This window comes from Ptiloglossa arizonensis, chromosome 10, assembly GCF_051014685.1.
Source record: "Ptiloglossa arizonensis isolate GNS036 chromosome 10, iyPtiAriz1_principal, whole genome shotgun sequence".
Taxonomy (NCBI): domain Eukaryota; kingdom Metazoa; phylum Arthropoda; class Insecta; order Hymenoptera; family Colletidae; genus Ptiloglossa; species Ptiloglossa arizonensis.
In genome coordinates, this window is record NC_135057.1 from 12,826,056 (window position 1) to 12,955,738 (window position 129,683).

The window sequence follows — 129,683 nt, forward strand, 5'->3', positions numbered from 1 at the left end:
CAAAAGAAATGCAAAAGTTCGTGGAAATAATTACTCGGCAACTACCGCTCTTGTACGTACCATTAGCAACGCAGCAGAGGCAATGTAGACATCGTAATCCTATTTAAAATTGACAAATTTATCGCGGCCCGCTTCCTCTTCCCGCCAGCTCATCAAATTTTCTCTTCCGTATAATTTATCCCCGGCACCGGGTTTGTTAACGACGAGCAATTTGTTCGTCGAGTGTTTATCGGAGCAATCGTTTGAGGGACAGGGTAACGAGCCAGAACAAAAGTATCAGACTCTTTAGCAGTGACATCGAGACAGAGACTCGTCTCGTATTTTATTATTAATATGCATCCTAGCGTTTGACTTATTCTCCTCGTTGCCGATCAAACGTTAACGATTGCTGTTTAACGAGCTAAAGAGGGAACTGAAATGCAGAATCTCACGACGAGAAAGAAGTAATTTGGACGTAACGACGAAAGCGTAAGAGACATCGAACTCGTGGTATCGAAAATTGGCAACGAACGCGACTAAAAATAAAATTGGAAAATTGACACCGGACGATCGGTAACGGTACGGTGTTCCGCTACGAGGGAGAAAAAAAAAAGTCACTCGCGTCTAAAACGATAAAAGCGCAACGAGTATTATTTGATGATAAATACCGGCGAATAAAAATATTATACGCGATAAAATTTACGCGAACATTGGTAATAATAACCACGGTCGATCGTGACCGCGATAAATTTCAACGCGGTTCCTTCTTTCCCGAATGCAAAACGAGCCGCGAACCGTTTTTAATCTTTTTTAATGCAACTGTTCAACGTCATGTGCGCGAAACGTTGCCAGTAAATCTTAGCCGACGTAACGTATGCGACCGGCGAGAATAATCGTACCTCGAAGAAAAATACGACAGACGGGCGAATCCCCGCTCCATTTCGTTTCGTTTCGTTTCTGCGTAGAGAAGTTAGCCCGTGCTGCTCGATTTAAGCGGAAGCGAACGCGCGAGAGTTCGAGTAGCAACACAGATGCGTTCGCGAGGCTCAACGAGTTAAACCACAAACTCAATTGGACGTCAGAAAGAAACTCTGCAACAAATGGGCGAAGTCTGCTCCGGACACGGCCCGGCCTTAGTCATTTGACGCCTCATTTCTGTTGCCGCAAAAACCGGGGTAACGACCAACGACTGTGTACAGCTCGCGTATCGAGCCTGAACTTTACCTCGGTGTACGCTTCCGTCGCTACGTAACGGATGTTTCACCTGTATCGACTCGGATCCCTCGAAGAGTAGAAAACTACGGAGACAAAAAGGACAGATCGAAGATAAACCCACCTGGGCAATTTTTATCGAGCCACGAACAGGTTGGCAACGAATCGTCTCGTAGAAACGAGCCAACGACCGGTTTCGAGTAAATGGAATTTTCCACCAGAGTCGATTTAAAACACATTTGAATACGATTTTTTAAACCGTTTACAAAACGGTCGACTCTTACGCACAGTCCGCGCCACTTGGGAGCAAAAACCGACTATTAGCGAGGATCTATCCCCGTTAGAGCGTTCAGCTCCTCCCATCGTTCCGTCAGCTTTCTCCTGGTGCAGAACCACGGACATTTTACTCCCTCGAACAAAGACGATCGGCGTAGCGGCGGGGATTGGCCTTGAGCGGCCGATTGATGTCGTCGCGACCGGTATTTCTGCCACGTTCTCCCGAGTGTTCGTCGCTGGCAAAACCTTTGACTCTTTGCCGGAGACTCTACCGAGCCAGTATAAATATTTCACGATAACCTCACCGAATCCCCCTGCCCGTGTATTTTGTCAGTCTATGGAGCAAGAACTTTGTAGAACAAACAGCTCGAAAGGAGGAAGATCATCTCGATGTGGAATATGCGCCGTGGGTGCATACATACCCGCGAAGAGAAACAATCTCCCGTACGCGGGAAAATATTTTCAGAGACAACGATTTTCACGTGGAAATCGTTAAATCTCGCCGGACGTATGAATTGAAAATCTCTAATCCGTTGACTATTCGGAGACGATGTCCGATTTTTCGCCGGTATAACCGACGACCGACATGAAAAATACATGCAGACCCGCGACACTTTAACGCTCTCTCGACGCGGTTCTTTACGGTTATCGAAGAATCGATATTCCCACCCGTTACCGCCCGAGATTCCTCATCGACGACACGCGCGCGCGTCAGAGGAGACCGGAATAAAATTGCCATCCTCTTTAAGAACCCTGTCGTTCGCATCGACCGAGAATATTAGATGCGCGTCACGGGGAAGGGGAGAGGGAACAGGGGGGCAGGAGGTGGCTAAAGAAAGGCACAAATTGTGCCACTCGAAAATGTTAATACGCGACGGTATCTCGCCGCGACCTTAATCTTAAACGATGTCAGCGAAGAAGCCTTTGCGCGTGCATTCGCTTAGCAGTCCTCAAGACGTTCAAAAATGCAGATCGTGGCGTATATGCCTCGCGACCCAAGAACGCCGGTAGTCAGCTGAATTTCAAGGAGTTCACTTATCTCGTTCGCGACGACCGGCTCATTAGCAATGCTTCTAATGTCGAGCTAACATTCATAGCGACCGGAATGCCATTAGCTAATAAAACCGACCAGACCGGCTACACGCCTACCGACACGTCCAACGTTTCTGCATTCACGCGGCTGCTTCGGTGGCCGCAAAATAAGCACGGTTGGCCTGCGCCCAAAACCATCCGTAGACCATTAGAGGCTTCGGGGATAACGTACCCCGTCTCTGACTCCCACCCTACTCATTTTCAGCCGTTTCCCGTAAGTGCTGCATAAAGGATTCAAAGACAAAGCGAAGAGACTTCGGTATTGCACGGACTCGAGGCGAAATGTTTGGCCCCACCCCGTTTAAAGTAACGCACGGTTACCACGGAGAGGTGTGGCGAACGGGGAACGAGAAAAGGGGGATCCCCGACGACCGTTTTACCTTGGCAACGCTAATTAGTCGCGGTTTTCATCGGGCCGAGATAAGATTTGATCGTTGCTGGACGAGTCTACTTTGTCTACCGAGACGTGACCCCAATCGGGCCGACCCATTGTTTCGTCTTAATTGTACGCCAATCGGTAATTAGAGGAACGATTTACCACGATTTTTTAAATTTGCCACCGGTGGTACGTTAATTCACCATTGTTCGATCGACGATCCTCCCCCCACGTTGAATTAGAAACTAAAAGATACTTAGAAACGTAACCGGGTGTGCGTACACGACGCGATTATGCGCGAAATGATTTACCCAAGCGAAAGAGAACGTTCCGCGATCCCTCGACGCGATTCAGATAATATCGTAATTTTCCTAAGCATCTCCTCTCGCCGATGAACCGCTATTGTTATATCTTGCACCTGCACCGACCGACCCGACGCATGCAACGTCCCTCGCATGCACCGAACGATATTGGCCGAGCACTTTTATGGGCTATCCGTTGCCGGCTTTACGATCGGATTCGACGATCAAAGGCAACCAGAGTGGAAGGGTGCTGACAATGACACTGGCCGACCTCCTTTGGTTAATTTATTTACTTCCGATTGCGGGCGAATACGACAGACCCGAAGGGTTCACGGACCCTCGATGCGTATCTTTCTGAGTAATCATCGGGTCATTTCACGAGACCTTTCGTGTCTCGCTGCGCGAACTTTTCATACAATGTGACCGCGCTTAACCATAATCCCGCACGATCGTCGATTCTTTACACTCGAACTTCCATCGACGATCCTCGAATCGAATTCGCGCGGTTTTCGACTCTGCTCACCGTTGTGCTCGGCACAGTGGAATTCGAACTCTCGAATGGAATTCGAACCTTTGGAAACCTCGATTCTACGTCCGGTGATGAATAATTCGTTTTTTCGCAATAACATTCTCGCTAAATACTCGTGCGCATTTTATTAACATCGTTTACGCGACGAAAGAAACGGTTTCGGTAAAACGAACGATTTATTCGACGATTTAAGTCGATTTTGAAATCTCGTTTCAGCGACGATGAAAACGTTCGGAATACCGAACGAAAATTAATCGCGGGTTGTGAATTTTTTAACGACCCGTACGAAATGTTCCTCGTAGCTTGTACAATTTGCAATCTTGAAAAATATTTCCCTTCGGAAAATACTCCCATCCGTTGAAATAGAAAAATTCATGCAGCGTGGACCTCGCGCGCATAATTTATAACCGAAACCGTGTCACCGGACGGGACTTTGTCCCGCAGTATTCAGGGCCGCTTAATTTTCGAGTCGCGCGACGTAAAAACAAAATTACTTACATTACTGCTACAACATAGCTGCAGCACGGTAGACGTCATTTCACGGTTCCTGAAGTTAGATCGTAAAATTCGTTACTATTTGTGCATACCCTTTGCAGGAATTTAAAACTCCCAGTTTATAACGGTTAATAAAGAAGAACACGGTGCACACGTTACCTGCGAATGTCGATTAAATTTTGCGGCACCGTTTGTACCGAAGCGAATAATTTTTTAAAAAAAGGAACCTCAACGCGACCTTATCCACGGATGCAACGAAATCGTCCCCGAGAAAATAACGAAAAATACGGATCCCTACGATGAGATTCCTCGCCGAAACCGAGGGGACTCGAAACGATCGGGAAAAAAATCACCCGAGTGGACGAGAAAAGGGAAAAAGAATAGGCAAATTCCTCGAAAAATATTCACCGAGACAAAGAGAACTCGAGAGCACTCTCGGAGATCGGCGCGCCGTTTCGAATGCTCGGCCCATCGACCGAGATACAGAAATCGAACTCCCTATAACCGTACACGTATAAATCGTCACGCGTTCGTGATCTGTCCCCTCGGTGAAGGGACCGCGACCGCGTAGTACCCGGGCTGACTACTAATTAATCAAGCGAAAAAGTGATTTAATTAGCGCAAAGATACCATATCTAATTATCCCGGGGCACTCGCGACGCGAAGAGAGATTCGTTTCGAATTCTTATTGCGAAAGTGGCGCCTTAATGATGGCGTTCGGGGTTGGGGGGACGCGTTTCCCAGAAATCCACCGCGTCACGTGGTCGGACGATGGTGCGTGCATACGCGCACACGTGGACGACGGCTCGCGTTACGTACGTGTCAGAAAATTATGCCGATCGATGAATACGACCGGGCAGAGCTACCGTGCGAGCAGGAGAAACGCGAGAGGCCCGCGGGAGTGTGACAGACAGTTTTGCATGTAATTTATTATGTGCATAATTAGAATAACGAATAACTTAACAACTTTCCGCTCACAACTAACGAGGGTGTATCGGGCAGCGCTATCAGCAACCGCGGCCGGTAGATAAGTACAAACGGTAAACACGACAATGAGCCTCGGTGAGAATGGTATTTCGCTCGCGAACTTACGCTCGCTACGGAGAAAGCTTTAAAGGTCGCTGGTAATGAGGGACGTCGTACCAACCTAGACTGTATTTTCTCTTTCCGTTGGAGCACACGGCCCATGATGCGCGAAGACATCGTTCGATGTCACACAGGAGATCCTGTAACGCGGCTATCCGGTTAATCGTTCGAGCATCTCCATCGCGACCCGAAATACGCTCCGTGTCCTACAAATCTCGAATCGGACAAAGACACGGAATCATCGGAACTATGTATTCTCGTAAAGGGCGTTCAATTTTCGATACAGAAATTTCTCGACGAAAATTGGATCAATTGGTACGTATTTCTAACCGTCTCGAGACGATCTTCGTCTCGTAAGTTTATATAGTACAGTGAGAGGGCTAGAGAAATATGGTTGCGAGAGCTTTAATTATAGATACGCACTAAGGTCGATCAAGCAAGGAATTGATTATTTACAGTCGGTATAATCGTACCGTCGTTAAAATCTCGTTGTTTTTCAACTAAATCTCGACAAGGAGACGCTTCGAAAGCAACGTCACGCTGCACAAGGACTGTTTTAAACCCCGTCGCGGTATCAGGGACGAATCTACGGCGGTTGAACGGCCCGGAGCAACTCGGAACTAAAATAAACGCGCGTATATAAGTTCTCTGTTCGGCGTCTTCGATTAATACCTTGGACGGGGCGACCCCGCCCGTGCCGCTCGGTCCGGCAATTTAAATCTAATTCCATCCTCTTAAAAATAAAATCCCACCTACGGTGAAGATATCATTCGCATAAACGCGCGGCAATCGGGGTAACGTAATTGTTGTACCGGGGTAGAAGAGCGAGGGCACCTCGAGGGTTTAACGCGCGTCTTATTGCGCGTTTCGAAGGCGTCGCGGTTATTTTCGTAGCCCGTACGAGCGTACGAAATGATACAGGAAGCTCGATGGAAGTCGGTGCACGCGGAAGGAAAGGCACCGAGGAGGGGTTGCGGAGGAGGGACCGGAGAACCATAAATTGAACTTCACCCTTCGACCGTGGGGGGATGACTGATCGATAATATAACCCCCGCGAAATATCTGCTACGAGCTGTAAACGGTGAACGGCATAACACATTTTAATGGCGAATTTAAGCCGTAAGCGAAGAGTAGGGGGTGGCGATAGTTTCACGGCGACAGCGAGCTTGTTGGACCATATGCCGCGTAGGATTAGGAACACATATTATGCGCGAAGTGTTATTACGAACTGCTGGAAACGGCTTAATTGCTATTAATATTTTTGGATACGAAAGTCTAATAGGATTCTCCAGCGGTCTAATAGGAACAGCGATCAGAAAATGTATTCCAAGTATAGAAATGCATAGATCGACCACTTAGAAAAGATACGAGTTAAAAACCATGTTGCGGAATGCCCGTGGGTTGAGTCAGATCAGCATCGAGTAGAATTTTCTTTAATTCTTTGTAATTCGATGTACGCGGCTTGAAATTTGTACGTTGTTGTAACAATTTTAACAATTTTATACTACAGTTTCATCGATCCGCAACAAAGATCTTTTTACGAATTGAAAATTTTGTACGATACAGAAAATTGAGTTGTCGATGCGCGGTTAAAGCTGTCCATCCTATACATTATTCGTAAATGTTATCGGGATAATAATGCGAGTGTAGGAATGTCGACACCTGGAATCTGACGTTATTCCCCTCTCCCCTCTCTCGCTCCTCCTCTTTTCCCCCCAGACCTGGTAATTGAGCGGTTCGAGTAACGGCGAACGATAATCTTCCGCGAGCGTTCGAATGCTGTTTTAATTACCACCGCGACCACGCGCGCGTATGGTATAGTACTTCAACCGGTCCGTTATGAAGTCAAGCGCGGACGATGACTTGTCCCTGTCTCGTTGCCAGAGGAAATTTAGCGTAGGTGGGGATCGCATCTCCGGGTAATCATTAGTCGAGGTCCCTAGACGACGATCGAGTTCTCGATCGGTGAAACGGTTACACGGTGATTCGATCGGTCGAGTCTGGTTCTCGAAGAGTAACTGTACATTTAGGAAAATAGTAACGTGTGCACGAGCAACGAGTCGAATGGTCCGTGTGCTCGCAGGTAGTATCTTAACATTTTCTAGATTATCCAATCCTGTTCCTCTTTGCGGCTGTCTGAACATTTCCTAGACGATTCTTGTCGATCGGGACGCGTTTACGTATTTAAAGATGCAGTAGTAACCGATCCATCGAATTTGTTCCCCGTTTTAAGATCTCCTAGATTCGCGAGGTATTTAGAAAAATGGTAATCGATCGAGAAATAGATCAGTTTCTCCGTGCAGGAACTATCTTGAAACATCCCGGACGATGCCCGCGTGAAACGCGACCGTTTAAGAAGCTTTATCAACCATGGTTCTCCAGCACGGTACAAGTTTACCCGCGTGAAATAAATCAACCGAGAGACGCGCGTACGTTATATTTACGTCCGATCTGTAAACGCCAGGCGCATACACACGCGTTTCATCGACAGACAAAATCAATAAATGGGACTTCACGAATGGATACACGGAGACCGTCTTCCGCGTCCCCCTTCAGCCTCGATATAATGTACGAAGTCCACCCCTTTCCCTGCAGCTTCGCCCCTTTCTCCCGTGTGATGTAATGGGTGCATAAATTATACAGTCTGAAATATGCTAATGCGAGGCTCAGCCGGCATTGCTAGATCGAGGGATGTAATCTAATAAAAAAGTCGGGCATCCCGTAAGGAAAGTTCAAGAATCGTTGGCCCCTGAGCGCATTGGTCGCTTGTTAGCTCGGTGCAACGATAAAATTAAACGCGCGTACGTTCTCCCCGCGTCCCGATAATTACGATTGTCGGTAATTAATTAATGTAAATAGCTTCGTGATTCGACACGCGTTAATATTAACACGCGATCGGGAGGTAGGGGGGGGGGGATGGAGGGGGCCTGTATTTATGAAGAACGTAATACTGGTTCTTTTATAGTGGCCAAGAATGTGGAACAATTATTTAATCTTCCCCGGGGTGCGCGACTATCCAGCAACCGGTTCGGCGTAAAATATCGATACGGAGGCGCTCAAGGAATAAGACATTCATGAATATTTAAGGGACGCTTTAATATTCGACAAACAGTTCCTCAAGGTGTCGGGCGGGGCGTCGCAACGTTTTCTCCGGCGCGGCGGCATAAATAATTCTTTCGCGGCGCTAATACCAGTGCCAAAGACGCCACGTAATTTTACAGGTTGGTCTACTAAATAACGAAATAATTCCAACCCGAGCGAGCCGAACGTACCACCCCTCTTTAACCCTACGCTATTCGCATTCCAGTCAGGCGGTCTCGTCTTCTCGACGGAGCGCCTCTAATCGCAATAGAAGCGAAATGTAAGACGCGAATTCATCCGAACGTAAACGCAGATGGAAACATTAATAATATAGATACCGTCGAACGTAATCTCGAGGCCTTGGGATAGGGTACCGCGCCATTCTGCGAACTTGCTGCCTACCGCGAACCAAGGAGAATCTAACAACTTTAACCTCCTCGGTGGTTCCACGGAAATCGAATGCACCGAGACGAATAAAATTATATCGAAATTTTCACCGACCGTTTCCTATCCGCGACGCCGAACATTCGAGAAGACCAAAGTTTCGATATTTATTCGAAAGGGACCCCGTGTCGTCTTTACGCGCCATTGTTTCGCGGCTTCGTTCTCGTAAACTCTTCGAAACTCCGAGAAGAAATTCTCCTTCAACGGACGATGAATCCGCGAAACATCGAAGAACGCGATACACGCTTCCGGAAAAGCTTCGAGAGCCCTCCTCCGTAAACTCCAAGGGCACTTATCTATCGCAACGGTTCGTTCTTCTTCTTCTTCTTCCTCTTCCTCCTCTTCTTCCTCTTCTTCTTCCTCGTAGGACAAAGTTCGTCCTCGCGTACCTTCAACCCCCCCGTCGCCTTTTTCCGTCTCCCTTTCATGAATCCAGAGGTCGTTAGTCAAGATAACGAATTAAGGAAACGATGATGAAACGAACGAGGCGACCAGTGGATCCCATAGGGCTGCATTACATTCGTTTCACTCCCAAACGACCGATATATCTAATCATTAGAAATCTGCATAATGGTCAGTTGGCGTGCCTCGTACACGCTGCGCGTCGTTCTCGAAACAACCGACCGTTACCTCTCCGTGCGTTCAGAAATACTCGACGAGGGATAAAACAAACAAAAAATTCCCGACCCTAACATCGACCGACGTCGCATTAAACCACGCCGGTTCACAGCCATTCGCAGAAACTCGACGTCGAGATGTTTGCGTTCCATGGACGATAAAAGACCGCGACAGATGCTTCTCGGTGTGGCGTAACGCTACACTGAATCGAGTTCCTGGACATATACTCTCTTACGGTTTCGAACCTGAAGTACCTTGGAGTTCTCGCGGGAACAAGGACCGGTACCGACACCTCTTAGTCGTGGCTCGAACCATCTCTTCGATTCCCAAGGGTATTTATGCTCCGCGATACTGGTCGTTCAATTCTCATCGATCCGCGCGAACCAAATTGAAATGATCAATATCGAACAAAGAAAAGGGAAGAGAACTAGAATCGATCTCTGCTCGATGAATTGCCTTCGATTATTCGTACAAGGAGAGTTAGTTCTTTTCAAGTGGATGCGATTAGAACCATCCAAGAATCGTCTCTTCGAGTACGATTTTAGAGTACATTTCATCAATCGATGCAATTTACGTACAGGGAGTGAGACACTTTTAAATTCGATCCTCGAGAAAATATTCTTCAGAATATACTTCTCAATCTGTAAATGATAAAATATCGACTACCGTCAACACCCGTAATAATAAGACAAAGATTGCTATTACACTAGATACCAATGTGTCGCTCCGACATTTTTCAAGTCAAGATATCCAAACACGGTTAAGACGGTTGAAACTAGAACCTGCGGAGAGATTTCCGTTGAAACCGGTCGCACGAATTGCGAATTGCACGCTTTCGAGATATCGCGTCACTTTGATTTCGATTGGCTCGACAGTTCGAGAGACACGGTGTCCCCCGATGAGGTCAAACAAATAGGTGGACCTATACGGTTGACCCGAAACATCCTACTTTACATATAATGGGACCCCGTAAGTAACAATGTACCGCGGCGGTGATACACCACCGATGGTGTGTACGAAACCACCGTCTTGGCAGTCGGTTGTTGGCGCAATTGTACGGAACGGTCGAACCGGGAGGGCCGGGCCGACTGAAAAGTAAAGAAAAAACAATGGAGGAGAAACAGGGAGGCCGGTGTCGAAACATTTGGATCCCACTTACCGAGTCGGCCACAATGCATTGATTAATGAAGGACATCAAGGCCGACACGCGGTACCCGCTAAGAATTTAATATGGACCAACACTGTGTGTTGCCGTCCGAATGTTTTACTAGCGTATTAAGCCTGTCTAACAATGCTACGGGTGAGAGACGGGCATATTTTCGTCTTTGATATACGTTTCCTTGTCAAGGATGTCGGGTGGCGGATCTGGCAAGAATGATTGCTAATAAAGAACGAGTAATGATCCTATTTCTTAACCGAGGTTACTTTTCGGTACAAAAGAAAGAAATGTACACCGGTAACCGAGCACTGCTTCGGATAACTCGATGTTTCATTCCGTACCGCGAACGCACCGCGATGAATAAATAATCGAAGGTTACCGTTGTCCTTCGGGAAACGCGTTGACAGGATCTCCTCTCGAGTCCAAAGGGTTTGAATACGAATAATCCGGTGGTTCGAATTTGGTAACTGTTCGGATGACGATAATTCCTGCTCGCGCATCGATACAAAAACGGAGCTATTCGCTCGGATCGAAGTTCCATTTCCCGTGGAAGACGACCATCGACCGTCCCGACTTTGTAACACCGTGAAAAATAGTCCCGGTTGCGGGTAAACGTAGACCATCCAACGTAATAAAGGGACTCGGCCGCCTCTTTCGTCCAATAAAAGGCTACGTAGGAATATACAACGGCAATGAACGCGATATAATTTCTTGCGTAAGTACCGCCGCGAAATCACCGCCGCCGCAGTAAATTTTATACATCGCGAACAATGCTCCCCGCCCATTGTCAGCGGGTATATATTTTTTGATCCGGTCCTTCGTGAAACGTATCACCGTCCAGCGTCTAAGTTATTGCCACGTGGACGAGCAAGGTATTGTTCGATCGGGATGTGCACACGTATGGACGTATACGCTTTGTGCCCGTAAGAATAAAGTCACATTGTCTAACTGAAACGGGAGTAAGACACGCAGCCATTCGTCGCGAGGAGCAACAGTGAACGATGATGGACCATTGCTCACCGAGTCGGTAAACTGATAAAAACACCTTGAGAATTTCACCCCCTCCCTGTCTCTTTCTTTCTGTTCCTCTTTTTCGATTAATTCGCCTACCTGCTGGAAAATCGCGTCGAACAATTACGGAGACTCCGTTTACGGATTTACGCCCCATCCGAGGGAATCTCTGGACTGTTCTGAATCTTAGTAAAATTTACGCAAGCCTGGAAAACTTGCTCGATAAATATTGCTTCCTGACGTAGACTAGACCGACGAGTGGAGAGCACAGTTTGCGAAAATATTGCTCCTTTTATGAACTTTTACTTTCTTCCTTGTAGGTAGATACGTGTTACGATATCTTGATCTTTTCTGGCCAGGGAGAGGATTGTTCCGTGTCTTTTAAAGAAGAGTTCGTTAATTCATACTCGGTTTCCCATCGAAGCGTTAATTCGTTTCCCGAGTAGTTAATTGGATCGGTCTATAGAGCGGGTGATTCCGGCAGCCTGTCGGGGTGCGGAACTATTGCGTACCATAGAAGAAAAAAAATGATTTTCAATACGGTGGGTGCTGCCAAGAGATAAGTCACCCTCTTCGGATCTCCGCGGCACCCTGCACCCGTAGAACGACTCGATAACTTTCGAAACCGGTGCCCTCCAAGGGAGAAAAGAAACCTATTCGTATCGTCACGAGTCCACGTGTATTTTCCTCGTACCGTTTCAAAGTGTGTGTATTTTAATTTAAAAAATTTCTGAACCGATGTTTTTCGAAGAACTCGCGGTTCGAGAAGGAATCCACGCAACACCCGCACAGGTATATTTTTCAACACCCGACGATACGTTAGCTACGTGACACTTTTTTCCACACCTTCGAAACAAAGAAACGTTCGAAAAGCATCGTCCTCGAGGAAAAGCAACGAACGAGAAGCGTTCAATTTCGAATCGATACGCAACGCGGTTAGCTCGGCACTTGGAACGACAGGTCTGTGAAACGCTAGTCATTTCGATCACGTCCCGACGCATATGCGTGCACGCGCGAAATTTCGTTTGCTAAGTGTTCGTCCGACGCGGGATCACGTACGGTAAATCGGTCACACCCACCGATCGTCATTATCCATGCAAATGTCTGAAATATATGATAATTAATTTTATTGATCCCCGGGACGAAAATGCGGCGCCGGGATTGCACGGCGTGTCGGGCAAATACGCGTTCGTGTGTTTTTCGTTAAATTCGCCCCCCTCCCCGAGGCGGGGGTGGAGCCGGGTGGTAAACGGGCGTACGCGCGAACAAAATATTTAAAAATTACGAGGAAAGCGCCCGGGCGCTACGATATTATTTACTTTCGGACCTTTTTTCTGTCCGCGCTCACGGCCCGGATACCGTTGCAACGTTGTAAACGTCCGTTTGCAAGAATTTGCGCCGCGCGATGCTTTACGATTCGTAAAATGGCGGCCGCCTAATTTACTCTTACGAGCGTGCGGTTACCACTCGCGTCCACGGTCTAACGATTCGTCGCGAGGAGAACCTCGCGCTTTGTTGCGCAACCGAAACCGCAGACGCGCGATGTACGACAATGAACATCGAACACGGAATAAAGAAGCAACGACCGCAAAACGAGAAAGGAAACCTCCGGTTGCGTAACGTTGCGAGATTCCCGCGACTGGATGCCTCGGGATCTTCCGCGACTTCTTCAACAACGCTTCGCGACAATTCGCGGAACATTTCGATTCGCGGTGAAAAAGAAGAAAGAATTCTCTTCGAATCGCGAGCGAGCTAACTCGTGCAGCGCGGTGGTACGCGATAAACGCGCGGAGTGTGGACGAGCGAATCCCGACTCGATCGATTAAATTTTGTTCGTGACCGTTCGTTCGGTATTCGAACCTTCCGCTACTTTTGGAACGGATCGGAGGATTCCGGAGGCGCTTCGTTCATTTTGGATGAAATGGAATAAAATATTTCGATCGAAGTGTCGTCACGTCGAAGCTCCTCGAAACGGTACCGTCTCGATAAAGACGAAGCTTCGAGTCTCGTTAAAAAAGTAATTCGCTCGTTATAATTACGTTGATTTTACTCGAGAATCTATTCCATTCAATGACAAACTTCCATCGACGGAAATCTACCAGAAATTTGTCAAATAGTCCGAAAACCACCGCGAAATACACTTTCGAAACTTTTTTTCCCCATAATTACTACCGATATACAACCCTCGATCAGGAGTACCTTGTTCTCTACCTTGTGAGATTTCTCCGTCAACGAAACACAAGCAAGGATGTGTAACAGGTCGAGACGATCGTCGAAAAGTATTAATTTCACGGTGCCTGGATTAAGTAACGTTACGTATCCCTGCTACTGTTCGAGCGCAGGATTATATACGATCCACAATTCATCCGTTGAAAGGATAACATTTTATTAAAACCGATCCCGTTAACAAGGCCGCGGGCCGCGATAAATTACAGCTTAATATCGGAATGTACGCCGAAACAATGAGAAAGGATCACGTTGCAATAACGCCGTTTGAATAAGTTCCCGGGGTTACGGTACGTTCGCCGCGCGCCGGGCGACGCGAATTCACGCAAGACTTACGCGCCCGGGAGAAATATGAAAGCATCCGCGCGCGCGCGTTCTGTTGGCCCGTGCTTTTGTCGGCGTTCTGCGCGGCTACGAAACGAAAGAATGAAATTCGCACTGTCCTGAATGCCATTGTCCGCAAGAGCACTGTAATCGATCGTCGCTCGATGAATGCCATTCGAGGCGGGCCGGGCGCGAGGAGGGAACGAAGGGCGCCGGCGGAGAGATAGGGTGCGTGCACCGACGGATACGCAGAGCCGATTTTTATTACCAGGCAGCGCGCAACGACGAGCTTTGTAATTCAGACGAATCTATATGAAATCTCCCGGCCAGCAGCTTTATCCTTCGCATAAAGGAGAGCTTCGTGTCCACGGTCGATGATCGTTTAACGCTACTCTTCAACGGGAAAGTCGCTCGTAAACGGGCTCGAACGGCTCGAGATACGTGCAACCGATCGACGAAACCGAGAACGCTGAAACCGAGGTGATCGTTCCTCGGGTCTCGTTCGACCCGTCCGCGAAACACTCTCGACCCTCCTGGAAGATCGTTTCAACGCAAGGGGGAAACAGCGAGCGTAACAGATGGACTTTTCGTTGTGTTTTAAAGTTAGATACGTTGTTTTCATAGTCGAACGATAAAAGGGTTTTCGACGAATTATAAATAGAGAGAGGTGAGGAAGAAAGCAGGATGGAAGAATTTGAGAGCGTACGCGCTAAAGTGTACCAAAAGTGTACAAAGAATCGCGAGTCGACCCTTTGGGAGATAATAACGCGGTGGAGAGGGTGGAAGAATTTAGGGTCCACTATTGTCAACGTGTACCAAAAGTGTCGGATTAATAAAGATCCGCGAATCGACCCTTGCGGAGACAGCAGCGTAGAGGAAAGGGTGGAAGAATTTTAGGGTGTGGTATTGCCAATATGTACTCCTGGGGAGATAATAATATAGAGGTAAGGGTAGAAGAACTTTCGAGGTGTACCATTGTCAACACGTGTTACGAGTATCAAATTAACAGATACACGGATCAACCCCTGCAATAATGTACCGTAGAAGAATTCTGTTGGACACTATCACCGTTATACACGTGTCGCGAAGACTTAGGAGCTCTAAATATTTAAATAAATTCTCCACCTTTCTGTTCGAACGAAGAACGTCGAACGAGCTCTCGTCGAACACATTGCGCGTCCATTAAAAAATACACTCCAACGTATATTTTTTACGTTCAAACGCGCATCGAAACGTATCATCGACTCGAATCGTTCCCCAGTCTCTCATCCCTCGAAGTAAAACTCGCTGTCTCCGCGAAAACAAGGATCGGGAGTCCTTCCCTCTCCGATTCTTCGGCCACGTCGAAACGAACGACACGCGCGAAGACGCGGGTAAATACTCGTCTCGACGAGCGTCAGGGGCCGAGGAAGCAATTTTTAGGTTGAAAAAGTGGGGCGCGAAGTGGCAGCGAAAAAGTTAGATTATTAAAGTCACCCGAACGACCGGGGGGAGGGGGCTGAGTCGTATTATCCGCGCTTTGGTTTACTTCGGATTAAGAAAGTTCAGCCGGCGGAGAGACGACCGGGCGACGTTCGCGTCAAATGCCCGAGAATCGTAATAACGATCCACGAATAACCGCGTGTACTCGGGGACGCGCGTCGAATTACCGTTGGAAAAGGTTTCGCGCGACGGGACGAATTAATAGTCTACAAACACACTCCGGGCGGAAACGACGGAGCCCGGTGGGCCAGAATTCGTTCCTAGTTTTAAAAGGGCTTTCCGCGCGCGGCTGAAAAAACTCGCACGATTTTCACGGCGAAAACCCAAATTTCTTCTCGAGAATCCCGAAATTTTTCCAATTTTCGAGTTCGCTCTTTTTAGTAATTTTTTTTTCTTTTCGTTATTCACAGGGTAGTATGTAGGTACGCTCCATTTACGCGGATCGAGAGTCTCTTGGATTATTCACTGTCCCCGATTACCGAAACGAGACGCGGAACGAATGTTTCGGAAGGGTTTTGGAGAAATTGAGAAAAATATTTTTGCAAAGATCGTTTGGTAAGAAGGGAGAGACCGCGTTGTAGAAATATTCGTTTCGTCGATGAAAGAACGGGAAAGATTTCGAGATCGGGTTAATTCGTTACTCGTATTTCTCCGTAAGCGACGCGAGAGCGCGTATGCGTAGAATCTGATTGTACGCTTCGTTCGTTGGTAGTTGAATCAATGAAAGAGAATAGATCGATGGGTAGGTGTTATTTTTATTTTCGTCGGCCCTGGAACGAATTTCGGTGCGGCGAAGCAGGGCAACGCGTTCGAGGCGGTACCGCGAGCGTGTAGTCTGGTCCCGACGAGTCTCCGTGGTTATATTTATGCGGCTCGGAACGTTGCTTTCCCACGCGAGGAGAATTACTCGCGTATCTCACGCACGCGCTTTCACGACGACGAACGGCGATCGACGAAAATATCAGATCGTTCGCGATAAAAATGTCCTGGCTTCGCGGTACGTATGTAGGTACGTTTGTTCTCTCGCGTAATGGAATTATCGTTCCGCGGGTACCAAGGCACGCGATACCTCGATTACGCGAAATGCTCCCTTTCGCGGCTGCTCGACCGAACGTTTTCCAACCCCCTACCGACCTACACCCCCGCCTCGTTCCCCAACGCCGACAACGCCGTGCCGCGCGTTCTTCGACGCGTACAATACGAACTCATAATCGTACGCAGAACATCGAGGCGGGCGAGAATAATTGCGATCGACGCCGTTAACGATGATCAGGGAATCGAGGAAACTACAGAGAGGAACGGTTCAAACGAAACGCGCGCGCCAATTTTGATCGCGAATCTCGGGTAGCGATCTTCGTTTCTAAACGGTAGATCGACCGTTTCGAGAGGCGAATCGTCGTCACGGTGGTCGATTTACTCCTCGATAGAGACGAATCCGGAGAGAGGGAACCCGACCCGTTCTCGTGAATAGAACGTCGCCAGGAACTTGAATGACTCGACTATTCCGGGCTCAGGAAGGAATTCCGTGTGAAAATCTTTCGACGAGAGGCAAGGTGTATGTACGAGCGCGTGCAAATAGCACACCGAGCCCGGACGCGCGCAAGACACGAGTATCGTCTGGAATGACGCTTTTTCCATTTACACGCCACGAGACATTTATAGATCCTGACGTTAAGAAGCCTCGCGATCCACCGCTCCGCTCCGCGCGCCCAACCACGAGCATTACACGAGTCGGTTAGGGGTATCGTCCCCGATAATACAGAGAGCGGACGAGACGTTCGACGGGAGATTTCATCTTGCCCCGCGAAGTACCAATTTCGTGAATATCGATTGATTTTACAGGTGAAACCGCGTACAGGAACACGGGACTTTCGGGAACCGTGTTCGAGCGTAAACGTAACACCACCGTTCTTTCCCGTGGTTCTATTAATCGTATCGAAGCTCAAATCTTTCAAGTTTCATCTATTTCCGAAACCTCCTCTACCGTATATTATACTTCAAGGGAGAAACCAGTGATTAACACTCGAAACTTGAGTATCTCTATCTTTACATCACGGTTCAGATACAGAGGGATGGAAGGAAAGGAAACAATTCATCTTATTAAGATTGAACTTATCGAAAAACGTCAAGTTACAAGCATATGCTCACATTTCGTTACAATATTCAAGAGTCTACATAACTCTAATATCTTACAACTACGTTCGGAGTGCAATTATTTCTTATGTCCTATAAAACTATTCTAAATTCGCAGCCAATTAGCTCGGTACTACCCACGACGAAGAATTATTGTTCGTCGAGAATAGTGCCGATTACCAGGTCTCACCACGTGGAGGTTGCTGCGAGCAGAGACCCGGAGAGAGATAGATGGAATCAAAGTTCCACCGGTCTCCCTCGATACGCAGTACAAACGAAATTACTAAACCAAGGAGAAGGAAAGAATCAAAGTTCCTTCGATCTCTTGGTTTAATTCTGCCGAGCAATTACATTATGGAAAAATGAGGCAAAATTGGGGAAGACGCGACGCGAACCGTGTAGTTGGTCCTACTAGGCCTATCCTACCTTATCCTACTTTAATAAAATTATTTCAATCATGGCAAAATATTCATTTTTCCTCGCCAATCGTGTGCACCTATCTTATAACACCAAAATCCCGAAATCGACGAAAAATTTACGTAAAAATTTCAGAAATTCATTCGAAAATCCCGCAAAATCTCAATTCGCTGAGATTCTTCTATCTAAGAGAAACCTAAAGTCAAGGCGTGATAGAAAATAGAAATGAATTTGGTTAATGATTAAATACAGTCGTCATGCAGCAACAAAGACAATAAACGAAGCAGTGATAAAAAAACAAACATCGAAAAACAAGTACAAATTAGAATCAGAGAACAAATAAAATAAAATAAACGGATCAACGGATCAAGAGATTAACGGATTACTACCGAATATTTTAAGAAATTGATGGCTTCTAAGCCATTATTTATACTAGGACATAGTTAATAATTGGTCAAACTATGGTCCTACGACCGTTGTTAATAATTATGATAAATAAACCTCAAGATAATGCGAAATCTGCGAAGACGTACGGTTTCGGTGAATGTCTTTTTCTTTCTGCGATTGTTGTTAATGTTTACGCACGTTCCCAAAATTAACATTACTGACTTTTGCTTAAATTTTCACCGATTTCGAGACTTTAGTATCAATCGAACATGATATGCGAAGAGGAAAACGTTCGCCTTTGCAGATTTCTCAATATCTTAATGTTTATTTATCATAATTATTAACAACCATCGTAGGAGAATAGTTTAAACAATTATTAACAATGTCCTAGTATAAATAATAGCTTAAACGCCATCAATTTCTTGAAATATCCGCTTAAATCGTACAATAATAAAATCGAAGTAACGGAAAGTCACCTTCTCGAGGGTATAAATAGAACCGCTGGCTACCGAAAATTTCATTCGCCCGGGAGCCTCCGCGGCGGACGGAGCTCCTCCCTTGGGGGACCTCGACCCTCAGGGCCAGGGTGGCCCGCCGCGGAGAAGGGTGGACTCGCGGCGTACTCCCGGCGGGCGGAGTTCCTCCTGTGGAGGACCCGGACCCTCCGAGCCAGGGTGGCCCGAGTCGTACCCGCGGCGGACGGAGCTCCTCCTCTGGGGGACCCGGACCCTCCGGCCAGGGTGGCCCGACGCGAAGAGGGGCCGTACCGCCGCTCTTTCTTTTCCCACTTTATTTCCACTTCCCCTACTCCAAGAATTTCTAACTTTGCTAAAATTTTTCAAAAAATTCTCAGAAATGACATCATTTTCGCAAAATTCCGAAAATTCTCAGAAATGACGTCATTTCCGCGAAATTCCGATAATTCTCAGAAATGACGTCATTTCCAAGAAGTGGCACGATTGGAATACCTCCTCGCACTTCATGTTCTCCTGATACCAAAGTCTCGAAACACGTTTAAAATTCGCGCCTCGGGGAAATTCTTGGAAATGACGTCATTTCCAAGAAGTGGCACGATAGGAATACCTCCTCGCACATCATGTTCTCCTGATACCAAAGTCTCGAAACAGTACAGAAACTCGTTTAAAATTCGCGCCTCGGGGAAATTCTTGGAAATGACGTCATTTCCAAGAAGTGGCACGATTGGAATACCTCCTCGCACATCATGTTCTCCTGATACCAAAGTCCCGAAATCGGCGAAAAATTTTAGACAAAGTTCAGAAATTTTCTAAAATTGTTGTCCGAAATTCAGACTTTGGTATCAGGAGAACATGATGTGCGAGGAGGTATTCCAATCGTGCCACTTCTTGGAAATGACGTCATTTCTGAGAATTTCCCCGAGGCGCGAATTTTAAACGAATTTCTGTACTTTAACTGGAACTTTTCACGGTTTTCGAGACTTTGTTATCAGGAGAACATGATGTGCGAGGAGGTATTCCTATCGTGCCACTTCTTGGAAATGACGTCATTTCCAAGAATTTCCCCGAGGCGCGAATTTTAAACGAATTTCTGTACTGTTTTCGAGATTTTGGTATCAGGAGAACATGATGTGCGAGGAGGTATTCCTATCGTGCCACTTCTTGGAAATGACGTCATTTCTGAGAATTATCGGAATTTCGCGGAAATGACGTCATTTCTGAGAATTTTCGGAATTTTGCGAAAATGACGTCATTTCTGAGAATTTTTTGAAAAATTTTAGCAAAGTTAGAAATTCTTGGAGTAGGGGAAGTGGAAATAAAGTGGGAAAAGAAAGAGCGGCGGTACGGCCCCTCTTCGTGTCGGGCCACCCTGGCCGGAGGGTCCGGGTCCCCCAGAGGAGGAGCTCCGTCCGCCGCGGGTACGACTCGGGCCACCCTGGCCCGGAGGGTCCGGGTCCTCCACAGGAGGAACTCCGCCCGCCGGGAGTACGCCGCGAGTCCACCCTTCTCCGCGGCGGGCCACCCTGGCCCTGAGGGTCGAGGTCCCCCAAGGGAGGAGCTCCGTCCGCCGCGGAGGCTCCCGGGCGAATGAAATTTTCGGTAGCCAGCGGTTCTATTTATACCCTCGAGAAGGTGACTTTCCGTTACTTCGATTTTATTATTGTACGATTTAAGCGGATATTTCAAGAAATTGATGGCGTTTAAGCTATTATTTATACTAGGACATTGTTAATAATTGTTTAAACTATTCTCCTACGATGGTTGTTAATAATTATGATAAATAAACATCAAGATATTGAGAAATCTGCGAGGGAGAACGGTTTTGGTGAATGTTTGTTCATTTCCACGATTGTTACTAACATTTACGCATGTTCCCAATATTGAACGAAGAATGTGCATCTTATTTATGCATTACAAATGATTAAGTAACTTATAGAAATTGATTTTTATCGAGATTCGAAGTAAAAAGTGTTTCGTAAAGTTTTACAGCATGAAAGGTAATAATTGTTTACTAGACATACTATATTAATTTAACATTTATTTTATTCTGATAAAGGGCACAATACGTGTAAAATCACTACATGCGATTCTCTAAAACTTCTACATTACATTTTTTTCGTTAAAATTGTATTGCCTTTGTACAAGGATAGACAAATTTGAAATTCCACGATAGATTCTTCTACAGGTGCTCACGAAAATAAATTTTATGTTTAGCAAAGTAAGTAATTATATTTTGACTCCATTATCCAAAACGTGCCACGACTACTTGTACTGTCCAAATCACAAGAATTAAAAAATTATTCAATCGTATCCAATAAACAATGAAGTCCAATAAATAATGTATACTTATTCTTTAAGAAAACAAAACCTTTTAACACGAGTTGTACTTAAAACATGTATTGCAATGTAACTACCAAAATGTAATTTTTCCTTAATAATGAGGAATACATTTTACTTTAATAGTTAAACTTAGAAAGCTTGTTACAATTTTAGGGTGAAAACTTATAAATTTCTATCAAATAATGAGAAAAATGATTTAAGCATAATAAATTAATTTTTAACTCATAATTGCATGCAAAAGTGCATAGCACAAAAATAATTTAATTTGTTCAAAATTTATATAATCCGGAATGCACTGGTGGCGCCATCTACGGCAAAACGCCCAAGTTTGTCGAGAAATAGGTCGTTCGCGAAGCGCTAGATGACGGCATAGATAGTATTAGACCGCATATTCAAATGTAGCTGACAGAATATAAACCTCTCGCAAAAAGTACGCTTAAATATCGCGTTTAAAGGTATACACCTCTAAAATGATAAATATACATCAAGATATTACGAAATCTGGAAAGGCAAACGGTTCAGTATGCCATTGTTCCTCTACGCGATTTTCATTAATGTTGGCCTATGCAAATGTTAAGGAACAACAGTTTCCGAGCCGGGTGAAATCGATGAAAACCCATCCGGTGTAACAATTATCTATCTTTAACACTGTGTGACAAATTGCTACGTTACTCGAGAGGTTAATATCCGTAAAAATTCACCGTTCCCGAAGAGGGTGCACTAGGGACAGGTGGGTTACGAAGCTATGAATACCATACGAGGGGATTGGTCTTTTACCCGAAAGCAATTTGTCGCGGAAACCTAGACGCGCAATCCGAAAGCAAAACACAACGATGCACGCACGGTCTTTTTTCGGGCTGGAACGCGGGCTACCGGCTCATCCACGCCATGGAAATATTTCACATATTTTTATTAGGAATTAATCCAGCCCGTAATACTCGGTGGCACGGCTTGTTCGCCGTTGAAAATTCTCTTGACAAACAACCCTCTCGGCCGCGTTCGCACCCCTGGCTGGCTAAAGGGCGCGTCGCGCGCGATTCACGTGTGTTCGCTCTCCACGGCTTTCGTACCGTTCTCGTACGTAACGCTCGCTTGTGCGCGCGCGAACAGTCCGCGAGCAGAAAAAACGCTCATGGTAGATCCGACGAGACGGTCAGCAGCCATCCCCCTTGACGCGGGATTCCCCGTGTGAACCACCCCTACCACCGAATAGCCTGGAATTCCTCGAGTTTGCCCAGGGACAGAAATTAGTCGGAGCGACGTAATTGCTCGAACGTATGCGTTCGCCCGTTAACGTTATGGCACCTCTCATTACGGTCCTAACAGCGGACACAAACAAGGAACGTCCCCGTGGTTGCACGGTGCAACGTACGACGTAGGGAAAAATGTTTAAACGTTACCTTGGGAAATCCACGGAAAAATTCAACGATAAATTCCATCTCGCCGCGTACGCGTTTCTTTTTCTGTTTCAAGAAACGGTGTACCCTACTCGCTCGGTTTATGGTACGGTGGAACTTCGATTAGGAGGGATTACGAGCATATTTATTCGCGAAATTGATTCGCACGGGGTGATTGTTAGTGGGTCAGAACTCGAAGGGTTGAACCCGGATGCGAAGCGGGAAGAAAATGTTCCGCGAACTTGGTTCCTCGTGTTGGCTTTATTTTCAAAGTTACGACGGAACGGAATAATAATATCCGATGTTGGTAATATCGCGAACGCGGGTCGTAATAACAACCCGATGTTGGTATTATTACGCGCGTGGGTTGTTTTAGCTTTATTTTCAAAGTCGCGGGGGTATAGAATAATAGCTGGTGTTGGTTGATTGATTTTAACTGGCATCGAGACGGGTGTCTCTGTCTAGTATTGAGGATGCAACGACGGGATAGATTGGCGAAAGAGTTTCGTTGCATCGAGAAAATGGGGGACCTCGATCGGACAAGATCAGGAACGATTCACTCCTCGCCCCGTCGAAATGTACATTTTTGATCGCCACGTTTCGACAGGAGACGACCGACGACGAGAAAGTTCGACAATTAATATTTCCGTTGATTACGCGAACTTGTTACCGTTCAACGTCATTTTGCCACAGTGGTCCCAATTTCGTTGCGATCGTTACTCGAGATTGACGCGGCTAGTGAACACCGGCAAATTATTGTCATTCCATTGGGTCATCCCGTTAGTCATGATTAAGCAAATTTCATACCCGAGCTATTAATATTATAGCAGTTGACCGCGCAACGTCCACAAAATTCCCCTGGCTAGTATAGAATGCATACACTGACCCGACAACTGCCGCCCGCTACCAAACTTCCTGAAGTTGATTAAACCGGAAAGACCTTCGACTGCTTGCATCGCGTCGCGACAGCTTTGTTACGTGCAATATCGACGATAATTATTACTTAACGATTCGCCGCGGTGCACGCGTCTGAATTCGCGATCGACGAACAGGTCTTCGAGAAACTACGAAAAGAAATCGTGCAACTTTCGAACACGGAATCGTATCGAATTTTGTTCCTGGAGGAAACCCCGTAAGACCACCGAAGAAATTCTTACGTAACTGTTGCACCGAGAGACACGATGGGATAATTGATCGAAGATGTGCTCGCTTTGAACGTACATATATATAAAAAAAAAGAATTGCAAAAGATGCGAGAATAAAGCGCAACGAAACAAGAACCACGTTCCCTGAGAGAGAAATCAATGAAATCTGCGATTTCGAAATGCGAACATGGCTACCGTAGCCTCGTTTTCCGTATCGAGTTTCTTCGTTTCGCAATACCAAGTTTTCCTTAACTTGCAATCAAACAGCCACGCAACTTGGAACATTTTTTAAAACATTTTTTAGTCGCGTGAAAGATATTTCTTTCTATTTTTTGTCGAATTCGTGATATTTATCGGTAACGAATACAGTCTCGGCATTCGTGTGAAATTATCATCGACTAGCTAATGGATGATACCACCGAGGTAACATGTCTATGGTTTTATACTATTAACGTGCATTCGTAGTCCTCGATAACTTTGGCAACTACATTGTACAGCTCGATGAACCTTCTTAATTCTTCAACAATGCCCGAAGCAGCATCGATTGAAAGCACATTAGTATTTCCGGTGTAAAGTATAAACAGACATAAAATTGAATTAGTTACCGAAACTTTATAATAGATCAGATTATTGTTCATTAAACACTCGTTGTTGAAGAATTCGGATTTGAAAATGATACGATAGTTTACACGGAAAATGAGGAATGAAATATTACTAGCTCTCTAGCATGAATCGACCCAATTACTTTTACTATCACCCTCTACAACGAAACGTCCAAGTTTGTAGAGAAATTGTTCACATTTTCGAATCTAGATGACGCAATCAAATTCTATACCGACACTGCAGAACACATATTACGAGACGGGTACTGCATTACCGAGTAAATGTTGAAAAATTGCATCCCTGAATTATCGACCGAGTAGATCGTAGCGTGATAGAAAATACAAGTCCGAGCTTTTTGGTATACGCGTGTCTATGTATACTACCAGAAAGCTCATGACCTGTTTAAAATAATGGCATTTGCGACGAGGAGTTTGCGGCATTTGTATAAAATATACAATGGAAGTACAGGCACGATATATTGTACAACTTGCCTACCAATTGCTCGAAAATCCCTTCTTCAAACGGTGCATTTATATTATTACAACACCGAGGGTAAGTAAATTTAGGAAACATAACCTTGTATAGTCGAAACGTGTGCGACTCAGATACTTGGTATTTATAAAAAATGTCTATAATTAAAATATATAATTAAAAAAAACATCGTTCGTAATAATATGGTAAAATATATTATATACTGGTCTTAATAAGATATATTTGATCATTCAGTATTGATACAAATATTTGAATTGAAATAATGATTATATTAACTATACCTTTGTGCAGTACAACGACCAAAAATAACAGGTAGTTTAACGAATATACAATCAACCAATGGAACTGTACAGTCTTTGACACCGGATATATTGGACGATAGAAAGATAGGGGAAGAAGAAAGAGAAGAAGCGGAAGGAAGGGAGAGACGTGAAAAATCTAAAAGACTGCTTAAATATAGTCTCACATTTTTTGGTGTGTTTATTTCCCTTGGGCTATCCTTTATAGTATACGATCTCACGAGAATAAAATACGACGACGAAGGAAATATCATTGAAGATGAATACACGAATTTACCGTTATACGAGAGAATATATAGAAGGTTCAAAAGAGAATTCAATTATTATTCTAAGGTATAAAATTCTTACTACGTACTTTTTATATTATTGTAAACAATAATACAAAATTGAAGTGTCCAAATGGAATAATTAAAAGTAGCCAATTAAATACCTAATCTTAATTCTTTAATATCTGTGTAATCTAATTGTACGTTCCTTTATACTTTATATTACAGATGGTTCAAGAACCCAGCAGAGATAAATTGCTTCCAGACCCACTTAAGTATCCTTACATTCAACCCCCTTACACTTTGGTACTAGAGTTGACCGATTTACTTGTTCATCCTGATTGGACGGTAAGCTTTATGCGTGCCCAAATGTATTTCATTAGTTTAATGTACATATTTATTTTTATCGATCCTTTGTTTAGTACGAAACTGGCTGGAGGTTTAAAAAGCGACCTGGAGTGGATCAGTTTTTAGAAGCCGTGGCTCCACCACAGTTTGAAATTGTCGTTTATACGGCGGAACAAGGAATGGTAAACATTGTTAATTGTACATATATTTATATCGATATCGAATTATTAATGAAAAATTTTAATCTATCGTAATGTCATTTACTTAATACGACGTTTAGACTGTTTTTCCTATCTTGGATATATTGGACCCTAAAGGATATATCATGTACAGACTAGTGAGAGATACGACACGTTTTGTAGACGGCTCCCATGTTAAAGATTTGGATGCACTGAACCGTGATCTTAGTAAGGTAAGTATTTGATTTGTATATTTTTACATAAGCCGAAAATCTACTAATACGTTTCATTTCACGCTTCCTCAGGTTATAGTAGTCGACTGGAACGAAAAGAGTATAAAATTACATCCAGAAAACACTTTAAAATTACCACAATGGACAGGTAATGACGATGACACGACTCTGTACGACTTAGCTGCATTCCTTAAAAGTAAGTACGAATGAATTTTTATGTTTATAAGTGTCTTTTATATGTACTTTAATTATTTATATTATTTTAACATTAATCGCATTTTTCAGTTATATTAGCGACAAATGTGGATGATGTACGAGAAGTTCTCAATTATTACAGACAGTTTGATAATCCATTGCAAGTATTCAGAGAAAACCAACGAAAATTACTGGTAACCGACTTACGTAACATATATATATATATATATATATATATATACATATATATTAAAATAATTTAATATTTACTAAATATAAAATGCTTTTAGATGCAAATGGAAGAGGAAGAGAGTAAGGCACAGAATAATAAAGTACTGACATCAAAGTGGAAACCATCTTTCCTTCGAAATCGTTAAATTTTAGTAGAAAAGGCAATACTGTAAAATATAAAAACTTGTAAACCATTGTTAACATGTTCATTCATTTTGTTAACATTACATGTAATTATTGTATAATTTTTACTATAAATAAACAAGTAATTCGTACGTCCAATGACGTTGCATGTCATTTGTAGAAAAATAATAAAAATATAATTCTATTTTAACAAGTTTCCTTCATATTTTTCTTTTCTTTCGCATATTTTCTTTTCTTTCTGGACCCGCAGTTTTAACTTTCGGTAAAAGTAATTCTTGTAGTACATTACTGTCATCTAAACAAGTTATATCTATCTCTTGAGACACACTTATTAACTCTTGAGTATTAATCGGTGTTACTTCATTGTCCAATTCTTCTTGCGAAGAAACTAGCGCTTTCACATCCGAAGATTCCAACCAATTTAAAACTTTTTGATGAGGTACTGCTGTTAAAGATAATGGAACTTCTTCGCATATTTCCCATACTGCTAAAAGTTCCGGTGCTAATATATCCATGTAAGTGTTTAATTTTTCGAGCGATTGCTTCCATATCGGTTCCAAGTAAACATCTGATTCATGTTCGTTACACTTTAATCGTAATTTTTTATTTGTAAAGTCTACAAAATTAATGTAATAATATTTCTATGTATTATATACCATCTTTAAAGTGAGTAAATACTTACTATTGTAAATATGTTGCATATTTGATTTGTCAGACATCGTAAGAGGTGTTATGGTATTTGTTTGTGAACATATCGCATTTTCCCAAGCATTCAATATAAAATATGACTTACAATTAATAGGTGAATATTTGTTTAATTCAGTATCATGTGTTATACACTGATAATATATATCACCTAAACAAAATACGGTATTAAACATTTTATGAATGAAATAAAGTATGTAATAAATAAATAATATTTGTACCAATTGAATTTTGTAAAAACAAAAATATATTTTTAACTTCATTTGTAATAACTGCAGAACCAATATTACACAAGTCAAATCTATTTCTCAAATATGGATTTAAACACATTCCTTGCATTTGAGATTCATTTAATGTTTTTGTAACATGAGGAGGAGTAAAAGGAAAATTAAATGAATGTGCAGTCTCACTACTTGTCCAAGTATTTAAAATTATTGTACTTTCACCAGATATTTGACTAGATAAAACAACAAATTCCTTGTTTTCTCTGCAAACAACCATTGATTATTCCATTTCTGATAAAATTATATTCAATAAATATATATTACCTATTTATGACCTGCCCCATGAGTGGTGGACTTTTGAATTGATGTGTCCATTTTTGTTGTACACATTGATTTGGAGAGCGATTATCACACATTAGAATGCTATGATAAGTACCTACGTATCTACAAGAATTGTGTCTACTTGCAATATCTAATGAAAGCCTTTCACACTTCTCCAAGTAAGATCTTGGAGACAATGTTAAAGCTGGTCGATCATATGGAATCTGTAAAATTGAGTGCAGTTATATTAAAAATTATTGTAAATATTCAATAAAATATTATTACTAAGTGTTTTCACTCTTACTCTAACATCGAGATAATGAAGATTGCATCTATCTACAAACAAAATAACATTTGGATCCATTGTCTGGAACTTTACACTTCCCCATGAATCATTGACTACAGTGGTTTCCATTACAGTATTACTACTTACATGCTTCCTATAAAAATAATTGTAAACTTACTTATTGTTTATATACTTGACAATATATATTTAATATTGTGTTCACAGATAATATTTACATTTTTGTTATATCCCATAATGTTATGGATCTTGTCACATTTAGAGTACAATACTGATTAGTATTGATTAAATTAAGATCTGCACTAACAAAAGGAACTTTTGATGGTTGCTCATGGATTTCGATAAGACTGTACTTATTATCTCTTTCTGACAGCGTATAAAAGTTACATTGATTTTTGTATCTACCCAAAACTTTACCTAAAATATTGATTAAAACTGAATACAATGTATCCTCTAAATACTAGCCACAAATAAATAATCCAAAGATACATAAGCATACATGTATTGCCATTAATGTTGTATTTTAATTCATACAAGGGACCAGTAATGTTACATTTGGATGCTCTTCGAAATAATGGTTTCCATAAAAAATCTTCTACATTAGTAATAGGTGCAGCAACTATAAGTATACTAAAATGAGATTGTAATTTCTTTAAAAATATAAAAATACTACTTTAATAACAATACCTAATTCATCCATGAATGGAAAAAGTAGTACACTTGTATTATTTAATTGTACATGGTTCACTGATCCACCAGTATAATACCAATTATAAACCTAAACAAAATTCCTGTAAAGTTATTTAAATGCTACCATCTTAAATTATTTCTTTTATCAAATATTACTATTAATTTGTCATACCCCATCGAAATACGGATCTGGATCCATATCAATAATTGTTGCAATTTCTGTTACATATTTTGGTATCTTAGTAGTAACCACATTCTTTCTACGATTCCACTTAATATCTTTCTTATGTATTGTTCCTAATTCTATAAAAATTATGTATTATCATAAACATATAATCTTTCAAATTTGCACGTTTATTATGATAAAAATACCTTTCTTATGTTTATGATAATAATGTTTTAGCCTCTGTACATCATCCTTTATATGATTTTTGATAGTGAGTAATTCTAATGCAGGATCCTCTTCATTTAGCACTATATGATTTGTAAACAGAGTTAAGTTTATTTAACAAAATATTACCTCATTCGATTAAATCACTTACCACTTCGAGGTAATTTAGCTGGAGGTAACAAAGGCTTTGGTAGATCACAATAATAAGGATAATCTTGATACTGTTCGACAACATTTTCTAAATCTAAATCATCTGCAGAAAAGTCATTATGTAAATTATATCCTGGTATTAAATAATGTGGATAGCTTCTCAAAAATGTTGATTTCAATTTGGCTTTCAAATTTGACTCTGCACGTTTATATGCTTTTGACATCAAAATACTTTGGTCTTCCATTATATTTCTTTCCTCTTTATTCATGTACCTTTTTATTATAAAAAAACTGTGTACATAAATGCATATATTTATTTCATTAGTCTTTCATTTATATGTGTCTTTACTAACCTGTATCAAACTAAAATTATTCTTTCGTTGTAAAATATAAATAATACAGAACAGATTTTTTCATAAGCATTTTAGTATAAATAATTAATATTAATCATTATAATAATGATTTAACATCAGTAATACTTTTAAAATAGTATCTATAAAATATATCAGCATCGATAGCTTTTGCACGTGCTCAACATTCGAAATTATCATAATATACGTGTGAGTCACAATTGGCTACAATTTGTAACCATTGCGACTATCATAATATACAACCAACATATTGGTTGTGAGTCGCAATTGGTTACAATTTGTAACCATTACGGCTGTAGAATATTTCTCACTAAACAACTGTAGAAAGATGTGGTAATGTCTCCCGGATTTACCAACAGAGGGCATTAAATAGCAGTCGGTTTCCATAAATTCTCCAATAGTATTTAATTTTTCAAATTCATATATCAAGATCGAATTACAGACTACAAAACGAATAAAATAGCAAAGTATTTAGCTGACTTCAAAAGGGCATTAATCATTCTCCTTTATTATTACATTTATATAAAGAATATGGAATATATCAACACAGGAATAATTTAGTATACTGTACAGACAATTGCATTCACACATAATGGATTGGCAACAACACTAATTTCCATTCTTTTACAAAGTAAAACTTAAAGTAAACAAAAATAGTAATAATGTATTAGTATTCATTAATTTGTAACTGTGTCACTTTAATAAAATTGTCAAATGTAAAATAATGAATACTGTTGATGACCTTAAAATAACTATCACAGTATTGACTTTGACTTCACAAAATTCTCCTATATATAGTACATACAAATCATCGCATATACTTTGTCGAATAAAATTAATATTATTACAAATGAATGTATTACAGTTGTAATATGTATTTTATGTTCGCTGTAAGTTTCGACAATATTTAAGCACTACACACTGTATAATTTTAAAAGCTGTACTTCAATAGTAAAAACATGAGATTTTTAATATATCAACCAAATAATGTTGAATAGAAAAATTGCAAATTTTAAAAGGTTTACTCATTACGTACTTTTTAACTCCACATTATATTATTTATATTATTCATCTACAAATATCTATTATACAAATATTTAGGTTACGTTAATAAATTATCGCTAAATAATTTAGTCAGTTTGATTTTTATGTATATTTTCTACAAATGACCTGAAAAATATCGTTAAAGGCATGAATAATATATATTATCGGAATTGTAATAAAATTGTGGCTGAGACTTACGTAATTATAGTAGGTAATTCTTTATAATGACATATATATTTATGACCAAAACCATATGACGAATCTATACGTGTAAACTGAATACGATTTGTATTATTTCCATAATAACTTACTGCTGCTTCATATAACTAATAAAATAAATATAAAATTTATTATTGTTTTCTTATAAAACTCTAATCTAAATTGATTACATACCTTTTCACCCAAAGAAATTGGTATAACATTATCATCTTCCGCATGTAATATCATAACAGGACACTGAATATTTTTTATATGTTTATCTGATTCAAAACGGAGATGATTATCATAAAATGGTTCAACAATCATCCAATGAAACCATGGTAAATGCTTAAAAATCTTAAAAAAACAAACATTATATAAATGTGTTTTAGTATACTTAACATCATAGCGTGTTAATATTTGGAAAACATTTTGCATATATTCAAAAATACCTGTGATAAAGGGTGTTCACTTAATTCTTCTGCCATATTATTAAATGGCGATTCCAAGAATAAGCCTGCAGGTTGAATATTTTCTGATGCTAATAACGCTAATACATGTGTAGAAACACTACAAATAATAATATTTTATCAAAATTACATATCATTCTTTTTACCATCACACTAATATTGTCTGTCACAAATTTGCTATTCATACCCAGTCCCTAGAGAGTGGCCCCATACAAAAATTGGAGCAGAACCATTTACTTTTTTTAGCAACCATTCAAGTATATATTTACTATCTGTGACTACATTAATTTCAGAAAGTTCTGCTTCTTCACTATCACCGTATCCTGCATTTATTAAAAAATTATTGTTATAGATTCTTGAATAGTTTATACTTATAACTATTAGAATATATTAGACTCACCTCTATAGTCAAAGCATATAACATGGTAATCTAAAGTTTGAAAAAGTTGATAAAGTTGTACCCGATGACCACTTGCTCTATTACCACTGTTACCATGCATATAAAGAAAAATAGGTTGCTTAGCATTACTTAAAACAGATTCGTAGTCATCATCAGTTATAATAGTGGTATCATTTAACAAAGATTGAGGTAGAATTTGCCTAAAAATAGACTGTTTATTTTGAATAAATAACAAAACTACCTTATCTATGCATTTCCACTTACCATATTCCTATTTTTACTTGTTGATGAGTTTTCAAGTAAAAGTTCCTTGTCCCTTTCATTCCAACCAAATCTGGTTTTGTAAAATCTACATTAAGTGGCCATTGTACTGAAAATATACAAAATAAAAAAACAAATATTTATATAAAAAAATTTTGGAAAACACAATATATTAAATATTGTATACAATTTATAAACATACTTACTAAAGTTTAAAAAGAGTATTTTCTTTTGTATGGTATAAGAGTAATGAAATATAATGGGCAAAAGCCCAAATATAACAAGATATGTGATTAATGATACCTTCATTGCCCAAAATAAGTATCTGAAATTCATATTCTCATGTTTAAAATATTATCACATTAATTCCACAAAAAAATAACTAAGCAAAAATATTTATTTACAAAAATCATGCTTCAATTTGTTTATATTAACAAAATAATAATATGTCTTGAATTATGTAAACAATAATAGTATATAACTTACTATTATATTATTAATACATTTTTCTTATTGTTACTATTCATAAAACACATAAGTAAAACCATATATCTTAGTACATGCACATAAAACCATTAACAAATTATCATAGAGTATGATAATATTTATAACATTATACCTTGTTAATTTCATAGCAGATGATGTACATATTTACCATTTAATTACTAATTATTTCACATTACTATATGTATATATAATGCATTTAATTTGAAAATTATTCACTTAAAATATGAATCAGAATTACACAAGTTAAACTTTGCGAATGAAATTGTTTTCATTTTACACCTCATACCTTTAATAAAATATTTCAAAAATTTATCTTTATCTTTTGATTCCTGATTTATACATTTTTCAATAATTTAGATCTTTTACAACTTATGTTGAATACTATAATAACAAAAATTAAGAGAGAAAAAAGAATCACATTTTATTGGACAAAGTAAACAATGGAATAAAGTATATATAACTATGAACAATTGGAAAATAAAATACGTAAATCATTAAACCCACATAATTAAAAAAGTATTTGCATTTATTTGGCCTAATAAATATCTGTAATAAAGTACCTGTTATATGTTTCTTTTTGTATGTTATATTTATTAAATAATTAGTTAAATCTATTTCTAAGACGTATTCTGTTTAATAGACTTAGAAATATGGTTTAAGAATTAGAGACATGAATATGTGCTGAGTTATATAATGGAAAACTTTCAGTTTCTGTTACAAAATATTTTCTTATTATCTGCTAATGAGAATATTGAACAAAGAGTTATCTTTAAGGCAATATTAAAATTATTATAATATTATTGTACAAAATAGCAGAACTTAAAGACGTGTAAACAAGAATTTTTTATCTTTTAAGAATTAACATTTTCAATAAAAAAAAATGAATAAATCATGATTATAACAGAGTCACTTACATTCCTGTATACCTGTATACCTGTATATCAAGAACGATGAATGATGTCACTGCTGCTAATAGTAGATAAGTACACTGCATGTTTATTAGTAGTTACCAAATCTTATTAATTCCACCTTTTAGGGTAATTTACTTAAGTGAAATTTCTTACGTGGAATTACTAGAGAATAATGGTACATGGAAAATGAGATATAATGTTGTTTGTCATATTTATGAAAGTGTAATTATGTCCACATAGACTAGGTTTTATAGTAGATCATTTTCTAGTATCAATGGAACTTTCTAAACTATTATGTATAATTAACCAATTTATATATAGTATTATATTACATAATGTCATAAAAACCTTTGTAATAACTTTTGTTATTTTCAAAAGATTTAGACTTGTAAAATTATATTTTATATGTAATTTTAATTTACAAAAAAAATTGTTAACTGATAATTGCTATTTGTTAAATATATTATTATATAATACATATTAGCAATAGCTATTTAAATTCATAATTTAGTACAACTTTTAGGACAATTTATTACAAATTCTATTTAGAATTTCACAATTTGTAAAATATATATATTTATATTTACTAATATATATAAATTATTACATTTTAAACTGTACAGTGAATTGTTTTCAATAATTGTTTAGTTTAGAACATTTGTAAATTTCAAATACAATACCTCTACTTATAGTAACTATTAAAATGATAGTCTTAAAATTGAATGGCTACTAAACATATATATTATCTATAAATTTATAAAACAGGTGGTAATAATTACACTTAAATGTTATATCAGTATTAATTTTTACTGTTGAGTTTTAGTAGATTGTTTTGTTAAAATGTTGGTATTTAGAAACAGATGACAGATAATACTGTACCTCTTTTTAAAACGTTTCTTTGGTAACCAATATACCATAATAATTGTGATAGTGTTTACGAAGAAAATATCTCTATCCACGTAGAATTGAGACACTGATTTATATAATTACACTTCAACTATAATTGCAAGCCAAATATATGAAATGTTATTAATATATAATGACAAATTTTTGAAAATTATATTTCTATTTTTAAGCATGTGTAAATAAAAAACGTTTATTTCAATTCCTTATGTCAGTTTGCTGTCACATATTACACTGAAGAACCAAACTCAGAAGAGCATACATATGTTCAACGATTTCACTTGGTGCTGACCTGAACCAGACGAGGTTCCGGTTATAACCTGAGATAAATACAGAGATGATAAAGAAGGACTCGAAGAAGTTATCGATGAAAGGTCATCGGAAAAAAAGCATTAAGTATTTTATATTAAATATTGTTAAAACACAGTGACGTATAGGATATATCTAACGTTACAAGTGCAATAAATGATAGACCTGATATTCAAAGAGAGTTTGAATTGTATCAACTGACTTATCGACCTCGTAGAAAAATATATATTGCTTTTGTTGTGCACTCTCCACTTAAGAATAGTGTTTGTGAAAACTACAATTAACACAACTATGAAAGTCAATAAATCTGACACCATAAAAAACAAGACCCTATACCATATATAGAATAAACATTTTATTTTACGGGAGTAATGTCACAATCTGAAATACCGACATCGTAATATATAAATCGTGTTGGATCACTTTTTCGATTAGAATGTTAATTCAAAAACTATATTCAACCGAACCATCGAAATCGGTAAAGATAACAAGTGTAGAAAACATAATTCTGTATATTATTTGTGGTTCTATTAAATTTCTGAAGCTCAAAAAATATTGTAACAATAAGTTCCATTCATTCTCACAGATGGAACTTGAGAAATTGTAACATAAAACCAAGAACACTTTCAAAGTTATAGTTATCCTACGAATTTAACAAAATTTTACAAGTCCTATTTATTCTCAGATTCGTACTGTATAATTTATATCTTATACTCTAAAGAGTATTTGAATTTTATCCCATCTGTATATTAGATTCCATACATATTCTATAAGATAGAATTAATATAATGTGCCATCGATATAGTAACTGCATCTAGTGATCAGCCATAACAAGTAAAAGTTTATCGAGAAAGAAAAAGAACTTATTTGGTTAGTCTTTTGTATAGTACTAGGGACTTTGCGTTTGTTATACATAGTATTAGGGATTTTGAGTTTGATGTACTACGTATTCTTTTACTTTAAACGGCAGATAGGATTTTTGATCCCTTTACCTACGAAGTGTAAAAGACTTTTTATATTCGTCACTCTATTAAGCTCTAATTCATGGATAATATTTAGCAATTTAATTGGTTAAATTATTTGGTAAACAGACAAGAACAAAGTATTTTGTAAGTATAAATATATTGACAATGTGTTTTATTAATCTTTTATGATATTTTCTACTTTTTGTTAGTGTAAATGTATATATTTACGATTTAGTTATAATATTATTTTTTTTAAACTTACCAGATTCGTAAAAATCTACCAATCTAGGACAACTTTTAGAGTTATCAATTGCTTACTGTTTGTAAGTCGCAGTTAATGTGAATTTAATAAACAAACTAAGTATAAAACGCTGTATACAAAGCTAACAATTACGAGGTACATTTCTTGAAAAAAAAAACTATTTTAACCTTAAAGAAATTCATTTAATAAACATATAATAATCAAAAATTTATTTTTGTAATACAATATTAACTTGCAGATGAGTCGGAAGGAAGCTTTATCACAGTTTATTCAACAGATCCATGGACGTCCTGTTGTTGTAAAGTTAAATAGTGGTGTAGATTATAGAGGTGACACATTTGTATTTAATTTTTCAACAAATTATAACAATGTGAGAAATGTCTTTTATTAATGATTGTCTTTAATATCTTATAGGAGTTTTAGCATGTCTCGATGGTTATATGAATATAGCTCTTGAACAAACTGAAGAATATGTGAATGGTCAATTAAAAGATAAATATGGTGATGCTTTTATTCGTGGTAATAATGTATTATATATAAGCACACAAAAACGTAGAACTTAAGTAAAAATAAATGTATAATTTCTATAGTGTTTAAAATGTTTTAACCTATATGAGTATTTAGAAAATAATACTCTAAAATTTTGAATACTAAACTTTTTATTTGTTATACTTACAGTTTTCTAAATGCTACATTAATACTTTTATGTTATAAAATTTGTTTATAGTTTCTTATAACTTATACAATAGTATTTTCGTTTTAAGATTTATGCTCCTTATATGCTTCTTGTGAATTATTCTCGAAATCTTTATGTTCCAAATTTGGAGTTTGACTGGGTATTTGTACATTGTAAGAACTATCTTCAGATTGTGTACCTTTAACTTCTTCCAATTTCTTTTTTTTAGTTTCGTCTTCTAGAGTTTTAAGTCTTGCAAGTCTTCTCTGAATAGCTTGTTGTCTATTTTTTTCTATACGTTCTTTTATCTCATCACTTAATTGCGATTGACCAGAATTTTCTTTAACAAGTTGAGAATTTTTAGTATTGGTTTCTAAAAATAGTTTATCAAATAGAGCATCAGCTGCAGGTGCATCAGATATTGCTGATTGCTGATTAACGACTTGTTTTTGCTTCTCTATTTGTTCAGCAATTAGTAAATCAAATTCATCAACAGGATCATTTTGTTCTTCGTTGCTTTCTTCGTCTACATCATCCTGAACCACCATGGTATCATCCGTGCTAATCATATCTAGCCTATATTTTTTTATGAATACCTGAAGATCTTTCTTAGTACTTAATGTCTCCAATTTTTCAAGAAAATCATCAAACGTTAATTTGGGAAACAGTCTGTGTGCCCAATGATCCATCCTTTTCATGATTTTATCTAAATCTGTCTTTTCATATCCTTTTCCTTGGAACTTAAACCCCTCAAAGTACTTTTCAATAGTTTGTATTCCTTTAGGGCCTTTTAAACGTTCTGTGTTTATTTTAGGTATAGGCTTTCTTATTATGTGCTTTGTAGATGTTGATGGATCGATTCTTTTTACATTGTTTATTTCTTCAGTTTCCTCATTACCCGAGTCTGTGGGTTTATCTCTATAATCATTAAGTTCCTCTCCATCAGAATTGCGTTTTTCATATTCAGCTACTATATCATCTTCATTTTCGTAATCAGAAACGTTTGATAACGTCAGCATATTCAACAAGTTGCACCCCCACTTTTTAAATGTATATGAAACAATAATTCTTTACTTAACAGTAAAACTTTTTAGGAAGCCCTTGAATACAAGTATTTATGCACGAGAAATTCTTAAACCACGTTTTTCCCTCAATTAGTATTCGTGCCTCAGTTAATTGCACGTTTGTAACGGTAGTCGTACCTCCCAACGGAATGTAGGTTATGTTTTGCTTACTTAAAACTCATTGTTATCTTGAGAATCACAGTCGGAACTTCCTTTTTCCATAAATTTATCAAATTCACCATTGGATTTGTTCATCCGTTCTAAAAGAGATACTAATAACTTCTTGTTTAATAGATGGGTTTGTGTTATTTCCTGTACAATGGGTTCACAATTTGCATTTGGAGGGCGTTCCGTGGTTTGCAGTTTCTCTAATGTGTTGTTTTCTTCCTTTATCGGTGTGCCTGACATTTTGATCAATAAATTAAAATATTATTATAGAATGGTTTTAAACTTGATTTTATTTTATTCGATCCTATACGGTTAGTAATAACAAACTTATACACAAAGAAAATATCGTTTAACGCAGCTCTGCTTTCATTGCTCGCGCATGTATTCATACGCGCCATTATACATTTATTTTAAAAAGCTGTCCAATAATGAACTATTTGAAATATTTGTATTACCTTTTTAATACTTTTAAAATACACAACTGTTTCAGAGCTGAGTATATTTAAAATAAAAAGTAATTATTTAAATAGTAATACATATTTGAGTAAAATAATATTTGAAGATTTATTTCACATTTTAGTCATAAATGCGTATATGGAAAATATTTAGTTAGAATATAGTAAATAAAATTATTAATTGAAATAATAATTTTCTAAGGTATATTAGAAATAATTATTTGAAATAGTATATTATATATTTGAATTTGAAATATATTGAATTCGAAATAGTATTTTTTATTATTATTATTATTTCAGGAGAAAAATAAAGTGATACAATAATAGAGTCACTTTAGAAAATACGAGATAATATAAATTGCTAGCTGCGTAAAGCTCTGTACTTACATGTTAACTCAAAATCGTAGTCGCTTAGACGGAATTTCGTAAAAATAATATTCAAATATTTCATTGCACGTATGACGAAAAAAATATTTGCTTCAATTAATCACATCCAACACAGTTGAAGAAAATAGTTGATGCAAATAGTTTTATTCCCTATTTAATATATTTTTACTCAGTCCGGAATTGTTTTACTTTGTTAAAACAGATAAATTGTAAAAATTGCAGACATTGTAATTTTTCAATATAATTTTATTTCGAAAAACATACATTTTATATACATGTACTATATCGATAAAGATTTATTAAGATCAGGTGGAAAAGATGCAACACATTTGACGTTGCGATGTTCGGACGTAAGCGTATTTGAATTTGCATAGGTCGGTAATGTGTTATGATAAAAACTGTCCATTAATTTATAATTTCACTGTATCATTGATGTATCTCTTATTAAGATTTATCGCTTATGTATGTTTACAAAAACGAAAATCTGTATAAAATCGTTTTGAAAATGAAACGACCGATGACCGGGAATCTATTTCCATACAATCCCCGCCACATGGTTACGGAATTGCGCATCACCGTGTTTCGTGTGGCATGGTCCCGTTGAACGAATCGCGAGTTCAGCGTGGATTATCGTGGCAAACTCACCGTACCATCAGTATCGTAAGAACTTTCGTGCGGTGCAGAAGTTATCGGCTAAAAAGACTTAAAGGTACAACTCCACGAACCGTTCGCTTGTGAAGTCAACGTGAAATTATAATTCAAGGAACGATCAGGTACGTTTCGAGTCAGTCGTCCGCGTGAAAATTCAATTGTGTACACACTCTGAGATTCCACTAGAACGGATACTTAAATGCTTGGTAACCTTGACGTTATTTGCTTCCAATGAAATATCGCTACGTAAATATTTTTATGTTCAACGAGTAATGCATTTCGACGATTTCTTTGAGAAATAAATTTGAAAACTGCATTTCATTCAGTACAAAATGCTCCCATGCTTCTTTTTTTTATTCTTTATACCGCAAAGAATTTGTAAATAATTGACATAAGAAGAGGTAGAGATTTCAAAATATTGTGCGAATTCCGATGTGGCGTGATCGTCGGCAACAAATTATTTCCTACTTTCCAAAGGTTCGCCGGTTTCTGATAATTCTGTGCTTATGTGATTTGTTTGCTCGAGCATTTAAAGAATGATACTCGATCGAAGTATATTTCTTAGTTTTTCTCACATATTTCAATAAACAGAGATACAAAACTGTTGATTGGTGTATTTAGTTATCCTCAATCGTATGTTCGTGCCAACTATGATTATCGACCAATCACGAGTCTCGACGTCAATGGAAAAACTCAATGATTCCACCTGTCAGATTTCACTGACGTTTACTATGATTATATATATATATATATATATATATATATATATATGTATACAATGGCGGTCGAAAGTATTGGCATAGCATACTTTTTAGAATACAAATGCTTAGAAAATATAATTTTATCATAACTACGGAGAAAGTTGAATTACATTTTGTAATTCAGAGTTCCTCTACCCTTGTCACAAAATGACAATCAAGCATTCTTCGAAGAAACAAAATAAAATACATTTTCTAGTTATACTATGTATCGATATCTTCGTCGAAGTTATTTAGAAAACGATTTTTATTATTTTTATATCGTTTCATGTATGTTACTATGTCTTGTTGTATAATAAATTAGGATATGTAAAATAAACGTTCGTCGAAAAATGAATTTTAGTAATTTAATTGTTTTCGTAGTTTTAAACACTTGTATCTTAAATAAAATGCTGACATTTTTCATTCACCGCTCTACGTTCTAGTAAACGGAGACGATATCAACGAAGATTGTGAAACATATTCACGGTCAACACGTGATCACTTTTTACCTTTTTCTACAATAACAAACAGTAGCTTTCTTCTTTCGATCGAACTTCATTTTGACGAATATAAAAATTTCGACCTTTTTATATTAGTCTGTAGTATTTAAAAATAAACACGAGTTTTAATTGATGGAAATTATTCGTTTTAGAATTCTTGATGCTACATTACAACTGTATTTCTATTTGTTTATCGTGCCAGACTTGAGCTGGGGTCGTCAGATTTATTGTTTTAGAAAAGTAAAACTTTTACCGAAAATTATTTTGTACAAATATAATGTTCGGTTAATATCTTCTGATTAGTATTAGATTTTATAAATTAGAATTGGGTTAAAGTTGGGCTACCTTTTTTTTGTACTACCGTGTAGATGAAATAAAAGATAAGCAATGAAAAAAGAAGACTACAGTTGACGCACACGCGTTGCCGCAGACGTGCCGCAGTCGAAAAACAATTCTATCGAGTTATTTCTCAAACCGGAAGATTTCGTCAATTAAAATTTATATTTTTGCATTGCACTCGCCAAATACTACAGAACGACATAAAATAAGTCGAAAATGTTATGCCCGTTAAAACGAAGTTTAACCATTCTTTTTTTGTTATCTAAACTTTGATAAACTATGTACTTTCGACACAAAAACAAAGAAATTTATTTTGTAAACGTTTTGGACTTTAAAAGGTCATCTTTTGATAATTTTGTAATAATTAAGCAAATAGAAATAGGTAGAATAATATCATGATAAACACTTGAGAGTTGTAGTAAAGAAAATAAGTAATTTAAATAATATAACTTTATTCGCTTAGAATTTATTTTAAATTCTAATAAGTGAATTATAATAAAAATTCACCTCCTCAAGTGAAAGAACAGTGTTCATTTATTTAATTCGTATATTCTTTGTGCAATCGATACCATAAAGATGTGCATATTTACGAAAAGAATAATTACCAAGCGTAATGAATATGTTGATTAAAGTGTAATAGTTTTAATATGATTTGACATGTACGCATGTACATTTTGAATATTCTAATGTGTACACATTTCAATTTCTTGAAAAATTTCTTTCTTTTTTTGAAAAATTGATGTAAAGTAATGTGATTTTTATGCAGATAAATTCATAAATCAAATTGTTCATATGTCACGATGTTTTAAAAAATGTTTAACATTTGATAAGAACTGTATTAACGATGCTAATATAATTCGTGAAAAAATCAAACAGTTACTTTTTTTAATATTTTTGTATGCGATAAAAAATCATGAAAAATGTAAATCCTGCTTAATAATTCTTTTGTTCAACACTTGAATCTATTTAATATTCATGTGTCGCTCCTCATTACTAATTTGTAATTTTTATACCTTCGGTTAAAGTCATAAATAATACTAAATAATAATCTTATCCATAACAAAAGTATTAATGGATATTATTCGACGAAAACGTTTGTCATTTATCAATTATCGAAAGATACTTTAAAGATGATATTTGAAATTGAAAAAAAAATTCAAAGAAAATTCCACTAATAAACTAAGTTTTCACTGAATTCTGCAGATAATTTTCTATAGAGATAAAAGATAAAATATTCTTTCAATGCTCTTCTATCGTACTGGTTATATCAGAATAACGTGATGTATTTTTTTTTACTTTTATTATCGGGAACATGTCGACGCTCGTAAATCGTCTTCGTTCAGTAATTTCATAAAGCAAATTATTCGAGCGCATGAATCCACTTTCCGTGTTCAATTGAAACGCTGGCACCTAACGGCATCATTTTAAACGGAACACGAAGTAAGAAAATTTAACAATAGATAAAACGTTTACGACTGCGACATAATCTTGTTAATAATCTTGTTTTTATACTTCCGATATATTTAATTGTGTATTTTGGATGGATAATATATATATATATAATGAAACAATTTTTTGTGGAGATAGATCATACATTACTTAGAGACAATCGTTTTTATTCGATAGAATAGACAAGATTCAATTAATATATTTAATGTTATTCATTTACGCACAATAATCATATCATATAATTATACTTTCGTTACATTGTATATTTATTAATTTCTATTTTGTAAGTACATTCATGTAAAAAATAATGATATTACTGCTAATTTAATATCAACTATAGTATTAAAGATTGTCGGCAATCCTGCGCATTCGTGCAACCTTAGAAATGAAACTGAAAACAGTATAATTTTCAAATCAACAAAAGATTTGAATTTCACGTTTCATTTTAATCTTTGTGGAATTTTGTCATCATTGATTATCGAAAATTTGTATCAATTTTCATTTCGATTGAAATTCGATTGTATTATTTATACTTTGTAATTGTGTAATATTAATAGATTTTCATATTATCGACAAAAATCGTCAAACATATGTAAAAATGATGCACATTACAAGCATATATGGAATAATTCTATACAGTTTTATCTCATCTTTGTGTCCGTAGACATTTGAATTAATGGATTTTTTCCGTTCATTTTTATTGAAGTAAACAATGAAGTATCAATTCATGTAAAATCATATATTCAAGTACAACATTATTTATTATGTAACGCAATATTACGTAGCTACGTATTTTTTGAATGTCATCTAATAACAGGTACATATATAGGTGTATAATTTTTTTTCTCACATTTTTAAATAGATTACAGAACAACACGATTTTACATTGGTAATGTTCGAGGTAGATATGAAAATTTGCTGTTTGATTTTACAAACTATAATTTTTTCGCACAATACGAAGAATATTGCATCTTTTTCTCTGTAAGTTCGCTACTTTATACCATTTGAACTGTTTGCATTACATGTATATGTAACATTTTTCAGCATAATTCTACAATAAAAAATAAAACTAAAAATGCTTCCTTCACCTTTTTGACGGTAATGTATGAAAACTTAATGAGTGTCGCAGGCGGAAATCCTGTAGTGTTGTTTATCAACAATGAGTATAACTATCAAACGCTCATAAATGTACATACATATGTCGCACGAACTGCACAGATCAACTGAACATTGAATAGAAAGTTATAATAGAAGCTGTATAACAGATAACTTTTCGGCGACGATCAAAATGCAATTTTCGAATTCGTATGTTCGGGGATATATTATTTCATTTTTTTACCCGAGTGATTAGCTGCGGTATAATTTCTAATGATATATTCTTAGAAGAAGTAGCTCTATTTATCCGTCAAAATATCCGGATACAATTAAATGCCTCTTAAGAGTTGGAGACTTGTTTGTTTACATAACGATATCGTTTATAGTACTCGAGAGACCACCACGAATAAATTCGATTATATTTATTTTAGAATAATAAGCATAGTATCTATTATCATTTGAGATGATCTTCCGAGTAGTTTGAGCGCTTACCATTTTGCGCAACATTTATTGCGATGATCGTGTTATGGTCTTTAATTGAAGATCACACTCCACCCGTTTGATCCAGCAAGACCAGCCTTCATCCCGTGCCACAGTGTGCATGCATAAACAAAACGAATAAATCGAGACAAATAATAACTCGTTTAAAAATTCAAGCCACGACAAATTCAATATTATGTTACTATGATTTTTAACATTAATGACATTAATAATATTAATACAACTCAGTGTTATCACTGCAGAGATAGGGAAAATGTAATATTAGCTATTTTATCTCCTTTGTTTATTACAACATAATATAATTACGCGAGACTTTTATTAAAAAATATAAACAAACGATAGATTCATTCTGTTTGAATGTACCGCTGAAAGGTGGTGTGATGTTCTATTATTGATTTTGGCGAGTCTAACAGTTTCGCTCGTGGTATTCTAACGCGCCAGCATACTTCGAAATACGTGAAGATGGTTATTCTACTTTACAAAGGTATTTCTTAAAATTTGATAAGAACAAACGATCTATCATCGCTTTGCAAACTGATTTCAATTAAATCTTAATGGCATTTCCTGGAAAAAGACTCCCCCCACTTAACAACACACCTTTGAGAGGGTGAGAGTGTCAGAAACGCATTCGATCGCGTAACTTCGTATTAATAATTTATGAAATACGTTTATATTTTTCTTGCAAGTATATTCTGAACAATTGAACGTCACTTCATAAGCCAATTTACAATGTTTCCGTACGAGTGTTCCGTATTAATATTGTTATTCTCGACCTAACGATAATTTTTATCGGTATATGCATAGTTCGTAGTAATAATTATGGAAAATATTTTTCAAATAATTGAAAATATACTCCATTTATCACTTTTTATATTTCATTCCTTTCGCTGCATTTATTTCAAAACCGTTCGATTTTCTACTGATTCGTGGAAGAATAAGAATATTATGTTTGCTTTGAACAGTGATTCAACTAAGTTGTCACATCAGCGAATAATAAATACTAAATAAATAAATAAATAAATAAGGTTACATCCGGTGTGTATATTATTATAATATTATTATTATAATCGTATATAAGAACTGGAAAGACTTTAATCTGTTTATTAAGGTTTCTTTGGACAATGTTCGATTTATAATATATGTAGGTCGGTGCGAAATTGAAATCGACCGGTTTCAATAAAGACATTTACAATGTTAAGGTTCGTAACTATTGTACGTGAGAGAGTCAATGATGTCAATGACACAAGACAGTCAGCTATTGATACTGATATCAATACATCTAACTAATTTGATAATTACAAACAGTGGTTAATAACATACTACCTATGACACGTTTTGTCATTGAAAATTCACGATCGTTTTGACTTTATATCAGTCAAGGTCAATATATGTAAAATTCTTTTTTTGAATTCTTATAAACACGATTTATAGACAACTTTTACGCAATCAGTAAATGTTAATATATATCAGCTGCACTTTGGTCATGCATCGCCTGACGAGAAGAAGTAAAAAAACAAGCATGTGATACTTATAATTTACAATGTGATGACTAATAGAAGCTCTGATTCTTGAGAGTACAGAGACTTATAAAATATAAAAATACCAGATTACGGCATGTAAAACAAAAGACGAGAAAGACTCTTGTACAGAACGATTAAAAAAACGTGCCACACTTTTGAACGGAAAATAATTTCGTTTTCATTTGTTCATTCGTTATTCTTTTTTCATTTAGAATTATGAAAATTACAATTATAATACGAAGAGAAATACGTTCTTTAAGAGACTTACCGTATGTTGACGGCGATATATATTATACTACCATATCGTAGATTTATTGTTCGATTCTATTGTCATTAAGAAGTTTCAATAAACTCATTCCACTATTATATTGTACCGGTTTATTTAGATATTATTTTTTTCCATTTTCACTTGAATTTTCTTTGTTGAAGAAAAGGTACAAAGGTAGAAGTTATGCGCGCCAAATTGTAATAATAAAGATCCTAGACTGTTTTTATAAGTCTCGGAAAGTTTACAGAAATCCTAACATAGTACTGTTAATCATAAATTAATTGTCCAAATTATCCGTATACTTTTTCGATATTTTTCGTCGTAATATTTTACGCAGCATGAGAGAAGTATCATCGATGACCTTTAACTTCCTTGATGACAAAATCACGCGATTTATAATGTATGCGTCTACGGCGATGAAACAAAATTGTTTTTTGGTAGCATAAAATTAATTAAATCATTGAAGACCATATCAGTGATTAACTATGAATACGCACAACAGCTACACTACGTCTTATTAATGAAATTCGTGATTCGCAAAATATCACACGACAAATTAAATATTAAAGCTTAATCGATTAAAGATTAGGGAAATAATTTTCTGACTAATTGTTCGTTACTTTTAGACAACATGACTACAGTGCAACCGGTTCAATCGAATGGAGTAATAAAAGGTTTTGCTTCAAACGAAAAGGTAAAATAAGTTAAATATTAAATTTTACGGATAAGGAAAAATGAATGATAAACGTTGAAAGCTAAAAGAAAATGTATTCTGTTTTATTATAATTTGAAATAAACTTCGCAAGTGTATAATTTTATTTACATACGCGCGTAAAATGTATGAAATTAATAGTTTGATGTATTTCAATAGGAAATAGCAGAAAAGGATACTTATTATGTGACTGGTACCGAAATCGGTTTCAACGGTAAGTATTTGTAACATTTTCGTCGTGAAATAATCGTGAGTAAATATATTTATAATCTTTTCTTCATTTGCTATTGTTATAGGACCTGATCAAATTTTGCCCGCGGATAGTTCGATCACAACGCAAGCAAATGGACGTGTGAAAATACTTGTAGATAATGATGAGGCTAGTTCATTAAAACCTATATCAGTTCCTGGATTGTTAACTAAAACAGCTAACTTGTTTCCTAATCAAATTGCTCTTGTCACAAAACCAGATACTGATGGAAAAAGAAAGACATACACTTACAAGTATATATTATATAGATGTATTTATATATATATATATATATATATATATGTATATAGTTAAACAAGTTTTGCATGGATTTATTCACTTTTCGAACTCTCACTTTTAGAGAATACAAAAATACAGTAAGAATTGTGGCCAAGGCTTTCTTAAAGTTGGGTTTAGAACGGTACCATGGAGTCTGTGTTTTGGGATTCAATAGTCCAGAATGGCTTATTTCAGATCTTGCTGCTATTCATGCAGGGTGAAAATAAAGATATTTTTGAAAATTTTCCTTCGCATTATTCTTCTCTAAATATCTTAAATTTGTTTCTTATTATTTTTTTAGAGGATTTGCAGTTGGTGTATACACTACAAATACAGCAGAAGCATGTCAATATTGTGCTAACAATAGTCGAGCAAATATAATAGTGGTTGATGATACCAAACAATTAGAGAAAATACTTCAAATAAAGGACAATCTTCCTCACTTAAAGGCAATCATCATATATGATGGCACATCAGAAGAAAAAGATGTTTTGTGTGTAAGTAATTTTACATGTGTGATGTTAACAATTTTTCTTGATATATTTCATAAGAATTGCTGCTTTCTAGTGGAATGATGTACTGAAAATAGGAGAAAAAGAGTCTGATGATAAATTAAATGATGTTATAAAGCAAATTGCGGTGAATGAATGTTGCACTTTGGTTTATACGGTATGAAAAATTAAGTATCTATAAAAAATTTCTATTATTGCTGCGTAAATATTCATTGAATAAAAAATGTAATTTTTCACTGTAAATAAAACAAAATTTATTCCTTTGTTTATAGTCAGGTACAGTTGGAAATCCAAAGGCTGTGATGTTAAGTCATGATAATCTTACATATGATGCACAAAGTATCATCAAAACGCTCCGATTTTCTGAGGAGTCAGAGGTTTTAGTTAGTTATCTACCTTTATCTCATGTTGCAGCACAGGTAAATATAATAAGCATTTTATGTATACATCTAGTTTAAGATTTATTACAATTGTTTAGATACATAAAATAATTTTAGGTAGTCGATATATATTGCTGCATTACTATAGCAGCTACACTATATTTTGCGGACAAGAGTGCACTTAAAGGTACCTTACTTGATACTCTAACTGTAGCTCGACCTACTGTCTTATTAAGCATACCTAGAGTATGGGAGAAGATTTATGAAAAAATGCAAGTAGTTGCCAGTAATAATGGAATAATAAAATCTTGGATTGCTTCTTGGGCAAAAGCACAAGGACTTTACTACAATTTGAATAAAATGAATAATGGCATTGATTACAAACACTGGGGTTACTTATTTGCTAAATGGTTTATATTTAACAAAGTAAGAGCAACACTTGGTTTAGACAGAAGTAAATTGTGTATTTCTGCAGCAGCACCTTTAAGTACAGAAATTAAGCAATATTTCATGAGCTTAGATATTCCTATATTGGAAGCATATGGAATGTCTGAAAGCAGTGGTGCACATTGTTTAGGTACACCAAATTATTGCAGGTGAACATTAATTATTTCTATACACTTTTACAGTGTCTTACTAAGAATTCAAAGTGCTACTTATTAATACTATTACTAAAAGGCAATATTAACAATTAGCATCAGTATTTGAATAATACAATTAAAACATTATGTTTAACAACATTCTTTGTATTTAGACTATCTAGTGTTGGTAAATCAATATTTGGAGCTCAAACAAAATTTGATAATCCAGATAGTAACGGCGAAGGAGAAATTTGTATGCGTGGTCGGCACATATTTATGGGTTATTTAAACGACCCAGAAAAAACTGCAGAATCTTTAAAGGTTGATGGATGGTTGTTTAGTGGCGATCTAGGCAAGACAGATAAGCATGAATTTTTGTATGTAACGGGTAAGTACCTTTCGTTATACAAAGATCCCTTCTTTTGTTTCATTTGATATTATTCTTAATATGGCTCTTTATTGACCTTTAGGAAGAATAAAAGAATTGATTATTACTGCTGGTGGAGAAAATATACCACCAGTTCAAATAGAACAATTAATATTAGCTGAATTACCTGCATTAAGCAATGCTGTACTAATTGGAGATAAAAGAAAGTACCTTACTCTGTTGGTTAGTCTAAAGGTAAGATATGTTATGAAATTGTATACATTACAGTATAATATAATTGTAAATTATATCTAAAAATATACAATATACAAAGTGATATACCACTGTTGTATCAAGTTTAACACTAATTAGAAAAAAAAATAAACAACAAAATACAAATATTTTTATGAATATACTTTCAGACTGATGTATCTCTTACTACTGGTGAACCAAAAGATACATTCTCTCCAGATACTTTAAAATGGTTAGCATCTATTGGAAGCACAGCAACAACAGTTTCAGATGTTATAAACAATCATGATCCACTTGTAAGTTAATTACTTTGATCAATTATTGTCTATGAAAAATTCTATTGAATCTATGGTGTATTCTTTTTATAAGCACATTCCATTTTATAATACATAAATTACAATTTATTTGCAGGTATATAAAGAGATTGATAAAGCAATTAAAAGGGTAAATAATAAAGTCATAAGTAATGCACAGAAAGTACAAAAATTCAGAATTTTACCACATGACTTTTCTGTTGTAACTGGAGAATTGGGACCAACACTTAAACTCAAAAGAAGAATTGTTAGCGAAATGTATAAAAGTTTAATAGACGATATGTACAAGTAAATATGTTATGCATAAAAGTGCTGAATGTGTCCTCAACAAAATGTTCCAATACAATTAAAAAAGTAAACATTCGAGCAACTGCCAACATGCCTATATAAAATGCTTTGATATTTCAAATTGTGATATTACGCAAGTAAAAAATCTGTAATATAACCATGATTTATTTTTTACAAATTTCAAAGAATAATTTAAATTTCAAAACTATACAATCATTAATTAAATTGCTTATTCACATTGAATGACAATTGTTTGATTATTAAATATTTTAATAGAAATAAATTTAATTTGATTATGAATTATATAGTGTCCTAGAAAGTTGGGATCAAACTTCAGGAGTATAAGTTTAATCAATATATTAATCTGTTATTAACATATTAGTTTCTCTAACAATAAAAGTTATTCTGATTATTTTTCATTAGTCAATTGAATATAAAGTTAAAAAAATAAGAAAATAAATGAGGTTTAAAACTTTTCAAAATATGATAATAGATAAGTTCCTCTGTAAATTACGTTTATGTTACATTATTGTAAACAATAGTTTATAAGCGAATGTTATTGTTAATAAGAGCAGGGCTGTGCCTAAATATTTTGGCGCCCGAAACAACAGTGGAATTTGTAGTACATGCTCACGTATATGGGTGTTTTGTATCATTCATGTAAAAAAGTTTGTGTACGAACTATGCAGTCGGTAAAGTGTTAAAGTAGTTAACTTAATTTTTTTACTTTTAAAGTCGCCTACTTGTTATGGCCCTAAATAAGATATATACAAAATAATTATTTTTTAATTGAACATTGTACTGAAATATATAAGTATATATAAAAACTGTAGTGATTCGTAAATGCATGTCCGTACTTCGGAGTTGGGGGTTGTGAATATACGCTTTAAAATATTTAAAAAAACGTCATGTAAATATATATCCTACATACATAAACATAGAACATATGTTTATGTTCATTTCCGTGTCCAGATTCACCTTGTGAAGTATGGACATGCATTTACGAATCACCCTATATGCTTGGTATAGTTATACTATTCACTACTATACTTTTATAAAAAAATGCACTCTGTTTAACATATTAATGTGAAATAGTACTGTGTTATATAATGACTTAAATAGTTAATTTATGTTCAATATTAAAAATTATACCAATTCATGCACTTGAATAAATGAATATTTAGTTCGAATGCAAATGGACAAAAATAATTAAAATTTTTTTTAATGTTCTTATTAATGTATTATTTTCTTATTCAATTTTATATGTACAATGTACATATATTTGAATAAAATAAGGCAATAAAAACTAAAATTGAAAATATTTGTATGATAATTATAAGATTATTGTAATTATTTTACAACAAGCACGTGTATATTTCTTAAATAGTATAATATAACTTAAAACAATTAGCAATATTATACTAATAAAAATTCTACAAATGAACTTCCTCTGCTGAATTCTTTTTATTTGTAAGTGCACTTACATTATTAAATATCCATCTTATCATTCGTATGATAAAATAAATTTTTTAAGATCTCTACATACTTCAACACACAAATATTATGATAATAATAATAATTAACGACAGTTAATAATGCATAAAAGTTTACTTTCTAACTTTTACTTCACTATTATGAAAATGGATAAGTAACTAAACAAATATTATTATGTTTAAATTGCAATATATTACTAATATAGTTTACAATAACCAAAACAATTGCTATATTTAAGATTGTTTTATGCTACATACAGATTCTTACAACAACCTGATATCTTATAAGAAAATAGTCTTACTAAGCGCATCACAGCAACTTTGGAAATGCAGATCTGTAAAATGTCTTATCCTGAAATTCTATTGCATATACAAGTGGTTACATTTACATTATCATCTCTTGTCACCAATCATATTTTTTCCTTGTATTCTTAAATACCTAGCTCATTGCTTATTTATACAACAAATTTTGAATTCCTACTTTCATGCTTGCGAATCTAAGATCCAAATTTATTGCTGTCTATAAAAATAACTCAAATAATGAAATTATATGCGAGTGTTATTTAAATAGTGACACTCCCATTTTTAATAAATCAAAGGTCAAAACTACACTGTTGAATACAAATACATTGTCAAAAAATATATTATAAATTATAACTCATTTTTTCTAAAGCGCCTTAATGATTTTCAGAAACAACTCTCAAAAAAATGCTTTCACAGCAAGCAGTATATTAAAAATTATAAATATCATTGTAAACATAAAATTCTTGCATCGAAGCTCTGCTCATCAAACAGGCATCTGAGAAATATCAGAGAAACTAAATTTTTTAAATAATACCATCTATAAAATATAAAGACACTGGATTGTTTAAAATTCGGATTGCATACGATCGCATCATATCACTGGAGTTGCAATACTTTGAAAATGTTACAGAAATTTATGAAGTACTCGATGTGTTAAATTTTTGTTGAATGATAGATGTTTTTCGTTGCGGTACAGTTTCAGGTGTAGGTATAGCATCACCTGTTGGCAAAACACCAGCTGGCTTTGGTTTAGCTGTATATTTTTGTTTTGCCATTTGATAATCCCCAGAATCAAAATATTTTTGCTGAAAATGTTTCATACACCTTTTAGAATTTTTTAAATATTTAAATTATTAATCTATTTAGTCATTATAATACATTATTATTTTAAAGTATTTTATTCCAAAATAAATATATAAAATTTATATACCCCTTTCGCTAGCCTTTTCTGCATAAATGCTGAATGTCCACTAATTTGACGTCCTGTATTTGGAAACTTTGCCCTCAATTTTGCTTCTTCTATCTTTTCAATTTCGTTCGAAGTCAACTGTGACAAAAATTATTTCATATTTTTTAAGATCACTTACATACTTAAATTTACTCTTATTAAAAATCTATTATATACTTTTATGCACAAATAAAAGTACATTACCAACACGTATTTTAATTGTTTTCAGTTATACTTATTAATAATGTAAAAATAATTTAATATTTAAATATTGATTTCATTTAAATTAACATTAAAAATGTTAGAAATGAATTTGGATTAACAAACAAGATATGTATCCTTTTGCGAGTAAAATAAATAAAAGTAGATTTTGTCGCTCAAAGCAAATTTTACCTCAACTGTTTGAGCCAGTTCGTTTGCTTGATCGTCGCTCATCCTTACTGCTTCTAACCACTTTTTTCGGTGATGTTTTGAGAATTTATCAATTTGCTTCTAAATACGCGTTTTGACACTGACGTATAAAAATACGCAGTGCAGTAACATCGATATCTTTCGTTTCTGAATCGTACAACTCTGTATATTCACAGTTTCATAAACTTTGTCGTTGCCGAAAACAAATAACTGTCAATGAAAGTGCGGTACATAAAACCAGCAATAGCGATTTATACAGGATCATGAGTTTTCAGGCGGCCGTTACCGGAATTCGACCAAGGTGCGAATTTTCATGACGTAAACTAGCGATAAAAATCGCAGTTTAAATAATAATTTGTGAACGTACACTGTCTGTCAACTTATATAAGCAAGCTATCATCAAATCTGCTAATAGCAAAGTGCACACGTGCATTTCCGGTCGATAAAAATAGTTAACATAAAAATTTCATCTCATACGTTTGGTTGGTTTCAACATGGAAACGAGTCTTAAACTATTTACCATAAAATTTCGGAAAATTTCTTCGTACTAGACAGTATTATTATCGTGTATTTTATGGACGAAATGCAATGTGTGACGAATTTAATTTATTGCAGTGAATGCAAACTATACAAACAAGTACCTATTTTCATTTTATTATTTTTAGTAATAACTAAAAATTGATGTATTTAGGAACTCTTGTAAAAGAGCGCGATTTGTAACGGTTTTCTAATTAAATAAAAACCGGTGTACTTATGTTCAGTATGGAGTACAATAGTGAGGTAATTTTGGTTCATATATTTGAAATTTCTTGATAATAAAAATATTAAAAAATTTTCTAAATAGTATTGTGAAATACAATATCAGCACGTAGTAATTATTAATAAAATATAAATCATAGGTGGAATCATTTTCGCACAATGATTCTATTTCAAGCGTTGCTTCGAGTGCAAAGGATCGCGAAGATACTATTCTTCCAGAAGAACAGCCGTTACTGCAATTTTTGCAAAGAGGAATTTGGGAAACAACAGAGGAAAGTATTGCATTTGGAAAGGAGATTGTATTATTACTATCTAAATTAAATCTGGAATTACAATCCTTACCCAATGACATCAGGGAAGGATTACAAAAGGTAGCTTCAATTTTAAGATTCGAAAAGCTCTCCGATCTCGATGATATTGCACTGACTATAGTAAGCGAAAGAAAAAAAATAGAAGAAAAGAAAAAACAACACGAAGAAAAACAGTTGTCATTATTGTACGATCATCTGTTTAGAAAATATTCCATTTTCTCAAGAAAGCTGAATCGTTTGCAAGAAGCTGTAAATTCTCTCGAATGCTTCTTGGAAAATACACAAAAGGAGCAAGAAAATGTCTACTGTAATAAAATTACATTATCTACAAAGTTAAACGAATATCAGCAAACTTTGGAGACATTAGAAGCTGATTTAATAGATATGCAAATTGAAGATCTTTATCCGCAAGATATATTAAATAAATACCATAGATATTTAGAAATGTCAGGTGAACTAGCAGAACTTAAACAATATCTTAATCAATATGGAGATTTACCACCAAATTTACTACAAGCTAAAGCTCTACTCGAAGTTAAACGAAAGGAATATGAAACTTTGGAAAAAGCATTTTCAGAGAAAAGTTCTTTTTAAGCAGTAAACATAACAATATTATTAATTACACTTGCAATATGTTTCTTTTGTAAATTTTTTCATTTTTATACAATAATAAAGAATGTTATATGTATATTTTTTTACAAATGCTTATTTAAAAGCCATATTTTGACTGTGTTTGTTTTCTGGTCATCCTGTTTTGTGCCCATTGATTTTTTAACTCCATTTCCATAGCCTTTGCTTGATGCGCCAAGTATGTTATTTGATGCTTCTTTTTAGACTGGGAATTCACTCCACCACCTTGCATAGAAACCGGTCTTTGCACTGGTTCTTCCGTCAATGCTTTTACCAACCATTCTCGTTCGTCGGGTTTAATGTCTTCGCCATTAATTTCAATAATATTTGCTTCTTCGATTTCTTTATTTTTTCGCTTTATTCCTCTTTTCCCACAAAGATATTCAATAGCTTTATCATCGAAAGCCACATTTCCTTCAATATCGATGTTATATTCCTGTTCAGGTACAGGTAATTTTGGGCCCACTTCTGCTTTGTTTTTGAGTAATATCTCTTCCTTTGGTAAGTTCATGACAGTACTTACTAATGTCTTCTGAGAAACATTGGCACAGGTTTCTTTTACAACCGTGTTAAGTGCACTGTCTTTGTTCGAATCGCTTTTAACTATCGAATTAATAATACTCGATTCCTCTTTCAAGAGAGCATCGCTAGTTAAGGAATCTAACGTAGAACGATTCGAAGCGGTTTCAGTCGAAGATAGAGCAAAGAAATCTGTTGTAGAATCGGTACTGCTGTTCGCGGTATCGTCTTCATCTTCGGAATTTGAATCATAATTTATTCCTATAGAACTTTTTGCTGTTTCAACTTTTTTTACTTTATCGGTTTGTATTTTTGTTCGATTTGTTTTTACTAATGTTTTATTAATAACGGTAGGTATTAAATTATTAGTACTCCTTGCTTCGACTCCTTTCGGCGGTGGTAAAAGGGCAAAAAGTTTGGTACCTTTCTAAAATTGTTCAAAGTTATTTGTCTATTTTATCAGGCATTAATTAGCGTACGTATGCATACTTACACTCGACGATCTAATTTTAACGCATTTTGTTTCATTTTCTTCTTCGATGTCTTTAAACTGTGATCGATAAAAATAAAATATATTAATTTATCGAATTACATTTACCAAAGACGATATATAAATATTTGTACATATTTCTTTATTAAATATGAAATTTTGCGGAAAGAAAAATGGTTCTTACGTCGGATAAAGAGGGAACTGTTATCCTAACTGGTGCACGATTTTTTTTGATCGTTTTCTCAGGTATTAGTTCGATCATTTTCTTTGGAAGAGGGATATCGTCTTCTTCTATATTTTCTGGTTCGGTAATTAAACTTTTAGGCTTAGGTAATTTATCGAAATGTATTTTTTTCGATGAGGCATCCGTATCAACGTTATTGTCCTTAACCACTGTGACGAGTGTATCATGTTTTGGAGAAGGTAAACATAATTTGTCATTTGCTCGTTTAATTATAGGTTCTTCAACAGCGTTATTTACTTCGCTGTCTATTTCGCAGTTATACTTTTCATCTTCGGAACTTTCATCGCTACTGTCATACGCTACAAGACTCATTTCTAACAAAGAAAATATTTTTCATTTACGTAAAATCAGTAATTCGTACAGTGTACGTATCGAAACTGATCCCGAGAAGTTGACAGCTGCACGATACACGAGGTTGTTTCAACTGTTGATAGAGGTCGTCAAGAGATCTAAGCGTACAGCGACATCTATCGGATCACGGATGAGGTATCATTTACATAAACAAGATGTACAATAGACGGTTCATCTTACGGGAGTTCGTGTCACACGATCTGAAATACCGATCTTGTAAAATGTCGGTGGTTTTAGAGCGACCTCTTGGTTTAAAAACGTTGATTCCGCCAACTATATTAAACCGAACCATCGAAGTCGGTAAGGTCAGCGAACGTAGAAAATTGATCGCTGTACATCGTTTATGGTACTCATCGATCCCAACAAATATTGTAACAATAAGTTCCATTCGTTATCACGGATGGAACTCGAAACGTTTTGGCAACTTGAAACCAAGTATATTTTCGATATTACGGCTACCTAAACAGCTTTATAAAGTTCTTCGAGTCCCATCTGTTCTCTCGCCCTATTTTACAATAATAAGGTAGGAACGATCGAAAGTTTCTTGGATCTCCTCGTTCAGTACTGTCGAGTAATTTCTTCGTCGAACAAAATGAGATAAAATCGGGAGAGACGCGGTGTTAACCGTGTTGTTCACCCTAGGGTCATTTTCTGTGTTATATTTTCCGCATAGAGTTCACGTGTCTTCCGCTTATCACCGCATTGATCGGGAAGTGTATATAAATAATAATTAGTCGGCAGAGCGCAAAGATTCGTGCTCGGTAGCCTTGAAAGTAGTTTATCTCGAACTTGGAACCTAGTCTCCGCTCTGTGTACCTACCAGAGGATAGCGCTAATCTCGTTATTTTCCCGATAGAGCTAATCTCGTTATTTTCCTGACCCGTCGGATCTCTCGGATCTCTCTTCCGATGTAACGCTCGACCAAGAAGTGGAAAAACCGTAGGAATATTTTTGTACACTTTCGAAATATTCCATAAACTGATAATCGTACTCCGTTTGTAACGCGAAGAGCCAACAATTGCAAGAGTCAACGATTAATTCATTTCTCTTCCAAACGAGCAAATCATCGTCAAAGACGATTCGTATCGATCGAAGAATTTCGTTTCTTGGAATCTAAAGAATATTTACCAAGTTTAGAACTAAAAATTTCCTATTCGATAATTTTGGAATTTATTCGGTGAACAATTGCGCCGAACCCTTTCTACATTATTAATACCGTACAAGTAATCGCGCGCGGTCGATGTCGGTTAACTAAAATTAACTACGATCGATCGTTCGCAACGATACAAACAACAATTCGGTGGGCACCGTGGTACGATCGTTTCTTTCCAGAAATGGAAACACGACCGCCTACGAGTCACGAACTGGCTAAAATTGGGAGAATCTTTCGCGTTGAAAAGAAAAAAAAAAGCACGACGAACGATGCGGTTAAACGAACAATATTTCGTATTTTTGAAACACGATTCTTTTACACTGTACAAATGTTTATTCGTGTAATATTCGTGTATTATTAATAAACATTTATACACCGTAAGAGAATCGTGTTTCAAAAATACGAAATCACTTTCCGAGTAACCTAATAAACATTCGTACACTCTAAAAAAATCGTGTTTCAAAAGAAAGAAACGACTTCCCGAACAACCCAATATAATACACCGTGTTACGATCGTTTTTTTTTTTCAGAAATGGAAACACGACTCGTCTACGAGTGACAACCCGGTTAAAATTGTCTCTCGGTTGAAAAAGAGGAAAAATCACGGCGAACGATGCGTTTGAACAAAGAATATCGTAACGCGGTAATGTATCGTGTCGTTCGAGAAGTAATTTCGTTTCTTTCGGTGAAAACGAGACACGATTTTTCTAGAATCTATAACCACTTTATCAAATTATACATTCCCCGTTTTGGAAAACGAAACGATCCGATACAACGCACCGTGTATCACGATCGTTCCTTTCCAGAAATGGAAACACGACTCGGTGAAAATTGTCTCTCGGTTGAAAAAGAGGAAAAATCACTGCGAACGATGCGTTTAAACGAAGACTATCGTAACGCGGTAATCTATCGTGTCGTTCGAGAAGTAATTTCGTTTCTTTCGGTGAAAACGAGACACGATTTTTCTTAGAATCTATAACCACTTTATCAAATTATACATTCCCCGTTTTGGAAAACGAAACGACTCTCCGAATTACCCGATACAACGCACCGTGTATCACGATCGTTCCTTTTCAGAAATGGAAACACGACTCGGTGGAAAAAGCGAGAGAACGAGTACGCGACGCGTTTAAACGAACAATATAATCGTAACGCGGTAACGCGTACAATACGGTTTGGGCCGTAGTCAGAAAAAATTGCGGGCGAAAGTTTGTAATTTATATCGAGGTAGGTTCCGTTGCGATTAATTTCCAAATATAATCACTACCGAGAGGATTCGTCTACATTTCTCTGTAAACAAGGAGGTAGGGTAGCGGTGGTGGGGTGGTCCGTAATGAGAAGAAAAAATTCCGATTCGGTAGTTTCCGAAGCGGCCGCGGCGCAACTCCTCGTATATGCGCGGAGCCCCGTCGACGAGGAGGGATCACCCCGACCCTGATTCGCTCGTCTGAAAACCTTGCTCTTTTACGCAATTTTAGCGTTTATTAAAGTTTGCTCGCAAATGAAACGAAGCCCATATAACCTACCTAATTTAGCGAGTAGCATTTTCGAGTGGGGGCCACTCCAGGAGAGGAGGAGAGGCCGGGTTCTATTGACAGCGGTTATTGCCTAACTGCGTGCCTCCACCTAATATGCCCGCTCGGGGATTCGCATGCAGGGCCGCTCGAACGAAAACTGCGAAACACGCCTGTGAATCTTTAATTCCGTCGGTGGTAATCCGGCATCCCTCTCTTCTGGCTGGTTTCCACCCCCTCACCACCCCGCCCAGCTACCCCACCGACCGTCCCCCTACGCCCAACACCCACACCCACACCCCGTACCTCGTACCCCCTCGGTGGTCTATCCGGGGCTTGATTTTTCACCGGCTTCGAGGCGAGCGAGTCCTATCGTATGGGAAATTCTTCCTTCTATCCGAACCGTGTCGTGTTTCTTCTCCTATCTCGCGTTTCATTTATTCGATTCTTGGATGAATATCTCGATCGGCTCGTTTCTCCATCGAGCGATACGAGTTTTTCGATTCGCGCTCAATGAAAATTCCAAATCTCAGGACACGATTAGCGAACAAGTGTGATTAACCCACACTTCGAAATCGGTTGTTGGGATCGCGTCTCTTCGATAGAATTGGAATCGTTCCGTTGATTTTTCGGCGGTCGATTTTCCGATCGGAGTATTCGGTACTCTCTCACACACTTTTCTTTTCCATCTTTTTCTCTTTCTTTTACCGTTTGGTCGTACGTCTTGCGTTTCGACGCGATCGGTGGTATTATTCGACGGACGGTGGTATTTCGAAAAAGGGAAACTTTGTCCGAGTCGCGGCGCGCAACGGCCACGGAACGGATGCGAGCAAATGACGGCCCTGCCTGCATTTGAAACTCTGTTAACTCTCCGAATATTAGCTCGTCGAGCGAGATTAACCCCATTGTGCCCCGTTGAAAATGATGACATCACCATTAAACTCCCGTCGGCTTGCGGAAATTGATTAAACTATCAAATTAGCTCTACTAATATCAACACATCAACACCCAAACCCAACGGGCGCCTGCTTCGAGGTTCAAGCCCCCCCGATGACATGAATTTACGTGTCCGACGATCGTTCGACGCGTGCATTCATCGCACTGATTATATTTCCTAAGAGGTCCGCAATCACGAGTCGGCTGCATGCAGTCGCGGGATTTCGAAGTAGCTTAATACCAATAACAGTGTGACTGCCGCCGAGGGTGCGTACGATCTTGCGATTCGCGCGAATCCACGACCAGTTGGGGTGGAAATAAACCGCTACGTGTCGCAAAATGTACACGATCGTTTTTAAAATAGTCCCATCGTACTATTTTTGCCCCGAAATTCTCGAGTATTCGCGAGTACGCGCGTCTGGATGCTGTATAAGTTACGAATTCTGTCTCGATTTCGATTCGAATCTCTTTTGGAAAATGATAAATATTCCGACGAAGCTCGATGCTTCTTGGAACGATTTCTTTGAGACTTTCGCGAAATTTTTCAGCTCCTCGGGTCTCCGTTTGTGAATATTTGCGTTCAGTTGTTCATCGTATGAAGAGTTTCTTTGGGAGAAGATATTTTAATTGCTCGATTGTTCTTCGAATAATTTCTTTGAGAATTTCTGTACAATTCTTCGAATCCTTGGGTTTTCGAGCTTTCGTAGATATTCACGTTTTAATATCACTGAATTTGAACGCTGGACGAGAGAAGAACGCTCATCTTCTTCGAAGAGAAGAGTGTTTCGATTCGTTCGATGCTCGAGGGACGATTGTAACAAAATATTCGTTCCTGTGCTGGAAAATTACGCGTTGGAGAATATTTTGGAGTTTTACGTGGAATATACCACCGTTCCAACGATTCTGGAACCATTATCGAACAATGAACGAATCGGAGTAACTCAAGACCGTTCGTTAATCCACTTAGAGTATTTTGCACGTCTCTAACCTCGTAATCCGCCGCGTAAGCGTAAGTGCTTAACGCAACGATGTTTGAGAGAACGCCATAATGGAGCCACTTTCCCAGGAACAGTTGCGCTTTGACGCTGGATTCGTAACGATGTTCGAAATCCGATTATATCGGCCCATTTCTTAATGCGCGGCGAGGATTTCAAGGATCGGTTCAAGACCGAAAACCACGCGAACGCGTTTACGCGAGCACAACACTCGCAATATCGCAATGGCTGCAACCTGGAAGGCAAGGTTAAATAGGACAAACGTTTGCACAAACTCGACTATACTTTTCGCGTTGAAATCGTTCTCGAAACTGTCACAGTGTGCAAACTACCGTTCCTTGGATGTCTCGGAGTCGACCTGCATCACTATTGACGCTACAATAAAAATATCTATGCTAGAAGATTCGTTGATTATCCAGAACGATGAATACCTAGTCGATTTTTACGAACTTGAAGCACGTTGTCGAGATGAAAATATTTGCAAAAAAATTTCTATTAAATTCGAGTTACGAGTACACTAGGTTCTAATCTAACGACGATGGTGTTCATGTAGATTCTTACCTAAACTCGGCTCATCGACAATAATAATATTTAACGTTAATAGAAGGGATACTAAATTACACGTACAATTTCGGACACACTTTCCTCCAGATCTCCAAAACTAAAACCGACCAGTGGTTATACTGGTAGGAAAAAAAAAAAATGTTTCTAACGACCTCGAGAATGTGTAGTTCAAGATGGTTAAAATCGATCGGTCGTCGGTCGTTTCGTACGATCGTCGATGATTTTATCAGCGAGATTTGTAAAATGGGCGAAACCGAGGGAACGCGAACGATTTTAAAGAGACATCGAACGATCTCGGGGCCCGAGATAATAACGAAACGCGAGTTCCAAGGATTCGAATAGCACCGAACGAGGGGACGGGGTAGTAACGCGTGGTACCCCCTACCCCCTCGGTGTGACGGAGCATCCCTTTGCATCCAGCATCCAGGAACTACGGAGCGTTAGATGTACTGTCAAGGGAAGTGTGAACAATTTCGCGCATTGTCAAGACTATAATATGGATGGCTGGCAGGATAATTATTGGAGGCCGTTTGAATCTAACTGTTTCCTTCATTAGCAGTCTCAGTTCGCCCCGTGCTGTCTCCTTTCCGTGCCCGCGTCCTCCCCGTACCCCCCGCATCGCCCGCCCGCCCCCCCTCTCTTTCCCTCTATCTGAATTTTGTGCAGAATTACCCGCCATTATCATAATTGCGCTATTACCGATAATATCTGCGACTCAGCTTCGAAACTGTACCTCGATGCTCTTAATCCATTTTCTATTTGGACAGCGGGGCTTTCGGTGGACGAGAAGTCGCAAATTCCGTTGCGTAATTTCCGCCCCATTGAGCGTCTCTCTTAGGTATGGAATTATGTGTTTCGCCGAGTCCGCGCCCGGATTGCGCTGGAAAACGAAGCGTGTGTGGCGCGAAGGGTCCCCAACCGCCCTGCTACCCCCTCGCTTCGGGAGCGTCGGGTCGCGTAGCGTCGATCAACGGGAAAAAGAAAAATTGTTTCCGCGCGTCGCGCGCAAACATGCGCGTACTTTCGGTGTTGCATGAACGCTGCCGAACGTTCGATCGCGCGGTTTTCTTTTTCCACGATTTTTCGGGGGCCCCCTCTTTTGTCTTCCGAGAACGTTGCGTAACGTCGATAAACCGAAATAAATAATCCTTTCGTCGTTTAAGGCGTGTTTTTCGATGTCGTATGGATGTTGGCGGATGTTCTATTGGGTGGTTTTTTTCTACGACTTTTCGGGGGGCCCCCTTTTACCTTTAGAGAACGTTGGGTCACGTAGCGTCGATGAACCGAAGAAGAAAAAATGTTCCGTCGCTTTAGGGACGTCTATTGGTCGCGCGGATCCGAGTAAAAGTTCTATCGCGCGTTATTTTTATCACGATTATTTCGGGGGGCCCCCCTGTCATCCTTAGAGACAATTGCGTCACGTAGAGTCGATGAACCGAAGAAGAAAGATCTTTTGGCGCGTCTTCTAGTGTTCCGTGGATGTTTTACTAGGCGTTAATATTTTCACAATTCTTCGGGGGGCCCCTTTTGTTACCTTCAAGAAGCTTTAGATCGCGTTCGATGAATCGAAGAAGAAAACTACTTTTGGCGCGTTTTCTAGTGTTCCGTGGACATTTTCCTAGGGGTTAATTTTTTCACAATTCTTCGGGGGGCCCCCCTTATTACCTTCAAGGAGTATTGGGTCGTGTGGCGTCGATGAACTGTAAAAGAAAAATTGTTTCACAAACACGTGTGTCTTTCAATGTTGCGAGAATGCCAGTGGACGTTTTCTCGTGCATTATTTTTCCAGGATTCTTTGGCCCCCTCCGTCTTTTTTCTTTGAAAAATTTCACGAGATCGCGCGGGTCAACGTTACGACGAGTCCTCGGGGATCGTAGATCGGATCTTCGACGTATCGATTCCCTCGGTCTCCGCAGGCAATTAGACGGGACAGCAGGTGGTAACCTGAAAGTGACAGTTTTTAGTAGGGCGGAAGAATGGAGGGTTACCTCAACGCCGCAAATAAATCCCAACCCCGTTATTGTTTGGAACGGGGGCGCGCGGAGTCGAGAGCTCGGTGTGTCCAGTGCTTTCGAATTGTTAACTAACATGTGCGGCACGCGTGAACACACGATTGCGATAGCAGTGTTAATATAAAAATCGGAGAAGACAACTTACGAGATACGCTAAAATCGATAGCGTAGAAATTCTCGACGCGACGAAAATTGATACTCTTGCGTCTGAGGAATGTCGTTGAACTATTCGAGAGTTTTTCGAGCGCGTGATCGTGTCGTTATCTATTACCTATCGATGACACAGAGTTTAATACCCGTTTAATTACACCAGCGACTCGTTAAAAATAAAAGAACCGGTACTCGCTAATCGGTCTGAACGTCGAACGGAATTTGACAACTCTCGAGGGTTAGAATTCGATGAATTTTCCACAGCCAAGCTAAATTTCAGGATTTGAAACAAGAGTTTATCGAAATAATAATTGGTAAACAAAAGTGAAAATTAACTATCCCCGGTACGTTCGACTGTACGGTGATTAGATAAAAAAAGAAATTTCCCAATCGTTTCGTTTTCGATCGAATAACGATCGCGCGGAAAGAATTCGTGGAAAAATTAGCCCAATTTGATTTTCAAAAATGGAAAATGATATCCGAGCGAAGATTTATTCCAAGCCTTGACATCGAAGATACTCGTCGACGGACGGATCGTATCGATACCATCGGCGATTGATATTTCCATACGGGTTCCATGTCGCGATAAATGAACGGGAATTAATCGGTGTCGGGACGAGCGTGTCGTCGGGTCGCGTCGCGACGCTCTCGATCGAGATTCATCGCGCGGAAGATTGTTCGCGAGTAGCCGTGTCGCTTAATCCGATTGAAAAATTCGAATACGCCCCCTCGACCTTTCCCTCTCCATCGAGAGTAGGAGGAAGAGGTGGATGGACAAAAAGAGAAACGTTGGTAGGTAGTAGGGGGCGGGGGGTGGGAGGAGGGGAGAAAAATTAATACCTTCCCGATGTCGTGATTGCAACTTATCTCGTTAAATCCCGTTCTTCCTCGGGACGACGAAAGTAAGCGTAGAGTACGAAGCGAAGCGGTGGATCGAGAGCCAGGGGGGTACAGGAGGGTAGAGGAAAGGGGGGTAACGAAGGGGAGAGAGAGAGTAGGTGGGGATGTGGCATAATTACGAATATTAATTGCGTTTCCAACGAGCTGCTGGAACCGGGGGCTGCTGAGTGCAGATGTCAACCTATTATCATCCCTTACCTTACAATGGGTGAGATCTCGCTTTCTCTGTGTCGCTTTATCCCCCTTCCTCTCGCTCTTGCTGCTTCATCGCTTCCTCCCACCCCGTTCCGCAGCCTCTTCCACCACCTCCACCTCCACCTCCACCTCATCCTCCTCCTCCAACCCCCCTCCTACGCGCTCGTCCTCTTTGTCCCCTGGCTGACGGTATCACCCCCGCTTTATTGCAAAGTTAACAATGTTACTCGCTCGTGAATAGCTGCGGAGTATCATTATCAACGTGTCATCAGCAGGACGAGGATCGTCTGCTTTTATAAAGTAAGACAGCACCGGGGGCCAGGAAGGAAGCTCGGTAGACGGAGCGGGGCAATGTGCACGGGCAGGTGTTTCGTTTGCTCGATGGATCGAGTGGTTGTTGGCTTCCAGGGCGATGCTTCTTCGCGGAGGTTACCGTTCAAAGATCCATCGGGTTCTACGTGTCGTGGTTACCTTATTTTTTCTTTTTTTTTACCTTTTTTTTTTCGATCGTCGCGCAAATCGACGAGCGTGATCTCATCGTCGTGAACACGATGCACAGGATCACGACTCGGGACGAGGATCGTCGAGTTGGCGAATTGAAAACGATAAGTAAACGACGCAAATTGTTCGCGATACCGGGCACAGGGACGGGTTGAGGTACACCGGTTGGAACTCTCCGGTGCAGGGTGCGGGAGTCTCGTCGATGAATCTTCTCTCTCGACGAGAACGAATGAATACCTTTTCCAGTTTCGAATTCCGATGGCACGGTGTACAACGGTACCCCGAATTCTCTCGGCTAAGTCAACGGGAAATAATGAAATTTCCTGTACTAATAATCCCGGATCCTGTATCGGCGACGATTACCGGGAACGTCGAGGTAACAGAAGTGCCTTTAAATTAATCGTCGGAAACTAATTGTTTAAGCAATTACGGACATGTCGTATCGCGTTATCGATACTCGAGCGGAGTGAAGGAGACCGAGTGCGGGACGGGGTAGAGGACGAGGGGGGGGGGGGGGGAGAGGAGAGGATTGGAGGGTATTCGTCTGGCAAACGAGAAGTAATTACATTCTTAGCGATTGGCCGCGGGACGGGCGTACCTTACGGCCGCCGGAAGGACAATGGAATAAAATAGTAGCAGAGGGCTTAATTTGCCGTGAGTGGCGACTATACATCTCCGATCGGCGCTGAAGTAAAAAAAAAAGGGGTGCCAGCTGGGCGGGTGGAGGTTGGACCGAGCGTTGACGGGGGTGGCGCGCAGGGGGAGGGGGCTGGTGAACGGAGGCGGTGGAGTAGGAGGAACGGGGTGGAACGGAAGAAGGCAGAAGGAGAGAGCCGTTTAATAAAAGTATGAATATCGCCAATAACTCCTCGCTCGTTCCTGAATAATTTCCACTCTATCGGAAAATAATTATACTTTATCGCGGCGGTCCTGTCTCCTCCTCCTTTCTTCTCCAAGCCCCCTCCCCAACCCCCTCCGCGTTCTCCTACCGATCCGTCCTTCATTTCTCTTTCTCTCCTCTCCTTCCCCCCTGCCCCCCAAACGACGACGTCTCAAATCGCTCAATTATATTTCCTCTTCGTTCCTTCTGCCCATTGTCTCCTGAATCCTGCTACCGACCAATCCGCCCGTCACCCACCGGAGAAATCGCTTTCGGCGACGATCATTTCCTCGTCTTCGTCCGCGGTCTTCGTTTCACCGTGGTCGTCGATTTTCCAGCACCGAGACCCACCACCGCCCCCGTCCGTCTCCGTTTCCCTCCCCCGCGTTGGTAGCCACCTCCCCACGACCGGGTAATCGGCGTCTCGTTCCTCCGCTTGTATCAGTGTTCGGTTAATTCGATCATTCTTCCCGCTCTTCCGGCATACCGGGGGACAATAAAGGTACCCGGAGTGTTCGACAACCAGCGGTTGAAGCGAGCACCGTTTCGTTGCGCCTCGTATCTTGGCCAAACGGAACACTAACCCGTCCACTTTCCACGAATCTCGAATCGGGAAATAATATTGCGCTCGCTTTCGATTTGCGTTAACCTTGAAACGTTCCAACGCTCGTATCGCACCGAGATCGAAGTCTTTGGTCGAAGAAATGTCCCGAGCTCGTGTTTCTGTCTTTGTCGTACGACCGGAGGACCGTGGAACCACCGGAGGATCCTGGTTACGTTTATCGGGGTGACTTGGTTGCAAGGAAACGAGGTCGGGACGCGTGGGTCGAGAACGACCCGTGGAACGCAACGAGGTTAAGGCGCTTCGACTTCGAAACGAACGTTTAAATTTCTAAAATCGCGATACGGGAAGAGAGGATTGTTCTACCTGTGTAAGTCGAAAAAAGAGAAGGTTTTTTTTTTCGTAGAAGGGGTGCCGTTTTTCGAGAAAATCGAGTTGGAAAATTCTATCGAGTACGCGTGCACTTGACACTTGGTTATTAGTCCGTTACAAACGGTTTCTTTCGGGCGTCGCTTTCAACGGTCCGCTCGACAATGCACGCGCGAAACCGTTAATAAACGTATTATCGATACTCGTCGCGACGTTGGGTATTCCTTATTTATCGGTATCTAAGTCTGGAAATCATCGAGCGCGCTCGTACCGGATGAAATCTTCCAATTCGAGCCTCTGGGAAACGAGACCTCGAAAGATGTTCCTTGCCTCGTCTTACCGTTACGCGTAACCTCGTGTCCGATCGCATATCGTCCAACTCTACCCTGTATAAAAAAGAGACGCTAATGTGTGGAAAAAAAAATAATCGAATATTCATAAAATTTTCATCATATTCGAACAGTCGTAGAAATCGAGACTTTGGTAGATTCGCATAAAACAAGTCCAATGTTGCGTTCCAAGTTACTCGATCCTGACGATCGCCTTAAGTTTCGCTTCTAAAAATTGTGAAACCTTTCGAGAGAAAAAAAAAGAAAAGAAACTCGTCAAGATCTCGAAGCCTCTTCGTCGACGCTCGTCCAAACACCACTGAATTCGCCCTAACCGCTTCGATTCTAACGAGTTAGCGATTCCTTCGCGTACGAATCACTTCGTCGCGATCCGTTGTCACCGCGAGCGGCGTTTTTTTTCTTGCTCCGCGGAAAAACGACGAAAGAGTGTAAATTCCATACGGGGCAATCGTTTCTCGTATGTAACAATCGGTTTCTCCTCGGGCATTGAACGTTATCCGACGCGCAGCGCGCGCGCTGGCAAACAAAGTGGTGCCAGGCTCGCGCCGGAAAGCACTTCTTTTTTGCTCCTTTCAACGAGCGATTAACGCGCGGATAATCGAGAGAACGCGCGGTGCGCGCGGTGCGCGTCCAAGTTAATTGACTAAGATAATTCCCGATCGCCTCTCGAGGTCGACGCTAAAAGCCGTGCTTGGAAAAAGAACGAAGGGGACGCCACCACCCGGTTACGTACGGATGGGTCCCCCCTATCGTGTCGAGGGCTCGATCGTTTGGTGGGTTATACGTGGATAGGGGGTATGCAGGGGGGGACCAGAAAGAGAGCGATGAAGGGAGACGATGGAACCGTGGAAGGAGATCGACGAAGAACGGACGCGGAAAGGAAGTTGCTCGAACAAGGAGAGATGTAGAATCGGAGAGGGAGGTTGTACAGTCCTTAACGTGCGTAGGGGGATGGATCGTTCCGTGGATGGCACGCGTGAATGCGCCTTTATAAAGAGCAGCCGGTGAATTGATATAAGTGAGCGGTTATTTCGCGATCATTTGGAATTCCCCGTGAATATAGGGAACTCCGTGGAGCCCGACGGTGTGGCGGGTAGGGGTGTGGGTGTCTTCTGGCGCTGTGTAGCGGGTACCACGAGAGGGGGGTGGCATTCAGCCACGTGCGGGGTGGCTATACTACGTAACGGATCAAAGCCCCAATGGCCCTGATCGGACTTCCGAATGTTCCGCCCTGTGTTTCCTCGTCCTCGTCTCCTCGTTCTGTCTCCTTCGCTCACGTGCACGGACGTCGCCACTACGCGCGATTTACGCCGCCGACGATCGATTCGTTTATACCTTCGGCGACTCCAGCTCCGACTACCCTGTGGGCAATCCTGGGCCTCCTCTTAATATCATACCATTCGTTAAGGGCTTTCGGTTACGATGGCTGCAACGGTAATTGGCACCTTTGTCGGGGCGCGCGAAATTTTCCTCGATTTAACCCGCCCGATGATCGAGCACGCGGATTCGTGTCCACGGTCGATCGATCGGCTCCAGAAAAGCTTCTCGGCTCCCAGGTACCACCCGATCGAGTCGGGGCGACGTAAACGTTACCTCACGATAAGTGTGTTCCAAACTGGGTGCAGTTTATCGGACATGGACGAGGATCCAGATCAACGAGAGTCTTCGGGATGATTAGAAACAACGGGGAACAACGTGGAAGGGTGGATCGGTAACCGAGGTTACTCGTTTCGTTCGAATGTTTCATTGCTGGACGGGAATCGAACTGCGGAAAATTTCTAAGCTCGATTTAAAAATCATTATTCTATAGTTGGTCGTTAGACTCGTTTCTCCATCGGCTACGAAGCTACCGATTGAGAAACGCAGAGTGCCGTTTTAAAAAGTCACCTTTTTTCATCGAATGAAAAGTTTTTGCACATTTTCACCGTTCCGATTTATCGCTTGACTTTTGCCCGAAACGTTTTTTTCCCCCATCAGATTAGTGCGAATGCCGGAAAAAATAGCGGCTACCGTTACGTGTGTCACACCGAATGTTACTTCTCTGCGTAGTTTCCGAGAAGATTTACGGATTCGTCGCGACGCGAGTTCGAATTCGGTTCTCTCTGCACAAACCGATCTCGAACGGTAAGATACCGATCCGCGTTGTTCGTTTTGAATATTTATCCTCCCGGAAACCTTCCGCGCCGCTCTTTACCGCACGGTGCTCGTGTCACGCACATTTCCAATGAAACTTCAACGGTCTACGAATATCAGACACCGTGTTTCAATTTCTGTCGCTGTTATAAATTACTCCAAACGAACAACCGTTCGCTTCAATAACGACTATACTATAATTACGATAATTACACAATTAAATTCTCTCCGGCGTGTAACAAATTATTACCAAGGAAACCTTACCTTCTGACTCTCGTGTAATGCACGATACGAAAATGCACGTTACTTTATACTTTCTTTAATCGTTCGATCGAAATCCGTGCAACGTACTTTTAAACTTTCTTATCTAACGAACCACTTCTAGCTTAGATTCCAGTCTATCGCAACATTCAGCCACACAACTCCAAAGTGTACGAAAATAGTGTTTTTAACTTTCTTTTGACTTTCGTATCTCGATCTCGTCTGTTACGATAGTTCGCAATAAAAGAAAACTGTACAAGAATACTATGGGTCGAAAATGACCCGAGGAGCGCGCCCTTAACTCTTCGCACTCGAGGCTTCTTCGCTACCAGAAACCGACGCCTCGAGAAAATCCTTCGAGTCGTGAAATTAACCCAGAACGAAACATTTTTATATACTTTTAAATAACACTTAAATTCCAATTTGAATTCGAAACCACGAACGTTTTCCTCATAGTACATTGAATCAGGTGGCGACCGAGGATCTCCTCTCGAGTCCAAAGGGTTAATATCGCGTATATACGCGATCCCTCGAATACCGTGGATAAAAAAAAAAAAAAATTCGTTTTCCATCGGATTAATTAGAGGGGTCGCTTGTTTAAGAGGCTCCCGGTGATTTTTTAAGGAGCGACCGAGGCGGGACAGGGTTCGAACGCTGCGCCTAGAAGAGACTGGTGGAGTGACGAGGGCGCGGGCCAACGAAGAAATAAACCGGGCACAAACACAATAATTACTATCTCTTTATTTGGCTGTTTGTCGGAGCCGAGGTCTCGGCCTCCTCTGTCCCTGTCCAACCCGAGGGAAACGTGCGGCGCGTCGTCGTTGTGCAGAAGTTAATAAAATCCCGGCAGCCGCGCCGGGCCGCGCAGTAACCACCCCCTCTGTCTCCACTGATCCTTCCCTGCCCCTCGGGGGTTAGTTTATTTAGCAGAGACGTAGCCACCATCCCTTGCTCTCTATCCTTCTTTTTTGTCGATCTACCTATCTATGCGGTTGGTAAGTACATTTTAATCTTGTCCTCTGTCTCGCCGACACTACCCGATTTGTGTACAATCGTACGACGCTTCTTCTTTTTTTTTCTTCTTTTTTTTATTGCAGCGTCGCGTCGACCATTCTCGCGCGCGTCACTTCCTGCCGCGTTTCAACGCGCGAACGTTCGTTTTTTTTTAATCGAATAACCGAAGGACCTTACGAATCGAAAAAATTACACTTCGAGATACTCGAAGAGACACGATTACAGGGTACTTCGTTTGCAGCGTTCTTCGAATCGATCAGGTACAGAGATATCACTTGTTCTCCACTGTTCTCGATCCTGACATGCTCCTCGCGATACAGTTTCGGGATTGTTCGTTAACTTTTCACCGCTACCGTTCCTCGACCCACCGATTCGATTAAATTCGCGTTACGAGAAACGTTTGGAAAAAGATTCGGGATTTTAATCGTGGGCAGCGCGTTTCGAGGTTCATAATTCGATCCTCGGCTCCGATAACGCGAGCAACGTGCTCGAATATCCGAGGAAATTTTACAAGCTGCGTTCGTTGCACATTTCTGCGATTATTCTCGGCGAGATGCGCGGCGAAAAACAATAGAACACCCTGGAACGAACTCGAGCGGAGTATTCGTCGTGGAGCGACCTGTACGTTTAAACTCGTCGAGTATCCGTTGCACGATTATACAAATTTTATTCGCGATTTCACGGAAAAACTGTATAATACAATTTACCGCGGTGGAAAGCAAGAAAATTCGCGCCACCCCTTCCTGCAAATGTAACACAAACACAGTCCGTGCTTATCTCTGGTCTTTCTCGTCACTCACCGCGGTCTGTCTTTTGTCTCTCGCTCTTTCATTTGCAGAGACCGTGTACAAACGTACAACCGTGGCGTATACGTACGATCTTTCTGCGCGTGTGGTTTTCGTACATCCACACGGACGTGTCTCGGGTTAGTCGTTACCCCGTTTATCCCATAAAAGTCAGTGGTTCTTCGGTCTCGGTTTATCCGGTGCACGGCGTGCCACCCGACAAAGCTCGGTGGCGCCTCGGGGGCCAATAACGCGACGCCCCTGATATACAACCACGAAAGAGCGTCCACCCCCGACCACCGACCTCTTCGTGGCTGCTCGACCGCGTTGTTATCGCTTGAAAAGGATCCGGGATTAACAAAAAAAAAGAAGAAGAAAAAAAAAGAAGATAGAAGAGGAAAGGGAATAGTTTTGAAAAAGGGTACCGTGTTCCGCTACACCGAGCTTCCTCTCTCACCTTTGACTTTTCTTCGTGTCGGTTCAAAGAACCGAAAGAAAACCCCGGCGAGCGCAATATTCGAAGAAGACGTCGAGGTATCGTGAGTTTTCCACCATTTTGCATCGATACGGTACTCGCTTCGAGCGAACAGTTTCGTGGAAGGTTGCACATCGTCGCGCGACGTTTTCTTTCGATTCGAAACCTTTCGATCTCGATTTCACGAAATTAAATGGTGGGGAAGCAGAAAGGAAACGTGTACGAAATTTTCCATCGCTCGTTTACTCGCCCCGAGAATCGAACGTTCGGTTCGAAATGTATTAAGGTTGTCTGCAAAATACTCGATCGAATCGTTAAAGATATTTGCAAGTGCGGTATTCGGAAGGTTTGTACGAGAGAATCTCGAGTATCCAGAGTTCGAAGAAGTAGCGGAACGGGTTGATTCGATACGTTAAAATTCACCAATTTGGCAATATCGGTATTTAACAGACCGTTAATTATTTTCTGGACGAAAGATCGTTCAGAGAGCTTCGCAATTTCGGCGTTGCCTTCGCGCAAATATTTGTTTCGAGGGTTACACTCGTACTTACCGTACATCTTCTTTAACGAGATTTGTATGGTGGATGTCGGTCGTATAAAAAAATTCATTACCGGTTTGTGATCCGTTCCGATTTCATAATTCGCGATTCGCGACGGAAGCTTATCGGCAGGTAGACCGTCGATTCTAACGAGAAGAGTGGCACGATAATTGTAAGATTAAGCGTTCGAATCCGCCGATTATTTCCCGTACTTTCGTTTCGTTTCATTCGATTCGAGCCACGTCGATTGCTTAAACATGCAATCTTCGCCTCGTTTGTCTCATAAAATTCAATGGTTCTCCGCTTCAATCGACGGTAACAATACGCGCGTGCCCCCGGGGGATAATAACTGCGTCCTTGATACCGTGACTTCCCTTACAGAATCCACGCTAAACTCGTTCCTCCCCTGTCCGCTCAAAGAAAGGACGCGCGCCAATTTGAGGCTCGTATTATCTCGTTGTTTTTACACGCTCCAATAAACTGGACTTCGACACGGCGCGGGGATAAACGTTTCTTACCCTTTAACGACAAAAGGAACGAACTCGCTCATTATGGTTATTGTCACAATTATCACCGGCTCTGATCGATTTAACATTATTCCCGTTTATTATCGTTTTTTTCTCGTAATCGTTAGCATTTTCTCGTTACGCGATACTGATCCAATAATAACCGTATTAATCACAATTACACGTTGCTCTTATTATCGCGATACCGTTACAAGCTATTCGTGGTTTCGTAGTTGTTACTTGCGTAAAATATTGCTACGGTACAGAATAGTCGAAGAAATATCCGAACGTACGTGATCCGTGCGGATAAAATTTGTCAGATATTTCGTTTCCAGAAAAATTTAACCACCGAATCGTGTTACGAATATCGAAGGAACAAGCCGCGGTGTACTTTTTTCATCTGTCGGTGTATAATTTTCTGTCCTGTCGTTGATCATCAACCGTATTATCCACGCATTGCCTAATCTTATCTTTTCAAATACGTTTCAAATTATATTCAAAGTAATTCGATCGAACAAACGAAAGGCTCTTTGATAATCGTCCGAATTGAACTACCAGAACGATTTTCTCCCCTTTCATTCCGCTAATGAAATTCGACGCTACTGTAGCGTAAAACTGGCAGGAAAATTCACAATTTTGTTCAGCACGGTATCGCGAGTTAGCGACGTCGTTCTGCTGCGAGCGAATACGAGCCAACTTTCGACGTTCGAAGTCAGGATAAATCCTTGACGATCGAACTTTCGTCGATCAAAGACTCGCAACGGGATCATTTCGCAAATCTTTCCAACTCGGTACCGAGAGCGAGCGACGTCTCGGTTGCGAGCGAATAGAACCGAATTTTTTACACTCGAAGTCGACTAGTAAGTAAAGTAGAAGTAAATCGAAGTAAAAAAGAATTCGAAACAAACGAACTTTGGCAAATTGTGCAACCACGAACTGCGAAAGAACAGTGTCTCGGTTGGAAGAGAATACAACCGACATTTTCACCCTCGGATTCGTAACGAGTATTCTCAACCGAGATTTTTAACGCTCGAGATCGAAATAAATATTCTCAGCGACCGAGATCTCGGACGACGAAGTCGCGTATTCGCCACGGAACATTCGGGGGGAGGGGGTTGAATGTTTGGCGACATGGGTGATTTCTCAAATTTTTCACCACCGTTCTCGCAAGTTAGATACGATCGTCCGGTCGCGAGTCGGATACGACCGAACTTTTGACACTGGCGAAGTCTTACGCCGGTTATGGGCGTCGGTAGTTCTTGCAGGGGTGGCGTTTGATCTTCGAGTCGGTTCGCCGGGTCTATTGTGAATTGTATCTGCTTCCTTTACGCCCGATTCCACCCCCTTCTCTCCATTCTGTCACGCGCGGGAGAGAATCTCCTCTCTTTTGCAGATTTAATGTTGCCTATTGTAGAACGTCGCCTTGCATGCCTTCCTCCTCTCTTTCCTGTCCCGTCTCTCCTCTTTACGCCGCTCCTTCTTTATTCGCCCCGTCCTCCCCCATTCCAGTCAGATTCGTGATATAACAATTACACCCACGATTATCAATCCCCCGATCCCTCCGCTCTTCCCTCCTCCCCGATCGCATCAAAGGTACACCGTCCTGGTTTTTTATCTCGTCTGTTCGCGAGAAACAAAAACGAGACGCAAGAAGAAGAAGAAGAAGAAGCGAGATGAAGAAAGTTTGCGGAAGACTTGTTTCTTTTATCGCCCGGTTACTCTACGATTGTCGCCGCCGGTTGTCGTCCAACGTTTGAAAATTAAAATAAAAAGATTACATCGATTCGCAAAGAGACCCGAACGCGTCGAAGGGCCGGTGTACTTCATTTTGCAACGATTCTCTACGCACTGTTTGCGAAATTATTTTAATCTCACGCAGCAAGGTGTTCCCGCGTTAAGTTTTCCCCGACAGAGGACGTCGGACGGTCCAAGCCGTCGATATCCGATTTTAAAGAGGGTGACGCGTATCCGGATCAACGTTAATTAGTTCTCTGAAAACGCACCGTCGTTACTTTCGACCAAGAATTAAGCTTATTAGCGGTTAAGTTAGGTTTCGGATAGTATCGTGTTCACGAGACTCGCGTGCGAATCGACCATCGTTTCGAGCGAACGATCCGAACCCGCGCGTTTCATCGCCGAAAGGAATCGAACGGAATCGTTATCGCGTTAACGATAAACTCCGTTCTCGAATCGGGTTTACGGTACTCGATCGGAAACTCTTCCACGTTTTTCCGCGTTTCGTCTACGCGTAATCCTTCGCGTTTAATCCTTTATACGTTCCACGTGGCGTATAATGCGAACGTACGTACAACAAAAGGCACGTGAGGATCAATTTTCGTAGGAAAGTCGGTGCCGATTTCGTGCACGCCGGTACACCGATCCTGTGCACGACAATACGAGCAAACGATTCCTAATGGCCGTGGATAATCTTGCCAAGTGTCGAGAGCTGTCAACGTCCAACGTCGGGATTCCCAATTATCTGTGCAAGCGGTACCACGTTCTTCCACGGAACCTTTAATACCCGATGCTCGAGTTAACATCTGCAAAGTATTAGCCATTCGCTGTTATCTTGCCACGGGGATCAGCCCGATTCCTTTTGGATCGTTTCTTGGATGCACCATGACACTTTTGACGTCCACGTCGATCGGTTCGAGCAGATTACCACTTTCCAGTCGGCTATTTTCGTACTACTCGAGCGCCCTTTCGTTTATTCAACGAACGTAGGGTACCGCGAAAGACAAGGAAGGTGTAGTACCGTTTTTGTTGTTCCACGTATTATTCACATTCTGCGAAAACATCGCGACGAGTTTTGATACGATCGTTCTTCCATCCAATCTTCCCGATGGAACCGTTTTTGCGCAAGATCGGTTTTCCACGGTGTATTTTTTTTTTTTTTTCCTTTTTTCCGTGCAATATTTTCTCCCCATTTTTAACAACGCCCTGGAATTGTTCATTTCGCTCTGCGCCGGGTAATCTGCTCTCGAATGTATGTAAAATCGTGACATCGTTTAGGGACGCGCGCGCGCGCGTGTGTTTTTCCTTCGTTTTATTTTCATTTTTTTTTTTTTTCCGCCAACGAGGCATTTTCTGTTTTCCCAAAAATCATTCGCGTAAGAGATACTTTTTTTTTTATATACCCGGGGCACGATACGCTGCAGCGATATTCCCAAAAATCTGGTTTGTAGCGTCACGGTCGTCGAGCACCGACCCGCTCCGGTTTATTTGCATTATAAAGCCCGGCCATACAAAGGGGGAGGAACGGGGGTGACACGGTACGCCCACACCTTTACGTGATTGACGGAAGATAGTCCGTTTCGTTAAATAAATCCGGAAATTTGATATCCAATCGACGTATTCGTTCCGCTCGCGCCACGGTTCCCCCGCTTATGACGATCGAATTTTTCGGGGTAATTATACAGAATTTAACCATTTAATTGCGCGACTTTGTTAAATTCAATTTGACTGTCGCAATCGTGTTCCATAAATTTACCGAAACTCCACCGATCGGGGAGTGGGGTGGAAAGGGAGGGGTTTGGGTAGGGGGTTCCGGAACAATAAATTAAACGAAACGTTCGCGCCATTGTACCACCGAATACAAAGTAGGAAGTTCGAATCTGATTATCTCTCCCGATCCGACCGGAGAGTATCTACAACTTTGTTAACGGAGCCCGCACGCAAAAATTATCCATTGTTTTTCCCAAACGGATCGTAAATCAACGTATCTCTCGCGAAAAGGAAATTATCTCACTCCCTCTCGATAAACGATTCACGACCGTGAGTTTTAATCGTCGATGGTCTCGAGATCGGGGCCCCCTCCTCTGGCGGTGTCCCCCTCGTTGTTTGTCTCGCGTCGTTATTTATCAACGCCCGGAAAGATTCGCGACTTTGAAAACGTCCCTGCAATTGGTTTCGTCGTTCGATTAAACGCGTCACGTTTACTTTTTAACGCGTAACTGAAATGGCGCTCGATGTAGCGCGCCCATCGAACGGACGGGCTCTCGCATAATGCTTTAAAAACTCGATAATATCGTTAAGTGCGGCGTTTCGAACTGTAGAAAACAAAAAAAAATAGCAGGAACGGAAATAAAAATGGAAACAAAAATGTTTCCGACTCTTGACCGCACGCGACGCGACGCGACGCGACGCGACCAGGCCTTCAATGGCCGGTGCTTCGCGCTCCCGGCGGAACGAGGAACCCCGTAATTAACGAAAATAGAACCGGTTGTTTCGCACAACAACGGAAGTGAATTAGAGCGGACGATCCCCTGGAGACCCGCCGAGAGTTCTCGGCCAAGGACAGAACGAACGTTCGACGGATTAAGCGTTGAGTACCGAATACAGATTACGGGAAAAGATTTCGTAAAAAGGATGGAATCTCGAGAATCGTGTCACGGTGGCCCTTGAGGATTTCAAGATGGGGGAAAGGAAGGGGGGCTTGCATGGGAGCCCCGCGTCTTAGGATTAGATTACCGCCGATTTACGCTAGCCGCGCGGGAAAGGCGTTGTCTTAGAATAAGTAGGATAATCGTAAGTAAATTTTCGGCCGGTCCGTTTTCGTGGACGACGATCAACCAGGCGACCTCGTTTCTCGTAATTGCGCCGAAAGCCACGGGGTTCCAGTATTTCCAGGTTACCTGGCCGGCTTCCGTTACACTCGTGCGGATCGTTCGCGCGAAAAAAGAATCTTCCAAACGGACCAGACGGTCGAGATGTTGTCCATGATCGGATCCATCGATCGTTCGATCGGACTTTCGGCTAGAGTCTGAGAATTCGTTTGTTTTTGGAACCGTGGTCCCTCGAGATCACAATTTTACGTACACAAGGTATTTGAAACGGAGTGGGGACAAGCTTGCGAAAGTGTGCACGTTGGTGAACACGAGTGGTGATTTTTATCATTTTATACAGGGGTAAAAAGGAATGTTTACACGTGGATTGTGTAATACTTGGTAGACCAATGCTGAGTGAGGTGAAAAATGCCGAGTCGAATTTCCAAATTTTTGGCTACACGAACGAAACGAGTCACCGACGTTACCAAAATTGAAAATCGTCAACTTCGACAGCGTTGATTTTTCTACCAACGTTGACCAACCATTCTTCACTCGGTTCAGAGAGCACTGTACGTACTCCAAGTGTGTGAACATTCTTTTCAAACACCTTGTGAAAATGTCACACAAATTTGGCTCTTTAACGTACTTTCTTTACGAGTTATAATTTTTCACGAAGGCAACAGGACAAGTTTCTCGGTTTTCTCACTGGTGCTGATCATTGTTCGAAGATTCGTCTAATTCTGACCTACGTTCGGTGTCTAAAAACCATCGTCTACGTTTTATTATCGTCAATCGAAAATGTCAAACAACGTTTACGCGTTATTTGTACGCGTGAGTTGTCTCGTCGACTCGTTACCATTCTTAATGTCCCCACCGAAACATTAATACAACATAAGAGAATATTACAGCACGTACAACAATAATTTACAACCTTCGAAGTTCACGGTCCTGGATGTTACATCCCTTCTACGATATTCCTAACATTAGATTTACCAACCAGTAAAAACGTCTGGTTTCGATCGCTTTCCCAAAGAAATTTGCTTCAAATTCCATAGTAAATTTCCAAAAGACGTTACGACATTTTCTATTCTCTGCGTGCGACAAACATCACAAGTTCCTCTGTTTCTTCAATCGTCCATTACTCGCAACACGTACGAGGAACATCCTAACATCCCTAAATTTATCTACGTGGTTCAATCGTTGAAAAAGCACACCGGGTACGTTCGCGCGTAACGTGCGTTCGAATCCGAATGCAGCTCGAAACGTCATTGCGCGCGCAAATTAATACCAACGCGTCGTACCGAAAGAAAAAAAAAAATAAAAAAAAGAAACCTCTTCAAGAAGCGACGTCGAAGAGGGGACGAGACGGGGGGAGGGGGCGGAGGGGTGCGTGTTGCGCGAATTAAACATTCAGCTCCGTACCGTCCCCGCGAACGAAAAGAAACCGCCGAGCTTTCGGTCAGATAAGAGGAAGATTAATCACGATCCCGAAAAATTCGCGTACACCTGAAGACGCGGTAAATAATCCCCCCTCCCCCTCTTACACCCTTTTCCCCTCCCCAGGACCCCTACTCTGTACGCGGAACAGAGAACGGAAGAAATATCTCGCCGGTGTGGATCGAAACCGAAGCGTCGGAGAGAACTAGGAAACGAAAGACAGACAAAGGGATGGACATACGGAGCGTAGACGAGATGAACAGAGAGAAAGAGCGGATCGGACAGAAGGAGGAAGACTCCCCACCGGGAGGGGGTAGGAGGAGGTGGAAAAAAATCCGGGGATTTACGCGGAAAGGGCAAAATATTCCCCGCCCAGGCCTCATTCAACCCCCGAGTGCGGGGTGGCTTTGGGTGAGAAGCGCGCGCCCTCATTGGCGGGGAGGCTAATATGGCGGTGTTAGGGGTTGCGAGGTGGGGCGGCTGTACGCGATATTAAGGGCTGCTTTCATGTCCGACGAGCCAGTTCGTGGTGCGCCGTCGATTGACGCATTTTCTTTTCGCAGCCCGAGAGAAGCGCGTGGAACGCTCTCGACCGTCGGTTCCTCTACGTCGCTGGTTCATTTTTTTTTCCATCGCTAAATAACGCCACGTATCTCGCCTGTGGTTAACCACATACGGTTACCCCGCCACCGTACCACGGCGTCTACGTTTTTTCCGCATCGTACTCGCGCGCGCCGAGAGAACGGTTTTTTCTTCGCGGGAGGGGGGCTGCTCCGTTTGGCCGCGGGACCAGCGGGAAAACACGATTTTCGTCGGGTATACCCCCTCCCAACCCTCTTCGATCGAAGAGGAAGAGAGCACCAAGTGATCTGTCGTGAAATCGAAATACGCCTGCTTCCGGTCGGCCCCACGGCAACGGGTGCAACAGTGACTTCCGGCGTCGACGCCGCTGCCGCGAAGAAGCATGGCGCAAACATACAATCAGAAGAGGAACGTGTACAGCATCGACCAGATCCTGGGACACGGCAAGGACGAAGGTAAGCTTTCTTTTTCTGCTTTTTCTCTTTTTTCTTTTCTTTCCTTTTCAACGCTCACCGACGTGTTTCTTCCCTCGATTCGTTCCCGGCGCGTAGAAATATCGGTATCGTCGACTCTCGATGACAAAATTCTTCTTCCTTTTTCCACTATTGTACACACGGTAAGGGGAGGGATTGAATTTTTCTATCGCTCGATCTTGAACCGAACGCTCGTAATTAATCGTTTCCCGAGCGAAACGTGTAGCGTTCGTGGCAACGATTACAACCGTCTGGTTTCGATTTACTCGACGTGGTAATAAACCGCGGTGCTGCGCGTAATATTGCATTGTTATCTGGTATCTAATATCGTTAAGCAAACTAAGGTCTCATTTACCAACATTTTATTGCCCTCGCATCGATCCGCCGCGCGATTGCGATAAAAGAAAAAAAAAAAAAAGAAAAAGAGAGGAGAGAAAGAGAGAGAGAAAAAAAAATATACTACTTTCTAACTGAAACAAAGTGGGTTATCTGCGTTAACCCATCGGCCGCCGCATCAGATACGCTCGGTAATTGTACGCCAATTTAGCAAATGGCGTTTCACCGATTTTCAAAATCGTTCCCCGTCGATCGGGGGCTACCGTGCTCGGGTTCGATCGAATTTTAATAGCCGTTCGAACGACGTGGTTGCGTACCGGTGTGTTCCCGGAATCGGTGACGTTCGACGTCGACGTCGGGTAACGGAGGCGCGGTTCGCGCGTCGCCTTCGAGCGTTAACTTAATTGCCGTGAGCGTTTTAAAAGGTTAATTGGGTCGGTGTCTCGAATCTGCGGCGACGATCAGCATCGACGTAAATTTACAACGCGACTCGGGGGCACGCGAGCGCGATGCATGTGCACGCTTGTGTGTTCGCCACCGTGTTTCTCTACCCCCTCTACGAGCAGCGTTGGAAATGTTGAGAGAGGGAACGTACGAGCACGCAATTATTTCATTAAAATGTTCCAACGACGACGACGACGACGTAGAAGCTATTTCACGAGAAACCGCGTCCAACCGGTCCGCTTCGCGCTCGAGTCTTGTCCACGTGCACGGGCTTCCGCGTACAAACGTTCCCTGTGTGCAAGAGTCGCAGCGGGTAAGTGAAACACACCGCGTGACCGATCAAGGTCGCTCGTTAATGTTTTTTTCGTCAAGATTTCTCGCGCCACGAGACACCCACCCTCCCCCGCGCAGAGAACGCGAATTATCGTTAACTTGTACTCGACGCGCGGGGGTGCGCGGAATCGTGTTCGCGATACTCGGAAGTCTTTAACTAGATCGGAGTCTCCTCCCGGCGCGCTCGAACACGCTCGCTGCCCCCTTCTCCCAACCCCCCCTACTCCTTCTGCTCCATGGTGGAAAATTAATAAACTTACGTAAACCTACACTTATTAAATTTCCACGGAAGAAAGTTGCGCACGCCAATTTTTTGCTCAAACGATTATCCTCGGGGAGTTTAACGACGAACGTATTACCCGTAAACCCTCTTACGGATTTTATTAGATTTCCCAGCGTAAAGTCCCCGGACCTTGTATAATCCGTTCCGAGCGAAGTATGTGTATCTTGTCCGCGGAGACGCGATATACGAGTCGTGTCGTTAACTCGTTACGCTCCCGCGACCCGTTGCTCGAGACTCGCAAACGAGACACCGTACGTTCCCTGACGGGAGGTGGGGTGGGCGTACGAGGGGCAGGAACGAGAAAAAGGATTCTTTCGTGCCGGTTATCATCGGGACGATCGAATTCCGCGTAGCCGACAACTTCCCTCACCTCTTGAATCGATACACTATCTACGGTACGCGTGTACGTAGAATTTCGCGATACGTGTGGGTACACAAGTCGGTATACGGTCGTCGATGATCACTGTATACAGGTGGACCGATTATTGGTCCGATTCCCGATTACGGCCGCGCAGAAATCAGGATGTGTTTGCGGATTTCGAACCTACGGTTGTCTAACATAATTAATGCGTCTGATGATACAACGCCGCGGACACGATCGTACGCTTACGGATCAACGCGCGCGGGGTCATACGAGAGGGAAGTGTAATCAAGAAATTTCCACCCCCTATCTACTCGCAACGATTATCGGTCACGACTCGCGCGACGAACGAATCGCTAGTCGGTGGGGGTAGGTGAGAAATTAATATTTCTCTGTACGAGAAATTAATATTTTCCTGTACGAGAAATTAATATTTTCCTGTGTGCCACCAATTCGATGAATATGTTCGAGGAAGATTGGTTACGCTTCATTTGAAAGATATTGTAGAGTTGAAACACAGGGTGGGGGGCACTCGTGTAGTCATCAATATGCGAGAGATTGATATTTCCCTGTACACTACGAATTCGATATATTCGAGGAAGATTGGTTACTTTTCGTTCGAAAGATATTGTAGAGTTGAAACGTAGGGGGGCACTTAGGTAGTCGTTTATACGTGAGAGATTAATATTGGTAACTCCTCTTTGGAAAGCCTGTAACTTGAAACATAAGAAGGGGGGCACTCGTGCAATTGTCAAAATGTGAGAAATTGATACTTTTCGTTTTTAAAGCCGCAGTGGAGTTAAAGTACCAAGGAGGGGGCACTCACGTGTTCATCAATTGGTGAGAAGTTAATCTATTCCTCCGTGTCGCGAACTCGATGTCTTCGGGAAAGGTCGGTAGCCCTCCAATGGTTCGCGTCGTGGAATCGGAACGTGGGGGGCACACATGTGGTCATCAACGGGGGCACGGTAAATAAATCTTTAATTTCGCGCCGCGAACTGCCGTCGATGGGCCACCCTCCCGATCCGGGCAACCCCTATCGGCGGGTCCGTAGATTTAATAAAAAGCAGCGGAGAGTTAGGCATCAAGTGGGTGCCCCATTGTGCCCTAGCATGAAAACATAAAAATCTCTCTATTCACCGTGGATTATCCGGAAGTTTGTTTGCGTAAATGTTAGTGAGATTACGCGCATACGTACGCGGTGCTATACCCCGGTACCCCCTGTAGGTCGTTTCTCTCTCTCTCTCTCTTTCCGTCTGTCTGTCTCTCTTTCTCTCTCCCTCTTTATGTTGCGCGCGAGCTACGTGCATGTGCCGGTTCGAACAATTTGCATCATCGCAACCTACGCAACTGCCGGTTAGAGCGGCACCGAAAAGTAGGATTAACGTTATTACGCACGAGTAGTAAATGCGCGTCTAATTAGTTCAAGCAAACGTACGTGTGTAAGGGGTGGAATAGAAGCGGTATCCGCCCGTCGGCCGGGGGTACAAAGGGGACGGGGAGGGGGGAGGGGGCGGAGAGGCGAGACAGACACTGAGACTGTAAGCTAAGCCAACATCAGTGATCGTTATCGCGCTGTTATTTAATTTCGCGAATAATTATCCAAAGAAATCCAAAGTGTCTTGTCCTCCGATTGGATCGAGGCGATGGAATTTAAACAAAATTCGAAGTTCACGATCCGTGCACGTCTCACGCTTCGTTTCGCGGCGATGATCGCTCGGTGACGGTCTCTTCGACGTTTTCGCGTCGATAGTTTCGCAAATCGTAACGTCCCTCCAAAAAAATAATCGCAAAATTTTTCCATGCGAGACACATGGTTACGGGAGGGTTGTAATGCGCGTTCGTATTAAAAAGCGCGCGCCCCTTTGCCTGGCGGTGGTAATCAAATGAGGTACCTTCCATTTCCTCTTACCGTTTTAATATCTCCCGGATTATTCTCTGATTTTCTATAGCATTTATTATGCAGCACCGTTGCCGGCGTTTTTTGCGCGGAAAAAATTACGAACGCCCGTTGCTACGTGTTTCTTTCGATAATTGTCGACAACGATCATTTTCGCGGGGCACCGCGACACCTTCAAACGAAAATTCAACGACAAAGAATCAACGACTCTTGGAAGATTCGCGGTGTACGCGAAGGATCGATTCTTCCCGTTTAAACGATTCGACTCGCGGAAAAGACAGTGTAGTTTCCAGGGTCCAAAAAATTCCCACCGCGTCGCTTGGTCTAATCCTCCCTTCCTTCGAAGCTATCGTATTACCCCCCGCACGTAACTCTAAACCGTTCCCAAGAAGACGATTGTTATCCCGACCGCGAAAAATCTACGTTTCGCGGGGGTTAGTTTGCTCTAATGAGCCTTCGAGCTCTGTATCGATGCACCCCGGTACGGACGAGAACGAAAAGAGACGGGCAATGAGACAGGGTAACGAAAAAAAAAGAAAAAAAAGAAAAAGAAAGAAGGGAGAGAGAGAGAAAGAGTAGGGTTCGGAGAAACGGGAGGAGACGAGCGTGTTTCACGGCTATGGTTGCAAGGGTTGCATCGCAGAGAAGGAGAGGCGGATAGGGGGCGGTGGTGGTGGACATTGAGGGGGCACAACAGTGTACGACATGCACTCGTGATATTTGCTAATCACTGACGGCAACGGTTTTTAAGTACTATCGAGCGTGTAGGTATAATGTACAGGCTCGCATCGATGCGTCATATTTCATATACGGCCGGATGTACAAAAAAATGAAGCGCCGGGTGAGGCTTAAAATTGGCAAATCCGTCGATCGGACATCATCGGCGTATCGGGCGTACATCGGGCGCCGGTCGTTGCGCGGCTTAAAAATGAAATTGCACCCACACCGACCCCGCAGCATCTCCAAACCCTCCCTCCTTGTTCACCGAACCCCCTCACCCTTTCGCCCCTCGTCCCTCGCGGGGCACCACTCCTCGTCGCTTGCCGTGTGTATCAGCGAAACGTCAATTTCGTTTTGGCAGTGCGGACGATTTGGCTTAATCGCCTCGATCCTCTCTTGCTGCTCGAGCATCGAAGGCCCCCGCGATACATTTGATACGCGTATCCGTTCGAACTTCAATACGCGTAACCCCCTGCCCCCGTGTGACTTCAACCACCCCCCTCGTTGATTCCGTGTCTCTCGCCGCGCGATCGGATATAGCGAACGATTCAAGGGCGACCGCGCGTTTCTCCGGTGAAACGAATCGCTCTTTGAACCGTACTTTCGCCTTTGTTCACGAGATCGGTGGGCATCTGTTAAAATATGCGCGATCGCGATACCTCGCTTCGTTAACGAGTGGGAAGGTAATCTTCCGATGGTAACTTGTACGAATTCGCGGGGTACAGGGAGACAATCGACTCGTTGATATCGAGGAGTGGATACGAAACGGGGAGGGAGAGACACAGTGTTGCTTGAATGCGGGGAACGTCCGAGCTTTGTCTTCCCGAGTTGCTCGGGAAAAGTATAATCTGTGCGTACCTCGTTTTACGGGGAAACGATCGACTGGACACCTCGAAGATCCAAGACAGAGAGGGAGAGAGAGAAAGTGTGTTACAAGAATGCGGGGAACGACCGAGCTTTATCTTCGAAGTAACTCGGGAGAGGTACACCCTATGCGCGTCTCGTTGTACAGGGAGACAATCGACTCACCGATACCTCGAGGATCCGATGCAGAGAGGGAGAGAAAAGAGTGTTACACGAATGCGGGGAACGTCTGAATTTTATCTTCGGAGTTGCGCTTTACGCTTGTTCGAGCAGATGCTTGTATTAGAACGTCTCCCTCGCTGTCAATGGTATTAGGTGTCCGATATTTTGCTACGGATTAACTTCCGTGCTTTGGATTCAGACCCCTCGAAATACCGAAATTCGATTAACCCTTTGACTTCAAAAGTCGTGTATATATAGCCGCTTAGGAAGCGATCGTTCTTGGAACGATTTGTTCGTACAAACTGTGATGGGCAAGTGTCCAATCTAGGTACCGTACGTTTCTTTACGCGAGAATTAATTATTATATAATCATTTGTACGAATCTTGGACTCGATATCGATCGATATCGCGTAGAAGAGAGAGATGGATGACGAACACGTAACGAATGATATTTCCTGTCCTTGTTTCCAGATCACGCGACGTCATCCGATGCAATCGGCGATGGCGGAGACACGGAACTCGGTCACTTGAGCGACCATCAGATCAACGATGCCCTGCACGATCCCTTGAATCTAGGAGAATCGGACCGACCGCGCAAGGTTCGAAGGTCCCGTACCACCTTTACCACCTATCAGCTGCACGAGCTCGAGAAGGCTTTCGGGAATACACAGTATCCGGACGTATTCACCAGGGAGGAGCTAGCGATGAGATTGGACCTCTCCGAGGCTAGAGTACAGGTGAGTTTGATCGCTCGAACAAACTCGAGCCGCTGGTACCGAGCCGATAGTAACGAACTCGCTTCTGTTTTCACAACTTTCAATCCAGAAAGATTTTCGACACACGTGATCAGATCACCCGCAACATTTTCACGTTGAATCCTCATCCTTTCGTGTCCAGGTAGAAAGGGCAATTCATTCAAATGTGACAATTTTATCGAAGAAATATAAAAATTGTCCTCAAATTGAACTAACTATAAACGACCGATGGTTCTGCGCTTAAAAACGCGTAAAAAACACGGAACAAAGTTTCACCGGTCGAGATTTCTTACGATTCATTTTGCGCACTCTGTCCACGAGAGCCGAGACACGTTGGGTGGGAGAGAGAAATTCGTGAAGTCGAGTCGCGCGTGACGCGACTGGATTTTCGAAATGGATTTTTTTTTTCGAAAAAGGATCCCCGCGCGAGAAAATTTCACTCGGCGTTTTTCGCACAGTTTTCCGGGTGGAATCGAAGGTAGTAACGCGAGCGGGTATTTTTGGGTACGCGTTGAAAGTCCGATAAAATTATCGTTCGCGAACGTGCTTCAAAATTGTCTTCGCAACCCGTCTGCGCGTGGGCAGCTTTTCGAGCTTGATATTCGAACGCGGAGAAAGCCGGCGCCGAGTGAGCGAGCTGCAACCTCAACGCGGGCCTCTCGACTAATTATACACTATTGTACCGAAAATCTGCCGCTCCTCTTCTACGTCTGTAATTTCGCGCAAAACGGGCTCGTATAGTCGTGCCCCGATGCTACGAGGATTAATTTCATACGAGCCAGTCGAACGTTAAAGAGCGTACCGGGGTCGTAATCTGCTTTGAAATTATTTTCCAGTCGCGCCTTTTAACGGCTGCGAGAGAAAGAGAGAGAAAGAGAGAGAGAGAGATATATATAAAGCCAGGTGCACGGGTTTCGACGTCGATAAAAAAGACGCGATGGGCTCGCGGAGAGGGCGGTATGGGTGGAAACGGGAGGAAGAAGTACGAAAAGGGATTAAACCGTGTATAATTGTAATTTACGTACGGATAAATTTAAAACAGCCTCGATAACGTTGACAGAACGCCGGTGTATTTTTCATCCTCCCGCACCGCTCGAAACGCGTCGATACAACACAATTTTTCGCGCATATTTTTATGCATTACGGTCCCGATCGATAGTATATATATCGCCCGGTTAAAAACAATGGAGAGAGCGCCAGAGGAGGACGAGGTCTTCTCGATTTCAACAGTGTTTTAATCTGCTCGACATTTTTGTTCCTCTTTTTTTTATTTTTATTTTTTTTTATTTTTTTTTATTTTTCCGTATTCCCATACTCTCCACCCCCGTGCCCCTCGCGCTCGGCCGGGGTTCGCGCTCGTTTCGAATTTCGAGTGCGACGTCGTTGCACGATAGTCGCGACAAAGTGTTAATCCGGATATGACGAAAAATCGACTCGAGCGAGTCATTAACGAAATGCGTTCTTTCATTAACGGGGGGTAGCAGTAGGAGAAGGAGGAGGTATTATTAACGTCATCAATCCTCGTGATCCGTTAACGCGGGGGCGTTCGACGTTTTTCGAAAGCGTCGTTTACGTTTCCACCCCCTCTCTCTCTCTCTCTCTCTCTCTCTCTCTCTCTCTCTCTCTCTCACTCTTTACGACGATCTACGCTCAGATAAATACCACCTTTCTCTCCAAACAACCCTTCTCTGTGCCCCTTACCACCGGGTTACGTTCGTATTATCAATCCGATCGTCCACGGAAACGAGACACGAGTCACGGGGATCGCTACGTCGCGTCGTCCGTTGCCCCGGGGGTGTTGTATCGGTGGTTACGGATAAAGGGTGAGAGGGGGTGGGTGTGGTGGGGTCGGTCTCGGCCATAAATTATGACTTTTCCATGGATGGAAATCGGTTACTCGATTAGCGTAACCGGTTCTCCCTCGACACCCCTCGCGCGAGTACGCGACAAAGCGAGACGTCTAGCGACGACGACGACGACGACGACGGTGGAGGCGGAGGAGGAGACGATGGGGGACGAGCGAAACCGGAACGGAGATAGGAAGAAGGGACAGAGAAGAGAGAGGAATCGAGAAAGAGAGCTCGGTACGCGTCTGTACACCAGAGAGGGAGGTGAAGTAAAGAGAAGGGGGGTGGTGGTGGTGGCGATGGTGGTGGTGGTGGTGGTGGTTGGTTGTGTACGTATATAGCGCGGTAGAGAAGGGTCGTGGATGGAGCCGTCGTCGAAGGGTGGCGCGGAGTTGAAAAGAGACAGAGAGCATTCCGATTGGCCCATTGTGGTACAGCCAAGCGACAATGCCGGCAATTGGCCGTCGCTCGACAAAACCGCTAAATGATCCGCCGCGGCGCAGTGGTGCCACGGCCACTTTATTTCAATCTAGGAAATCCTCCGCTACTCCTCCCTCACCGCCCTCAATTCCAGATGCGAAATTACCCATTTTTCGGTATTAATGGCCGGCCCGATGTATCGCGTTCGATCGACGATCGGACACCCCCGATGGTAATGGAATCGCGAAACCGTTTCTGCCCCGCTTCCTATTCCGCGCGCGGGGAACTCCCGTCGCTCGGTACCGGGTTCGCTTTCGCTTTTCCCGACGCGACCACCAGGCGCGGAGCTTCACTTTTTTCCCTTTTTCTTTTTTTCCTCTTCGAAAACGCCGCGCGTTAAGGCGCGAATTACGAGCGTCGGAGGCGAGGGGACCACCGAGGGGACGGTTCGGCGTTTATCGCGGCGACTCGCGCGTTATCTTTCCCGTCGAACCTAACGACCCGTTCGATCTTACCGGAAAGAGGCGACGAGGAAGACTAAAATCGCGTAGAAGATTCGATACCTTGTCCAACATGGTACGCGAGTAGGATGACTTCGATGCGACCGAAAGCACACAATTACGTTTCGAATGGCCGAGAAACGAATCGCCAAAAATTAGACGCAATCGTCGACTATTCGATGAGAGCGAGATCGGAGACTTTTAACGAGTAACGTTACCAGTACGGTTTACAATCATCGTTGAAACATTCGCATCGACGACTATCGCACGAATCACCGGCAAATTAGATCGGTCTATCGACTATTCGATAAGAGGTAACGTTCCGTCGAACTCTTAACGAATATCGTTACTCGCAGGCGCTCCAGATCAAACTTTCGTGTCAACGATAGCTGTACGAACGATCGAAACGTAGATCCATTTCGATGATTTATTGTTCCGTGACGTCGAAGACCATTCTCGCGATAAATTAGTAAAAAATGAAAGGCAAACGATTTCGAAGAGCGGTGAAGTTAAGGTGGAGGAGAAACGTAATTTCTTTCGGGATCGTACACGGGATCGATCGCGCGTGTACTACACTCGCGGAGAAGAATGTTGGAAGATTGAACAAGCAAGAGCGTGAACAGGAAATTTGCGGTGGGGATGGTGGAAACGTTACACCGAGATTGTGCGGGCCGCGATGGGGGATTCAAACTTTCGGGTTCGCGCTGGGTCGCTTAAACGACGCGCTGCAAGGTTTGCGAGCACTTAGGCGTTAGCGGGGTATTCAGGAGCGATTAAATAATTAACAGCAATTAGGCAATTGAATTTCCCGCACCGGCCTCGCGACGTCCCCTTTCCCTCGTTGCTCCGCCAACTGAACGTTCGCCAGTCACTTTCGAACTTCCCTCGATTTTCAACCTTCGCTCGACGATATTGCCACCCGCGCCTTAAATATCCGTGGACGTGTTTTTCCAATTTTTCCACGTGTCCGTTCGTTCCTCCGTACGGAAAAAATAGAAACCCTAGGCGATCGTAAGGGACCACGTAGCGATCTAACGACAAGTTACAGTGATCGACTCGATAACGATAAATGAGAGACAACTGGTACCATCGCGATTCAAAACTGCGTTCGATTCCTCTGACAATGAATCCTACGCCGCTTCTCGATAAAATTTACATATTTTAAAAATTGATACACATTTTAACCCTTTGCACTCGAAGCTTCTCCGCTACGGAAAACCAGCACCTCGACGAAATCCTTCGAATCCTTTAAATGTAATTCATTTAAAACGGAACATTTTCGTTTCAATATTTCATACACGTACGTTTACATCTTATAGAAAAGTAGTAATTGAATTTTAATTTCAATTCGAAACCACTACGGTTCTCCGAATTGGAGAAAGTACTCCGAATTAAGTGACGATCGAGGATCAGCTCTCGAGTGGAAAGGGTTAGATCAAAATTGATTCTCCTTTCGATAGACCGTACACTGTTTCTCGATAAAGTCGACGTGCACGTTTTCTCCTTGGACGCGTATCGCGCCGGTTGTATACGTGGTAACGTCAAAGGGAGTCGATCTAAATTCTACGAACATCGAGCATCTTCGATATCGTGTTTAACCACGGAGCGGGGAGAATCTTTCGAGAGGAAATCGCCGCGAGAAGAAACGTTCGTCGTCGGATCCACGCGTATCGGATCGATAACGGGTGACCGGCGTCGGCCTGAAAAGCACTGGATTCTCGTCACAATGAAGCCAGGATGTAAAATGCAATCTCCCGGTCTTTCTCTGTCTGTTTCGCGGCGTCTGCCGTTGGCCACGAAAAATCAGAGCAGCTCAGTCGGAAAGCGAAAGCATTTATATGGCAACGGGGCCAGGCGGTAACGGCGTGCCAGGGGTTTGGAAGTACGGCGAGGGGCGAGGGCAGGGGTTGCTGCCACTTAGGGGGTACGGAGGAAATCAGGATAATTGTTAACAATTAGCTTAATCAACCTCGAGAGCAAGCTTTTGTTGGGTGGGCTCTGATACGGCTGGCTGGGGTTCTCATGCGTCGCTGGCGTATTTTCTTCCGAGAAATAATTCGATGATTTCGCGCGACAATTGTTCTCTTGATCCATGGTAGGAGGGTACAGCGTCACGGTACGGTCTGCAACGCGTCCGAATGAATTTCGGATACGGTATCGGTTATCCGAGTGCACCGGGTGTGCGTGCATCCGTGTCGGGTGCAACGAACCGACCGACCGACGATGAGAAACATTTTAATCGTCTTTCGTAAACCGTTGGATCGTTGCCGGGATTCCCGTCTCGTCGATATTTTCACCTCTCGCGAGTAAACGTTTACACGCACGAACGAGGATCCCGATGATGGTATTCCGAGTTATCGTACACGTTGAAAAGTGATACAATCGCGCGGTGTACGAAATTAAGTACAGGTTCGATACTTTGATCGCGCGAGAAGAGATACTTCGGAATCTCTGCGACGTCTCTGACACGGGAGCGATACGAGTTTCTCGTTTATTAATTTTCGAGCACGGAAGAGATCGAAACGAATCTCGAGAACTAATGAAATTCTCTGGTTTCGAATGTTTCAGGTCTGGTTCCAAAATCGACGCGCGAAATGGCGGAAGAAGGAGAAGGCGCTCGGCAGAGACACCAGTTTCATGCACGTGGAACAAAGCGGTGAGTCCACTCACGGATCGTGATTTATAATTCGCGTTTAATCCGTTATCCACTTACCGAACGTCCCCAGCCTCGAAAACGAAAGAACGTTTCTTTTCACGACCACGGTGCACCGGTTCGGTTGCAACGCGACGATGAATCGCGCGTGGCCTGTTTGTTAATATGCGAGGCGCGAGGAAAGTTACGAAGGGTAGATGCAATCGACGCCAATTACATCTAATTTCAGTGTCGGCCATCGTCGACGTCGCATGCGAACGATGCGCGACGGAAGCTTGACCGTTTAATTTTTCACGAGCCTGGCACGGCGGTGTGCTCGTCGAAACTTATTTCTATGCGAGCTGCGATCGCGGGGACAAGCCGTATAAATCTCCATCGATGGAGAACACCCAAACCGATCCTTCTGTTCGCTGCTCGACGATAATTGCTTACCTCGAAGCGAACCGTAACCCCGATTCGCTACGTGTCCGAGAGAAAAAATACTTTCGGACGAGAGAAACGTGAAATCGATCCGATAGGAAAATTCAATCGGTTGTTTACATACGAGAAACCATGTACGCGGGTACCATCATCGATTTAGGTCCTTTTCGAAGACCATCGAGAACGGAGAACGTCCATATCGACCACAGACAGATTAGAAACGTTTGTAAATTATTTTCGTCCACGGTTCTCTTCGTTTGATACTCCTCCGCATTGTTTTACAGCAGCGAGTGATATTTGCTACAGTTTCATGATATTAACTCCATGTGCTCGAATTGACGAAAACACCAGCTTTGTACACTGTTGACCTTTGTGGGCTCCTTTGTTATCGTTCACTTTTGATATTTGCACACGTTCGTAATTACGGAAGAAAGCTCTAAAGTTCGCTCGCGGGATTGACGAAAACACTAGATACGTACACCTTTGTGGGCTCTTCCATTAACGTCTGACATTTGCACACGTTCGTAATTACGGGCAAAAAAACTGTTAAAATTGCCTCGCGAGAGTCGATGAAAATGTTACGCGTACATACCTTCGTGGAGTCTTCTACAACCTCCCTGTTCAACTGTCGCACATCGAACGAACTCACCGATTCTCCGTGGCTTCGAAATGTCTCCGTTGTCGATCTTCGAGCGTTCCTCTCGCATTCGAAAGGCTACTCGTTAAGTAGCAATTAACCTCGGTTTAAAGTCTGGACCGCAAAACGGTGTCCCGTGTTGCTTGTCCCCGGGTATCTCTGACCGCAAACGGGCAAACGGTCGTCGTTCCTTCGCCGCGCGGTCCCTTCCCCCGTTTTCCAAATTCACTGAAACAACGTGGACTAAAATCCCCGGCGAAACGGTTGTGATTGCAGGTGTCAACGAGTTGTCCCTTCACGCTCGCTTGCTTCAAACCGCCGGCGGTGTGCCAGGTGCGGACCCATCGGGGGGACCGGCGGGGGCATTTCCATGGTTCATCCCGCCGGTGTTCCCACCGCCTTGGCCAGCCAGCGCGCCGAAACTGCCCCCCTTGCACGCGATCCTGTCGCAGTACATCGGGCTACCGTTGCCGCAGAACCTGGCGTCACTGGGCACGGTGCTCCCGGTAGGTCTGAACCCAGCTTCGTCCCTGAACCACAACTCGGTGAACGGGCACACGCTCGGGAGTCACTTGCACGGGCATCCGTTGAATCTGGGCGTTCAGAACCTACCGCAGAACCTGAGTTCGAAGCACGACAAGGAGGAAGACTCGGCGTCGTCCGACGACGAGATCAGAAGACAGAGCGCCGAGGTGCTGCGAGTGAAGGCCGAGGAGGTGCTGCGCAAGGTGGACAATTAACTGTGGAACGCGTAGGAGACTCTCCAGAGCCCGGTACGCGTTATGTAAATATCCGGAGGGACGATACCGGGCCGAGGTCGCGATTCAACCTCGATCATTGGGATTCGTGGATCGTCGATGACGGTTCGGCTCGACCGAGACACCGGTACGAGCACGGATGTAAATTTTACGAAACGTTCGTTCGCGATGCAATCGTACGGCAGGAGTAGAGAGACTATAAATTTCGATCGGTTGTCCGTTGAACCCGGGTGTTCGGAACTTACCACGGAAGCTGAGTTCGAAGCACCAGGAGGAAGACTCGGCTAGGTCCGACGATGAAATCGGGAGACAGAGAGTCGAGGTGTTCAGAGTGAAGGTCGTTGAGCTACTGCGCAAGCTGGACAATTAACTGTGGAACACGAAGGAGACTATCGGCAGCCCGGTTGTGTTATGTAAATATCCAGAGGGACGATGCCGCGCTCGACACCGAACGTCCGAACCTCGATCTTGGGATTCGTGGATCCTCGAGACTCGTCGGGTTTCGTTCGGTGGACCAAGGATACGCCGAGAGACGGAATGTAAATTTTACGGAACGTTGGATCGCGATGCAATCTCGGAAGAGGAGTAGAGGAACTCTAAGAATTTCGATCGTTCGTGGATCTCGAGACGACAACGTTTGGCCCATCGTGGCTGCTTTGAACTCGGTACCGATGTTCTCGACCCGAGAAGAAGGGGTCGTCGAAACCGCTGGCGGTTTTCGAAGCGAATCATCGAATTTCGATACCGATCGGATATCTTCTTTTCACGAGGCAATGTTAAAATTAACGTTCGAACAACTCTGACAACTCGGTTCTTGAAAATATTCAATTCGGTGGTATCTTATTTTCTAAGTTGAAGTAGCACTTCGAAATGACGTGTCGGCAATTTTTTAACGGGGTACGTGGAAAATTGTTCGATAAATTTCTTCTGTTCGACGTATCGCGGTGGGCAAAGAATGTCAGCCGGACCGCGAACTTTCTTAGAGGATCCGGTTTCTTAGAAATCGCGAGGAGATCGAGAGGAGTCTCGTAACGAACGAGGAACTTTTGTAACATACATGTATAATACACGAATCGAACATATATATATATATAAAAAACACATATAGTTTCTTTCATGTAAATATGTAGCTAATTAATTACGTCAAGAGAAATATATGACACTACTTGAACTTTGATTTTCTGATTACTTGTACCCTGCATCCACCTCCAACGTACCATCCAAATCAACCCTGAACGTTTCGACAATATTCCCTCTCCAAATCGACAAACATCGTCTAAAACACCCGAAAGCCTAAATTTCTTTCACCGTGTCCAAACAACCCCGATTCAGATCGAAACGCGAATCGTTCCCAGTAAAAAAAAAGGGTATCGCGATCTGGATTCTCGAGCTAACGAACCTATTTTCGTGTAAACGTGTTCCACCAGCCCCCACCCCCGGAAAGGCGGTAATTTTCTCTCTGTGAGAACCCGGTTGACACGGTCGCGCGACAAAATCGCTTCCGTGTCATTAATCATGAAAAGATTTCGGATTCGTAACGACGATTTCCTGAATTCCGGATTGTTCGTACGGTGTAGGGGGACAGCTGGCCTCGGTGGTGTCTGTCCGCATGGCGGAGGAGGCGGTGAACGGGGGCGGCGAGGGTAGAATTCGATTCCCACGGAGTTTCGGTGTAAACATCGACGGTGGACGTTTAATCGCGTCACCCCGTTCGTCCACCACCTTTTCCACATTGGCTTCCCACGTGCCTCGGCCAGGTAACGCTCATCCCGGTGACACGCACAACGGCAATTACAATCCGACCAATTTATCCGGCTTATCAGAAATTTATCTCCCGGTAAGGACGAACGGCCGTGCGACGACACCGCGCTCGAGCTACCGACCGACCGACAATTATCGTTATCGTTATTGAACCGGTTTCCCCGAGCTTCCTACCGCGAGGGAGTCGAAGCACAAGAGAAAGGGGGCTGACTGGGTGGTAATTATCGCGGCACCTGCGCCCCGGGACGATCGTCATCGTTGTTCTAGTTAAGATCGTCCCGATACCGGTGCCACGAGTTTGCAGGAAACTCCAGCGGTTTGGCTTCCTGGCCGTGCTTTTGTGTTACGATATTTCGGCCCCGTTCTCCGCGTAGCTTCGAATCGGTAACCGTGGGATATCACCCGTGGGGGTTACGAGCGACACGAGGATGTCGAGTGATCGCGAAACGATCAGGGTTGCATCGAGTCTCGCGATGAAAAGAAAAACGTGATTTTCCACGGGGAGTGGAATCGAACGCGAAGACTGACGATGCTCCGTTGCGGGGAGAAATGATTTTCAAGACACGGGGGAGGGGTCAATTATTTCGTTCACCGGTAGGGACGAAATTAAAACTCGATATCTGATTACCGTTGTTTCGTCCGTACTTACAAAATCGATTCGTTTCAAACGTAATTCCCTCGAGAATCCTCCGAGAGGATAAACGATGCTTCATCGGTTACGTTTATTTTTGCGCGCGGAATCGAGTGGACGGATATCTTTCTTTTTTTTTGCAACGAGGATTATTTTACTTGGAGTAACGGTGTTGTTTCACCTTTCGGTGATTTTTGTCCGTGTACGGGACTTGGATCGTCGTCAGCGAGGAATAGGGCACGTTTCGTGGAGAATTTTTGGAAGGAAACCCTCGAAGGCGGCGGGCAGGTGAAACGAGTGCGGCGCACTCGAGATACACCGCAGACATTTTATATTCGCAACATTGGAAAGAGCACGCGCATGCTTTCGAAATTCCCTCCCCCTCCGTTGCATTTTAAGCTCAACAACCGTGCCGCATAATGCTGTAAAGTTCCGCTAAATGGAACCACTAGACGGCGAAAGAAACGCTCCGGGTCCACTTTTGTCCCGCTTTCACTCGCCGTGTCGTATCGTAAGCGTTCGCACCTACACCTGTCCGCGCGATGCACTTAGGTATCGATGGTCGTAAAAGTTAAGCGACCGGGAAGTCGCGTTCGCGTTTCGAAAACCCCTGGTTCGCCCTACGAGCGACGCACACCCTTCGAGTGATACTTTGTAGGGGGGCGGTAGCCACGGAGGACCTCGAAACGATCCCAATTTCGTTCGTCACCGGTCGGGAGGAATTTCGAGGAAAGGGCGCAGAGTCGTTGAAGTGAAAAGAAAGAAAGAAAGAAAAAAAAAAGAAAAAGTTCCAAATATCCGAAGAACCACCGGTTCGGCGACGGGGTCGCGACACTTTGCGTAACGCAGACGGTGTGAAATTACGCGTTATTCGGGACGTCTGGACTTGGAATATGTAGAACGTAATGAACGTTTAATAACCGGTCGTATAGCAAGAATTTAATAAACGTTTATTGTTCGTCGATATTTAATTGTCGCAGTTAAAAACTTGGCGCGCTTTTAACCTCTCGCCCGTGAAAAAATTCGTGCCCGCCTCGAATGGGAGAAGACAGGTCCGTGGCTCCGATTCTCTCTCACTCTCACTCTCTCTCTCTGGCTCGTTCTCTCCTTTTTTTTTATACCGCGTAATCATATGTTTTAAGGGGGTGGACGAGGGATCAGAGTTGAATACCACTGATCGCGATCGCGTCGGCTACGAAGGACAATTAGATTAAAAGCAGCGCCTCTCGCGGCGGCTTGAGATCCATTAGTGCCCATTGTACCACCCCATTTGTACCCCCGATGCACCACCCCCGTGTGCCGTTACTTCGGCCCCTTCCACCTTCTCCCCTGAGCGCAGCCACCATCTCGAAGCCAGGTACTTATTCTCAATAGTAATATGCTCACTTCATACTTTCATCCCCTCCATTCAACCCCTCTCTCTCTCTCTTTCTCTCCTCGGCTCACTCACCCTCTTTCCCTGGCTTCGACACCCACGAACACGTCCGTTCCCTCTTTCGTCCTCTTTCTCGCCCCGCTCGCACATACGCTCGTTCCTGTTCCACCACCCCCTCCCCTCTCACCCTTCCTCGGTCACCGGTCCGTCGTTCCTCTCTTTTCCTCTCTCTCTCTCTCTTTCTCTTGTTCTCTCCTTCTCTCTCTTTTTCTCTCTCTCTCCGTTCCTCCGTTCTTGAGAAGCGGAAAGTCGCGAGAAGTGGCGCGAGTCTGAAAAGATTTCTCCGCTTGTGAAAATCACTAGCTGCTGATACACGCCCGGGAACACCGGCATTAATGATACCTTGAATGACACCAATTAGTCCATCTGCCGTGATAAACCTCCATCGTCGAGATTACTACCTATTCTCCCGTACCTTTTCTTCGACGAGTAGACGCTAAGTAACTGATTTCCACACGGCTGTCCTGGTCTACGCGACATCACGCCCGTTAAATGTTAACAACGTGCAAACTTCGTTCCACGCTCGAGGGGGCTGCGAAAACCGCTAGACGAGATCCGGTTCCTGCGTACACCGAGACCCGTCGTTATTCCCGATACTGGCTCAGATATTCTTGTATTTCGTCGAAATTGTCATTGTTTTTAACCTATCGGTTGTCCAGGCAAAAATTAATACGTACAAGTAAGCGTATTTTATATTTCGCGACAAAAATTTCAGCGACAACGCGCGTACGTGTCCTCGAATCGTCGCGAATTATTTATTTTCAACCAACCGGATGCCTCTAGCTTGTAACTTTTTCAATATTTCGGTCGTGTAAAAATTGATACGCTTCGATGTACGCGCGAAACGATAGATTAATATAGAAAAATACCGAGCGAATTTCGTAATCGACGAAAACCCGGTCGAAAATCGTCGTTTTCATACCTTGGAAATCATTTTCCGACCCCGTTGCCTTCGCGAACTTTGAAAATCTCGCTCGATCGACTTTTGTAAACGTTCCGTGTCTCCGTGTGCCGAGAATAACCACGAATATTTAAGATTCGTGACCCGAGTGGGCCCGATACGCTGCGCGCAAGCGTGGTTATTAAAAAATCGGTAATTTCGGGTTCGATTCGATTATTTGGAAAGGTCTCGGATAAACGACACGTGGCGTTGTTTTTTTTTTCCCGCGCGATGCATCGACGCAGGCCCCCTTGCCGGGGTTGGGATTGATCTTACGGCGGGAAACTCCGTTTCCGTTGCAAGAGGGGCCGATTGATCTCACTCGGTGTCTTCTCGGTGAGTCGGATCGTTTCGTTTCTTCTTTAATTATCGTCAAGGGTGCGTCACGTTTCCTCGCGAAACGTTGGCTGACTTTTGCGTCGGTTCGCGCAAGTCTCGCGATGTTTAAATTGCATCTACGTCCGCGAACTCGTTGAAGAGCACGGAGCCACTCGACAACGGAACCGTAATGTAACGGTACAAGATCCCGTAGGAGATCGGTTTTCCACGAAACGGGAACGGTACACGAGACTCGCATTTATGATACGATTCCGCGTAGGAATTGTTTACCACCGTTGCAAAATCTTTTAGAGGCCCTCCACCCTCGTGGATATTACGTTTCGAAGATATTGTACCGGTAATGTGCGCGGTTCCCCGTGTGGGAATTCTTACCGTGGAGTAGATTCCCGAGTGCTCGACATCGGTTTATTCGTTTACGATATTTAACGTTTCCTCGAAACACGTACGGGGTATTTCGACCGATTCAATCGAGACGCAAATTTTGCCGTCGTGGAGAAAAAAAAAACAATCGATCGATCGCGGGACGAGTTACAATTCACTTAAGGTTTCGAACGTTTACGGTGACTCTTATCGAGGCGATTCTATTTTATTCGCGAATTTCGGCGAGACGATCAAGCGACGGACGGTTAAAAATAAACCAGCCGATTACGGGGTAGCTTTATCGCCTTTATCTGAATTTTCGAAGCAAGGTTCGCTCGAACGGTATAATTTCTTGCGATTTCTATCGTTCGCTCGGAACGTTCGCGTCCAGACGATCGCGTTTCATTTTATTTGTGAATTTCGAGCGAGGTGTTTCGACGATCGAGGGAAGAGAAATACAGCCAATTACGGGCTGGCTTTTGTGCCCGGGCATTCCCAAAATTTCAAAAGAATGTTTCCGGGAGTGGCACGGACACCCGCGGCGTAAGAAATTCCGCGCGAAGACGCGGAGCGACAGTACGAGCTCGTTGATGCGTATGTTTGAGAACCGCGTCCCGTTCACACGTTGTGAAGCTGAGTGTACGATTATGCTTAAAAATTAGTGTCGTTGGCGTTCCGAATCCCATACACGCGGTGCGTGCACACTTCATTAAGGCCATTAGGAGGCATCTGGGCACAGCGAGCCAGCGACCTGCAACCCCCGAGCCGATCTTTTCGTCTTTTCAGCCCCAGCAAGGGTGACCGGTAATAATGGCTTTTACGCCGATAGGCTTACACCAGATATCGTGAGCACCCTGTACGCCTCGAGCCCCTCGAAATTGAGATACCTGCGGTCCGATGATTTTTTTATTCTCTCGTTCTCGGGATCGCCGTCACCTCTCCGTCAGGAAATTCTTCGTTATCGATCCTGACTTTGACGACGGCGCGACCAAATGCTGATACATCGCTGGAAATTGTCGAATCGAATGACAAACTAGGCGATACCGATATCATTGCATAGATACTGCTAAGAAATCGCTACAAAAATGTCGAATTATCGAACGAGGTAAGTTTCTGAACCATAGGGATATTTGGTTGAATACAGTTAAGGGACAGTAACATTAATAGAAAATTCAGGGGGGATGTACTGTTTTGTGGATGTACAAAACGACCCTGTAAACGATACATAGATTTTTACCAAGCGTTCGAAAGTGCAATTACCGCAAAAATGTTCGGACCGTGTTGTCGAACTTTGGACAAAGTTTGGGAAATTTTGTGGAACTTTACGAATACTTTTGCCGAGCAGCGTATTAATAAAATTTGATACGTCTAAATCTCGATGTCACCGACCACGGGGAGTTACTCGTCGAAGTCACTATCAATAATTTAATCCTCTGAAATATCGATACGAAGTCTCCGGATCGAAAGGAAACCGTACAGTCGTCGCTCGAATATTGCCACTGGCGGTTAATTCTGTACAATTAAGAATGCACGAAATTATCGTAATAAATCAAGCCGCGCTGAGACGTCATTCACCGATCCAGTTTCGATGGACTCGAGACTTATATTCGAGGATGGTTTTCCGCGACGAGAAGGAAAAGAGGGAAACAGAGAAGGGGAGAGGAAGAGAAGAAAGAAAAAAGAAAGAAAAAGCAGAAAAAAATAACGGGGGTCCGACCGATCGGATGCTCCAGCTCGTTGAAAAGATCAAAGCTCACGGCATTCTAATGGATCGTGGAACGAGGTCTTTCACACTCGATCAATTTTCTCGAATGAGGCGGTTTTCGTCGAATAAAAGGTGCATCAAGCCATGCACGTACACGCAGACGCGCATCGGGGGTCCTACGGCTACTCCCGTACGGGGCTAAAGGTGTCTTGAACGCGACGAAATTCAGAAACGGGACGAACCAAGTGCACCGAGTATCGTAAACCCTTCGAGACTGCACGTGAATCGTTTAACGAACGTTAACGTTACCGATAATTCGATCTTCCGCGATCGAACGACGATATCGTACGCTCCGACGTTTCGAGCGTCGCGTCAGCCATTTTCGAAAGACGCGTAACTTTCTTACACGTGAACGAGCCCTCTACTAAATCAAATGTTTGACAAAGTATCGAACGTAAAGATGAAAGTAACTTTATACTAATAGTTTACGTAAAACAGTAGCGTTTCGAGCACAAATGTTCGATTACTGAAATCAGAGTCGCGTGGAATCGTTCTTTGATCGATAGAATTCGTTTTAAATAATCTCACCCCGTTTACCTTGCACTACCGGCGGACGTCGCGCGAAAGAATATCAGTGGAAGAATTTGGAAAATCTTGGAATCGTTTTCCACGATGAATACGGATCGTAGTGTTGTTTTCTCCGTCCGAGAGAAAAAGCACGATGGAAAAAGCGCGACATTGGCGTATGCGACAGTCATAAATTAATCGTGCCGCTAATTTTCAGCCGGCGACGTGCAATCTAATAAAGCGTGAGACACGAAAGGCTGCGGGTACACTTTGATAAACCATCCGACCCCCGCCACTTGGTTCCGCTGTAATATTACATTACATTAAGCTGATTATCTCTGTCGCGCGGTTACGCGTACATTGTTATTTTTTTTTTTTTTTTTTCTATCGAGCGGTCTTAGAAACGAGAATCGCGAAATCGTCGATTTCAATGGAGGCAAACCGACGCGAATGGAAATCGAGGTTTCGATTCTACCCGCGCGCGAATTAATTCCGTATTGGAAAGTAATTTTCCTCCGCTGCGCACTCGTAACGATGTCCATTGTTTATTAACACTCGGTGCACCGCGATAAAGATCCACCGTAATTTTTCACCGCAGTGTTTGTGCAACTTCGCGTGGGACGAAAGCGGAGACAATTGAAGCTGTAAACATTGTTACCCGAACTTACGAAAAGAGTCGATCGGTTGGGTTTCAGAGGGAGTCGAGTAACCCCGTTAACAAGACCACCGCGAGAAGACGCGAGAAACTTCGGTTAGGGGTGGTTTCACCCCTTGAAACCGGAGTTTCCAGAGCCGAAAAAGATACGTGTTCGCTTAGTTCCATCCTCCTCGAGGAGCCGAGTTTCGTTCAAATTAGCATCGGAGTCGGCTTCTCGAAGGTTCCTCGCCAGGGAGGATTCTCGATTCTCGGCTATTAACCGTTATCTTCTGTTCAAGACAACTTGGACGGCTATTAAGAAAAATCGAAGGCGATCCAGTAGGACGTTTACGCATCTTGAGGTTGCACCGTGGCTATCCATCGATCTCCAGCGAAATCATCGTCCCCGGATAGAAGAGATCCTCCGGTCCGGTAAGAACTGGGCGTCATTATCAAACCGTTCCGAGCGAGAACTCGGTTCTGTATCCGTTTAGCCCTAAAGTGCTTTCACGGCGGTTTAAGGGGCGGGTTTAATGGCCGTTTAAGGGGATTTCGGTGGATAATTAGCGGTGCTGGTGGTAGAAGAAGAAGAAGAAGAAGAAGAAGGAGAAGGAGAAGGAGAAGAAAAAAAACCAGAGAGAGAAAGAAGCGTCGTCCCGGGTACGTACGCGCCTCTCGGTGTGAAAAGCCGCGACAAAGGGGGTCGGTTACACGATTACACGGCGACGGGGGTACACCGGTGCAGTGGCGAGTTCTGGGCGACGATTGGCGGGTCCGTGGCTCGCTCGGTGCTCCTATTGGCGGTACAAAGGCGACGCCGATCGTCTGGACTGGAAAGTACAACGGGCTCGTCCGCACGGAAGCGTGGAAGGAGATTTCTCGAGGGCCTTTCTCCTCAATGGGGTCCTATGACCGACCTCCTGCGGTGCCGCGGCAGATGTGGACACCCGGTATATACGTATACGCATCCCCGGATGGTATACGCGCGTACCGAGCCCGAATAATAATAATCTGGTCGCGCGGTGTTTGGCCACAGAAGTATCTTTTATTGTAATTCCTTGTCGGTAGACCCGAAAAAGGGGACCCTTCGAGAGGTGTAAGCTTACAAGCTTTTCCTCTCACCGTGCCAATGTCCCTGCGAAGTATTGCAACCTCGAAACAAGACGCTGGTCGCTTTATAGTATCGTTCCATCGTCGCAACCTGGATATCGAGCGGTTTCGCGTCGTTACGATTTCTAACGTTCAACGAGACCGTATTTATTTTAACGACTAAAGGGTCATTTCAATATTTTACCATGCTTCCTTCGCGTTACGCGTTGCGATTTATCTTTAACAGCGCGAGTTCCATCGTACCGAGACGACGGAGGACCGTGGATCGACTCGACGTAGACTCACCCTCGGTTAAAGGAATTCCCGTTCGACGTTTACCGTTCGGTAAGCCCGAGCTGCGTTACTTACGCCGGAGGATCGGTAGAATTTTTCTTTCGTAATTGCGCGCGAAGGTATCTCCCCGTGGTTTCTTCTTTTTTCTCTCTCTCTCTTTCTCTCTCTCTCTTCGGCGCGGAATACGACGTCGTCGATGGCCTCGCTTAATACACTCCGCCCGTGCAAGCCCTTAAACCCTTTTGTGCTCGAGCACGGACGCTTCGAGCCAGGTCGAATTCGCCCCGAGAGAAATCGAAAGTATTCCATCGAGCGCCGCGGCAACCCTCGTACGGAGATCGTCGAAGATTCGCGAGCAGACAGAATGTAGGACGAGGCAGAATGCGGCAACCGGTCCCGTGTTATTGATTTCATCTTAATCAGATCTCAATATCTCAATTACGTTTTGAGCCGGGCTTTCCCATTTGTTTGCCGGAGAGATTTTAAAGCCAGGCCCCATTGTCTGCACGCCACCCCTGAGCCTTCTGCGCGGGCTTAACTTTTCATTCTCCTGTAAATTGCAGGTTCTGTATTACGGGTATGGAGCACGGGTGTAAATCGAATGAAACAATGGAGACTGGCCGTCTACTCCGATCCTCGAATCCTGATTATCCGCCTAACGTGTCGTCGAGAGAGGGAATTTAATTTTAACTCGAATCAGCTGTCTGTCGTCAATTATTACCTCTTTTTTACGGAGGCCACTTGTATATTTCTGGACCCCTTCCCCCCACCCTTTCCCCTCTCTCGACCACCATCGGTGAACCTACTCCGTTGCGGCGAGCAACGTTCCGCGAATCGGTTATCTTCCTCTGGATATATTCGATCTGACCCCGAGGTGGCATCGACAACCGCGATTAATAAATCATCGGGCAATTACGATTAATTAGATCCTACACGTCGAGACACCTATACGTTCGCAACGCGATCCTCGTCTCCGCTCGAGCTTCGAGTTTATCCAGAATCGAAGGTACGCTTGTCGAAATACACTCGACCCGCTTCTAACGCGGAAAAATTGCAATGGCTCTCCTACGACACGGTTCCCGTACGATAAACTCTTACGACCCTCGTGTAACTCAAAGTCGTCTTCGCTATTCGGGTGCCTCTTAACGTTCTTTCGACGCGTAACGCATCAATCGCGATCCAGAGAGGTATTTCGCAATTTTTACCAAAAATGTGCGCACAAGGGGGAAGAAACGATCCTTCGCGACGAAGAGAGGGCGCGAGAGGAACCAATGAACCTCTCGCGTCACGAACCAGTGACGCGAGTAAGAGTAATTAATCGTTTCGGGCCAGGCAGTCGCGTCTGCGGTTTCGACGAGGGATCAACGAGCGGCCATTGCCGCTTAATTGATGCCCAGGGGTCCACGGGGCCCGAACTAATATGTATCGCATTCCACGGACTGATAATACATTATACTAAACCGTCGACGGCCAGCAAAAGGCGTGGGCACGTGTCGGCGCGTGGCGCGTTACGCACGGTCGCCCGCTCGGGTCCTCCTCGATTTCGTCCTTTTATTTAATTAGCGCGACTTCATGAACGTCCCGCGCGCATTAGCCTCCGCTCCATTTCCTGCCAATTTGACGGATCAACGAATCAATCTGGCCGCGCCGCGATCATCCATCTCTAGCGGGACTACGCGGCTAATAATAACAAAATTGATCGTTTCCGCGTCCCGAACATCGCTCGAACGGTTACTTACGTCCGTGGCGCGACGCTCCTTCGAATTTAATTCTAGAAATAAACGGGTTCGCTGAATTGATTCCACAGGGCGCGGAGAAACGCAACGACGAAAACTCTTGTTGCTCGAACGAACTTAAATCCTAGCGTGAAAAGAGTATTCGTTTCGCACATGTCCTCACCTTTGTCTCCGAAGCGATCGAATTTGAAAGAACCGATTCACTTGACTCTGTAAATTGACCGGTGAATCGACACCACTGGAATCCGTTCACCGAGAATTCGAAATCCGAGTAGAGAAAGGAACAACTTATTTTACACGATCCCCGTATTCGTGAAACGCGTATCCGTTTCCCTATAAGTGTGTTCACCGGTATCGTATCGCTCGGAGAGGTTATAAAATTCCGGAAAACATTACCAGAGCGCTCGAAACTAGCCTTCGGACGTAATATACCGCGCGCGGTTACTTTCCCGCGATTGAAACGGCATAAATAAGCGCGGTGATATCGTTCGTTGGCAAATTGTTACGCGGTGGCCGAAAAATGTTAAAAATATCGGCCCGCGAGCGAGACGGGGCGAACGAAACGATGAAGAGGGACGGGAAACGAACCCGATTCGTCGAGTCGTCCGCGTGGAAAAACCGTTTTATTAAAGTTTCCGCGCGACGACGGTGGAAGAGGACACGAAACGGCGTCGCCAAATATAATAACGCGGTTCCGTGATCCAAGCAGTGACAATTCCACGGCGCGCGCTGGAGTGGGGGGCGTGCTCCGGGGCCCTGCCGACTCAGGATCGAGGACGGTGGGCCTGGCGCGCGTTTCGAACGAAATTTCCTCAAAAAGCTTCACCAACGACGCGTTAACTTTGTCTCGCGTTCGGTTTCGTGTGCGTGCAACCGTTAGGGGGCGTTGGTGACGTAGTAGAGGTGTGCGGGGGGTGCGGTGGGGGTCCCCGGGTGACGTGTTCTGCAACCGTCGAGACTCGGGGGCGCCCATGGTAGCGCGAAGATGGGACGGAACCGCACATAGCGGACGCGGCGACCGCGGCAAGTTCCATTCACGCATACACTCGCTCGCAAACAGATTCCCGGCTTGAGTCGAATATATTGAAATAATCTGGGCAAATACGACAAGTTCGGTTATGAAATTTGCCGAAGGGCTTGTGAGCTCTCTGGCTCCTGTCTCTGCCTCCGTCGCCTCCACCTCACCCCCTCCCCCTCCCGCCCCTCCAACCGCCCCCTTTCCCTCCCGTTTCCCCCCCTGCCGCGCGCCCCATCCCTCGCTCGCGCCAACCCTCCCCCCCTACGAACGACTCCGTCGCACCCTTACCTCTTGGTCCCTTTGCCGTCGCCGAGCCCCCTCCCTTCCTCCCGGTCCCCCCACACCCACCGACCCCCCTTCGAACCCCTTTTCAACCTCCTTCCTCCCTTGCTCTTCCAGCAACCACCAACTACCCCCGTCACTACGGCATCGCGGATCTCCCCGACCTGCTTCAAGTGATATTTGCTCAAAATCGGTTCAATAGCAACTTGGGTATTCGCCTGTTCCTCTTATACGTTTCGGGGTACCCCCTCACATATAAATGTCTACGCGAGCGCGCCCACGCGCGCGCTCCTCTATGTGGTCTGTTTCTATGCGAACCGGTACAGGGTGAACCGAAAGTCCTGGATGGAAAACTCACGGTTGTACCGTATTTTGAAACGAGGGGGAAGAATGTTTCGTTTTGCTACTCGGGGGGTGCGTCGACGATGCGTTGACCATCGAGTTGAACTTACCACGTCTGAATTCTTGACGCGTAAAGAACGTAGAGTGATTGAAAACGGAGATGAACTAGAAGACCGCTCGTGTGTAATTAAAAATGTACATCTTTGGATGAACGAACAACGAAGAGAGTAATTGATGAAAAGAAGCTATCGGTTACGATGTCTGTCCCGGTTAGAGGTTACTTCGTGACTGACGATCGCGCGCCAGCTACGAGTTACTCGAAGGTCCTCTGTGTTTACGAATTATTTTACAGAGCCTAGTCCTTGCTACGAGTCGCGACGAATGAATACAAATAGCGGATAACGATCGCGAGAAAGGCACCGGTTTCCAGGAACGTCGAACACCTGTTTCAAAAGTTAAACGGATATTATTTGTATCGATTTTTAGACCGGTGAGAAACTCGTCGCAAAAATGTACGAATTACGATCAGAACTCGCTTTTAGGGAACAGGGCCGAGTACGTTTAAGAAAAAATTGCACTTATTGAATATTTTCCGAGGCGTTGGGGCGACGAGAAGCGCCCCTTGAGCTTTTCGACGGGGTGAGAGTTGCGGATCCAAAGTCGAGACTTACGGGCGAAATTAACTGCGGTGCTTCTTAGGCTTGATCGTCGATGACGTGTCTTGACAAGGATGAACTGCGAAAAGGGAGATATATTTTTGTCAACGTTGCGGCGCACGACGAGCAGGGTGCTTTTCAATTTTGAATCTAATAAAGTTTAGAATAAACGTACAACGAGAAAAAAGAGAAAGTTTCACCCTGGAGAATTAGATGAAATTCATTTCTCTTTTAAAGAGCATTCTTAGTTATTTTTCTGACGCAATAGTACGAACCTTTCCGATTTGGTAACAAGGGTAATAAATAAACAGAACTTCGAGGGAATAATTTACCATATAGACCTTCTTCTTTCGATGCTCTTTTATTACCAAATTTTAATAAATACTTTAGTCGACACTTTTTCGTCATCAAACGATCCAAGCAAAAGACGAAAAGTAGGATCGGTTGAAAACATTAACCGATTAAGATGTCGTTGACATCTCGGTTACCAAGGTAGTCGATTTCGATATTCGTATTACCTATTTATCGAATGTTAACGATAGGCCGGTCTTAAGGATAATAATAATAATAATACGACTGCGTGTATACGTGCGAAACGACGAACGTACGTGGATTTATAACGCGCGTAGTCAAGCAGAAATCGAAACCTTTGATACACGGGGTGGGACAATTAAACGCTAAACTACCCCTCGAGGGCACGGGCGCACCCCTAATGCGCTCTTTATGGCGACTTAATGCCCCTAATATTGCATGCGACCCTTGTTTATACCAGTTCAGCGCTTCCCATTTTCGTCCTGTTTTCACTTACGTACGTACGTCCACACGTACACGCGCACACCACCGTATACGTGTCCACATGTAAAACCGTGTCCTTCTTCCATAAATTCTCTGCCGGATGAACGTGCTCGCGATACGTCGTATCATGCGGTTCGTTTCACTCGAGCGAGACGCCTTGGCGTTAAAAACGCCTTCTAATTATTTTTAATAACGGTCCCGTAATCACCGAAACCAACGTTATGTAAAATTTATACAAAACGACTGCAACGTCCAGAGGGATGACTCCCGCGTGCGTGCGAACTCGACGCGAATGTCGATAGTTTTCTAATACGATCCACGTCGCGATTCGATAAGAGTTTTTCGTAAGACTTTCGATATACGATCTTGGTTTCGAGGATTAATTAAAAGCGACCGAGTCTGTACGCCCGTCTTCACGAAAAGGAAATCGAAGAGAAGAAATAGCACGAGCTACGCGAACACAAATAGTCGCGATCGCGTAAAAACGGATCGGAGCTTGCCTCTTAACGAATACGAAAATAAACGAATCCTTGATACCCGGATTCGATTTAAAAAATTAATTACATTCGATCGGATCTATAAGTGTTTCGTTCGTGAAAAGGAGCAGAGTCGCGATCGCGTAAAAATGAACCGATCTCTTAACGAATACGAATACCACTCTAATAGAATCCCCATCGTTGTTGCGTTTTAACGATTATCGAATCGCGTTGCAAGCACGGTGATTCACAATTTTCTTTCCAAGTGTCTGATACACGGTGTAAATGTCAAAAATTAATTAAAATCGACCAGGTTTGTACCTGTTTTTCCGCGAGCAGAAACGGTACAGGGTACACGAACCGATTGAGTCGAAATCGCGTTGAAACAAGCCCCGAGACTCTTATCTTTTAACGAACGTACCCGAACTGTTTACCTTCCACGGAATCGGCCAGCGACCAATGAAATTCGATAAACATTCCTGACAGAATCAATGATTTCTCTTCGGATGCGTCACGTTTATCCAAAGGGCGAATCCGTGCAAATACGGTTGACACGAAGCGAGCGGGAAAAGGGGGGCTCGAGCTACCCCCGATCGACCAAGTCGGAGAACCCCTGCCGCGCGGAGGGGGAGAGACGGCCATGGGAAAAATTGATGTTGTGTTTGTCGTGGAGATCTACCGGTCGAATAATGTAACGTGGACGTTTCTATTGAGTCGTGGCTAATATATCTGTCACGTTTCATAGTCGGCCGTGAGCTGTTTGACGTTGCCCGCGGGCCAGCGATTTTTGATTAAATTACCAACTTGCGTATTAACGTTCGCAATACCATGAGAAAAATCACGCATTGGGTCGAAATGGATGTAGAATCGACGAATTATTTCGAAGATTTTGTTCTTTTATCGTACTTGTCTCAATTTACGAGGGCTCTATTAACGTTACGTGTTAACCTTTGCAATAGCAGTAGATTAAGTGATCATTCGACAGACCACGCCTGAGTCCAAATGAATGTAGACTTGACGAAATATTTCGAAGATTCTGTTACTTGTCTCAATTTCCAAGAAGAGTTCTATTAACGTTACGTGTTAACCCTTGCAATACCAGTAGATTAAGTGATCATTTGACTGACCACACCTGATCAGACCTATGTCCAAATGGATGTAGACTTAACGAGATATTTCCAAGATTCTATTATTTATCTCAATTTCCATGAAAAATTCTATTAACGTACGTGTTAACTCTTGCAATACCAGTAGATTAAGTGATCATTCGACAGACCACACCTGATCAGACTTACGTCCAAATGGATGTAGACTTAACGAGATATTTCGAAGATTCTATTATTTTACGATACTTATCCCAATTTTCAAGGAAAGCAGTACGGTATAATTAACAACGCAAAAGACTTCTCGGGTCCTAGGCGACCCGTGTTACGCGTCCAGAACGCTGGACGAAAAGAGCCACATCTGAAAACCATCCCCCTGTTCCCTTGATCGATACCTCGAAGATGCATCCCATTCAGCCTCGGCTTGGTAGGATCTTTCGTGGAAATTAAACACGGCGCGCCGGTTAATTAAAAAGCGAGCAAGACCTCGGGCTAAGACGAGGCGGGCCAGAAGCATTTAAGGACTTTCCTTGGTTAGCGATAATTAACTCTGACGCACGTCGATGTATACCTCGGCTCGAGTTTCGGCTCGCCACCTTGAAAGAATTTCATTTCGCGGTGAATTCCTCGGCAGGTGATCGTACTCGCGATTATTTTCACGGTCGTTGTTCCCTGGACCATCCGTGGACGAGATACTTTGTCCACGGATGCCTGTAGAGCCGAGGAATCATTAAGCGCGAAGTATTTATCGTGCATTAAACTCGGACTTTAATTAAACTTTCGTAACAGTTTAATGAATCGTAAAACTGCGCGACTGTTGCGAAATATCGTAAAATACCTTGATCAAACCTGAGCGTGCACGATTCCGTTTCATTACCGTGCTCTTTGAACATTTTCGTCGAATTTTTCGCAGCGTCGATCCTAACGATATCGATTTCAATTTCAACGATCCATCGCCTCCGCTTTATCTAATATCTTGTTGGCGGTAATTAAATAGTCCGTTAGAACGTGCCGATCAAAGGAAGCGTTGCATTACTATGCGTTGCGCGAATCATTGATCTCAGGTATCTGCATAATTGCGCGAGTAATCCACCGGTGAACCGGCAAGAGAATTATTATTTTCTCGATCGCGTTCGACTACGAAAGAGAATTCTTTCACGACGATCGTTCTCGGATCGACGTTTACGAAAATTTCCGCGCTCGATTCGCGCTACCGGGAAACTGAAAAGCGATATTAAAATTATTTCGTTCGGTTTCGTTGAAAGCCGAGGAACCGTTTCCAAAGACGGTCGGTGGTTCGTTTGGGAAAAAACACGCACGCGCGCATCGGGGGCGACGTTTAATTGAAAAGTGAAAATCGAACGGGAAACCGTGCTTGTCGCGGGTGGAAAAAATCATGGCTGTTCGGGGGGAGAGACCGTTGGAAGATGTTTGAGGATTTTTTGGTCGAGCAGGGCGCGGCGTCACTTTTACATGACTCGCACTCGTTAAAACCGTCATACGAGGAAGCTTACAAAGCCGTCCGACCGGGTGCATTGATTTCCGGCTTAAAACTTAAGCTCTCCGGCTGGCAAAACTAATAACTGCTCGGCAAGGTCCTCTCTCCTTTTTTCTCCGGCGTTAGAGGATTTTTTAGGAAGTAATTTTTGATCCTGGGATAGGACCGAACAGTGTCGTTTCTTCCCCGTCCCCCCTCCTCGGGGGATGATCGATCGCGTGACCTCGTCCATAGAAATTGGACACATCAAATTACATTCTCGTTTCTAATTGCCCGCGTCGATCGTTAACGTTTCGTGCCCGATTCGGTCGCGTTCGACCTATCCATCTCCGTTCGTCAAAGAGAAACCGTAATATTTGTGAGGCAAAAAACGCGTAGATTGCACAACGAAGCATCCTCCGAGTGAATACATACATATATACATACGTATACATATGTATATATATATATATAGATACGTATGTATATACTTTTTCATTTTTTTTTTCACCCAAACTAATAACACCGCGTCACCAATGGCTACGCGCGGCATAATATTCGGAATTTAACAATTCTGGAAAAATCACCGAAAATTACATTTTTTTCAACTGGATACGATCGAACGTTGAAAACCGAGAAACTCCATTCGACAAATAGTTCGGGATTAATCGGAGAAAGGCTACGTCGGCGAACTTTCAAGGGGCGTTTCAACCCCCTTAAAGCGTTCATTAGCGACGATAACAATACTATATGTGTTTAATGTGTTTTAACGCTCCTCGAATTTACGGGTTCGTTGGACCGAAGATTCTTCCGGAGTTACGTTATACGTTGTAAATAATTGTATACGAATCGTGGTATACGTTTATCGATCTAAGTGATCGATTACTCGCAATTAATCGCGCATAAAAGTGCACACTGGAATCGTGAACAATTTAAAATAAGTAGCTCGGTTAAACGAGTGGAAAAAGTTTACGAGTGTCTCTAAATGTGGTAACTCGGGCCTGTTCTACGATCGATTCGATCGGTCGAATCTCGAAGATCGACTTGGAATGTCATTCGGTACGAGAATAAGTTTGCCGTGTTCGTTAAATGGGTTTAATCTGAACCGTGATCCGCAAACATCGAGCGGTGTGCTTCTGGCAATAATTCCGCCGTATCGGTTAAGATCACGGTTATTTAAATATTCACGTGCGCTGTACGCAACGTTACAATCGACACTCGGGTATCGGCTCGTTCAATTGCACGCGCACCGTCGCTGAAATTTGCATCGCAATCAATATACCCATGATTCCATTAACTTTTCGTTGTAACGCGCGGATGATTAATATATCGTTCGTTCGCGCATCGGACGCGACGCGAAAATAATAAAGAAGAAAAAAGAAAAATGAAAAAAAAAAGAAAAAAAACGTCCGCTCATCAGACGTTTCGCGATTCGATACATTATAAATCGCCACGCGATGTTTGTCCCGTTTCGCTCGCTTCGGCGTGCTCGCGCGATAAGGATCGCAATTACTCGCGAGCGCTTCATATGTATACATAATATATATTTATGCATACGTATATATACATAAATATATATACGTATGTATATGTTCATTTTCAACGCGTACGAAATTGTTTGATCATTGTTATTAATATTTTCCCGCGCGCGATAAGTAATGTCTCGCGTTTTCGATCAGATGCTTATCCGGTAATTCGCGTTTACCAGGAAGAGAAAAGTATTAAACGCGTTAAAGCTCGTTATTTTCTCTTAATCCATATAAAAGAGAAAAAAGAAGAGGCACGTCGATTCCGCGGAGATGGTTATGAGCGGGGAGAGGGGAAAGAAAAAGAAAAAAGAAACGCAGGGAATGCAACTCGCGCGCTACGACGAAACGAATCGATGGAACCGGTTTATAAATACGCAAATAATCTCGTTAGAACGTTCCCCGGGCTGCTAAGTAATGGTAAACTAATTGCTTTGTCATATGTCATACGAAGCGACCAATTTGCGAAGTTCTAATCTCGCGGGCGCTTTAATTGTATTACGTGGAAATCGCGAAACTTTGGTATCACGGTAACCATAACCGTGTCACCTGTGAATAACTCGTTTCCACTACGGTTACGTCTGTAATCGAATCAATCGATAACCGTCCGACCCGTTCCATTTCGTAAATTACGCTAATCGAAAGAAATAGAAGACTCTGTACACGAGTCGTTAAATGGTACGAATCTACGTGAACAAAGTTCGCAAAATTGAAGCGTCATTGTGAGTAATAATTTCTTCTTCGTCAATCGATAAATATTGCGCCAACTGTGTTACCGTTCAAAGAAATTAAGAAACATTTGTCAACGATACTTTAAAGGATAGTCGAATTAATTATCGAGTGGAACGATTTTCACGCGAACAATTTTTTGTTCCATTTTCGATAAATCGAGAAACAATCGAGCGTGCACACCGAAATTGCACACATGGTGGAACAACGTTTCTCGAAGTGTGCTGCGCGGAACCCCCGGGGGCCTCTTTGCGAGTAACTTGGTGAAAATAAAATAGGAAGAAAGTATTGCTAAACGACGAAGGTACACGAAAAGACAAGTCCACATTCAAATTGAAGCTGTTGCACTCACCGAGAGAGAATACTTTTCTCCGAGGAATACAGACACTCGTCTTGGATACTGCCTAGCTAGAAAGTTACCAGTGTAGCCACTACTGTCGTCGCTACGATTGCTCAATGATCTCTCGTGACCATTTTTATTTATAACGCGTTCTAATAAACGTTGAATCATTTGAGCACAAAAAATCGTATTTACTTTTCCCTTCCTTCGGGTACGAATGCGTCGAAGTAACATCGAAAACTTTATCCACAATTTTCTGCTTGTCGAACGATCGAATACTACGCAATATCCAAGAGTATCTCTTGATCTTGTAATCGTCGGATCTCTTCTAACGACATTACGATCAACGACGAGTTCGATGACGCGTACGACCGGAGAAGCGTTAGAAATATTAAGACGCATTAACCAGGGGGTGTGGTGCCCTCCGTGCCCCTTTGTTCCCGTTTTCTCTCGGTTCGCGAAGCGTGGGCGACGCGAGATTCGCAAACGAGCGCGCAGACAAGTGCATCAGGACGAAGAAGGTGCGTGTCAAGTGGCGGCTGGTCCACCCCTGGCTGCCGCCAAGGCACTCGTCGGTAAACTTCAACGTTCTTTGGCGCGATTCCATCGATCTGTCTCTCGCACAGTCGATCTCCTCTCCCTTAACCCCCTCCCCTCCCCTCCATCCATCCATCCATCGTCATCGTTCTCGAGAGGGTCTCATTTCTCTTTTAAGCCGCGCACAATGCGACAAATGAACCGAATTTGCGAAACTCGGGGCACCCGGGAGCGGCGGATGGCCCTCCACAACAGTCTTAGTGGCCTGGCCCGGGCTGATCTATAGGCGTTAGAACTAACACCATTCAAGGTGTCAAGGAAAAAGAGGTTGCGGGCCCGCAGGTACTTACGTGAAATCCCCCGAGATCCTGAAGAGTTCATTACCGGTACCTGGCTGCGCGGGTGTCTATCGTCGAGGGGGATATCCTACCGGGGGCTTCAATCGGACGTTTCTACGGGCCCTTTCTCACGGTTAATTCCTCCTTAAACGTGGATCTCCGTTTCGACGATAAGCGGAGCGATATCACTGCACGGAGAGTTCGATCCGTAACGGGAGATCCGAATCTTAGGGACGAGGATGGCTCGACGAGGGACTCCAATTTGGTAATTGGTTTCCAACGAAGGGAACAATGGAGACATCTCGACATCTGTGGAGAAAGAGTTGCGAAATTTTTCTTCGACAGGGTGTCTAGAGGAGGGATGGAACTGAAGTCTTCTACGGTACCCCTTGCCTTTGATACTCGTTTGGAGAACGGAAGATTTCTCTTCGACAGGGTGTGTCTAACAGCGGGATGGAACCAAAGTCTTCTACGGTACCCCTTGACTTTGATACTCGTTTGGAGAACGAAAGATTCCTCTTCGACAGGGTTTGTCTAGCAGAGGGATGGAACCAAAGTCTTCTACGATACCCCTTGACTTTGATACTCCTTTGGAGAACGAAAAAGTTTCGAAATTCTCGCCTTAACAGTGTAGTCGAAGGATGGTACCGAAGTCGATGTTCTAGACTTTTATATTCGTTCAGAGATCCAAGGTTCACGACAAACGAGTCTCGAAACTGATACTATTATATTTTCAGGTACAGAGAACGATGGAGATGCTACACTATCAAAGTTTACTTTATCAAAGTCATATTTTATTAAAGTTCGACACTCGAGAAGTATCTCTAACTTTTCACCCAGTGGTCCAGGTGTAATTGATCGCTGGAAGGAATTGAACCCTTTCTCGGTGATTCCCTAAACAGTGGCTCCAGGGCGATACTCCATGACTTCGATCTCCATTTAGAGTGATCGGTAAACGACGCTGGTTCGTGAAGAAAATTGGTCGATTGCTCCGAGTATAAGGAACAACCGTGGATGTTTCTCGTAAGAAGATCCAACGAAGAAAGTGGTCTTGGTACCTTCGCGATTACAGTGGCATCGGTGTCTCTCGGGGGTTGAATCGGACGCCATTACCGTCCGACCAGTTTCGCGCGTTATTGGAAAATTCGGTGTCTCGATTGTCGAACAAATATCTCGACCTCTATCGATCCAAGTTAACGACGAATAAAATAAATAAATTTTCCGTCCGAGTGATACTCTTCGACGAACGAATCCACGAAACGAAATTAATTGTCTCCGGAGTGGAAGGCGGTGAAAAATTCGGAGCATCGCGTCGCGTTCTCGGTGTACGGGTACTCTCGAACGCCTAAATGGGTGGGTTTGGTCGCGTATCGACAACCGACGAGATATCGACGCGAAAGAAAGAGAGACGCCGCGGAATTTTCGCCATTAGAGCGAGGGGGCCGGGAAGCAATTCAATGGCGCGTTTACGCGGCACGAAATTGTTGGGCAGTATTTGCGAGATTAATGAGTTTCATAACGTGCTAACGACATTCACGGTCAAAACGAAAAGTGGATTACGCGGCTGAATTGGAGCAGGGAAGGAAGGACGCGGGGGTGAACGGGACGCGGGGCCAGGGACGCCGAGTCCGACAAGGGAAGGAGGGTTCTACGCGCGTTACGTTTAGCCATCTGCGAGTTTTGGTGACGATGATTTTACTTGATGAGGCCGCTGGTACTATTGTCAAAGCGTTCCCCAGGGTGGCGTGCGGAATTTTCGAACGTTCCCGTAACGATTTAAACCGCGCGTACCCGACGCGCCGCGACCGACCGTTATAATAACGAGATCGAAACGAGCGTTAAACGATCCTCGAGATCGTCTTTACCATCGTTCGGACTTTAGCTCGGTTTCACGATCTGGGAGTCTTTGGCTCGAAGATCTTCCGAGTGCGTACGAAACACGAGTACGATGCCACGGGGCGAGTAAACAATCGTTGCCCTTTACCCCAGCTTCGATTACGCATGAGAATAAATTGCGAGAAACAGGTCGGAAAAGATCCAGGGAAAGCGTGGGTGGGGGTTAACCAGATTTCAGCGATTAATTTACCAGCCCGTCGAAGGCCGAGGTTTATTGGAACTTCGAAACGATCGAATTTAGGGGTGGATCGAAGCTGTGTTGGGGATGTTTCGTGTGTTCTGCGACCGTGGAGAATTGGAAGGAATCTCGTACACTGTTTCGATCTTCTAAGGAAACCGATCTGAACAAATTTGGTCACACTTTGAATCTTTCAAGTACACGCAGATGTCGATGGAAGTATCGCTCTTCTCTCGAGTCTCGTAGACGATCTGAGTCTTCGTCGATGAACAGCACGTATATTCGTTCTCGCCACGAAGCTATAGCAACGTTTATCTCGATAACGATTGGAAATAACCCCGTAGACAGTTCGACATTTCGATCCTCGATCACCTGCCAAATAACACACCGATACGGTTCACCCTGTATCTCATTTTCTACTGAAAGAACAATATTTACCTCGTTAACAAGCAACGTCCAACGTTCGCGTGGAAGGTAACCTGAACCAAAAATTCGCCAATCGTCCGCAAGAAAGCGTCTTCTTCGTGGTCTGGACAGCATCTCGAAGCGAGTGCACGCTCCTGGGAACCCCCGGCCGCGGCCCGAGCGGTGAATTCGTGATTTTTCACATCGGGGACTCCGGGCGCGCCTGATACAAAAATGTCCGACGGCCGCGCGCACCTCTCGCCCCGTGTCCCCTCGCCTGGACGGACAAAAAAAAGGAAGGGAAAAAAATACGGAAAAAAAAAATTGGGGAATACGGAAAAGCACGGAACCGGTCGGAAAAAACGTGTCGCGTACAGTTCGCGGTTGCCTATGGAACGCGACGTCGTCGTTACTCGTTTTTCCTTCTTTCTCGAGCGGGCGCGCGCGATCCTCTCGTCTCTGTCATCGTTTCGGGACGCGCGGAGAGAACACGGAACACGCTCGCGTACGCACCTGTATATACATATACGTGTATGTATATATATATACGTACACACAAGCACACACACACGTGTAGAAGCGCGCTCGCTCGCGCTCGCTCGCGCATTTTTTCACTCTAATCTAATCTATCGACAATTTGACGGGCGAAAAACTCGCCGCCATTTTCGCGGCCCTCCCCCTCCTCTCGCCAGCTACCCCCCTCAACGGTGTGCTCTCCACCCTTTGGCCACCCCCGTGGCCTCTCCCACCGACCGACCACCCCCCCGAGTCACCCCTCGCGTCCTCCTCCTCCTCCTCCCCCCGGCGTCCCCCGTCCGCGCGCGCGGCGCGGCGTAAAGCTATTAAAATTCATAACCCCGGACATACGCCGAGGGGTTAAAACGCGTAGCGGCGTTCCACGGTGGGTATGGTAGAAGGAGGTTGGTGGCTCCGGTACCCGGAGGAGGTCGGTGGAAAGGAGGCGCGAGGGTGAACCGTGGGGAGTCGTTAGGGGGGGTGGTGGGGGAGGTTGGGTGGCCGCGGCGGGTGGTCAGGGCTCGAAATGAAGTAACCGAATTTGCGGACTCGTGCTTCGTGCCTGTAGCAAAACAAGAGACTCCGTTGCCCTGGCAAGCCGCCCGCGGCTGGATTTTGAATATGCATTGCTTCCCGGTGCAGTGTCGCATCCATATACATGGGTACACGTCTTTGTGACCGTGTTCCTATGGATGTGGTGTAGTCTGAGAGGACTCCGGGGGTGAGCCCGCGCGAGAGAGACGACGAGAGATATGGGCGAGGATGGGCGAAAGGGGGTTGGTTGGTTATGTCCGGAGAACGGGCAGACAATGGGGCCCTATTGGATTATACCGACCTCTTTGGCCCGGCCGAGCGGTGCAAATCTCCATTAAAAACTTCGAATTGCAGGTTCTGGACGCTTCGTGGACCGCGTCAACCGACGGTGATCCCCGTCGATACGGGGTCCAGACTCGATGTCCACACGGGGGATCGCAACGAGGTTCCTCGTCGAGAGGAAGGAAGCGACGATGCTTCGCGACGTACCTCTTGTAGTTGGAGAAGAGACGGCGATCTTTGTTTCGGGTTGCTCGAATCGTTCACGAGGGCTGGAGAACGTGGGACGTCGCGATTATCTTCGAGAGTGATAAATGCGAATAGTCTACGATGAATTCGAGGTGGATGGTTACTTTCGATCGTGGATGATACCAGTTTTTACTCGAGTTCGCGGTGTTGGAATTGCAGGTGACCGCTGCTGGATAGGATCTTCGAAGTCAGTTGTACAATGGGTAGGATGGGAAAGAGAAAATTCTGGTCAATCTTCGCTTAAACTGGAACCCATCTTCCTTTCCTGTTGTAAGAGTACAATGTCCGTTTTGTTTTAGGTTGAGAGAGTCACTTTTGATACCTGGTGAACTTTTTGCGAGAGCGATTCCCTCGAAGGATCCAACTCCTTGGATAACAGCCAGGAGACATCGGGGTCAAGGGGTCTAGAAAGTACAGAGAGAGTGACAAATCGGTCGACCTCGATTTGTCCACTCCCGAGAAGCTGCATCTGCATTTCGAGGAACAATACCTTTGTTGTAAACACACACCGTTGTTTTTTTTACTCGATCGTTCCAGAAACGCTAATAAATAACCATTATGAACAAACGACGTCTCGAACTTTAACGAATATTTACACGGTACTGGCCTCCCGAAACGGAAAACTAACTTTGCAAAGTAGAACCGTGCCATCCTGTGGAAGAATCTTCCCTCCACGCTTTTTTAAATAAAAGGACAAAACGTTTCAACGTCAGTCGTGACGCAAAAATTCGTAATTTCTGGCGACAATTATTCTCTGGCGTTTCGTTCGGCGTTCGAACGCGCAAGAAAACGAGGAATCGTTCGGAAACAATGTTGGATCGTCTCGTTCCATTTCCACGGTAGGTTGATTCGATTTACCCGAGACAGAAATATTCGCGGATATGCAAGGTATTCAGACTGCTGGAGGTGTCCAATGGAGAGCCATCAAATATTTGCCAAACAGAACCGTGAATCGCGCAAAGCCGCTTATATACACATTTTCTAATAATTGGTACAAATCCGACCACCGGTTACGTTCTACGGCTCGATGAGTGGCTAACCGTTGGCTTAATGAAATTCTATACAAATTCGCCGGTCTCTCTCCCGTGCACGTAGTGAAAATCATGTCGAATTAATGTTACTAATTGTAAACAGCGCGATTATGGTGGACGTATAGAGGGGAATCGGGAGCTGGTTTCATTAGAACCGTTTTAACGAGTGGGATTGGAGCCGCCGCGTGTCAATAGGATTAATTTCTATACGGATAATTTGAAATAATTGGAGGCACGGACGTTTGATAGAATAATGAATATGCGGCGACGTTGAAATTTCGCGATTAATGCGTTTTAATGCTCTCCGCGGGGTTTTAAACTATTTGTTTACCGAATCGCAGATTTGGTTAAATTGCGTTTACATCGGTACCGTTTGCCCGCCGCGCGTTTCTCGTAGATTGCGCGACGTCGGATGAAATTTTCACAAAGACGAAAGAATTTATTGACGAGATTTAACGCAAAAGTTCGCGCAAACCCTTGTCGTTTCTATCGATAACATCCTTACCGATAGTTTTCGTCGGTACGGAAACTGTTCTGTATTATCCAGTCCCGATTCAAAGTTATCGGCGGTGGTAAGGTTTTTACCGACGTTTTATCGATCATTCGGTCGATGCGATCGTTAGTTCGCGCGGTTGTTGCTACGTTGCAGCACCTGTCTCGACGATGTTTTAAAGAGTCGAATTCGAAACCTCTTCTTTTCCGTGCATCGATCTATCGTCGTCTTTTCTTCGTACAATCTTTGTCACTTTGTTCGGGAATAAAATAACTGCCCCTGTAAAAACTTATTGTAACTGAAAGAGTGTTTAATAATTTTTATAGATATGTACGTTTAATCAGGACCAGTTTCTATTATCGTTCGGGAAAGTACAGTGTCTACTCTTCGAAACTTTTAGGGCCCACGAAACGGTCAATGTGTAAATTTCACATAAAACATTGACCAACGATATGTTTGAACATTAATAAAAAGTTATAAAGAGAACACCACCAAATTCATCATCGTTATTATTATTATTTCGTTCCCGGTGAGCTCGTTCCACCGAAGTTTTATCGCGGTCTCGATTCCAATTAATGTTTTGTTTAAAAATGTGTACACTTTTTGCATAACGCTCACGCGGGTCGAATGCAATAATATTTTCCAGGGAGATTCGATGCTTTGACCGAATAACAAGCTCCATTGTACACAATTCCGAGCGACCGCTTCTCGATGCTTGGAGGTTTCGATACCGGTGTCTGGCAGTGCACCGTTATAATTACGGAGTAGCAATCAATTAGTACACCAATCATGCGTTGATTAAGGGGTCGATTGGAATGTAATGGGACTGTAGGTGGTCAGTGATAATTAACGTTCGTGGAAACCGCCCGAATGCGTACTGCGTAAAATCAAATACTGTACGGCCGCCCTGCGACGCAGGAAACGAAATATTCGTCCTGCGGGGACTACGATTTCAGATTTCACTCTGCCAGTCTCCAGCCTCGAACCCTTCGAATCGTCCCCCGTTGATTCCAGTTAACGCAATACCCTCCGCGAAATATTCTTTCCGTGTCCAATCGGACGCTCGAAAAATACTTTTCCATCTCGAAGAACGTTTCCCAGTACGCGACGAGTCGCATAGACTTATTCTCGAGCGAAAGAAACGAAGACGATGGAAAGTTTTTTTAATCTACAAAGTTATTTTCCATAAAAATTGCCAATCCATCCATAAAGTTCGTTGAAACAGCTACGATTCGGATCGTGACTTCGCGACAGATCGAACTAACAATAAATTAACAACGAACTTTAAAAGTTACAATTTCTCGACACGTGGAGAAGATTTCTAAATTTCTAAATAGAAATTGCTAAACAGGAGTTTCAAAATCGCAGCCTTCCTCGCGGTAAGAATACTATTCTCGAATGCCTCGATACATGTAACCACTTCCCCTTCATTTCGCGCGACTATTGAGGTTTTCCCCTCTCGTGGTTGGAAACTTTGTCTCTATCGCGCTCGAATCGAGCCAATTTCATTCAGAATTGAAAGAAATTTCCGAAGAAGAGCGAAGCTGTTCAAAAGTAAAGAAAAAAAAAGAGAAAAGAACATGGAACCCTTTCGAGAACGATCGTGCTCCGGTCGAGGGAGTAACGGCGCGCAACTTTCGAAAGCGTTATATTCAGGTAGCGGAATCGTCGGCGGTTCCGTGAATTCCGTCGTCGTCGAGGCGACGCGGGGCGTCGGAGGGGCGGTCTAGGGAAAAAAGCGCGCGAATCGACGTTGTTCCATCGACGGGGCTTTAATCCGGCACGAGTTTTATGCAATTTGTCGTTCGCAAGCGGGCGTCACCGGTTGTGTGCGTGGCCGTGTACGTGCACTCGCGAAGATACACGGTATCGGCACGCATACAAAACGGTGCCCCCGGTTGCCGCCAGTCAACTTTTAACGGGGCGCATTTTATTTTTATGCCGGGCTACCTTTGAAATGCAAATCGATTGTCGGCCGAGCCCCTGCAAAAAACCGAGCAATTAGCGGCAGAAACAATCCTGGCGTATTTGCACGGGTACTCATTTCGGAACTTCTCCACCGCCCACCCGCACCCCACATCCCACCCCCACCTGCTCGACCACCACCCTTACCGACCGATACCCCCTTCCGCGCGTACCACCCAGGCCCGGAAGTCGCCCTTCGATGCCGATACCGGTTCCGCTCGATTTTTTTCCAATTACTAGCTACCCCCCCTAGGCCCCCTCCGCACACCCTATACTGCTCCCATCCCTGGCGAAATTGTTTAATTAAAGCGTCGACGCGACGCTCGGCTACGACTCCATCGTCGGTTTTGTTACGCCGTTGCGCGATTTTATGACGTTCCTCCCCCCTCTCCTCTGTCCAACACTCCCCTCCACGCTCCCGATGGAAACCAGCGAAATCGAACGCGTTCGCGTCGAGTCGAGTCGCGCGTGAGAAAAAGTCGTTCGAGCGAACGAACGAGCTGGCGAGCGAGCGGGCGAGCGGGCGGGCGCGCGGGCGAGCGGGCGAGCGGGCGGGCAAATGGGCAACCGGGCGCCTCCCGCGTACCCTTTTTAACGGATTATCGTCCAACGGCGGTATTATAACGATAAATTCGCTGGAAATGCAAAGTTTGATTGCCGTCGAATGGCGGACAAGCCGATTACATTTATAATGGTGCCGCGCGAACGAAAAAATAACCCCCGCGGAGGAACTTGGGCGTTTCATATTTTCCGCACGCGAAATACCGAACGAGTCGTATCCACGACCGCGATACGTGTGTTTATACATAAATATATTAGCGTTCGTTCGCTGGGATTACACCGGCGCGTTTGTGGATGCAAATTAGATATTTATTTATTTTATTAACGCTCGATCCCGTTTAATCGCTCGGCTCGGCGGAAATTTCATTCCCGAGCGCCACGGAAACGCTTGTAACGCGAACGTTTTCTTTATTATTATTATTATTATTATTATTATTGCTTTTTTTTTTTTTTAATTTATTCAACGAGGGAAGTCGTTTCTCTCCCGAAGCGTGAGAACGATTGCGCGAATCGCGACGATTCGCTGGTGGCAAGAGACAGCGAATACTCGCGGAACAATAACCAGAGCCAGTGAAATAAATGCTAAAATAAATTTTTATTCGACGATAACGAATAAATTTCGATTCCAATGGCACTTCCTACAGATAACGCACGGGCTCGTTACTGGAGATAATAATCTATTTGTCCGGTACTCGTTGCTCGACATTTTTACGTCGGATGAAAGTTTATCCGTTTTTGAATTCGTAATTTTTATTGCTCGGTACTTGTTACACAATGCGGGTTACACAATAATAATAATAATAATACTAATCAAGAGCACGATATTTGATTCTCTGTATGTCTTTCTTTTATCCAAGTTTTCAAGACCATCTTCAACCTATACTTTTTACCTTACCATTTTACTTTGTTTATCTAGTTAGTAGGTATCGAACCCTGTGTTCCTTTTACACGTTATATTAAAAATGATAGCTTCACTCTGTACATTCGACGAATGAATAGCTGTGAAGAATATTTACGAGAATCAGTAAGTGGAACGAAGAGTTTCCAGTTACTGTCCTGTCGTTTCGCTTTGTTGTTGGGAATATACAAAGGTTAAGAATGATGGTGAACGGATTGACTTTAAAATAAACTCTCGATCGACCTGAAGCGACTCCCGAGGTTACCTACTAATTCTTCTTTACAAGATCCGGCCTTTTTGTACATCCTGCGTGGGTGGAGCAAAGTTAGCAACTTTGTGTACTCTGCCTTGACTCGGCGACTCTTTGGGTCAGTTTTCTTGTAGCCTTTTACAGCCACGCCACGAAGAATAGAACAATAGGGTGGCAATCACGTTATTACATTATACGTAATCGTTTATGCGCGACTACAATATCGATATCAAACGCTACGAACTTGTTGGGTCGAGTGTTCGTATCGGTACCACGTTATACTAATTAACACGTGTCAATAATACCGATAGTAGATAATACTAAAGAATTCTTAAGATAAAGTTTCAATCACCAAATCGAAATACTTACTCCACTTTCTTAGGATTACGTGTTTTCATTGCTCTAAATACTCGAAACGAGAAACACGATTCGAAAAGCAAGAAAACATCTCGAGAAACATCTACGCAAGATAACGCTCGCGAAATCGTTCAAAAATTCGATAAGAGCTCCCCCTAACGTTACACCTAACTTATTCAAGATCTATAAGATATATAACAGTCTCGACAACGAAAAAAAGAACCCAGAAAACATTTAGAAAACGCGTTGATAGTTTCGAGCATTACTTCGATAAAAGCTTCTCGCCGATATTTAATCCCCGATTGTTATTCTCGGGAGAATCGTCGCTCGCAACTTATTCAAGATCGAGTAAACTCGTTGATCGAAATACGCAAATTGAACAGTCTCGACAACGAAAAAAATAACCCAGAAAACACTTACAAAACACGTCGACGGTTTCAAGCATAGTGTTTCGTGCATAACTTCGATAAGAGCTTCTCGCCGATATTTAATCCTCGGTTGTTATTTTCGGGAGAAACGTCGCACGCAACTTATTCAAGATCGAGTAACCTCGTTGATCGAAATACGTAAATTAAACAGTCTGAACAACGAAAAAAAGAACTCAGAAAACATTTAGAAAACACGCCGATGATTTCAAGCATAGTGTTTCGAGCATAACTTCGATAAGAGCTTCTCGCCGATATGAAATCCCCGGCAGTTATTCTCGGGAGAATCGTGACACGTATCCCTGAAACGTTGATTCGTTCTGCCGGGTAGCGTTTAATCGGACGTGACAATTTATTTTCCAGATCGCGTAGAGCGTCTCCACCCCCGTTTCTGGTGCGCGTGGATAGTCCGCCCCTGGCGCGTGCACGCGGGTATACGCGTGCTCTCGAGGACGAAACCTGCAGGTGGCGAGGATACACGGAGGAGGAGAATCAAAGCCGAGCGGAGAATGACCAATTAGCGTGGCCGGCAGCGGCTGCAGGCAGCGACGTCGGGTATTACATTAATCAGGGTGAAAAAACGAAATTTTCCCTCAGCGTATTTTCGCGTTAAGGGGGTAACCGCGACTTTCATTTAAGTTACCTAGTGGTAGCCAAACTACCCCCGTAACTCGTTCTCCCCCACTTTCAACGTCGGCACTTTCCTGCCCCCGTTCCTCGCCTCGAAGCTCGCTGTCTCTGTTCCGCGTCTACCGGCGAGAGTAGAGTCGGGGGTGGGGGTTGACGGGGGACGGAGAAACGGGGGATGCTCGCCCATCCACGAGCGGCTGCCTCGTTCACTTTGTTCGTCCCCTCTCCGCGTCATTTTTATTCTTTCCGCTTGTTCCTCCTTTTGTTTGATTTTTTTTCCCTTTTCTCTCTGTCTCTTGCACTGGCGCGCGCGCGCGCGCACACACACACACATACACACACAGTTTCTGTCTCTGTCTCGTCCACACCGGGCGATCGTCGCTCTGCCGCGACAGAGGGGGCGGTGGGGGACGACGACGACGGTGGTGGAGGGTTCGTCGGCGAGAAGGAAAGGCAAGGTTATTTTAATGAGAATCCGTCCCGTTTGTGGCGCCATCTCGTGCCCTCTGCCACCGTCTAATGAACGCCCGTGCAAATATTATTTCTGCTTATGTACTTGCCAACTTAGAACGACTTTGGACTCTAATTAATAATGCTAAACAGTCGGATCGAGCGGCGTCGACAGGTACGTAGCACCCCCACTGGTCCCTGTCCGCGAACCTTTTCTTTTTTTTTTACTTTGGACACTGAGTGTCCTTGCGACCCCATCTTTGTCCTTTTTCGGCTCGCGATGTTCATTTGGAACGGTGTACGGATGTTTCCGGCGATTTCGAGAGGTCGATAGTGACCTTGATTCGTGTTAACCTTATCGCGAGGGTAGGTGGGGAATATTTAAGTTTTCGGGAGGGAATTTCCGGGGCGAGAAGTGCCTTTTATTACGTGCATGGTGTCTCCGATTGAAACGAAAGGGGAGCACGAGACCGAGTACTCGATAAGTGTTCAGCGGACGCTTATATCGTGTACGTTGTACCGGGTCTCGAAGTGATTATTATTTTTACGCAACGATGGAAAGAAAATAATCTTTCGAATTATGTAAATATTTTTCTTTTAAAAAATATAATTTTCACGCATTCCTCGAATCGAATTTATACCGATGTTATTCGATGCACTTACCGTTTCGTGAAACCGATAGAAATAACACACAATTATCCGGGTGATCAAGTTTGTAGGTGAATAATTCTTGATCGGTTTCTATCGATCGATGAGCGGTTCTTTCGCGAGTAGACACGATCGTTTGAGAAATTCGTTGAACGGAAGTTGAAGTTCGTAGAAAAATTCGAAGGGTGAATCGAGAAACGACGCGTCGCCGATTCGAAGATCGATTCCGTGATTCTTGGATGTCTTTCGTAACGACGAGGAGGGTTCCTTTCGGCGTATACCCCCCCCGATACTCTGATATCCATTTCCATCGTAGCCACCGAATTGTCTTCGGGACTGTTTGAGCATTCCGCCCCGTTGGTTTGGTGTTTCATTGATCTGGTTGGTCCTAAACTGGTCTTATTCGGGTCTCTTGTCGGTTCTTTACTTTGTCGGGGCAATAAGGTTAGGCAGGCCGGGCATCGAGCAATATTAGACAGACGACGACGGGGCTCTCCCAGAATCTAGGTCCTCCGCCGCTCTTACCTCCCAACCCCTTACCTGTCCCTAAACAAATTTAATAAAGCCACGATTTCCGTGCCAATTTCAACCCTTAAGAGATTGCTTGCCGCCTCCAATCTCTGCGACGTTGCTTAACGCGATATATCGCGTATTGGTCACCGGTCGGTTAACTCGAATCAATTACCGTGCTACGTCACTTCGATGGTACACGTAACGGGAAAATCATCCTCCCGAGGACATATCGAATAAACGAATCAAAAATTTACCCAAGCTTTTCTTCGCTAACGAAACTTCCAATTTCGTCGGCGTTCGAGTACGCCGAATGGCGAGATTAATTTCCAATAAATTTAATCACTTCTCCATTCGCGAACCGTTTCTCCGATCTGGTCGAACTTACCAACCTGGACTATTTTTTTTTTACAATTTTATCATTCCCTCCGAGTTCCTTCGTCGTTCGATCCGAGTTCGTCGGACCGATCGATGAGATTAATTTCTAATAGAATCAATTACTTCTCCATTTCTGAAACGTTCCAAATTAAACTTGGCAACACGACCACGACTTTCTCAATTTTGCTACACCCATCGAGACTCGAAACAATGTTACATTCAATATTATATTCTTCTATAATTCGAAACGAAAGACACTTTCAAGAATCGTTTACCCTTTACACGTTACTTGAAATTTCCAAACGATCGTTTCTCCGGCTGGCGATCGAGCATCTTTCGTACAGGTGATGCGAATTAATGGAAGCCGAATCCTGAAAAAAATTCAACGACGTGACACGAGACCGACTTCGACGAGTCGGTATAATACGAGAACCGTTAACGCGACAGGCGGGTTACTCGAGAGTCCTCCAGATCCCCGATTTGCCCTTTTATTTCAGCACCGTGGGTGGAACCCCAATCTCGCCCACCGTGTCCACTTGGTTCTCACGCATCGAATTCCACGCTACCCGAATCAAGATCACCGAAGCCGCTTTCACGGCTCCTTCCGCGCAGCTATCGCTGTTCGTCGGCTAGCCGGCTTCTCGCTCCCCCGAAGTATTATTAGTCTTTGGAGTTAGGGAGTACGCATGGACTCGAATCTCCAGGCTCGCTCGCATGGTTAACTTCTGCAAACAGGAATTACCATTTTATTGGGCGAGTTCTGCCACCCTCTTACCGCCGGCCCCTTCCAACCCTCCGCCGCACTTCACAGCGACCCCTAACGCGACGATTGGAATACCTAATCGTTCAGGGACCATTCAGCACCATTGTTCCAGCTAGCCGGCGTTGTTGGTGCTGTTAACGTCGAATCCTTTCACGCCCCGTCGCTGCACCACTCTCTCACTCGCCACCGCCTCTACACCCCCCAAGCCGAGAAAGGATAACCAGACGTATATCGCCAACTTTTTATACACAGCCTCGTGGATCTTTCAAACGATACTTTGCAGGTGCGACGCGCCACGGAGGACGAATTAGGGTTCGTCGATTATAATTCGATTCAGGTGGGGACGGTGTCGTTCTCTCTCGACGAGGAATATTATTCGCGCCTGTGCCTTCCACCCTTTTCCTCTTTTTTTTTTTCTTCTTCTTTTTTTTTTCATTCTTTTATTAACACTCTCGCGATCACCGAGTACAAAGTCGCCGCGTCTTTTAGACTTTCAGAGTGCAAAAGTCGGATGCCTTTGACCGAGCTCATAAGCCGACCCCGAGGGAATGAAGTGTCTTTTGTCGTGTATCCAATTTTAGGTAGGTAGGGAGGTCCGCCAACGCTGGGAGGACGCTCGATGTATGAATTATGCAAGAATTACTCCTCCTTTTTTTTCTTTTCGTCTTTTTTAACCTTCAAACGCATATGCTCGCAAAACTGCATTCGTTTATCGTTATTATACATCGGCGACCCGTTTCTCGCCTACCGTTGCGTATCTGCTTATTGTAAGATAAACTTTTGCAACTTTATTCGAGACTTTCGGGGAAAAACGCAAGGGTCGTACAAGCGAGAAGCTTTTTAACAATCGTTAAAAGTTACACGCGTAAGTTACTTGAAATATATTAAATTTGAATCGTTACCATTTTACCAATCATTACTTCCGGTCTGTTTAACGTCATTTCAAATTCTTCGCAGAGAACTTCCCCTATCGACAATATCGATATCTGTATTGCGTCTATTGACTGTCGATAGTTTAAGACAGAGCTTTCTTTCCTCTCGTCACGAATAATAATAATAATAAATCGTCTTTCTCTCGTACACTGAGTTAAAAATAATAAAGAACGTTACATTTTATAAAAGTTCCTCGCACCTGATACGAGAAACAAATCAATTCCACGATTCCCCGTTCGATCGGAGCGGATTCTCGCGTAATCGTCCGCTATATCCGCGATACTCGGATTGATCTCGTTAACCAAACGGTAACGTGTCAAGAAACAATTTACCCGTGGCACGTTCGAACGTGACGCGTTCAAGTTTCGCGTCGATCCATCGAAATTGATTCGTCGACCTCGTTGAACGCGGACAGCCGACAAAC

At 42.8% G+C, this 129,683-nt stretch overlaps 11 protein-coding genes across 16 annotated transcripts; 5 read left to right on the top strand and 6 right to left on the bottom strand.

The window, feature by feature from the left end:
* The first annotated feature begins 24,949 nt into the window (after nucleotides 1-24,949).
* LOC143152208 (mitochondrial import inner membrane translocase subunit TIM50-C) lies at nucleotides 24,950-27,172 on the top strand. The gene is made up of 8 exons (XM_076322060.1): nucleotides 24,950-25,142; nucleotides 25,374-25,714; nucleotides 25,876-25,995; nucleotides 26,070-26,177; nucleotides 26,276-26,407; nucleotides 26,480-26,603; nucleotides 26,693-26,796; nucleotides 26,893-27,172. The coding sequence occupies exons 1-8, from the start codon at nucleotides 25,001-25,003 to the stop codon at nucleotides 26,977-26,979; spliced, it is 1,158 nt and encodes a 385-aa protein (XP_076178175.1). The 5' UTR covers nucleotides 24,950-25,000; the 3' UTR covers nucleotides 26,980-27,172.
* Taf1c-like (TATA box-binding protein-associated factor RNA polymerase I subunit C-like) lies at nucleotides 26,947-30,590 on the bottom strand. Of its 2 annotated transcripts, none has more exons than XM_076322058.1 (12): nucleotides 30,116-30,585; nucleotides 29,764-30,035; nucleotides 29,594-29,695; nucleotides 29,394-29,524; nucleotides 29,219-29,309; nucleotides 29,031-29,150; nucleotides 28,750-28,948; nucleotides 28,532-28,667; nucleotides 28,231-28,451; nucleotides 27,904-28,169; nucleotides 27,660-27,833; nucleotides 26,947-27,593 (listed from the first exon to the last, which is right to left on the bottom strand). In XM_076322058.1, exons 2-12 carry the CDS (start codon nucleotides 30,029-30,031, stop codon nucleotides 27,178-27,180), a joined length of 2,124 nt encoding a protein of 707 aa, XP_076178173.1. In that variant the 5' UTR covers nucleotides 30,032-30,035; nucleotides 30,116-30,585; the 3' UTR covers nucleotides 26,947-27,177. The 2 variants fall into 2 exon arrangements, with proteins under 2 accessions (XP_076178173.1, XP_076178174.1); XM_076322059.1 differs by having other exon boundaries at nucleotides 27,493-27,564; nucleotides 30,116-30,590.
* A 490-nt stretch (nucleotides 30,591-31,080) lies between these two features.
* On the bottom strand, nucleotides 31,081-35,370 carry LOC143152209 (lysophosphatidylserine lipase ABHD12). 4 transcript variants are annotated; one of them, XM_076322061.1, is made up of 10 exons: nucleotides 34,804-35,370; nucleotides 33,928-34,086; nucleotides 32,713-32,831; nucleotides 32,510-32,615; nucleotides 32,246-32,445; nucleotides 32,033-32,168; nucleotides 31,828-31,945; nucleotides 31,571-31,732; nucleotides 31,376-31,503; nucleotides 31,081-31,303 (listed from the first exon to the last, which is right to left on the bottom strand). In XM_076322061.1, the coding sequence occupies exons 2-10, from the start codon at nucleotides 34,005-34,007 to the stop codon at nucleotides 31,264-31,266; spliced, it is 1,089 nt and encodes a 362-aa protein (XP_076178176.1). In that variant the 5' UTR covers nucleotides 34,008-34,086; nucleotides 34,804-35,370; the 3' UTR covers nucleotides 31,081-31,263. The 4 variants fall into 4 exon arrangements, with proteins under 4 accessions (XP_076178176.1, XP_076178177.1, XP_076178178.1 ...); XM_076322062.1 differs by lacking the exon at nucleotides 33,928-34,086 and having other exon boundaries at nucleotides 31,084-31,303; nucleotides 34,804-35,365; XM_076322063.1 differs by lacking the exons at nucleotides 33,928-34,086; nucleotides 34,804-35,370 and adding an exon at nucleotides 33,126-33,256 and having other exon boundaries at nucleotides 31,084-31,303.
* Nucleotides 35,371-36,091: 721 nt separating this feature from the next.
* LOC143151926 (U6 snRNA-associated Sm-like protein LSm6) lies at nucleotides 36,092-36,950 on the top strand. Its single transcript, XM_076321455.1, has 4 exons — nucleotides 36,092-36,245; nucleotides 36,367-36,498; nucleotides 36,602-36,692; nucleotides 36,778-36,950. Exons 3-4 carry the CDS (start codon nucleotides 36,602-36,604, stop codon nucleotides 36,924-36,926), a joined length of 240 nt encoding a protein of 79 aa, XP_076177570.1. The 5' UTR covers nucleotides 36,092-36,245; nucleotides 36,367-36,498; the 3' UTR covers nucleotides 36,927-36,950.
* Nucleotides 36,584-38,058, bottom strand: LOC143151925 (TIMELESS-interacting protein). The gene has a single exon (XM_076321454.1). It carries the CDS (start codon nucleotides 38,056-38,058, stop codon nucleotides 37,123-37,125), a length of 936 nt encoding a protein of 311 aa, XP_076177569.1. The 3' UTR covers nucleotides 36,584-37,122.
* A 216-nt stretch (nucleotides 38,059-38,274) lies between these two features.
* LOC143151927 (uncharacterized) lies at nucleotides 38,275-38,634 on the bottom strand. The gene has a single exon (XM_076321456.1). The coding sequence runs from the start codon at nucleotides 38,509-38,511 to the stop codon at nucleotides 38,275-38,277; it is 237 nt and encodes a 78-aa protein (XP_076177571.1). The 5' UTR covers nucleotides 38,512-38,634.
* A 1,080-nt stretch (nucleotides 38,635-39,714) lies between these two features.
* Bgm (acyl-CoA synthetase bubblegum family member 1) lies at nucleotides 39,715-51,307 on the top strand. Of its 2 annotated transcripts, none has more exons than XM_076321977.1 (13): nucleotides 39,715-39,886; nucleotides 46,803-46,870; nucleotides 47,048-47,102; nucleotides 47,185-47,392; nucleotides 47,500-47,634; nucleotides 47,719-47,914; nucleotides 47,985-48,086; nucleotides 48,202-48,348; nucleotides 48,427-48,905; nucleotides 49,064-49,278; nucleotides 49,361-49,512; nucleotides 49,680-49,805; nucleotides 49,921-51,307. In XM_076321977.1, exons 2-13 carry the CDS (start codon nucleotides 46,808-46,810, stop codon nucleotides 50,113-50,115), a joined length of 2,073 nt encoding a protein of 690 aa, XP_076178092.1. In that variant the 5' UTR covers nucleotides 39,715-39,886; nucleotides 46,803-46,807; the 3' UTR covers nucleotides 50,116-51,307. The 2 variants fall into 2 exon arrangements, with proteins under 2 accessions (XP_076178092.1, XP_076178091.1); XM_076321976.1 differs by lacking the exon at nucleotides 39,715-39,886 and adding an exon at nucleotides 44,809-44,872.
* Nucleotides 51,308-51,774: 467 nt separating this feature from the next.
* Endos (endosulfine alpha) lies at nucleotides 51,775-53,673 on the bottom strand. Its single transcript, XM_076322182.1, has 3 exons — nucleotides 53,250-53,673; nucleotides 52,839-52,955; nucleotides 51,775-52,713 (listed from the first exon to the last, which is right to left on the bottom strand). Exons 1-3 carry the CDS (start codon nucleotides 53,289-53,291, stop codon nucleotides 52,543-52,545), a joined length of 330 nt encoding a protein of 109 aa, XP_076178297.1. The 5' UTR covers nucleotides 53,292-53,673; the 3' UTR covers nucleotides 51,775-52,542.
* An 87-nt stretch (nucleotides 53,674-53,760) lies between these two features.
* On the top strand, nucleotides 53,761-55,019 carry LOC143152262 (uncharacterized). The gene is made up of 2 exons (XM_076322181.1): nucleotides 53,761-54,047; nucleotides 54,167-55,019. The coding sequence occupies exons 1-2, from the start codon at nucleotides 54,021-54,023 to the stop codon at nucleotides 54,929-54,931; spliced, it is 792 nt and encodes a 263-aa protein (XP_076178296.1). The 5' UTR covers nucleotides 53,761-54,020; the 3' UTR covers nucleotides 54,932-55,019.
* On the bottom strand, nucleotides 54,897-56,626 carry LOC143152261 (uncharacterized). The gene is made up of 3 exons (XM_076322180.1): nucleotides 56,161-56,626; nucleotides 55,980-56,036; nucleotides 54,897-55,913 (listed from the first exon to the last, which is right to left on the bottom strand). Exons 1-3 carry the CDS (start codon nucleotides 56,530-56,532, stop codon nucleotides 55,047-55,049), a joined length of 1,296 nt encoding a protein of 431 aa, XP_076178295.1. The 5' UTR covers nucleotides 56,533-56,626; the 3' UTR covers nucleotides 54,897-55,046.
* Nucleotides 56,627-80,189: 23,563 nt separating this feature from the next.
* Nucleotides 80,190-93,895, top strand: Hbn (aristaless related homeobox homeobrain). The gene is made up of 4 exons (XM_076321967.1): nucleotides 80,190-80,386; nucleotides 86,279-86,544; nucleotides 91,898-91,985; nucleotides 93,316-93,895. The coding sequence occupies exons 1-4, from the start codon at nucleotides 80,314-80,316 to the stop codon at nucleotides 93,777-93,779; spliced, it is 891 nt and encodes a 296-aa protein (XP_076178082.1). The 5' UTR covers nucleotides 80,190-80,313; the 3' UTR covers nucleotides 93,780-93,895.
* The last annotated feature ends 35,788 nt before the right edge of the window (nucleotides 93,896-129,683 follow it).

Bases quoted from the DNA above. Each gene is read 5' to 3' on its own strand.
- LOC143152208 (XM_076322060.1), top strand. From the start codon at position 25,001: ATGGCATTTGCGACGAGGAGTTTGCGGCATTTGTATAAAATATACAAT. The intron at 25,996-26,069 runs GTAAGCTTTATG...TCCTTTGTTTAG, and splicing joins TTGTTCATCCTGATTGGACG to TACGAAACTGGCTGGAGGTT. The intron at 26,604-26,692 runs GTAAGTACGAAT...CGCATTTTTCAG, and splicing joins CTTAGCTGCATTCCTTAAAA to TTATATTAGCGACAAATGTG.
- Taf1c-like (XM_076322058.1), bottom strand. From the start codon at position 30,031: ATGAATAAAGAGGAAAGAAATATAATGGAAGACCAAAGTATTTTGATG. The intron at 29,525-29,593 runs GTATTTTTATCA...TAATTTTTATAG, and splicing joins TTATCATAAACATAAGAAAG to AATTAGGAACAATACATAAG. The intron at 29,310-29,393 runs GTATGACAAATT...AATTTTGTTTAG, and splicing joins CAGATCCGTATTTCGATGGG to GTTTATAATTGGTATTATAC.
- LOC143152209 (XM_076322061.1), bottom strand. From the start codon at position 34,007: ATGCAGTGTACTTATCTACTATTAGCAGCAGTGACATCATTCATCGTT. The intron at 31,946-32,032 runs GTATGAATAGCA...TATTATTTGTAG, and splicing joins GGCCACTCTCTAGGGACTGG to TGTTTCTACACATGTATTAG. The intron at 31,733-31,827 runs GTATTTTTGAAT...TGTTTTTTTAAG, and splicing joins GTGAACACCCTTTATCACAG to ATTTTTAAGCATTTACCATG.
- LOC143151926 (XM_076321455.1), top strand. From the start codon at position 36,602: ATGAGTCGGAAGGAAGCTTTATCACAGTTTATTCAACAGATCCATGGA. The intron at 36,693-36,777 runs GTGACACATTTG...AATATCTTATAG, and splicing joins TAGTGGTGTAGATTATAGAG to GAGTTTTAGCATGTCTCGAT.
- LOC143151925 (XM_076321454.1), bottom strand. From the start codon at position 38,058: ATGCTGACGTTATCAAACGTTTCTGATTACGAAAATGAAGATGATATA.
- LOC143151927 (XM_076321456.1), bottom strand. From the start codon at position 38,511: ATGTCAGGCACACCGATAAAGGAAGAAAACAACACATTAGAGAAACTG.
- Bgm (XM_076321976.1), top strand. From the start codon at position 44,851: ATGGTTATTCTACTTTACAAAG. The intron at 47,635-47,718 runs GTGAAAATAAAG...TTATTTTTTTAG, and splicing joins CTTGCTGCTATTCATGCAGG to AGGATTTGCAGTTGGTGTAT. The intron at 49,806-49,920 runs GTAAGTTAATTA...ATTTATTTGCAG, and splicing joins TAAACAATCATGATCCACTT to GTATATAAAGAGATTGATAA.
- Endos (XM_076322182.1), bottom strand. From the start codon at position 53,291: ATGAGCGACGATCAAGCAAACGAACTGGCTCAAACAGTTGAG. The intron at 52,956-53,249 runs GTAAAATTTGCT...TTTTTGTCACAG, and splicing joins AACTGGCTCAAACAGTTGAG to TTGACTTCGAACGAAATTGA. The intron at 52,714-52,838 runs GTATATAAATTT...AAACATTTTCAG, and splicing joins AGAAAAGGCTAGCGAAAGGG to CAAAAATATTTTGATTCTGG.
- LOC143152262 (XM_076322181.1), top strand. From the start codon at position 54,021: ATGTTCAGTATGGAGTACAATAGTGAG. The intron at 54,048-54,166 runs GTAATTTTGGTT...TATAAATCATAG, and splicing joins GTATGGAGTACAATAGTGAG to GTGGAATCATTTTCGCACAA.
- LOC143152261 (XM_076322180.1), bottom strand. From the start codon at position 56,532: ATGAGTCTTGTAGCGTATGACAGTAGCGATGAAAGTTCCGAAGATGAA. The intron at 56,037-56,160 runs GTAAGAACCATT...TATCGATCACAG, and splicing joins CAGTTCCCTCTTTATCCGAC to TTTAAAGACATCGAAGAAGA. The intron at 55,914-55,979 runs GTAAGTATGCAT...GAACAATTTTAG, and splicing joins TTAAAATTAGATCGTCGAGT to AAAGGTACCAAACTTTTTGC.
- Hbn (XM_076321967.1), top strand. From the start codon at position 80,314: ATGGCGCAAACATACAATCAGAAGAGGAACGTGTACAGCATCGACCAG. The intron at 80,387-86,278 runs GTAAGCTTTCTT...CCTTGTTTCCAG, and splicing joins GGGACACGGCAAGGACGAAG to ATCACGCGACGTCATCCGAT. The intron at 91,986-93,315 runs GTGAGTCCACTC...TTGTGATTGCAG, and splicing joins CATGCACGTGGAACAAAGCG to GTGTCAACGAGTTGTCCCTT.